We start from the raw sequence: 144179 nt of genomic DNA on the forward strand, positions 1-144179 counted from the left end.
TTGGATAGTGGGGAAATGAAAAGGACCCTTTTTCCCATAGAATCCTATGGAAAATCGGGTCCGTCGGATGAGATGCGATTATCGGGCGTCCAGATACTACATAAGTACCAAAAAATAAACTCTACCTACTCTAAAACGGCTGCAGTCCGCATCCCTGTCAGCATAGCACCCACTCCGGTGGGCACCTAAAACGAACTGAGGAATGCTGGGGTACTGAAGGGAGGAGCCTGTCTCTCAAAGAGGTAAGCATAGGTGCCTGGATCCTGCGGACCCTCCTACATCCCAAGGTTGAGCTGCATCACCAGGATGGACGAAAGAGAAAACACTAATGAGGCAGGCAGTATCTTTAAGTCTGTATTTCGGAGTAAAACATCCAAGTCAATATATAGGCATATTTCCAAAAAAGTCTACAAAACACAGTTCTACCTATTTACCTGTGGTGTATGTGCTGAATTTAATAAAAAAATAAATAAAATATCTATACTTTCAAAACAAGTGATTTCCATTACATTTATTGGACCCAAATATATGTATATCAATGTAATATGGTACCTATGAATGTTATTTTAGTAGCATCAGTTGAGCCTTCTAATCGCATAAAAAAAAAAAATTTTCTCAGTGTCCATTGTGGGGAACCAAGACATAGTATAAGGTATCCCAAATAAATGCAGACTTGGAAACATAAAGGTCAGTTGTGAAGGTGCATTAGTGTGGGTAAATATAAGCCATAGAAGGATAACATTTTAAACCATCTATTGGAGTTGTAGGGAATTCTATAAGTGGGAAGCAGCACAGTAGATGTATAGTGGGTGGAAGTGTTCCAAGAGGCAAGGCCCAGTAGATCTGATGAGAGGGAGAACAATGTGTAAATCAGATTTAAGATGTATTAAGGGTGTTCGTGTTGATTGACTTGAAGGTAATGGGGAGCCAGTGTTGGGATTTTCATATTGTGGAAAACATTTTGGATATGAGGGGGGTAGGAGGAGTAAAACAAGTGGAAATGGGGCAAGGATGAGAATACAGATGGGGAGAGGAGAGCATGGATGGGAAGGCGTGAGGAAGACAATAAATAAAAATGAAGAAAAAAAAAATTAGCAACACCAGGCACAATAGATAGTGACATAGAAAAACTATATGGCTAGTCAGGTTGGGGAGATCAACATTTTACAGGTTACATTCATCCTAAATTTATTGTGTCCCGCTACAATAAAAAAAACACATGCCACACAAACCATACGTTTTGTATCAAAATAGCTTTAATTAGTTGCATCAAAACATCTGCTCATTATTATAGCAATAGTGTTCCTTCTTAAATCTTCAACACAAGACAACAAGCAAATATAGAGTTTACAAGTTTATTTATATACAAGATACAGATCCTATGAATACAAACCGTTTTAAAATATAGCCACTAGATTTGTTACAACATTATGTTTGAATAGGGGTTGATGAGCAGCTGTTTAACGATACTGACAGTTTAGATTACACTCCTAAAACGAAACAAATATGACAATAGAAAACTAGTGTAATGCAGAGAATCTGAGATCACAATTGTCCTGCATGTCAAACAAACTAGGACTATAAATAAATATGCATATTTAGTTAAAACAAAATGGGGAAAAAAAAACCTTGTGAATAAATCGCCTCCTTCTTTAAGTTTAACATACAATGTAAGAAAAACGCACATGATTCTTTTGGGGACTTTGCAGGCTTTTGGAAATTGTTCTCATATATATTTTTATGGATTACGAATTACCTCAATTTACAGAGAAATGTTGTAAACAACTCATAATATGTTCTGTACAGGAATGTTATAAAGGCATTATCGCCAGTAAATATAATCCAGGGGAGCAAATGTATATATATTCAGAGTATTTCTAGCAGTCATAGGCCAATATTTTAGCATATATCAAAGAACATAAATATGTAGTGCTTGAAAAACAAACCGGTCACCAGTGCAAAAACAACTGTATTTATTCTGTGGCACTGGTAACACTCGTCTTATCTGCATGTCCAATGCATCGTACAATATACACAAAAACAGATTTAGTTCTAACGATTAATCAGACCTTCCAACCTGCTAATTTGTGCTACTGGCATAAGTTCCTCTAACCTATGTATATGAGATTATATAGCTGGCACCATCCCTCCCCATTTTTACTTGATAAATCTTTGCGCTGATAGATGCTCCAATCATCAAAACCAGTACAAAGATGACTTTCAAATTATTATTATGATGCATGAATGACAGCAACATGTAAAACATTTATAATAACATACATAATTAACACATTAACACTTGCATTTGGGTGGCGCAGACTCCCCATTTTACAAATTGAAGACATTGGGCTAACATGTCTATTGTTTTTTTTTACCCCGAAACATTAAGTGCAAAACACAACTGCATTTGCATTTAATATCACTGATATTATAAATGTCACGGTCAAAGCCTCCGCTCAGTAACACTCGCAACTTTATTTTGCAAGCTGCTAAGTAGTGCTACTGAGGAGTACCATATTGAAACAACAAACTCTAAGAACAGCCAGCTGCTTTAGTCAGTTATTGCAGTAAAAAGCTTTCAAAACTCAGATAAGATGGGTTGTTGAACGACTGAAGGTATGGTATTTCCGTTCAAATAAAGATGGAAGATTTACCATTGAAGGAGAATGGACATTCTGTAAAAACAAAGAAAGTTTATGATACACACACACAAAAAAAAAACCAGCATAGCCACGAATGCATAAAACACATTCTTCTATGGAGCAGTATAGAAACAAAACAAAAATATAACAAACAGAATTTGTGCACATGGTGATTAACAAAAAGTATCTTTCTTTCCAAGTTTTCATTTACATTAATCACACAAGAGTTATGCATTTTATGGTATGTTTTAAGAGTTAGTCCAACAAAATGACTGTTTTAAATGAAGCGTATACATACTGGACAAAAAAAAAAAAAAAATCACTGTAATTTTGCATATATTCAACACTGGGTTGTAAATAGGTCTGTTTACACACATTACTACAAGATGTAAACCGCTAATTGGTTTATACAGAAATCAAACCAAATGTTGGAGGTTAGACCTAGGTAAACCATAATTATAGTGGTATCATAATAGAACGTTAGAGATTGTGTGCCGTCAATAAGAACAAGACACAAATCTACATTTTGACACCAACCTTTACACACGTTGGGAAAATGCTTTATTGGTCAGTAACCTGAATATGTAATATAACATTATTGCATTATGGTTGGCTTTAAATGAAATTCCTTGGAAAGGAAGACAAAATGAAAGTGGTGTGTCAAAAAAGAAGATCTTTAAAAAAAAAAAAAAAAAAGAAAAAGAAGAAAAATACTAATACTAATCACCCAAATGCATAAAATGTTTCACCTAGTGCCAAATGAGGTGACCAATTGTGAAAGCAAAATACATGAAACTCAGGGAGCTCACAGCATTATGGGGTTCAATGCGAGGGTTCCTTCATAGGTTTCTTGCTGTAGTATCAGTGAACTGCTCATTCTGTCCTATACATGTGGTTTTAACAATATAGGGAACTGTATTTTTTTCATCCAATTGTCCAGAGTAACATAACTGAGGGGTAGACTGACTAGCTTCTCCTTTCAAGGAATGATTCAAAGGACTACTGGGACAACCCAGGTAAAGAACAGTGCGAGATCTCGGACTTGGTGAGTTCCCATCAAGGGAATTAGATCGTTGAACAGTAGTGTGTTTAGCTGGTCCATTTATGTTGAAAGTAGATGAAGAACGGGTAATCTATCAACAGGAAATGTATGATTATGGTGTGTGAATGTAGGTAGAATGGAGTGCAAATATAGTACAAGTTTAGTTAAAAAAAACAAAAAAAAACAATCAGCGCCTATAATTTTTTAAAGACAGCCTATAAAATGGCAGATTGGAGCTGATTGATTGACAACTCACTCTACAAATGGGACCCATACACCTGCTGTGTTTAGGTGCGATCCTCTGACCGTCGCGCTGGGGGAAGGGATACATCCAGATTTTCAGCGAGGATCTGGGAATCATGATTTTTTTTTTTTAAACATACTTAATATCCCTGATCCACTGACAAATCACTGATCATCACTGCCTGCTAATGGCACATTCGGTTCACCAGAGCAGGTGTGTGGGCCCCTTAATACTTGGTAAATGGCTTCTCAAAATATTTCTCTCTCTGGAACCCCATTAGTCAATATAAATGATTACAGGACCTCATCAAGGTGCTGCAGAATGACTGCATTCTAAGCCTTCAGCAGACTGACCATGCATAGTGGCATTGTAGAAGTACAAAACAAGTACAGTGACCACTAATTAGACGGGAAGGCAGTGGGTAAGTGGAGAAGGAAGAGGGTGGCAGTGGGTGTTTCTTAAATGAGTATTCCCTCTGTCCTCCCTGCCCCCCCCCCCCCCCCCGCCACACACACACAGACACATACTATAAAGTTTGTGCTAAACTATTTCCCAATCATGCTCCCCTGCTACTCCTTTCTGGAACCACCATTCCCGGTGTCCGAAGGAGCCACCGCCATGGTACTTGCTTACAAAAGGTTCTTCACACATTCAGAGTTTTACTAATTGAGCGCTGGGTCGACAAAGTCTGGCTGCATGCTTTAGCTGTAAGTTTCCTATAGCTCAGAAACCCCAAGGCCTCGGACTGCTCTTGCTGTCAGCTGTGTGCCCCTGTGGATAGATGCATGTAGATGAGGGATCCAGGAGTGAAGCCTGATGATGTCAGTATAGAAGAGGCAGAGCACTGAAGAGGGAGCCGAGCTGCCCGATGACTCCTCCAGTTAATCCAAGGAGCCTAAAGTAACATACAGTTTGGCTGATTTTTCTGACTCCTTTGATCACTGGCTGAGAGATCAGAGTCCTCATCAGCCTGATGATCTATATATCTAGAGATATAGATAGAGAGAAGTCTTGCTCAAAATGCTTCCATCTGGCAAACTATTCAGGGCCATACCTGTCAAATCAACTAGAAAACTAAATAGCTTCATTCCCCAAGCGGTCCACAGCATGCCCACAAAATGATCTGTAAAGTAACATACATTGTGACCCCATGTTGTCTATGTATACCTCCCATTTTTTGGTCTATTGGCAGTTGCATTGTAACAGAAAACAAATTCCTAGTATATGGAAGTATACCTGGCCAATCAAGTTGATTCTGATATAAGGTAATAAAGTTGATTTATAGTTACCGGTATATAATACGGTGTCATAATGTACCATTAACACTATTAGACACACTAGATATCCCATAACTGTGCATTATTCCCAGCATACTTGCACACCTGCACTACTTTTAACGGTCACATAATGTCAGTAATTTTTCTGGCTGTACCTACAGTATTTTCATTATACTGGCAGGGTTTCTTTAAAAAAAAAATAAAAAAAAAAAAAATTCACCCCAAGGCCATATATGTCTTACATAAAAAAAAAAAATTGTTGCTCAGTTTGTTTGTCTGGTTATGCATAGAGACCCCTTCAATGACAAGGATAAAATAAACGAATAGTCATATAATTGGTTCCTGGCCAGGTTTTAGGGGGTTAGGATATCAGTTAGATCTCACAGAGGAATGATTCGGCCAGAGCTTTGCATCAGTGAGCTTGTTATGGGCCATAAGAGCCTGCTCAATGTATTTGAATGAAAATGTTCATAAACTGTAATAACGGACAGAAATTACTCCCGTGTCCAAGACTTCTCTCGCGCTGCCCCCCTGCACTGGAACAACCTCCCGCCACCCATCAGGCTTTCTGATTCCCTTACCTCCTTCAATCGCTCCCTCAAAACCCACTTTTTTCGACTAGCCTATCCCTCCTCCTAACCTCTTTTGATCCTCCTATCCTGCCTCCGTTCCTACTTATCCTGTTGTTTTTCGTTCGTGCACCCACCTATTTTTAGTATGTTAACTCTTATGAGTAGGGTCCTCCTGCCTCACGTACTCACCCTACCTCTTTACCTCACCTGTCCTGTTCTTCCCTTCCTCTACTTCATCTTCAGTCTCCTCAACAATTTTGACACCTACTTCTGAACTGATGCTGATTTTATTTCTACCAGCTATACCCCTATTTATACTGTATTTCTCAACACACCCTGTACGTTACCTTGTCATTTGTTTGCTATGTACGGCGCTGCGGACACTTTGCGTCGCCTTATAAATAAACCTACTACTACTACACCTACTACTACTACACTCAAATTAGGGGTGGTAAGACACAAACACGTTGTGTACCCCTAATACTTGGAACAACATTACAACATTTATTTTCAAACAGAAGTAAAACTTTAAACCTCACAATGATAAAGTGATTCTAAAAACAAAGAAAACCTGGGAATCAGGGCTAGTGGTGACACCTCAAAAATACCAATAATCAGTCACCACATATGGGTGCTTTGTAAGAGCTACTAATTATTCTAACTATGTGTACTAAAGTTAGCATCTCAGTGGACGCTGGGTATTTACAAAACAAACATACATACATACATACATACATACATACATATATATATTTAGCGGCTTGTACCCCGGCACTCGCTGTTTTCTCAGCGGTCAATGTGCTCCGGTGCCCTCCGAGCGGCACTCATCAGTCTTCAAATGCAGTGAAAAAAGAGTAGTCGTCGTAGTCCCTGCCCGAAACATATGTCAGAATAAATTACTACGCTTTTTTCACTCCATTTGAAGACTGATGAGTGCCGCTTTATTCTCTTATCGTGTGTGTGTATATATATTCTAGGGAAATAAACAAGAGCGCTCCATAGTGCAATATGACAAAAGTATTTATTTCTTTTAAAAAGGACTTTCTCCGTACAGGTAGATAAAATCATGTACCACACTGGGAGGTCTTAGCCACCACAGGAATAACAGCATAGAAACTCAGTTTAGAGCGGTTACACTCGTCACACTCGTGGAAGTGCCCTCTGACAAAGTACGTGATTACGAAACACGTTGGGGCGTGGCCTGGCGTTACAGTCTACCCGCCTATCCATCGGACATGTCTGGGAGCTGGACTTCCACGAGTGTGACGAGTGTAACCGCTCTAAACGGAGTTTCTATGCTGTTATTCCTGCGGTGGCTAAGACCGCCCAGTGTGGTATGTGATTTTATCTACCTGTACGGAGAAAGTCCTTTTTAAAAGAAATAAATACTTTGTCATATTGCACTATGGAGCGCTCTTGTTTATTTCCCTAGAATTTGTACACCTGTGGGATTCAGGTGCTTCTGGAGCTGCCGGGTCAATTTGAGACACCCTCAGTGCATTCAAAGAATTGTTGGACGGGACTATTAACCCCCACTGTTGTGGAAAAACCACAGGTTTTTGGTCTACAAAGGGTTTTTTTGCGCACTTATTTCCATAGATAGATAGATAGATAGATAGATAGATAGATAGATAGATAGATAGATAGATAGATAGATAGATAGATAGATAGATAGATAGATAGATAGATAGATAGATAGATACACATATACACACACTCACTCTTTCAACATTCATATACATACATACATATATACACACACACACACTCTTTCAACATTCATTTCTTATGTTGACTAAATATTTGTATTTTATAAAATGTTGATTATGGCAGTAGGGTAAATTACATTTTTACTCAGAAGATTGAGAATACAATGGTGTACTCACTGCTAGGGAAGTGGTACTTGGCATGCGACAGCTTGCAAATCCCTCTGTGCTTGGACCAGGACTCCGTCCATCAGGAGGAGTATTATGTACCATGAGCGCCCTCTGCAGGGCTCGTTTTGGTGTTTTGGAGAATGAAAATGCTCTTGTGACCTACAGAATATATATTAAAAAAAAAACAAAGTTCTGAAAGCTGGACCATGTATAACCTATCTGCACATTTTAAAAAAACACACATTTACACAAAACACAATACTGGAGCTGTACAAGCACATATTCACATTCAGTATACATACACATATTTATGGTGCTACTATATTATTCAACTGCAAAGGCTTGTATAGATCAAATTTTGACAAAGAAATTAAATAAAACAATCAATAGCACACGCACTTACTTTCTTGGAAGTTTTTTTTATGGCCCTTGATGCTCTACTCAAAGTACTATCCACATCCTTTGTGTTAACCTCTAATGAATCCGGATCTGTAGTATAAATCAAATTTTCCTATCAAAAAGCAAAAACATGCTATAAATTAGTTTGGTTGCTTTTTTGGAAAAGGAATCTTAAGAAATGAGAGCCGATGCTGAAGATTAGAGAACTATAAATGTAAGATATTTAAACCTACACTGCCATCATGTGGAAATTCATAAAGCTGCAAAAGGAAATGTTAAAAAAATGTAGAAAAAAAAAAAAGAACATTTAAAAACCACTCAAGGGGAATTCAAATTTGGTTAAGCAGTTTGGAACTGGTTGAGGGTTTTTTTTTCAACCGGTGCTATTTAACCCTTTGAGTGCAAAGTGAATTTGTTGAAATAGGTGTGAAAAATGCCAAGGAAACATTTTTAACCATCATGTAATGTTAACCATATTTAGTAAATAATTTTTTTTTTACACATTTTCTATTTAAATTTATAGAACAAAATGTGAGTGACACTGGCATTATTAGCCAACATTTTGCACATCTCTCACAGAGATGTTGGCCTCTTATTTTGTGCATCTCTCAGGATGTTGGAACTCAAAAGGATAATTACAGCACCTTTTGCTCCCCCCCTTCATTAGGGCTATTAAAACTGGAATAAGTTGCTGGACCACAGTCTGTAAAAACAGGCTATTCAATGTGGGTTTTTTAAAGTCTCCTCAAGCTTGAAAAAAAATACCCATTACGCACAGCCTGTGGCTGACTTCTGGAACAATTGAAACAGCCCTGGTAGATCAAAAGACCACTACAAAATTGCCTCAACTAATTGAAGTTAAGTGACATGAAAGAAGTACCCAGAAAGGTATATATCCCTCCAGGGAACATCACAAGTTGTCCTATAAATCATAAGCAAACATCATGAATGGACATTTCTGGATGCCATGCGGTATTTGAAAGAAAACTAGAGAGTAATAATTTGATTATTTTCTTTTAAAATTCATGTGCAACCATAATGAATAAATACATATAACACATAAATACAACAATAGAGAAAGACAAAACAAAAATACAAAATTAAAAATTATTCCTGAAGTCTGTTCATTCCAAAAAGGAGCGTATGAAGATCATCTCCTATACAGACTACAATGTTTGGTGGTGATGGTAAAAAAAATAAAAAGACCACCCTGGACGTTGCCACTGCCCTGTGTAGAATGTAACCTTACGTCAGGAAGAAAAACTACTCCACATAAAAGCCTACACAATGATATTCTAGATCTATCTTGCAAACTATGTCTGAATAGATTGTGTGCTTGATGGGGTGCTATATGAAGGTAACCAAAACGTATCTGATGTGTATAATTGTTTTGATCTGCAAAAATACACCTACATTTCCTACCTTAGGCAGGAATGTATTTGTCCACATGTTCCAAGAGATCAGATTGAACTACATGTAGTTATCTTATCCAACGAGCAGGCATGATTGCTACCAGAAACACCTTACATGTAAGACACTTGAGAAACTCATCGATGGAAGAAACCATGTTCTAGACTCTCATGGTAGATCAAGAGCCAAAAGGTGCCATTAAAGGCTTACATTTCTTGGTTCCCGAGAACAGCCAAAAGAACCACTAACACATAGGTAAAAGTAGTGGATAGCCTGAATAGGAAACATATGAACTGTAAGCTCAAGCTTAGCATAACAAATTTGAGAAACTACTGTAAATATATTAAGCTACAGTACAATAGGAAAGTCAAAACCTCTCGCAGTAATGAAATCTCTTCTGTACCGCCTTGAGAATGCACTGTACCGATTCCATGCTGAAATGTTGTGCATAGATAAATTTAACAATCCCAGATTGATAGCTTTTCAGAAGCACACCAACGTACTTTCTGGGGGAAATTAAATAGGATGAGAGATTCAGAAAGTGAGAGATCTGGTAAGAAATCTCCCGTTTTTTTTAAAGCAGCAATCATTTACACCGCAAAACCAGTTTGATTTTGCAGTGTAAATGATTGCTGCTTTAAAAAATACTGGAGATTTCTTACCAGATCTCTCACCTTTTGAATCTTTCTATTAAATTTCACCCTCTGTGTAGAGAATCGTTAAGAATTAGACTGTCGCCTGTGTCTTCAGTACAGGAGAAATTACTTCTTCCAAAGTGTAAGTAATTGGTTCTGGAATGCCTCCATTTCAATGGGGTAGCAGATTGAATTACTGAATTACAGAATTCTATCTTCTAATTATCTAGTGCACGGGTTCTCAAACTCTGTCCTCAAGACCCCACACAGTTCACGTTTTGCAGGTCACCCGACAGGTGCACGCATTACTGACTGACATTTTAAAAAGATTCACAGGTGGAGCTAATTATTTCACTCGATTCTGTGAGGAGACCTGCAAAAACGTGTTGTGTGGGGTCCTGAGGACAGACTGAGAACCTGTGATCTAGTGAAATGCTACTTGAACCTTTCAGTTTAGGCCTGGCCAACTTGTGGCTCTTAAGCCATAGTTAAATTACACATCCCAGCATGCCTTGCCACAGTTTTAGCATTCCCAAATAGAAAACCGGTGGCACAGCATGCTGGGACTTGTAGTTTCACAACAGTTGAAGATCCACAGGTATGCCAGTCTTGTTTAAGTTAACGTCATGAATGCATTAATAAGCACTAACTTTCTGCATACCTTAAAATGTATTCCACCTGAATATTTAAGCAAGTCTGAGGACTGACTTTTCCACCTGGCTTACTGTATTTTACTTGATTCCACAAGGCTTTGCTTGAAGGCTTCCATAGAATACTCACAAGGGGAAGAAGAAGGTAAACTTATACATCCCTTTTCCGTAGAAAATTGGAATTAAAGTACTGTTCCTAAACAAGTATCTAAAAGCACTGCATTTTTTTTTACCTCAGGATCACTTGGCGGACCCCAATTGCTTAACGGAATAGTTGTACTGGCTACATCTATTTTAGGAATTCTCCACCACTTAAAAACTTTGACGCTTAATCCTCAAAAAGTTACCTAGCTAAAAATCTTTTAATTTTCATCTGTTCCTTATTTTTTCAAAGTTTAATAACCTGGGATACTAAACAAAAAATGCTCCAGAGGAGTAGATTACAGGTTCTAAAAGAAAAAAAAAAAAAAAGGTGACTTGATACCTCGGGCATGAAAGTAAACGGGTGATAAATGCTTAGGGGGCCTTGTACAAAGTCTTGAGGAGATCAAGTTGGAGACAAAGTACCAGCATACCTGCTCCCAACTGCCATTTTTCTAACATGTCTCTCTGGGGTAAATGTATGAAAACAGTGATAAGTGTGGAGATGTGGGCCAGTGGTGAAGCTGCACATGGCAACCAATAAGCATTGATGTAACATTTAGAATTTGAATACTATAAAATTATACAGAGCAGGTGATTGGTTGCCACAGACAACTTTCCACTGGCTCACTTCTCCACCCTTATGTTGCTGGACATAATATGTGTTTACATTTTAGTGGTCTAATTCTCTGCAGCCATTATGTAACAAGTCCTCCCTTAAGCACTGTACATACGGAGCGCGCTCCCAACAACTGTCACCTTGTACACACAGGGATATGTGCTGAAATCGCCCTGTGTGTAAGGGGTTTTAAAGACAGAGGTTATATTAATGCTTTGATTTGGTCAGGTAGCCAAACCAGGTTCTCGTATTGCTGAGGGATGCAATCTACAAAACTGCTCACATAACCATCAGCTAGACGCTTATTTTACGCTGCAAACAGGATTACGTGTTTGGCTTGTTTTCTTTCCTGCAGCAGGCTATTAGAAGAGTAATGAGAAAATAGATTTGGAACTCAAAATTACATTATAACTTCTCAAACTATGAGAAACTCCTAAATATGGGGCAAGTTTAGGAAGCATACATGGCTATTTCAAGCTCATGCTCAGACTGCGTACTAAATAGGTGTGATTACGGCCCATGCTCATAGCCAGGGGTGACAAGCTAGTCTCACTGGAAACATAACACCTAATTACACTTTTGTCTCATTATGGGCTCTATGGGGGTAATTCAGACCAGATCACACGGTCGCGAATAGACATGGCGGACGATTTACACATGCACGAGGCCGTCCTATGATAAAAGCTTACTTTTTAAAATGGCTGACCTAATTCTCGAACACTTTAACTTGTCATCTTCAAACCCTACCTTATCTTAAAAAGGGGCAACAGAAGTTATAAGGGGCCATACGATTTCTGTTTTCATGCATTGTGAAACCTGGGTCATTGGAAAGCTTATGACTTTCTGAATACAATACAATAAACAGACTCCCCTAAGTGGACCCTTAAAGGCCTATAAGGATCCATTAGATATAAAACATTTTCACTTTACAAACTTTTGACAAAATGTAATTAATAAGCAATTCATAAGAGTGGTCTGTGAATCGAACACTGTAGATATCGTTGTGAAATCCATGTGAGATCGATCCCCAGTCAGTTATTTTTTCTCTGGATTGTTTGCTTATTCGTTGAGATTTTTTAGGATCTTCTGTACCTGCTGCAGTAGCTTCTGCTCTGCTGTGGTTTGGAAGGAAGGTGTACATAGTTGCCTCAATTTGGAGGGTATATGTCAATTTGGAGGGTATATGTATGTGTAAGGGCACCTGCAGTCCAGTGCATTACTCTCTGAGGCTCTGTCTGGTGTCCTGCAGCATTGTGAACGTGTAGCTGGTCCCCCCACCAGTTAGGTCGGCGGTGCGTGCGTGGGTCCCCCAGGGTGTCCACGTGCGGGAGGCATAAGAGAAAAGTGAAGAGTGGCAAAGTCCCCAACAGAACAGTGACCACATGCCCGGTCGATGATCCCCTCCCCCAGTTTTGTCCACTCTCCTGGAGCATGAGGTGCAGCTCCTGGGCATTTTCCATGCCGGTCACAGGAGCTTGTAGGAGTTTCCTGGTGTTTGTATAGGGAGGAGATAAGGTATGTTGTAGTGTATGACAACGCCATGGAGATGGCGTATAGTAAAGCAGGTTACAGGGCTTAAGGAAGTGGCAGTGATCACAAAAAAACGTGCAATATCCGACCGGGGATTCAGTTTTACAAAATGAGCTGGTGCCAGGGATGCACTCTGCTGCAGCCAGTACAGTTCTGTGGAGCGGTCACGCAGCTGTCTGGGGAGCTGCGCTGGAGGAGCGAAATCTAAATAAATTCAATATTTGGTGTGAAACTTTTTGATTTAAAAACCAGCATCAATTCTTTTATGTACACTTGCAAAGCAAGGGATTTTGTAAGATTATAGTCAGCTCTATACTTAACCACCGACACCAAAAAGGTGATAATCATTTCCATGTTCAGCTTGAAACACAGCCATTAACTTGTGTAAAAGGCTTTCTAAGTGAGGGTCAGCCAAACTCTGAGGGTGTGAAGATAGGGTTATGTCGCAGGACATTAACATTGGCAAAACTAAGCAAAGCAACAATACATAAGGTTGTAATACTGTATCAGAATGGTCTCTCTCACAGGAAAATATTTCAAAGCAGACTGGGGCTTCAATATGTGCTGTCCAAGCGCTTTTGAAGAAGCGCAAAGAAACGGGCAATGTTGAGGACTGTAGAAGCAGTGACATCATTCTTACTTCCCTTGAAAAACATATGTACAGCAGTGCCCTCAATCCAGAACTGGCAGAAACCAGAGGGACCCAGGTACACCCCATCTACTGTTCAGAGAGGTTTGGCCAGAAGTGGTCTTCATGATCATACCCTTGATGCAGAAACAAGGCCTAGCAACTAAGCTATGCATGAAAAAATAGGAACTGGGGTGCAAAATATTGGCAGCAGATGCTCTGGACTAAGGAGTCAAAATATATAGTTTTTTTTAAAAAGCCGCCCTGAGAGCGGTGAAACATATTAAAAGAGACTGCTGGTGTGTGAAGGAGTTTCCAATGTACAGCCGCTCTTTACATCAAGCCACCCCCTGTAACACCGGACTGAGAGGAACTGTATGGAAGACAGAGAGCGGCTTGGAGGAGTAAATGCACATGATCCAACAGATAAACAGCATTATACCATACTCCTGTTTCCAATCCAACAGAACCCAAACTATGCAGTATTTTACTGCGCAGACCTTGCGGGCTGCTGACAACTTGAGTCCCACGGAAAGGTACTGTACAAATCCCATTTATCAACAAAGGGAGGCCGTGATGCCCATATTACTGAAGGAGGCAATTAATTACAGGACTACCTCAGTACCGAGGCTGCTTTAAAAACCGCTGCGCACAGGAGATACACTGCAAAAAAATATTATTCATATGCATAACTGTTTTGGATACCCACACAAAGAATAACTTGCCTTCTTTACATTCAACGACAGTCTGTACATTTACTATTGCTCAATCAATATTTGGTACTATTGAAGAAAATCCTTCTGGGTGAGCTAAAACCTGAACAGATCAGATTTCTATTGCACTTTTATATTAGTGTGTTATTAATTTGCTTCGACCCCCCAGTAAGTTCATTTATTTGAACATTAAATTTTTATTTGTGTAAATTGTTTGGATATTGTGTAATAAATGTTTTTAATGTGAAGATGACTTATATGTATTAAGCGCCACATGAACTGTGTGTTTCTCCTACATAATATCTTGGACTGACCATCTACGTCAGTCGTAATGTTAGGTCAATTACACATGAGGGGTCAACTTAAGTATAAAACAATAAATTACCGAATCCAGCTGCAAACTTCCATACTAAGTGCTTCATAATGCCTTATAAATGCAAAGTGTCACACCAAACCTGTTACAAGAAAAACATTTATATCTATACTCTCTATAAAAAATAAAATAAAGAGGGTCCGAAAATCCACTAAATATAGCATAATACCTAAAGAACTCTGACCATGGACACCTCCTGATCTGGAAATGCTATGCTTTCCGCAAACACGAAACCCACGCCCCAAAACCAAGAGTACAGTAATAAAAGATATAAAATGGTAAGACAGAACCAAAAATAAATTTAACGAGGCACTACTAAATCTGGTGGTGCAGTTTCTTTTCCAACCAAAGGAGGAGTGGATAAAATAGATTTTTAGTTACCTGGAAATGCTTTAAAGCTATTCACATCAATATATTAGCATGGGGAAAGAAAATTAGAAAAAGAAAACCACACTTACAGAATCTGCTTTACATATCGTATTGGCTATGTGCCGGCATAACATCTTTAGCCAATCCACTTTCAGGGGCTCCTCAGTTGTCAGCTGGAAACTAAATAACTGGTTTGCCTGTTCTGTTGGCGGTCGCACAACCAATGCAAATGCATTATGGCAGTCTGCAAAATCAAAAAGAAACATTGAAGACTGCTACTCTAGAATATAGTGGTTTTAGACTGTATATGATTTTATGTAAGCCAGAAATCCTGTAAAATTGTAAATAGTTTGGTCAAAATACAATCCAAATTGGTGGCACATGCATTACAATGTAGTGTGTTCTTTGCTGGGAGGACAGTGAAGCAGGAACACTTCACTGCTGTCTTCATGAATATTTTTAGATTTAGGATGCACTCTAAGCTATGTAACCATGCTTCAGTATGTTATTAATTAGCAATAAATGGTGTTTGCATTGGGCCCTGCTGTTAATAAAGTACAGATAATATATAAGCAGATGGGCATACAAATTTGACCTGCTGTGCCCAAAGAAACAGGTTTTACTTTTAAAGCATGCATAATGGCAAGGAGCAAAGATTCACAACGATGATAGAAGTGTAAAAGATTTTCAAAAAACAAAATTGCATACCAATTTACACATTAAAAAAACAAAACAAAAAAAACACTAACTAAACTGATGACTTAAAAAGTTGTCATCTACAGGTTAAGTATCCCTTATTCAAAATGTTTGGTATCATCGGCGAGTATAATAAATTCACTGATTTCTTCTACGTTCCCCATGGCAGACATAACACTGGGATATACCCAAGAAGAATAAAGGGTGGGAAACAATCAAACGCAATATGATTAACTTAGCAGGTGAACCTTGCAAGACATGATCCCCAAGTGGGCAGTAGCAAAAGTTAAAGCATATGAATATATGTTGCTTTACAAATGTCATTTATGGGAACCGGAGTCTTCCTATCCCATGAAGACGACACCGCTCTGGTTAAATGTGCTTGATTAACACCTACACCACTGAGCCCTATATGAATATAATTAGGTCTCTAATGTATCTAGAGATGGTCTGTTTTGTGGGAACACAACCTTTTTATCTCCTTATGTGATCACAAATAAACGTTAAAGCTGTTCTAACGTCATTTAGTCTGTTTAAGTTAATGCTAATACTTCTGACTAGGTCCATTATTTACCAGTATTCATCTCTCTTAGGTTCTTAGAATGAAAAGCCAGCATTACTAGATTCTGACTCAGATGGAAAGCCGTGACTACCTAGGGTAGAAAAATTAGGATGTGTCCCAAGTACCACTTAATCCAGTAACAGGTTTATAAATAGTTCTTCCATCCACAAACCTATAACTCAATTACTCTTCTCGCAGACAGAATTGCTACTAAAAATACAATCTCCAGTCAGGAATTTGAGAGGAATTTCTAGTAATGGTTCTAAGGGTTGTTTCATTAATGCATAAGACCTAGATTCAAGTCTCAAGGAGCCACAAAGGATTTAATGTGTGTAGCAGAATTTCTTAATTAATCTACAATCTGCCAATCTATCTAGGAGGAGTACACTAAGTGCCGCTATTTGCCCCCCTGAGGGTGAAAGTTAGGCCTAGTGAGAAAACATGGTCTAAGAATTGAAGAACTAGTGATATTTCAGAGATAAACTAAATTTAAAATGCCTACTGGCTAATGCAAGAAGCTTAGCAGGTAAAAATCGGGGAACTAGAAACTGTGGTCACTAGGGACGATTATGACATTATTGCTATTACAGAAACATGGTGTAATCAGTCGCACAACTGGGCATTAAGCATGGAGGAATATACACTGTACAGAAAAGACAGGGAAAATAAAAAGGGCTGGGATGTGTGCCTATATGTAAAAAATAACTTAACATTGTGTGAGAAAGAAATGAGCACAGGTACAAGGAGATTGCATGGAGGCCATGTGGGCAGAGTTAACCGACAATAAGAAAAAAACTAACAAAATTTTAATAGGGGTATGCTACATACATGCTAAATATGAAACCAGTACTAAGTGGAGTGCCAGAGGGTTCAGTTCTAGGGCCCATTTTATTTAACATTTTGATTAACGATATTGGGATAGGGTTACTCAGGAATGTATCCATCTTTGCGGACAATACAAAACTGAGTAGAGTTATTAAATCATCAGAAGATGTCACCACGCTTCAAAACGATCTTGACAATCTAGATGAGTGGGCAAAAAAGTGGAAGACGTGGTTCAATGTGGACAAGTGCAAGGTCATACACCTTGGGAGACATAACCAGTGAGCTAGTTATAACCTAAGAGGGGATGAATTGGGTAATTCAGTACTCGAAAAGGATCTAGGAGCCCAAATCAAAATCATCTTTATTGACCAGGTATACTATGTACACTCGGAATTTGACTTTGGAACACTATTTCGGCAGCCAATACAATACAATGGTTGGGAAGGGGGGTGCTCATTACAGTAGGACACATTTCAGTCAGGGGTGGTCAGCAGCAGTTCAGCAGTGTTACCGCTTGTGTGAAAAATCCTTCCAGAGTTTTATTTGTCTTTGCAGGGATGGCCCTGAATCGCTTTCCGGACGGGAGTAGGTTAAACAGTCCGTAACCCGGGTGGGAGTGATCCTTGACTATCATCTCAGCCCGTTTCCTGGCCCTTGAAGTGTAGAGTTCATGGAGAGAGGGGAGGCTGGCTCCAATTATCCCTTCAGCAGTTTTGACTACGCTCTGAAGTCTGCATTTGTCCTTCGCGCTGGCAGAACTGTGCCAAATCAGCAATAGACAAAATGTGGGTATAGTGCTCAATGTAAATTTAGCAACAATAAAGGCCAACAAAATTCTAGCATGTATTAAAAGGGGCATGGGAACTAGGGACTCAAAAGTAATTATGCCTCTGTACAAATCATTGGTTACCTCGAATACGGAGTACAAGTCTGGCCCCACACTATAAAAAGGACATCATAGAATTAGAAAAAATCCAAAGAAGAGCAACAAAGCTTATTAGGGGAATGGAGAATTTAAGCTACGAGGAAAGATTAAACAATTTGGGACTATTTACACTAGAGAAAGCCATTTAAGGCGGGATATGCTCAACGTGTACAAATATATCAGGGGCCAATATAAGGAACTGTCAAACACCCTTTTTTCTTCTAGAAAGGAATCTAGGACGAGAGGGCACGAGTTTAGATTAGAAGAAAAAAGTTGTGTTCATCTAGAAAAAAAAAAATTCTTTACAGTCAGAGCAGTCAAACTTTGGAACTCTCTTCCTGGAGAAGTGGTGTCGTCAGACACTATAAATGCGTTTAAAATAAGATTGGATAAACATTTATTGGTTAAAAACATCCATGGGTACGAATAAGTAACAATCTGTCTTTAAAATATCAGAACATACTATACAACAAGGGATAAGCTACTATAAAAACAAGGGTTGAACTAGATGGACGCAAGTCTTCAGCCTCACCTACTATGTAACTATGTAAGATTCCCTCTCCAAAAAGATACATTTTTGCCAGACCTTATAACATGTGTGAGAAAACTTCCTTCCTTGTAAAATAATCTGTATTACTTGCTCAGACAATCCCTTCTGTTTTAAAAAGTTCCCTTCAATCTCCTGATGTAGAAGGCATGTCATGATTGGTAATGTACAGGATTCCTGCGTTGCCAAATTCAAGGCTGTTGTTAACCAAGCACTCCTTGGCCAAAAGGGGACGACTGCTCAATCTGATCCTCATTCGAGGAAAAAATGAGGAAAACATCATAGGAAACCCTTCCACTAAATTAAACAGAAGTCCAATGCAGATGTTCAGGAAAAATAATATCTGGAATAGAATGAGTCTTGCTTCTTGTTAGGTCTTCAGATTTCCAGAGATTTAGATGTGGAAAAACCCTGACCCCTACCCTTGCCCTGGATCCGAAAAATAGTGGCATGGGCCTTGGAAATGCATTAGAGTGCAGAAAAGCCGTCTTAGATGCTGCCACAGTGTTAAAATGTTTGTCCCGCTCAGAACCAAAACGCACATAACCCTCATAAGGCAGTGCTTCTAGTGCCATATTGCAGTCGGAAACTGCTTTCCACGAGCGGAGCCACAGTGATCTCCTGGCCAACACGTGAAGCTAGAGCATGGGTCCTCAAACTACGGCCCTCCAGATGTTCTGAAACTACAAATCCCAGCATGCCTTGCCACAGTTTTAAAACTCCCTTATAGCAAAACTGTGGCAAGGCATGCTGGGATTTGTAGTTTCACAACATCTGGAGGGCCGCAGTTTGAGGACCCATGAGCTAGAGTGTCAGCATCAATGGCAGCTTCACCCACATACATAGATGACTATGAATATTATTCACAATGGATAGTCTCTCAAGCGGTTACCAGCAGAAAGGCCACTGACCAGGGCATCCGTCCATTCGCCTAAAGCCTTGGCCACCCATGCTGAGGACAAAGCTGGCCTAGCAATAGCCCTGGTCTGACAACATATTAATTTAAGAAAATTCTACAGCTTCCTGTTAGCTGGCTCCTTAAGGGAGGCTGCATTAGAATTGGGAGAGTGGACATTATTACTAAGCAAGCCATGTAAACATCCACTGGGGGAGGAGTTTCCCACTTAACCCTACCTAGAAGGCTGCTCAGAATTGTCCATAGACAAAAGCTCCTTAACTGCCTTAACCAGAGATTCCACATCAATACGAGGGGGAATGGAGTGGAGGAAATTTCCACATCAGATGAAACCTGAACCCGTGGTGCAGAGTGACTGGGAGTAGTATTAGCAGAGTACAAAAGGAGATGGACACAATTGCAGCAAATGCACAGTGCACACATAACGCAGAGGAATAAGGGCAATCGGCTCAAAAAACCGAGCCCGAAGGCTGGTAGGAGCGAAAGCGTTGTGACCTGACCAGATATGGAGGAGAGAAACCCAAATGCTCCGGTGGCGTGCTACAAACTCGCACACTGGGCAACAATGGCCACTCCGAATCTAAGGCAGGGAGAAGAGAGGGCAGAGGAAGCCAGAGTTGGAAAACCTCTGAGGAAGCGTGCAACTGAAAGGGGAAGGTGTCAATGGGGAGAGCCTGCCTCCCCCTACTGATTAATATCCCACATGGAAATGGCCTCCTGGCGCAGTGCCAGCAGAGCGGTGGGGATCCAGTAAATACCAGACGGCCCTGCTGTGGACACCGCACTTATCCCTGGCGGTCCAGCAAAGGAATGGCATATCCAGATGGTTGCCGGATGACTCACCAACAGTCGGGATTCCAACAGTCATTACCCCAACTACTCCCTTGTGGGGGTCCACGACCCCCATAGAGGGACAATAAAATAGGTGGCGAGCACAGCGAGCCACTGTGCCTGCAGCATGGCGAGCGCAGCGAGCCCGCAAGGGGCTTCATCCCGCTTCCCTCGCTATGCAGTTGGGATTCCGACAACGGGCTAATGACTGTCGGAATCCCGACTGTCGGTGTGTTATACAACACCTATCCAGATGCCCACTTATCAGCACAGCCCTGTGCTGAAGCATTCAGCCGCAAGTGTTTCAAGCTATCAAGCCACCTCCACTTGCTTGCACCTCATGTACTAGAAGTAGAAGTGGGGCATAGGGGGGAGGAGGAGCCTGGGCTGCCCGGAGGCTAAAGTTTAATCCGTTTGGTGCCAGTGCTTTACCTACAACCCAGCTTCAGCCCTGTGTCTCTTATGGAGCGAAGAATAAATAGTTGTTTCCAATTTAGTGCCATTAATACTAAGGAGGAAGGGATCTAGGAGTCACTATTCCACGTGCCTTAAAGGCAGGTAAGCAATGAGGAAGGAGAAGAAGGAGAGTCAGATGCTTGGTTGCACAGGGAGAGATCAGGAGTACAACCTCATCAAGAATACTGCATACAGTCCTGGAGGCCATATCTCCAGAAAGATATAAACATATTAGAGACAGTACAAAGGGGGGCAAATAAAATGGTACATGAAAAAAAGGGGTGATCGATTACACTGGAAATGGGCTGAGGTTACCTTTGTCAGTATAGGTGCGTACACACAGGGGCGATTTTATGCAAAATCGCGGGAAATATGGTCGCTGAGCGACCATATTGCCCGCAATGGGAGTGTGCACCGGCGATATATCGCCGGGTGCACGCTCCCGTTTTTGCCCCTGTCGTGATCGCTGGTCGCAGGAACATGCTCCTGCGACCAGCTGATTACCACTGCTGGGCTCCCCCCGGCAGTTTCTTTTTCATCAGCGACCATCTCTGGTCGCTGATGTAAAGTAGAAACTGAGCAATATATTGCTCAGCCATATATTGCTCAGCAATATATGGCTGAGCAATATATCTCCCCCGTGTGTACACAGCATAAAAGAGGAAATCATTCAATATAATTACAAGGTGTGCTACTGCCAGGCACTAAAAGAGCGAATATAAGAAAACAACATAGGGTACTTGTTTCCTAGCACGGCCACAATCGCGGGCATCGCGGGTCATTTCTAATGGTATGCGATGCGACAATCGCGATGCCCGCGATTTGCCATTGAAAAGCATTAAAAGGGAATTTTGTACTTACCGTTAAATCCTTTTCTCAGACTCCATAGGTGACACTGGAGAGTTACAGTGGGAAATAGAAGGCGACCACAGGGAGCTTGGGCACTTTAGAATAAATTAACAGTGACTAACTCCTCCCCTTCTACTTCCTCTCCTAGGCAGTCTAGGTATGTGCCCGGAGGGAGCTGGAAGAAAGGAAAACAACACACTTCCGAGAGGAGGTCAAACATAACATAACAAGTTACACACACACTCACATAGAGTGAAAATATAGTTCAAAGAACAGCATTCATAACAGAATGAACTCATCCATGAAAACTTGGTAAAACTTAGAACTTAGACTAAGTATAACAGTCTCTTAACAGCAGGTAATTAACCCAACCTGAAGGCAAACAGTAACCAGGAGAGACAGCGTCGGGTGGGCGTCCAGTGTCACCTATGGAGTCTGAGAAAAGGATTTAACGGTAAGTACAAAATCCCCTTTTCTCTTTCCTCCACTAGGTGACACTGGAGAGTTACAGTGGGGACGTCCCAGAGCTCCCAACACGGGTGGGATGACGCTGAGAGCCCCTTAACACAGAACGGCCAAACCGCGAAGCAGCTGCCGCAAAAGTGTCAAACTTGTAAAAGCGGACAAAGGTCTTCTGACCAGACCACGTAGCCGCTCTACATAGATCCTGTATAGAAACTCCACGGGCAGCCGCCCAGGAGGTACCCACCGACCTTGTGGAATGGGCGGAAATAGAAGAAGGTGGCACCCTAGAGGAGGCCACATAAGCTTGACGAATTGTCAATCTGATCCACCTGGCCAGGGCCTGCTTGGAGGCGGGCCAACCAGGACGCAAGGAGTCATAGAGGACAAACAAGGCATCCGACTTACGTACAGACTCTGTTCTGGCCACGTAAATACGCAAGGCCCGGACCACGTCCAACGCCCTAGACTCCTGTGAGTCCTCCCGAAAGGCCGGCACCACAATAGGTTGGTTAATGTGGAATGCTGAGACCACCTTTGGGAGAAAAACACTAGAGGTGCGCAGCTCCGCTCTATCCTTGTGAAAGCGCAAGAAGGGTGCCTGCCTTACAAGAGAGAGCACTGAGCTCCGACACCCTTCTAGCCGAAGCCAAGGCCAACACAACAGTAGGACAGTCTTCCAAGTGACATATTTCAGTTCCACCTCCTCCATAGGCTCAAATACAGAGGACTGGAGAAAGGCCAGTACCACATCCAGGTCCCATGGAGCCGTAGGGGGTCTGAAGGGAGGTTGCAGCCGCAACACCCCCTGGAAGAAAGTCTGTACCTGAGGAAGAAGAGCTAGCTTCCTCTGGAAAAAAATGGAGAGGGCGGATACTTGAACCTTCAAGGATCCCAGCCGGAGTCCTGAGGACAGGCCCTTCTGCAAGAACAGCAGCAATCTGGCCAATTTGAAGCTCACAGGAGAGACCCTCCTGGATTCGCACCAGGCCACATAGGCCCTCCAGATGCGGTGGTAATGCACCGAGGTAACCTGCTTTCTGGCTCCTATCATGGTTGGAATCACCGCCTGCGGGATCCCTGCCTTCCTCAGGATGGACCTCTCAACAGCCATGCCGTCAAATGAAGATGCTGAAGGTTGGGACAGGTGAACGGACCCTGTGTTAGCAGGTCCTCGCAGAGAGGCAGAGGCCATGGCTCGTCTACTAACAGGCCTGTTAGGACCGTGTACCACGACCGGCGAGGCCAGTCTGGGGCGATGAACAGCACTGTCACCGACTCCCGTCCGATTCTCTGCAGAACCCGAGGGATGAGAGGCACTGGAGGAAAGATGTAAAGAAACTGATCCGTCCAGGGTGCCGTGAGAGCGTCCACTGCCACCGCCTGTGGATCTCTTGTCCGAGCGCAGTACCGGGGCAACTGGTGGTTGTGTCTGGAGGCCATCATGTCTATCTGCGGACAACCCCACCGACGGGTCAAGGTCTGGAAGACCAGGGGGTTCAGACACCACTCTCCGTGGTGGACGTCCCGGCGGCTGAGGTAGTCTGCCTCCCAGTTTTCCACGCCTGGAATGAAAATGGCCAACACGGCCCCTGCGTGCTCCTGCACCCAGCACAGAATCCTCTTCACCTCTCTCATCGCTGCACGGCTGCGGGTGCCTCCCTGCTTGTTTATGTAAGCCACAGCCGTGGCATTGTCCGACTGCACCCTGATGTCCTTGTTCCGGAGAAGGACTTCCGCCTGGAGCAGGGCATAATACACTGCTCGCAGTTCCAGCACATTGATGGACATCTGTGCTTCCTCCAGGGTCCACAGTCCCTGGAGGTGGAGGCCCAGCGTGACCGCTCCCCAGCCCCTGAGGCTGGCGTCCGTGGTGAGAAGCGTCCAATTGTGTATGGCGAACCTCCGCCCCTCCTGCAGGTTGCTGGAGTTGAGCCACCACGCCAGTGAAGCCCGAGCCTGATGGGAGAGAGAGATCCGCTGCTGTAGAAACAGGTGTGAACCTGTCCACTGGCGGAGCAGACACAGATGGAAGGGGCGAGATCGAAACCGCCCGTACTGCACCGCCTCGAACGTGGCCACCATCCTTCCCAGCAGCCTTGTGCAAAGGAGAACTGTGACCGTTCGATGCTGCAGCACCAGTCGAACCGCTTCCTGGAGGGACAAGATCTTGTCCATGGGAAGGAACACCCTTCTCTGGACCGTGTCCAGAATCATCCCTAGGAACAAGATCCTCTGCGATGGGGTCAGCTGTGACTTCTGGATGTTGAGCATCCAGCCGTGGGACTCCAGAATCCGACGCGTCAGGTGGATGTTGTGCAAAAGGACCTCCCTGGACGGAGCCTTCAACAGAAGGTCGTCCAAGTAAGGGACAATTGTAACTCCTTGAGCCCTGAGTATCTCCATCATGACAGCCATCACTTTGGTAAACACCCGGGGCGCAGAGGAGAGGCCTAACGGGAGGGCTCGGAACTGCAGATGACAGTTCTGGACAGCAAACCGCAGGTATGCCTGGTGAGGAGGCCAGATGGGGATATGCAGGTATGCATCTTTGATATCGATGGATACAAGAAACTCCCCTGGTTCCAGGCCTGCAATGACAGACTGCAGTGACTCCATCTTGAAGTGAGTGAACCGCAAGAAGGGGTTGAGCTGCTTCAAGTTCAAGATGGGTCTTACTGAGCCGTCCGGCTTGGGAACCAGAAAAAGGCTGGAATAGAATCCCTTTGCCTTTTCCGGTTCCGGGACCGGTATAACCACCCCTAGGTCCCTGAGTTTTTGAATAGCGGCCTGCAAGGCCCTGCCTTTTTCCCGTGAAGCTGGCAAACCTGTGGGAAAAAAACGTTGAGGAGGAGGCAACAAGAAACCTATCTTGTAGCCTACTGCTACCAGGTCCTTTACCCATGCGTCCTGGCATGAACCAGCCCATACCTGATGGTAAAATAGCAGCCGGCCTCCCACCCTGTGTTCTAGACAGGGGCTGGGGGAGTCATGCCGAGGGCTTTGAGGTAACCTTTGCATCCAGGATTGGAGCGCTGGCTGAACCTCTGCCTCTTCCTCGGAAGCCTCTGGAGCTAGTAGCCGCTCCCATAGACCTACCCCTGAATCTGGGGGTGGGTCTAAATGACCGAAAGGACTAACCTCCAGTAGTAGGAAATGACCTACGTGGGGGAGGGGCTGCAGTGGGCAGGAACTGAGACTTACCCCCTGTGGCCTGAGAAATCATTTTTTCCAGCTCTGGACCAAAGAGGGCCTCACCAGCAAAGGGTAATGCTTCCACCGCCTTCTTGGAGTCGGCGTCTGCATTCCACTGTCTCATCCAAAGAGTACGGCGAGCAGAAATTGAGAGGGCAGAGATACGGGCCGCAAGCATACAAACATCTGAAGATGCTTCTACCAAATAACCTGCAGCCTCACGTATGTGTTCCACTAAGAGCAACATATCACTTGCCCCTGGGTCTAGCGAGGAGGCCATCTGGGATGCCCATACCTCCATGGCCCTATTGACCCAACATCCCACTTGTGCTGGACGTTGCAAAAGACCAGCGGCTGAATAAATATTCTTCAGCGTACTCTCTAACCGCCTATCAGACACATCCTTAAGGGTAGAGGCTCCTGGGATGGGCAACACTGTCTTTTTGGACAAGCGTGATACCGAGGAGTCAACAGCAGGTGGCGTTTCACAGGACTTCCTAGCATCCTTAGGAAAAGGATAGGCAGTGAAAAATCTGAGACACCTGAAACTTTTTGTCTGGATGTAACCAGGCCTTTTGCAAGTGATCATCCAGCTCCTCTGAGGCTGGGAAATATGCAGACTGTTTTTGCTTTTTAGCAAACACTGAGGGACGCGCAGCAGGTCTCACCTCCTCTGTGACATTGAGGGTTAACCTGACTGCCTGTATTAAGTCCTCTAAACCCTGAGAGGGGACATCAGTGTCCTGTATAAGCGGAGCATCATGCTCATCCTCAGGCTGAGCATCAGGGTCATGAAATTCACCCTCCTCTAGAGCTGGCATGTCATCATCTGTATCATCTAACAGAGGGACCTGAGGAAACATCCTATTAGCAGAAGCCAGTCTAGGGGGAGAGGGTGTAGAGGTGTCTGCATGCAATGCTCTAGACAGACTCTCCACAGCAGAGGTTAACTCTGCCTGCTGATCCCTGGCTGCATCCCTATCTTGTCTGGCCGAAGATAACTCAGAAGCTAGCTGAGAAATCACTGTAGACAACTGGGAAGCCCATACAGGCACATCCTGCCCCGACGTTGATGGAGTGGGGGCTGGGGATGCAGCACATGAGGGACATAAAATGGCGCCCTCCGTCTGTGGTGCGAATTTATTGCTGCACTTCTTGCACGCAATCTTTTTACCAGCCATCATACACTCAGCAATCTTACACAGAAGGTAGAGAGAGATGGAAATACCGGACAGGAGAGGAGGTATAGAAAAAAGGCAGAGTCTGCCACAAGCCCGATACGCGCACTGTATATAAATATAACTTGCGCCGGCTAAGGGACCTTTTTGGACACAGTCCAAGCCGCCCTGACCTCCTATGTCCCGCTGTAACTCACTGAACCAGGGTCACCGGCACTTCACAGACGCCTCGAGGGAGCCGCGGATCACGCTGCCGCTTCAATGGCTGCCGCTCCTACAAAGAAGGAGGAAGCGGAAGTGCCCAGCATGCCGCGCTCTCGCTCCTCTGAATGGCGCTGTATTTAAAAATTGCGCTGCCGCGACTTTTTACACTGAATCCCCCGCTAGCGGGGGATCAGTGCTATACTTACCCATGCCTTGGCTGTCGGGTGCGGCGTGCTGACTGGTCCTCGAGGCGCGCTGCAAGCAGCGGCGACGGGACCTCAGGATCTGTGGATCCTGCAGCCGGGTACCTGAGGCAAGCTGCATGCAGCTGCGACCGGACCCGCCGACAGCGCCCTCGTCGCAGGCAGGTAGGGACAGGGAGCTACCTGCCTGTCCTCTTGCTGATTGTAGCATCATTTACATTAAAAATCTATAAAGCTCAGGAGTGAGCCTTGAACGCACCCAGCTCCCGCAGGGCACATGCTAAGACTGGCTAGGAGAGGAAGTAGAAGGGGAGGAGTTAGTCACTGTTAATTTATTCTAAAGTGCTTTAGCTCCCTGTGGTCGCCTTCTATTCCCCACTGTAACTCTCCAATGTCACCTAGTGGAGGAAAGAGAAAAAAGGTCAAAATCACGTCGGTCGCATCGCATGCGGCCAAAAAAAGCATGCGATGCTACCGACGCGATGACCGCGATTTTACATAGGGAACAACGTAAAATGCCTCAATTGCCCCAATTAAACATAGGGAACAATGTAAAATGCCTCAATTGCCCCAATTAAACATAGGGAACAATGTAAAATGCCTCAATTGCCCCAATTAAACATAGGGAACAATGTTAAATGGCCCACAGACCCAAAAAATCCCCCCTGAAGTGTGAAATGGCCACCCAAAAAATTGTTAACGCCACCCCACGATCAACGTGAACCCGAAGACTGGCGAGCGGCGGCGGTACGCGGCCTCCGACCTTTTCATACCCCTACTATCCACGTCGGCGTGGAGTTGAGAATAGAAAGTGTGGCGAGCGCAGCGAGCCACCGAGCCCGAAGCGTGGCGAGCCCCACGGATACCTGTGAAGGCCGTGAGGGGACGCGGATACCTGTGAAGGTATCCGCGTCCGCTCGCCTGCCACACTTTCTATTCTCAACTCCACGCCGACGTGGATAGTGGGGGTATGAAAAGGTCGGAGGACGCGTACCGCCGCCCCTCGCGGGCTCGTGCGCTCGCCACACTTCGGGTTCACATTGATTGTGGGGTGACATTAACAATTTTTTTGGGGGCCCATTTCACACTTCAGGAGGGATTTTGGGGGTCTGTGGGCCATTTAACATTGTTCCCTATGTTTAATTGGGTCAATTGAGGCATTTTACATTGTTCCCTATGTAAAATCGCGGGCATCGCGTCGGTCGCATCACATGCGATTTTTTGGCAGCATGCGATGCGACCGACGCGATTTTTTTACCTGCGATGCCCGAGATCCAAATCGTTGTGGCCGTGCTAGGAAACAAGTACCCAACATAGTGCCTTTTTTGTGGTGCACAATGAAGGAAGGAAAATATATAAAATATAAAACTTTATTAAAAGTTAGTAAACCTTTAAATACCCGTCTCCTCGTGATACAATGTAATAGCAGGGGGGGGGGGGGGGGGGGGGGGGTCGGGAGAGAGACACTGGGTCAATGTATATACTTTGTCTAGATTGATTTAAATGTGTATATAGTACCAGCGGTGCGCTCTATTGTTAATGTAAACCGCAGCGTTCTGCCGGTCACTACTTTGTAACTGCACCCGCTGCTACGGGTTGCTGCATTAAGGGGGATATTCAATCTCCGGCGAGCACCTCCCGTCAGGGAGATGCCAGCCGGGCCCTATTCAATGCCGTCTTCCCCGACCGCATTGAGCAGCGTATCTCGGCAGAACCAGACAGACATCACTAGCTGTCGGGCTCGTTCTGCCAAGGAACAGCCGGGAAGTGACGAGTTGCCGGCTGCAGCTTGCCTCTTCCCGGCCGCAACTCGCGACCACGGCCCCTTCTCGCTCCCAGACAGGCGGGACATTGAATCCCGCCTGCATGTTCTCGGTCGAGCTGACCGAGAGCGGGACTTGGTCACAGAGGTCGAACATGCTCGACTGCCATGACCCTCACATTGAATACCCCCCTAAGCTTGAGATACTAGGGAAACATCTATACTGTGTGTAGAACGTTGTCCCTCTGAGCCGCAGACAGTAGTGCACTAGATACAATACGTTTACTCTATTACATTGTATCACAAGGAGACAGGTGACGGACGGGACGCTGCCCGCACCTAGTCTCTCTTTAATACATTCATTCATTACTGAGTATGAGGTGAATTTAGGGACAGGGTTCCCAATCTGTGAAGTGTTACTAAACATTCACCACCTTCACAATACCAGGCGCACCCCACATTCTTTAAAGTACTGATCATTAAAAGACCACACGTGTTCACCCCCTCCACGTTAGGAAATCGGTTTAGAATTGTCTATTTTATTATAAGTTTTGTTTTACACCTTCGCAGTAATTTTAGATCTTTATTAAAAGTTATATTTTATATCTTTTTCTTCCTTCCTTCATAGTGCACCGCAAAAAAGGCACTCTGTTGTTTCCTTATATTTAAAAGTACTTGATCACAAAACGTACCATCAAAATAAAAAAGGTACTTGTGTAATAACTGGGCGCCCGAATTTAAGATCGGGTCCTGTTCATTTCCCCACTATCCAAGTGGGCATAGAGTTGATCTTGTGTGGCGAGCACAGCGAGCCACCGCGCCCCGTGAGGGGCCGCGGATTACTTAAAATGTATTCCGCGTCCCCTCGCTACGCTATATAAAATCAACTCTATGTGCACTTGGATAGTGGGGAAATGAACAGGACCATGTTAACATTGAATGCTATGGAAAATTGCATCGCATGCGATGCGACTTTGCCGACAATTGCGTCGCATCACATCTGATTGTATGCCTTAAGGCAGTGATTTTCAACCTTGTTCTGCTCATGGCACACTAGACAAGACTTTAAAATTGCCAAGGCACACCATCCATCCCACACGGGGATAACAAAAAAACACAACAACACACACATTAGCCCCAATAGAAAAAATACAACACATAAACTGTAATAAAACATACAGGCCCCCAGAGTAATACAAACACATTGGCAACCCAAGTAATTTCACACATTGCACCACAGTAATTTCAAACACTGCTCAGCCTATGCTGCGCTAAAAGCTTGCAACAGCTGTAGTGATAGGAGCTCAGCCCCCACCATGGTTATCCTGGGTGGGCTCCCTGCGCTGGCTCTGCCTTCAGTGTTGGTGCCTTTCTTGTGTTTGGGGGGAGTAATCTGCCCCCTCCCTTACCTCCCGACACCCCTGCTTAATGCTGCTGCTTTCCCTTCGTCCAGTCCCAGCCCGCCCGCCTATCCTGTGCACAGAAGCCTGCCTCTGTGTACAGTGATAGTCACTGCCGGGCTTCTCCTGACCTGGCTGCAGCGCAGCTGTCAGCTCAGCTGAGTGTCAGTGCACCGGCAGCCACCACAGACCCCGCTGCAATCATTCTGTGTTAACCGCCAGTGCACTGACATTCAGCTAAGCTGACAGCCGCTGGCGCACTGACACTGGCTCTCCCATCTCTCGCGGCACACCAGACCACCGCTGACGGCACACTAGTGTGCCGCGGCACAGTGGTTGGGAACCTCTGCCTTAAGGGAAGGCATACAATCACAAAATCGGGCTTCCAGATATTACACAGGTACCAAAAAAAAAAAAAAAATACTCTCTGTATAGTTTGGAGCAGAGAAGGGAGAGGGGGTCATGATAGAAACGTTCACATATAAAGGGTTTTTAACAAGGTCCAAGAGGGAAACATTCTTTAAATGAAGAGAAGTGAAACACGAGTACATGCACTTAAACTGGAGGGCGGTAGGATTAGGGGAAATCCGAGGAAAAAAAATGACTTCACAGAAAGGGTAGAGGACAAGTGGAATAGCCTCCCATCAGAGGTGGTTAACACTAAGACAGTAGAACAATTTAAACATACAGATGGAGCAGTTCATGGCGCTCCAAAGAATGTGGGCCCGAACGTCTGAGACACTCGCGCTCTACATTCTCAGCAATAGACGCGCTTGAGCGTCCACGTTCGCAGGTCACCAGGAATGCATTGCTGGTGAGCTCAATAAGAAAGGCTTCATCTGTACATGGGATAGATATAAGGATATTCTTACAAAGAAATAAGGATCAAATCGGGTTTGTGGGCAACAATATAGTTAACAAAATGGGCAGATTGGATAAACGGAATGGTTCTCATCTGCTGTCAAATTCTGTTACATATACATACAAAATTGATAAAATAAGTGGAATGTTTGCACAACTTGTATATCTGAGAAGTTCATGTACATTGTGTTCTTTTGACATTTAACAAAAAAAAAAAAAAAAACGATTCCATTGAATACGGCAGTTATTTTTGTGTCTTTCACATCAAACTGTAGAGAATAAGTCTCATTAGAAAAAGCTTACAGCTGGTACATTGTATTCAAAGAGCAGCACATAATGGAAACATATACAAATGACTACAGTTTAGTCATCAAAGTACATTAAAATTGATTTACTGACCTTCAGTTTCCCGGATATCAAGAACTTTCTTTATCTGCGACAAAGGCATCAAGCTAATGTGCTTAAGAGATGCAGGGGGTCTTGTGTGACCATGAGGACTTTTAAAAGGCCCAATAACTTTGTGTCGCTTCCTTGCAATCTGAAATCCAAAATATTTTTTGCTAAATACATACAAACATCAGAAGAACAAAATAACTGGACCAAAGTGTCTTTTTTATTTCTATTTTTAAAGCCCCTAAATACAATCATACAGTGCTCAGCACTGCCCTTTCCGTGCTGTGCCACTTGTACTCATCTGATGTGGTAAACCTCACATTGGGGGTTATTCTGGTTCACTCATAAAGGCACATTCCTTCTCAAATGGACAAAACCATGTGCACTGCAGGGGGGCAGATGTAACACGTGCAGAGAGATTTAGATTTGGGTGGGTTATTTTGTTTCTGTGCAGGGAAAATACTGACTGCTTTATTTCTACACTGCAATATAGATCTCACTTTAAAGTAAAACCACGCCCAAATCTCATTCTCTCTGCACAAGTAACATCAGCCCCACCTGCAGTGCCCATGGTTTTGTCCATTTGAGAAGGAATTTGCCTTTGCAAATGAACCAGAATAAAGGGCCATTGTTCAGACACATCTAATTTATTCATATTAAATTCAGCTGCAGAAAAAAGGTTGTTTCAAACTAGGTGTTTTAACACTGATCGGCAACAAATCAGACGGTCATCAACCTTTAAACATTCAATTTAATTAATTCTTCTTTTTCGATCCCATTCAGTGTAAACTTGCACTACTAATTGTTGCCACTGGCTATACCATGGAGTCGATCACATTTTATGGTATTTGAAGCATAAACCATTAACAATTCTCCTACATTTCCCTCCATGTAATCGGATATATTTTAGGTTTCTAGAACATGTTTCCTAGCTTAAATTTCCTAACAAACCGCCCTACATTTCTTTCTGATGTTAATATTCAATATAGTCTCACCTCAAGGCAATCATTAAATAGAAAGAGTGTGACTTGTTCTCCCCTGTCACACAGATCTTCCCCAAGAGCTATAGTTTCCATTCTCTGTACCAGCATTCTGTGTGAAGATAATAGATTTGCCTACAACAAGCACAGAAATAGTCACAAGGTCATACTGCAGACTGAAGATCATAAATTAAAATATTTACAGTAGATACAGCAAAAACAATAAAAACTTTTTTTAAATGGAGGATTTTTGCTCTTTCCTGTTAAATACTTTATGAATTCATGAGGGACACTGGGAAAATTGTGGATATAGAGTGGAGCATGGGAGGCAGGGCACCAAGTGGTTAATGTTCGTTAGCCAGCAGCACAAGCTCCTTTTACCCTGTATGCTGCTCCATCACCTGGCTTGTCCGATGAGAACTGCACTTTAAGGGAAGAATGACAAAAGCCCCAAAACCACCTGGTTTGCAAAAAGGACAATGGGCCAGATTCTCTAAGCTTCAAAAGTGATAAAATGGAGTGATAAACAGCCAGCCAATCAGCTCCTACCTGCCATGCCACAGACTGTGTTTGAAAAATGTCAGACAGGAGCTGATTGGCTGGCTGTTTATCACTCTCAATTTTATCACTTTTGAAGCTTAGAGAATCTGGCCCAATAGCTGGAATAATCAGGAAACACAAGGAATCAAACTACAGGGCCAATCACAGTAGGTCTACCAGACCCGGCAATAAATTGCGTCCAAGGAAAGTTTTTTGGCATTCTGCAATATTTGGATAAGGAGAATTTTTTTTTCCCTTAGGATGGATGTCTCAAGAGCTACCTTGTCAAGGCAAGTTGTTTAAGGTCCAGACAAGGACCTTGAGACAGGTCAAGCCTAAAAGGTGGCCATACATCAGAAAGATCGGTCACAAATCAGGATTGTGTACAATTTCCCTTCAACTCCCCGGAATTCTTTGTTGTTTTTTGGACACAAACAATCTACTCACAATCGATTATACAATCAGTCATACAATGCATCTGCTGCATGATTGTATAGGATTGGGGATTCATTTAAATAGGGGGCTGGCTTACTGTGGGGTTGGGTGAGTAGAAGTGCCCTGTATTTTAGGGACCAGCCCCCGGCTCTTGAGCCGGCACTGGTTCCCAAAATATAGGGGTCAAAGTGGGTGGGGTCCCCCATATTTTAGGGACCAGCACCGGGCTCTTGAGCCGGCACTGATTCCCAAAAATACAGGGGACAAGGTGGGTGGGGTCCCCCGGATTTTAGGGACCAGCACCAGGCTCCACTAGCAGGGGATGTAATGCCATAGCCAGGGGTCACGCTTGACGGGGTCCCATGGCCAAAGCATTAACCCCCAACTAGTCAGTCCAGGCAAGGAGTTTTTGGGCAGGGGGAGCTCCCCAAATAAAAGGGGTCCCCCCTCTCCAGGGCACCCCAGACCTGGGCTGAAGCCCGGGGCTATCCCCTGCACCCCTGGGAGGTGGGTGCGGGGTTGATAACTGTTTTTAAAAAATATTGTCCTTTACAGTGGGACTACAGGTCCCAGCAAGCCTGCCCCACATGCTGGTACTTGGGAGAACCACAGGTACCAGCATGTGGGGCATTAAAGGCCCACTGGTACCTATAGCCCCCCTGTAAAGGAAATATTAAAATAAAAACACAAACACCGGTTTTAAATGTTTTATTTACAAACACAGGTTTTTATATATTTTATTAAACTGCATCTGGTCTTCACCCAGGGGGGCTCCTGCGGCATCTTCACCTGGGGGCGGTGGCCCCCTAAGCTCTTTTGCATGGCCACCGCCCCCAAGGCTTCCAGGAGCTCTTCTCTGCTCCACCTCCGGACTGCCTGCCCCCTATCACACACTAGCTAATATAGCCAGCTCAAGGAGGCGGGGCGATGATCCGGCGAGCCGCTATTGGCTAGCCGTGGCCATTTTGAAATAAAATTCGGCCCTGCCGCCGCTAGGGAACCCAGCCGCCGCCAGGGGACACTGACCCAGCCGCCATCGCCGCCAGGGGACACTGACCCAGCCGCCATCGCCACCAGGGGACCCAGCCACCGCCGATGGGGTAAGTAGCCCCTCCGGGGACAGCGCAGCAGAAGGGGAGGGAAGCCAGCGCTTCTCCCCCCCTCCCCATTGAACGACAGATTGCATGTGCTTAAGTGCACATGCAATCTGCTCCCAATCCCAACTGACCCGATGAGCAGCACGTCAGATCAGAGGACCAATCCCCCAACCAGCGGGAGTGCGCATTGCACGATTTTGTTCACATCGGGTGCACACAATCTGCATGCAATCAATCAAACGACCAGTTGAGATTGTATGATTGCATACAATCTCCTTCTGTTGTATGGCCACCTTAAGAGGGATAAGCAACAGGATGAAGGGGTGTCAATGACCCTTTGTCCAATTGAGAGGAGTGGAGCCTCCAAATTAAGGAGAGGCCCACCTCCCAATACAGGATCATCGTCTTTAATAGAAGAGGAGGATTGATTTGTTTCTATCTGGGCAGAAGATAGAATTGGAGACACCTGGAGTAGAGCAGAGCATACTCCACCCTGTCAAAAGGTGGAGTCCAACGTTCCCAGGATCTGCATGATCTCAATGGCTGCTTTGCCCAAATAAACTTATGGATGAGCTACAGAATAATAGACACCAATGTACACCCTTCTCACGAGTCTCCCAACAGCCAACCAAGCATAAGCCAAAGCTGCATCTGTATTAGAAAAAATTGATTTAAATAATTTGGATTAGGAATAGGAAGATTGCTGGATTTAACCAAACAATGTGTGCATCCAGCAAAGGTGGCAATTTACATTTAGCCCTATTGTGGCGCCTTATAAATAAAATGTCGTCGTCGTCGTAGTCATCATCATCAGTTTTGAAAAGTCGTCTGCATCCTTAATGAACAGAATGTACCAGACTGCCTTGATTAAGGAATCTTCATCCACTCTGTACTGTGTGTTGTCAGTTATGTTTTCTTGTCAGACATTCCAGAAAAGACTTCCTCTACACAGAAGGAATCTTCCTGACAGATATGTCCTCTTCCAACGCACTGACCCATTAATCTGTAGTTCCACATCAAGTGGAAATAGATCACAACCAATCTCCAAAAATTAACCTGCCAGAGTAGGACACATCTGTAACCTGACACAAGAGGAGCCAGTCCCATCTGGATAACTCATGCATAGATTTATGCAGAGCATTTGTTGAAGCTAACTGGATACCTGAACTAGACCCTGGACAATGACAATTCCAGAACCCATGTCAGTTCCAGTAAGGCAGTCCAGGAATAAAAGGAGCAGGTGCACCAGGAATACTGACCGAAGGGTAGGCACTTGTTGAGCCAATGAAGAGGCCTATAAGCAGGGTGTCTAATTGTAGCATAGCCCATGAAACCCATGCTGGTTCTTGAAGGGCACCCAATGCCTTATTCGTCACGCTGCAACTCTGCAAAACAGGAAATCACACACACACACACACACACACACACACACCTTTGGGATCTTGAGATGGAGCAGAAATAGATGCTGTCCAGTTCTGTCAAGTGCTCGGTTGTTTTGCCCAGTGTCCCCCATGGATGTAAATCAATTCAATAGGGAGTAATGGGATGCAGCTACAATCCCCTCCACCAAAATCCTGACACTTTCTCCCTCTGTGGGTGTCCACGACACGCATAGCGAGGCACCGGGCCCGCAAGGGGGGGGGGGGGCACGATCCCCACGCCCCCCCCCCCCTTGTCGGGATTTAGTAAACCTACTGTTTACTCCTGGAGTAATAGTAGGTTTCATTTGTAAAGCAGTGCATGTGCAATTTATACTTGTACACAAGATATTTGGAATACTTACAGGACATCCATCTACTTCATATACCACATCAAAGATCTGCCTCTGCCCTTCAGTTTTCCTTTTATCTTCATTAATGTGACTGTCAAATTGAAGGATAAAAATAAGTAGTTTAGATGTCTGCACCGTACAGTAAATATATGTGAAGTTACTTGTTTAGCTTCAAAATATACATTGCAAAGAGTATCAAACTTATTGGAAGATTATTTACTATATAAAAAAATTTCAGAGCAAATGCACAGATATAGCAGACGGAAGGTTAAAAATGTTGTCAATTAATAGGCAACTTTCCTTAAGTGTAAGAGGAAAGCATTACTCCAGTTTATAGAAGAGACATAGTTACATAGTTACATATAGGGAAGCCAATCCCGGGACACTTTTTCAATCCCGGGTATCGGGATTGAAAAATGCTCAATCCCGGGATTCCCGGGATCCCGGGATTGGCTTCCCTGATTAAAAAAAAATGCCCCGGCCGCCCCGCATATCCACTTACATGTGTGGCGGGTGCGGCCGGGTAGGGTGGGCTGGTCCTCTGGGAGCTGGGCAGGCGACGGGTAGGGTGGGCTGCTTCTCCGGGAGCTCGGCAGGTGGCGGGTAGGGTGGGCTGCTCCTCCGGGAGCTGAGCTGGGCAGGCGGCGTGTAGGGTGGGCTGGTCCTCCGGGAGCTGGGCAACCGTACGATCAGCGTGGTGTGCTGTGCGACCTGCGCAGCGTGACCTCTGACATAGTCACGCTGCGCAGAGACGCTCTGCCGGGCACGGGAGAAGCCGGGCAGCGTCTGAGCAGGGTCTCAGACGCTGCCCGGCATTAGACTGCGCATGCGCAGTCTAATACCGAAATCCCGGGATTGGAGAGTCCAATCCCGGGATTGAAATCCCGGTGTTTTTAGGGCCAAATCCCGGGATCCCGCCGATCCCGATCCCGGGATTGGCCACCCTAGTTACATAGTAGGTAAGGCTGAAAAAAGACTTGCGTCCATCTAGTTCAACCTGGTATAGATATCCATTGCTGATTTGGTAGGTTCTGGTATTTTACAGACAAATTATATTTCTTATTTGTACCCATGGATGTTTTTCTCCAGTAAATGTTTGTCCAACTTTGCCTTGAACGTATTTAATGAGCCAGCCGTTACCACCTCTCTGGGAAGAGAGTTCCAGAGTTTGACTGTTCTGACCGTAAAGAAATTCTTTCTACTTGCTGAATGAAATCTTTTTTCTTCTAATCTATACTCATGCCCTTGCGTCCTAGATTCCTTTCTAGTAGAAAAGAGGGTACGTGACAGTTCCTTATATTGGCCCTTGATATACTTGTACATGTTGAGCATGTCCCCCCTTAAACGTCTCTTTTCTAATGTAAATAGTCCCAAATTGCTTAATCTCTCCCCGTAGCTTAAATTTTCCAATCCCCTAATAAGCTTTGTTGCTCGCCTTTGGACTTTTTCTAATTCTATGATGTCCTTTTTATAGTGTGGGGCCCAGAACTGTACTCCGTACTCTAGGTGAGGTCTCACCAATGCTTTATATAGTGACATAATTACCCTCGAGTCCCTAGTTTCCATTCCCCTCTTAATACATGCCAGAATTTTGTTGGCCTTTTTTGTAGCTACATTACAATGGGCACTACATCCTAGTTTGCTGTCTATTTGGACTCCTAGATCCTTTTCAAGTATGGAATTACCCAGTTCCTCTCCGCTAAGGTTGTAACTTGCACACTGGTTGTGTCTCCCAAGGTGCATAACCTTACATTTATCTACATTGAACCTCATCTTCCATTTTTTTGCCCACTCATCTAGAATTGCAAGATCATTTTGAAACCATATACTGTACACGACATCTATGTTCAATAATGTGATTATTTGTTTTTTTACTATTCTTCTAATTCAATGGGGACAACAGAGATACTGTACAGATTTAGGTGGGTATTCAATCTCCCGCCGCTATTCAGGGCTTCCAGACTGCTTGTAAAGTCAGACACGTTCAGCCGAGATCCCTTTTCAATGCTGTTGGGCACGTTCTGCGAACATCCGGGAATCGTTAAGCTCCCGGTCACATAATGTTTTCCAGCCGCACATCAGCCACGCCCCCTTTTAGGCGCTCGGCAGGCGGGATATTGAATCCCGCCTGTCGAGCTGACATTGAGTCAGCCGAGAAAAGGTCACGGCTGTCGGGCTAGCCTGACAGTAGTGATGCCGGATTGAATAACCCCCTTAATTGTTCTGTATTGGTGACAAATTTACTTACGTCATTACTTCTTTTAGTGATTCAATAGCTTTCTCAAGCATTACTTTATCTGGGTTGTCCTCCGTTGTATGTTTCTTGAGGTCTGCAATAAAACCATTGTTTAAAATAAAAGTAGATCATCAAAAAAGATTTTAAACACTTAGATAGTGTGATCACATGGATCAGACTGCAGCCAAATAGCCTTTCACTGACATCTGACCGTGCCCTCCTACTGCCCCACACACACGGTTTAGATGGAAGCTAGTGTTGAACATTTTTCCTGCTCACCTGGCCCTTGTAGGGATATAACAGTCTCTGGCGGTGGAGATCACATGCCAATTTTAAGCTGCAGAAAGCCATCCAAACATTACGCTCACCTGAGCACAGAGATCTACTGCATTAGTGGTGACACACGGCAAGCGGTGGGTGTTGCCAAAAATTACATAAAACCACTAGAGAGGAGATAACGCCACTATCAGATCTATTGTCACTGAGGGTTGGGAGTAATGCTTCAATGAGGATAGGGGAGGAATCATTTTCACATTGCTCCCCTGTGAAGGAACCGGTAAAATGTCAGAGCATATACATTGCCAGATGAGGACAGCTAACCGATCTATCAAAAGGGATGCAGTTAACACACCAGCAGTCAGGATGCCAGCGTTCAACATACCAACATATCCAGACTTTCCTCATAATACCAGCACTGGAACTCTGAATAGATCAGGTCTTGATCCTGATAGGTAAGTATATGGGCAGAAAAGAGGGGGTGGGTGGTACCAAGAAAAAGGGGGGATGGGGTGTGTTAGGGTGCTAGAAGGAATGATTGGGGAGGGGGTGGCAGAGGGAGGGTAAGTATACCTGACTTCTATTGGGATTTCCTCCATCGGTATTCTGACGGCCAGTCACCCATAAATGTCCCCTTTCAGACATGCTGGATGATCTCAGTATGTCTGACAGACCAATAATTACATGATAAGTCAAAAACTCTTTGTTCTATGGCTGCCGAGTTACTATTGTGTGCAACACATTTAAAGCCGTAAATATCAGTAGAACAAGTAGTGGCCAACACCAAACCGCCAGCTGCATTTCTTTACATAATGTGTATGCAGTTTTAAGTCATTTGTTAGAAAAAAAATTATGAAGTATCCTACCATTTAGTAGAAGAGCAACACTCGGTAACCTCTGAACAGGTCGGATTAACAATTCAACTAATGTTTGTCTTCCACATTCTGGTTTTGCTTGATTAATCTGGAATCAACCAAAACACAACAAAAAAAATTACATCAAAACCAACAGTACAAGAGAAAATATATATTATTTTCCACCCTACAATATACCATAATTAAAACAGCTCTTTACTAAGTGTTCACAGCCTGAAAATGTGGTGAATGGAAAACTACACATTGGACTCTGCACATCAATAGCCATTTACAAATGTAAAAATTTTCACCTGAAAACCAAATGCGAAAATAAGTGTTTAAGCGTGAACCTTGCGTTGCAGCTTCTTAAATAGTCCTCGTTCTCATTTATGTCACCAAATGCAGTGGCGGAACTTCCCAAAGGTCACCTGAAGGCATGGTTTCCAGGTACTATTCCTTACTAACCGTATCACTCCATACCTGGACCTTAGAAATGAAGTCCAGGAGTGGGCAGTGCCATTTACCTAGTGCAGCCTGTGTAAATGCATCATATACAGTATAAACAGTTGCACACTGCCTGTAATACATTTATACGGTCTTAACAAGGAGGTGGTATCACCTTCCTCAGCCCACGATAACTGCCACCTGGAGGCTAATGTTTCCAAGAATTACACCATTTACCAGACAGATTAAAACAAATTTGAAAAAAAAAAAAAAAAAAAAAACTTTCATATCCAATCACTGTAAAGGCATAATAAAGGTGATTGAGTATGCCAGCTTTGGTCTTGTAATGATAATGCTAGCACAAAATGGTTCCATTTTTTACTTCAGATCTACCATCTTTCTGGTATTTTACCTTTGCATCTGCCCGTACGTAAATTTTCTACAGCTGCATTGCTGTCACCTATATTTTTGCCTTAAATTGTTGATTTGAATTGTGTTTTGAAAATAAAAGAATTCATTAATAAAAAATAAATAAAAAAAAAAGTGATAGATTTACATTTAGTTTAAAGGAAAAGTTCCAGTTTTGTCAAATATCTATATACAGAGGTGTTCTCAAATCACGAGCCACAATAAGCCACACAGCAAGACATGTCTGGCATAAGTGAGCCATGCCAAGCGGTGTAGTGTCTACCATATTTGCACCTTAGTTGCAATGCAATAAAAATGCTTTGAGACTGCACCGATTAACTGGATATGCAACCATTGTATTTCTGTGAGTCCATCTGTACAGGAAGACCATCAGAACTTGGTGTGAAAAGAAAGCAACAGTATCATGCACTTCATATACAGAATCAGAATATATCAAAATCAGGCACACAAAAATACACGAGTCACATCAAAATCAACCAGTAAAGTGGTTCTGTCACACCACATTGCAGCCAAAGAGCAAATTCAGGTGATAAAGACAACTGACACATGCCGGGACACAGAGGACCTGCAGCAACAGTGTACGAGGACCCATTTGTGAAAAATTAAGAGAGAGCATCTGTCAATAGGCATATTCAATACAGGAAACACGATTAGATTTCTATTTCAGTGTATACTGCAGGCTAAGGGGGGTAATGCAATCTGGGATCACGGCTGTCAATCCTGGCCCGTTTTCGGTCTGATCGACCGCAGACAGACGGGATTGAATGTCCCGGCTGCCGCTCGGCGCAAAGGGGGCGTAGCCGCAAAATCGGCCATGGATTGGCGATCTGACAATCCACAGCCATTATCGGCAGAACGGGCCCGACCTGCCGTGATCCCGCTTTAATGCTGTCCTAAAGACCGCATTGAATAGGAAGCCGCCGCTATTTCCCACATCGGAAATAGTGGCGGCGCATTGCATACCCCGCTAAGGCACCCAGAGATGTTAATCTGGAACATGAATCATTAAAGTAACAAATCAGTGAGCAGTTTTGTTCCTAAACTACCTTTATATGCTTGTCTCTTATTTCTGCCACTACATTTCAAATGGATAGGAGAGGAGGTCAAGGAGAGAGTACTACTCTATTGTTAGGCTACAATCACAACATAAACATGTATAAGGTAGAGGTTTTACGCCTGGAGAATTGATAAAATGGAAGGCGATAACGCAGTAGAGTCAGCACCTGACGTTTTGCAAACACAGCATGCAACTTGGCAGAGTTAGGAGCAGTTGAGCTGGTGCATGATCACTTCTTCAGGCTTAATACATCTGTACCTACGTTTCTTCTTCAGTATATAATTTCTACAAAGCTCAACATTATGTTGGAAGTGACTGGAGGTTTCAACACGTTTTAAAACGCTCATCTAACACACAAACTACTAAAATGGACCAAAACTATAGAAAACATTAATGGAAATTACACATTTGAAGCAGAGATATCTCTAGCTATACACACACGCACACTGTACGGCCGTAGAGAAGTCCAGCGATGGCATGGTAATTGGGAACAATATAAAGGTTTTTTTGCTCCCAATTTCTGCTTAGCCAAAAACAGACACTTTTTTGCTGTACCCGTTGAGGGATATTTGGGAAGAAATAACTCAGGATAGAGGATAAATGAAGACTTGGGGTTTGTTTTGTTCCAGTGTAAGACCTTTTTGAGTTAGGTTTTTACAGAAAGCTCTTTGAAAAAGGTGGAAACCCTCCTTGCGAAACGAGTCAGGTATTTACACCTCCTCCTCTGCAAAATCCCTGTGGAATACAGATTAAGAAATCCTGAACCAAGACTGTACAATTATCACCAAGGAGCATGAAGCAGGATAAAGAGCCGTCAGCCCCACTCCAAAGGGTTTACACCATCACTGCAATTCAGAGCAGGACTGTTTCTCCCACAAATCACGAGTGGTACAAGTAAAAACTGCCGTTGATCATTGGTACCAGTACAGCGCCATTTCTAGGAACAGGATCTCCACAGAGGGGAACATTTGAGGTGTCTCCCCCTTTTCATACCAAATCAAAGCTATCATTTTCATTATTATTTTTTATACATTATTTCTGTGAATGTTTTTATGACTACATTTTATATCTACCATGTAATACATTTGTCAACTAGCTAATTGTGGCTTGTAGCATGAATCTATCCTCTAAGCCAGGGGTGGGGAACCTCAGGCCCTGGGGCCGTATGCGGCCCCCGTAGCCGATTTGAGTGGCCCTCCCACCCTTTGCCAGGAGTCAAGTACAGGGGAAATCTCGCAAGAAGTTGGTAGTTCTTGCGAGATTCCTCTTAATTAACAGCAACCGGAGACTGTCAGTCCTATTCAGTGGCAGCCGCCAGAGCATGAAACGGCTGCAGCAGGACAATTTGTAAGAGAAATTTTTACATATGGCCCCTGAAGGATTTTTTCCCCCATACAAACGGCCCTTGGCACAAAAAAGGTTCCTCACCCCTGCTCTAAGCACAGATAGCTCTATTTATCTATGGTTTGTCATAAAAGGGACTGACTATCCCTATACCATATCTGCTGCCCTAGACAGCGCCTGTATCAGCTGCCCAGTGACTCTACAAATTCCCTGAAACCTCACCGCTTCAGGCAAGCCTACCAAATTTAGGTACCACCCACATAACCCTAAGAGGCACTTATGTATTATATAGCTTCCCTTCTGGACCTGTAACTTGGTGGGACTGCTATGCTATTACTGGTACCTGTCCTTGTGTTTCCCTCCTATGTCCCTATAGATTGTAAGCTTGCAGCAGGGCCCTCCTTCCTCCATGTATGCCTGTTTTACCCAGGTTGTTCTTTCAGGGTTATAAACATTAGTATAGTGCTAAGGAATCTGCTGCGCTATATAATAAATTGTAAATAAATGTAAAAACATAAGAGCACAGACTTACCAAAGCAGTCATTGCCAAGTAACTCCAGGTACAAACACTCTACTTGATGGTGCAGGCAAATAGCCTGAGGACAAGCCTATATCATGAACCTAGCAGTGTGGTACATTTGCCTCAAACTAGCCATGACCATCATCTGGTTTCAAGAGAATCATGTAAATAACTTTTTACTTATCTTTTCAAACCATTCAAGTCAGCTAAGTGACATAAAAATGATCAATTAATTTGATATTTTAAAAACTTTTATTTGCATTACTGTAGTGAGAATGATTTGTGGACACTTATAACACAGACAAGTCCATTTTCTTTGTAAAGTCATATAAATAATAAAATTGCATACCTTCAGGAAAGCATGAAATCTGGGTTTCAGCTTCTCACACTGTATAATGGTTTCCTTGCTCATTTCAAAAAAATTTACAAAAGGAGGATAGGTCTTCACCAAATCGCTAGACTGAAAATAAAGTTGTATTTAAAAAGTTAGCGATTTATTCTTCATGAAAAAAAAAAAAAAAAACACAACCACAAAAAAAAAAACCCTATGCCGTTTAAACCAACAAGAGACCAAATGTCCCAGAATTAGGCTCACTCACTACTGTTTCGCAAATGCATTTGATAAAATCAATTCAACAATAACTGCAGATCAATCAATGTCAACACTATAAAAAGAGTAAATATATAGTTGAGAATTCAGTTTAATGCTGCACCAAGTTGCCATTAACCCCTTCCCGACATTTGACGTACATTTACGTCATGGTCGGGAAGTACTTCCCGACACATGGCGTAAATGTACGTCATGGCATTTAACTGTCACCGCGTCTATAGACGCGGTGACAGTTTCAACATGTCTGCTGTCCCTGACAGCAGACATGTCCGTGCATGCCCAGGGGGGGCTGCGATGCCGCCCCCCCGTCGGCGATCGCTGTGATTGGCTGTTCAGTGTGAACAGCCAATTACAGCGTTTTCCTGTGTCACCGGCGAATAACGTTCGCCGGTGACACGGGATCAGAGGTGATTGGTGCTGTAAAGTACAGCACCAATCACCGCGGGGTGTAAGGGTGACACTGGTGTCACCCCACCGCACCCCGCCCGCCCCCAAAGGCCGTGATTGGTTCGTCGGACCGACGGACCAATCACAGCCAAGGAGGGGGATTTAAACTAACGGTGACTGCACTGCAGACGCCATTCCGGTCTGGAATAGCGTGCAGTGCGGTCACCGTACCTCCCTGCCGCCATACTGACCAGAACCTTGCTCCATAGCTTGCTCCATACTTACCTGATCGCTGCTTCATCACTGCTTCCTGGATCCTGTTACTACTTGTGCCTTCCTGTGAAATTGTGCTGCTGCAGTGTACTAGCTAGATAGAGAGAGATAGATAGAGAGAGAGAGATAGATAGAGAGATAGAGAGAGATAGATAGAGAGATAGAGAGAGATAGATAGAGAGATAGAGAGAGATAGAGAGAGATAGAGAGAGATAGAGAGAGATAGAGAGAGAGAGATAGTGTCAGAGAGTGCTATATTTTGTGCTGCTGCAGTGTGATCTAGTTATAGATAGAGAGAGATAGAGAGAGAGAGATAGATAGAGAGGCCTAGTGACAGAGTGCTATATTTTGTGCTGCTGCAGTGTGATAGTTATAGAGAGATAGAGAGAGATAGAGAGAGATAGAGAGAGAGATAGTGTCAGAGAGTGCTATATTTTGTGCTGCTGCAGTGTGATATAGTTATAGATAGAGAGAGATAGAGAGAGAGAGATAGATAGAGAGGCCTAGTGACAGAGTGCTATATTTTGTGCTGCTGCAGTGTGATAGTTATAGAGAGATAGAGAGAGATAGAGAGAGAGAGAGATAGAGAGAGATAGTGACAGATTGTGCTATATATTTTTGATATAACTGACTGCTGCCCCCTCCTTTTGTGCTGATCAGTATAAATTAACTGATCAGCAACTTTTTGGGGGCGCAGTTTTTTTTTTATATATGATATACCTGTCAGTGCTGCTGCTGCAGTGTCATAGAGTGATAGATAGTGAGAGATAGAGAGATAGAGAGAGATAGTGACAGAGAGTGATAGAGAGTGCTAAATTTTTTGTCTGCTGCCCCCGCCTTTTGTGCTGATCACTATATCTGAGGTGATCAGCAACTTTTTTGGGGGTACAGAGGTTTTTTTTTTTTTATATATATACCTGTCAGTTGCACCAAAGGTTGTGCACCTGCTGCACCTCACTGGTAATCAGTGTCGCATCACTGATCACCTTTTTTTTTGTGTGTGTGCTGTGGGGTCTTTTTTTAATTTTTTTTTTACACACACTGTGATTTTGTGGGTGTCCTGTGGCCGCTGTGCGCTGATCAGTGACGTACATCACTGATCATCTTTTTCGGCACAGGGTTGATCTATATTTTTTTTTTTTTTATCAAATTCCTGTTGCCTTTGAGCGCTGTTCAGTGACAGACGTTACTGACCAACATCTGTGCTCAATTTTTGGCGCAGGACCTTTTTTTTTTTTTTAACCCCTTAAATTTTTTATTTTTAACCCCTTCATTTTTTTTTTTTTTATTGGTATAAAGTATTTTTTTTTTTCTGCACCACATACACACTACACACTACATACCCCCCGGATTGAAATAAAGTTTGTACCCCCCCCTACACTATACACGTGTTGAAACATTTCACTACCAGTAACACAAAAATAAAAATGGCATCCCAAATGTCCTCCCAAATGTCCTCCCAAATGTCCTCCCAGTCATCCAGGAGAATGTATTCAGCGGAGGAGGCATATGCCCTGCTTGCTTCTGACTCTGACACAGCCAGTGATGCAAGCGGGGAATTTGAAGGATTCGCCTTAAGCTCCTCTTCCTCCTCTGGTGATGAGGGACCCCCTCAAAGACGCCCCCGTAGAGCAGCTGAGACCCCCCCCCCAATAATTGATCTCGTATGGACCCCACCACCAGACAATTTTGAGCCCCAGGTTCCTGAGTTTTTGGCCATGGCAGGAATCCAATTTGATTCCACAGGTCTCAGAGAAATTGACTTTTTCAAATTATTTTTCTCTGATGATTTTATAAATTTAATGGTGGACCAAACTAATTTATATGCCCAGCAGTTTATTGCTCAAAACCCCACGTCATCATTTGCTAGGTGGACCCCTGTAGATGCAGTAGAGATGATGACGTTTTGGGGTCTGGTGTTTCATATGGGCATAGTAAAAAAGCCAGAAATTAGGCAATATTGGAGTACAGATGTTCTGTACAGTACTCCATTTTACCGTATGGCCATGACCCGGACTCGATTTGAGACAATTCTTAAATTTATACATTACACCGATAATGCACAGTGCCCACCCAGAGATGATCCCACCTTTGACCGGCTATTCAAAGTCAGGCCGGTCATTGATCATTTCAGTGCCAAATTTGAAGAGGTGTACATCCCTGAAAAATTTATTTGTATCGACGAGTCCCTTATACATTTTAAAGGAAGGGTTAAATTCCGCCAGTACCTTCCCAGTAAGAGGGCAAGGTATGGCATAAAAATGTACAAACTGTGTGAAAGCACCTCAGGGTACACCCACAGGTTTAGGGTTTATGAAGGGAAGGATTCAAGAATTGAACCGCCAGAATGCCCCCCCTCCCTCGTAGGTGTTAGTGGGAAAATTGTCTGGGATTTAGTGCACCCCTTCCTGGATAAAGGTTATCACCTCTATGTGGATAACTTTTACACTAGCATCCCCCTGTTTAAGGCCCTTGGTTCAAGAGGTACAGCAGCTTGCGGTACTGTGCGCAAGAACCAAAGAGGCCTCCCAAAAACGCACATTGCCCAAGTAATGAGAAGGGGTGAAAGCAGGGGAATATGCAACGAAAATATGTTGTTGGTCAAATATAAGGACAAGAGGGATGTCCTTATACTGACAACAATTCACGGAGACAGTACCACCTCCGTCCCTGTACGAGGTACCAGTACCCACACCTCAAAACCTAATTGTATCCTGGATTACAATAGGTACATGGGCGGAGTGGATCTTTCAGATCAGGTACTGAAGCCGTACAGTGCCCTGCGGAAAACAAAAATCTGGTACAAGAAGGTGGCCGTGTATATCATCCAGATGGCACTGTATAACGCTTACGTGCTATTCCGTTCTACCGGCCAGAGGGGGACATTTATGCACTTTCAAGAGGAAGTCATAAAGGGCCTAATATTTGGGAACCAGCAGGCAGAGGGCCCCAGTACTTCTAGTACTGGCCCCCGTATTGTACCAGGGCAGCATTTTCCTGATGAAATCCCCTCCACTGGAAAAAAGGGCAGGACACAAAAAAGGTGCAAAGTTTGCTATAAAAAGGGAATAAGAAAGCAAACTATTTTCCAGTGTGACACTTGCCCCGACAAACCCGGCCTATGTATAAAGGAGTGTTTTAAAATATACCACACATCTATGGAATATTAGGTTCATAATTTCACCGTGCTTCGGGGGTCTTGCTAATGCCACATAGCACCCACCATTCATTCCACCAGAATCTGAGCCGCAAAATCCAAAAATCACTCCTTCCCTTCTGAGTCCTGCCATGCACCCAACTGGTATTTTTTGGTCACATGTGAGGCATTGCCGTACTCGGGAGAAATTGGGGCACATATTTTGGGGTGCTTTGTCTCCTTCATTCCTTGTGAAAATGAAAAATTTTGAGCCAGAACTGCATTTTTGTGTAAAAAAATGTAATTTTTCATGTTCACTGCCCACTTGTATCAAAATTGGTGAAACCCCTGGGGGTTTGAAATGTACACTATACCCCTAGATGAATTCCCTGAGGGGTGTAGTTTGCAAAATGGGGTCACTTGTGGGGGGGTTCCACTGTATTGGTGCTTTGGGGGTCTTGCTAATGCGACATAGCACCCACCATCATTCCACCAGAATTTGTGCTGCAAAATCCAAATATCACTCCTTCCCTTCTGAGTCCTGCCACTTTTTGGTCACACATGAGGCATTGCCGTACTCGGGAGAAATTGGGGCACAGATTTTGGGGTGCTTTGTCTCCTTCATTCCTTCTGAAAATGAAAAATTTTGAGCCAGAACTGCATTTTTGTGTAAAAAAATGTAATTTTTCATTTTCACTGCCCACTTGTATCAAAATTGGTGAAACCCCTGGGGGTTTTAAATGTACACTATACCCCTAGATGAATTCCCTGAGGGGTGTAGTTTGCAAAATGGGGTGACTTGTGGGGGGGTTCCACTGTATTGGTGCAACATAGCACCCACCATTCATTCCACCAGAATCTGTGCTGCAAAATCCAAAAATCACTCCTTCCCTTCTGAGTCCTGCCATGCACCCAACTGGTATTTTTTGGTCACATGTGAGGCATTGCGGTACTCGGGAGAAATTGGGGCACAGATTTTGGGGTGCTTTTTCTCCTTCATACCTTCTGAAAATGAAAAATTTTGAGCCAGAACTGCATTTTTGTGTAAAAAATGTAATTTTTCTTTTTCACTGCCCACTTGTATCAAAATTGGTGAAACCCCTGGGGGTTTGAAATGTACACTATACCCCTAGATGAATTCCCTGAGGGGTGTAGTTTGCAAAATGGGGTCACTTGTGGGGGGGTTCCACTGTATTGGTGCTTGGGGGGTCTTGCTAATGCAACATAGCACCCACCAAAATTCCACCAGAATCTGAGCTGCAAAATCCAAAAATCACTCCTTCCCTTCTGAGTCCTGCCATGCACCCAACTGGTATTTTTTGGTCACATGTGAGGCATTGCCGTACTCGGGAGAAATTGGGGCACAGATTTTGGGGTGCTTTGTCTCCTTCATACCTTCTGAAAATGAAAAATTTGGAGCCAGAACTGCATTTTTGTGTAAAAAAATTTAATTTTTCATTTTCACTGCCCACTTGTATCAAAATTGGTGAAACCCCTGGGGGTTTGAAATGTACACTATACCCCTAGATGAATTCCCTGAGGGGTGTACTTTGCAAAATGGGGTGACTTGTGGGGGGGTTCCACTGTATTGGTGCAACATAGCACCCACCATTCATTCCACCAGAATCTGTGCTGCAAAATCCAAAAATCACTCCTTCCGTTCTGAGTCCTGCCATGCACCCAACTGGTATTTTTTGGTCACATGTGAGGCATTGCCGTACTCGGGAGAAATTGGGGCACAGATTTTGGGGTGCTTTTTCTCCTTCATACCTTCTGAAAATGAAAAATTTTGAGCCAGAACTGCATTTTTGTGTAAAAAAATGTAATTTTTCATTTTCACTGCCCACTTGTATCAAAATTGGTGAAACCCCTGGGGGTTTGAAATGTACACTATACCCCTAGATGAATTCCCTGAGGGGTGTAGTTTTCAAAATGGGGTGACTTGTGGGGGGGTTCCACTGTATTGGTGCTTGGGGGGTCTTGCTAATGCGACATAGCACCCACCAAAATTCCACCAGAATCTGAGCTGCAAAATCCAAAAATCACTCCTTCCGTTCTGAGTCCTGCCATGCACCCAACTGGTATTTTTTGGTCACATGTGAGGCATTGCCGTACTCGGGAGAAATTGGGGCACAGATTTTGGGGTGCTTTTTCTCCTTCATACCTTCTGAAAATGAAAAATTTCGAGCCAGAACTGCATTTTTGTGCAAAAAATGTAATTTTTCAATTTCACTGCCCACTTGTATCAAAATTGGTGAAACCCCTGGGGGTTTGAAATGTACACTATACCCCTAGATGAATTCCCTGAGGGGTGTAGTTTTCAAAATGGGGTGACTTGTGGGGGGGTTCCACTGTATTGGTGCTTGGGGGGTCTTGCTAATGCGACATAGCACCCACCAAAATTCCACCAGAATCTGAGCCGCAAAATCCAAAAATCACTCCTTCCGTTCTGAGTCCTGCCATGCACCCAACTGGTATTTTTTGGTCACATGTGAGGCATTGCCGTACTCGGGAGAAATTGGGGCACAGATTTTGGGGTGCTTTTTCTCCTTCATACCTTCTGAAAATGAAAAATTTCGAGCCAGAACTGCATTTTTGTGTAAAAAATGTAATTTTTCAATTTCACTGCCCACTTGTATCAAAATTGGTGAAACCCCTGGGGGTTTGAAATGTACACTATACCCCTAGATGAATTCCCTGAGGGGTGTAGTTTTCAAAATGGGGTGACTTGTGGGGGGGTTCCACTGTATTGGTGCTTGGGGGGTCTTGCTAATGCGACATAGCACCCACCAAAATTCCACCAGAATCTGAGCCGCAAAATCCAAAAATCACTCCTTCCCTTCTGAGTCCTGCCATGCACCCAACTGGTATTTTTTGGTCACATGTGAGGCATTGCCGTACTCGGGAGAAATTGGGGCACAGATTTTGGGGTGCTTTTTCTCCTTCATACCTTCTGAAAATGAAAAATTTTGAGCCAGAACTGCATTTTTGTGTAAAAAAATGTAATTTTTCATTTTCACTGCCCACTTGTATCAAAATTGGTGAAACCCCTGGGGGTTTGAAATGTACACTATACCCCTAGATGAATTCCCTGAGGGGTGTAGTTTGCAAAATGGGGTGACTTGTGGGGGGGTTCCACTGTATTGGTGCTTGGGGGGTCTTGCTAATGCGACATAGCACCCACCAAAATTCCACCAGAATCTGAGCTGCAAAATCCAAAAATCACTCCTTCCCTTCTGAGTCCTGCCATGCACCCAACTGGTATTTTTTGGTCACATGTGAGGCATTGCCGTACTCGGGAGAAATTGGGGCACAGATTTTGGGGTGCTTTGTCTCCTTCATACCTTCTGAAAATGACAAATTTGGAGCCAGAACTGCATTTTTGTGTAAAAAAAATAATTTTTCATTTTCACTGCCCAGTTGTACCACAATTGGTGAAACCCCTGGGGGTTTGAAATGTACACTATACCCCTAGATGAATTCCCTGAGGGGTGTAGTTTGCAAAATGGGGTCACTTGTGGGGGGGTTCCTAACTTTTAGCATCTTATGGTGCCTTGAAACCTACATGGTGCCTAAAAAATAATCTCATAAAAAGGAGGCTCCAAAATCAAGTAGGTGCTCCTTCTATTATGAAGCCTGTGGTTTGGTCACCGTGCACACTAGGGCCACATATAGGATATTTATGAAAACAAAAGAATTGGGGGAATCAATTTTTAGTCACATTTCTCTAGTAAAATGTACTGTGTTCCTTATAAAAATGTATTAAAATTGCAAATCTGCAAAAAAAAAGAAATTTTGAAATTTCACCTACACTTTGTTTTAATTCCTGTGAAACACCTAAAGGGTTAACAAACTTCCAAAATGCTGTTTTGAATACTGTGAGGGGTGCAGTTTTTGAAATGGCATCATTTATGGGGGTGTCTCACATACAAGTCCCTCAAAGTTACATCAGAACTGAACTGGTCCCTAAAAAAATCAGTGTTTGAAATTTTCTTGAAAATTTGAGAATTTGCTATTCATATTGTAAGCCTCCTAGTGTCCCAAAAAATTAAAAGGAAGTTGAAATAATGATGTCAACATAAAGTAGACATATGGTCTATGTTAGTTATTCACTATTTTGAGTGGTAAGATTATTTGTCTCACAAGCAGAAAATTTAACATTTTGCAAATCGCTAAATTTTCCATTTTTTCACGATATTTTGGTATTTTTCACAAAAAAACACAGACTGTATCGACCCAAATTTACCACTAATTTGAAGTACAATGTGTCACGAAAAAACAAACTCAAAATCACTGGGATAAGTAAAAGCAAAAAAAAGTTATCCCCACTTAAGTGAGACATGTCAGATTTGAAAAAAAGGGCTCTGTCAGGAACGCAAAAACTGGCTCTGTCAGGAAGGGGTTAAGGACAACTTGCATCACACTTCTCACAAAAGGTGGAGAATAGAAGGTGCTACAGTTTTAAAAATATGCATTTGGTCTGATTTATGAAAATTTTCTGAAGCCATAGTGGACACTGATACTGTGGGGTATGATGGCTCTAGAGACCCAGACATTAAGGAGTTACATTAAGGAGTGGATTGGAGGCTCATCCTCCCCTATATCCAGTCTGTCTTTAGAGCACTAGTTTGTACTAACTAGCCGCACAGAACAGAAAAAAAAAAAAAGAGAGCAATCACGGGAGTGCACACACAGACTGAGCCACCAGCAGTGAAAGAGTGGGAGGGTAGGTGCCCAGTGCCCACCGTGACTTCTGAAAAAAGTAATTTACAGGTAAGACAAACACAAATTTTTATTTCTGGCTAGGTGGAGACTGGGACGTCCCAAAGCTGACACTATGGGAGAAAATGCTTCTGAGCTGCAATGAGAACCAGGTGTCCAAAGGCCATATTGGCCTAGATGAAGCCACTCCGCAGAAAGCTCCAAAAATCTAGCTGAAAAAGAAGGGCCAACTGACTGATACCAGAATTGGCTTTCCAGACAACGGATAGGCTTGGCAGCCACTTTTATGAATGGAAAAGAGATAAAAGGAAGGAGTCTGATTTGCATAAGGAATGAGTTATGTGGCTGTAAGTATGCAGGGCCACCACCACATCCAAAATGACGAGAGTTACTCTCATCAGTGGAATTGGCAAGAGAAAGACAGACATATCCAAGATCTCCTGATTAATATAAATCCAGAAACGGACTTAGGAAGATAGTCATGTACGAAGTACAGCCCAATCAGAGTGTAAAACCTAGCATGCCAAAGCAATACTTTAGATAGCAAATTACAGTATACATGAGCCAATGGAGCTCTAGATTCCAAAAGCTCCAAAAAAAAAAAAAAGGGGGAGCTTGTTCGAGCAATCGGAGGACCAAGGGATGTACCGGAGGCACAAAGAGCACACCAATCTGGAACATCCTCTGTCGAAAGGTCTGAACCACTAATAAATGAGCCATTGTGAAAAAAAAAAAACAACAATGAAAGTGCGGGTCTCTGCAGATTGAAGAATGGTGAGAACTCTGGAGAAACTATGCATTAAGTGGTTGAATTCATGGGCAGTACATTACTGGAAATATTTCCAGCACACCGAATGATAAATTCTAGCTGAAGGTGGTTTTCTGGCCAAGAGCATATTCTGAATGACAAGGCTTTAAACCCCTATGGTTTTTTAAGACCAACCTTTCAACAGCCACCTCATTAAAGCCAGACAGGGCAGAACGGGGAGTGAAAACAGTCCCAGGAAAGTAGATCTTAAGAGGTTAACTCCCCAGTGGCGCTATAGACAGACTAAGGGCACTATTCAATGCTCCAGCGAGCACGGCTCAGCATTCTCCGTTTTTCGTTCACCGTGCATTCTCCATTTTGTCTACCCCTCGTCATGCCTCCTGCTCACCCTATTCAACGGGTCAACTGCTCGCCGCCCCTGATGGCAAGCATTGACCACTGTGGCGTACGAGGAGTTAATGGCTCCATTTGTAGGCAGTGTTCAAATATTGCAGAAAAACTCAAATTAGCCTTAAAAATAAAAGCAGCTTATGTGTGAAAAGCTGTGTATCTCCAAATGAGGTAGTGAGGAAGAGGTGAATCATTGGTAATAACTGAGGTGAATCATGGGTAGAATATACAGTGAGAAAAAAAATGCATCATGGGAAAAAAAAATTCTCAAAAAAATAATATATTAATGTGACTCTTCTAAAAGAAAAAAATTATAGATGCTTCAACTAATAAAAAGATAGATTTGTAAACACCAAAAAGAAAGAAAGTATGTGCGGTCAGTTCACCTAAAAAAGAAGCCGAAGCCAAAACGGAGACACAAGCCAAAAAAAAAAAAAAAAAAAAAGTGAGAGCAGCGTTCTCCTTTTTTGCATTGAATACACAAATGGCAAAGTACACAAAATTTCCCATAAGAAAGCAATGGCGACGACCAAGGGGCGAACAGGGAAAAGCTCTCTTTATTCAACCGGGACCGTTGAATAGGGCAAGAAACATTTTTGAAAAGAGGACTGGCCAATTTGGGGCATTGAGAACATTTTGGCTGCAACAATCTACTGTGTTAACTGGTGAACGACTTGCTGAAGGAGGGCATTTGGGGAAAAGAGATACACCATCCGTTCATAGGTCAACCAATAGTAGCCAACTTTTTGACAGTTGACCTAATGAACCCCACCCCTTGTGAAACAGCTCTCTGTGGATTATGAGTGAGTAGTTAATTCAGTACTGAACGAATGACAACTTTCTTACAATACTAATCTTCATTGCACTATAAACTATTTATGGTGTAAATGTGTCCACATACATCTAGCCTCCTTAAGTGTTTAACAGCCCTTCTAGTTTGTGCAAAAAATTCCTATTTTAATAACACGCATTTAACAGGAAAAAAAAAATTACATGCAAAAACTCTGGCCGCTAAAGAGTCACGTGGGGCTCCCATGTTTTATACTGTGCATTGTATAGAATTTAGGATAGAGGTTTTGACACATCTGTATCTTTAGATATTTGTAATGCTATGCTACACATTACTTTAGAATTACTGTATCTTCTAGATTTGTATGACAATACTGGAATGCTGTTAGTCTTAATCATTAAATCACATTCACATAGTGGCAGTGGCATCAATAAGAGATTTAGTATTAAATTAAAATACAACTAACCCCAGTGGTTCCCAAACTTTTCTGAATCATGGTGCCCCAGAATATAAGCCCCCACATCACACACAGGCTACCCTGAAATCCAAATTCGGGAAAAAAAATATTCAATGAAATAACTTGTAATAGGTTTTTCATTAGGTTCAGTTATGTGGTGAAAAAAGGGTTTCAATTCTGTTTGTCATATTTTATAATTGGAAATTATTGGCTCTGGTTTTGCCCATCATAAATAAATTGATTCAGTCCTGGACCACCAACTCGCAGCACCCCAGCAAGAGCCCCAATGCTGGTAATGTGAGCATTTGAAGACTGAAAGGTAACGTCACCTGTAGTTACTCTGAGCACAACAAGGATTTTTTATCCAATAACGTGTGAGAGTTTACCAATAAGAAAACAATTTAAAATGTGATGTCATAACTACAATTACTGCTACCTTGTAAAAAAAAAAAAAAAAAAAAAAAAGAAGAACTACAACTAAAATAATTAATTAAACATAAACAAGACTAAAGTGTTTTAAAAAGGTTTTTCACGCAAAACTATCAAATAGCATTTTACTAGCTTTGGAAAAGAAAAAACACTTACATAAGAAATAATGAGATCGCCAATGCTTTTGGTTTCTGCCCAGTCCATCATCATTTTTTCCAGATCACCCTAATAAAGAAAAGGTCAAAAAGTTTTGCAGTTAGTAAACAAAGTTCTTTTTAAATACACCAAAAGTAGAGGTCGCTGCACACTAGTGCTTTACGTTTCATCAGCACCCTGACCTGAGCCAGCCATTGTACGCTCTCCTCTAGTGATGGGCTTTTCTATTAAAGATAAGGCATTTACAGTCTTTTCAACTTGAAAAAGGACTGCGCATCAGTCATAATCCAGGTACTATGACATTACACACTACGCTAATATCAGACATTTTACATGACTAACAACATTTTCGAGGTTTTCGTAATCATAAACTAATGCAACAATAGGTCTATGCAATTTTTTTCCATCCATTAATCCTTACACGCTCATTATTTCTGTGCCACAACCAAATATAGATCTGTTCACAGGTATAAGTGGAAACAAAAATAATAGAATAAAATGGGGCCTGTATAAAACACAAGATTTTAGTACTCAATGTGAAATGCAATTCAGAGTCCAGATGTAGATCACTGAAACAATGGGGGTTGTAACAAGGGTACAGGACCTGGCAATCCTACATTACCAGGGAAGTCCAGGAGCAGAGCATTGTGTACCGAATGCAATGGGTCATGTTGGGAGAGTATGAAAGAACTCAAGAGCAAGCTCAAGTCTAACCCAAGTGTTAAAAAGAAAAGCAGACTATTGGAAGATTTAACTCCAGTGTGCTGATTCTGCCTGAATTTCCCAAAAAATTAACCCTAGAAAGTCTGTGCGTGCATGTACATGTGGTAGGGAATATAGATTGTGAACTCCACTGGGCCAGGTACTGATGTAAATATGTAAAGCGCTGCGGAATCTGTGTGTGCTATATAAGAAACTGCGGTACTCCCTAGAACGGCGCCCATCGCATGCCATTATAATGGCATGCGATGCCCGCGATTTTACATAGATATGCAGGTTAAAATGTAAATCGCGTCGGTCGCATCGCATGCGGCCAAAAAAACGCATGCGATGTGACTGACGCGATTACACAAAGGGAACAATGTTAAATGGCCCAATTGACCCGATTTTACATAAGGAACAATGTTAAATGGCCCACAGACCCGAAATAGCCACCCTGAAGTGTGAAATGGCCCCCCCAATTGTTAATGCCACCCCACGATCAACGTCAACCTGAAGCGTGGCGAGTGCAGCGTGCCCGCGAGGGGCGACGGTACGCGTCCTCCGACCTTTTCATACCCCCACTATCCACGTCGGCGTGGAGTTGAGAATAGAAAGTGTGGCGAGTGCAGCGAGCCCGAAGCGTGACGAGCCCCGCGAGGGGACGCGGATACCTGTGAAGCCCGCGAGGGGACAAGGATACCTGTGAAGGTATCCGCTGTGCTCGCCACGCTTCGGGCTCGGTGGCTCGCTGCACTCGCCACACTTTCTATTCTCAACTCCACGCCGACATGGATAGTGGGGGTATGAAAAGGTCGGAGGACGCGTACCGCTGCGATCGCCACGCTTCGGGTTGACGTTGATCGTGGGGTGGAGTTAACAATTGGGGGGGACATTTCACACTTCAGGGTGGCTATTTGGGGTCTGTGGGCCATTTAACATTGTTCCCTATGTAAAATCGGGTCTGTGGGCCATTTAACATTGTTCCCTATGTGAAATCGCGTCGGTCGCATCGCATGCGATTTTTTGGCCGCATGCGATGCGACCGACGCGATTTTTTACCTTGCGATGCCTAAGATCAAAATCTTGGGCGCCGTTCTAGGTAAAGAGTACCGAAGCTGCTAATAAAATAATTAAGGCTTCCAGGCCTTTAAGTTCACATAACCACAAGATGTTTTTTTGCTCCGAGACAAATTCATAGGGGATTCAATTAAAAGGGATATTGAAAAGTGCCGGAAAGCAGTGTCTGAAGCTATACAACTTGCAGCATTCCATCCGGCCCTTAAGTGGGGAGATACAGATTTATTGCACCTAGAGCCAGGTGCCCAGACCATTCTCTGAAACAAGTGTCAGAACAATGGTGCTAGCAGGGGCTGTAAGCAAGTAACACATCGTGGCACTAGTTTTGTTGGATATTTGTTTGCACCACAGGTGGGTGTGAGCTGAAATCATCACGTTGGGAGTTTCCAAGGCGCTATAAAATAGCACATTTATTGACTCCTCCCAATAAAACATACCCAAAATATAACAATTTATATTTGGAGAATTTGTATAATTTATCTGAAATAAGGTTTTTCAGTAACAGATCTTCTAAAAAGGAGTTGGCCTTTAGTTTCACATTAAAGACTATATTTAATCATTTATTTCTGTCCCTCAACAAGCGAAAATCCAGGAAAATATTCTCTATTGTACATAAGCTTTAGGTATGTTAAAAAGATTATGCATAAATAAATGCACTAAAATGCAGTTATTAAAACCAATACCAAAGCAGATGCACCCAGAAGAGCAGTTCTGTGCTGCAGGTGAGAAAAATGAAACACAAGTTCATAGTTGAAAAGGGTGAAAGCCAAGCCAACCCAACCCAACCATAAAACGGAAGTGTAAATATAACTAACCAGAATGCATGTGCAGAAGTGGAGGGGCATCTACACATATGGGGCATACACATGGGACAGTCATATTCTAAGAGATCTGCCTAGAACTCTTAGAAATTCAGCAAAAATCACTATGTGTGTACACCCAATAGCCATGGTGATGCACGGTACTGCACGTTGGTATCACCGGCTCAAATCATATGAGCATGCAGTCAAAATCTAAATTGATTGCCCAGCAGGTGGGATTTTTCGTCAGTTTTTTTTTAGTTTTGCACAAATTGCTTAACACAAAACGCTTAGCACACACCACGTGTTTGAGCAATCAAGACACTGGAAACTTCCAGGGAAATCAGCTAGCCTAAATCGCTTAGCACACACATCAACATGTGTATGCCCCTTAAGCCTGCAAGAAGGCACCTCTGGCTAGATTGAAGCAAGTCATTGTAATATGAAATAATTGACTGGCCAATGGCGCTACTTCTTAAATGATTGCTACTTAAATATACTGACAGACTCCTCTGAGAATGCACCGTATTCTATGGCATAAAATGTGTAAGAGTTTCCTTGAAAAGAAAAAAAAAAACCTCGGGTCATACATACGAATACCACTTGTACCCTCCCATCTTCAGAGTGATACCCAAAATGAGCACGATTCGTATGGCCACTTTACCTCCATCACACCACATTGGAACAACTAGATTATCCTATTACTCTTTAATCAAACCCAGTGCCATCAGAAAGGTTAGAGCAAAAAGAGGGGAAAGAGAGGGAGAAAGAGGCAGAAGTGTTTAAAGCTGCCCCTCAGTGTAAAACAAAATGATATAAACTCTACGGAATATGCTGTATAAAAAACATTTAGAAATCTGCATAGTTCTCACATTATATAGAGCCTGATATACATTCCTTAACCTTGTATAAATTAATACCTTGATTTTTTTGTGTACATCCAAAATATCTGGTATGCTGCCAAAAATAGTTTTGATCTCTTCTGGAGCCAGGAGTGGCCCTCCTACTTGTCCCTCTCTTTCTAATGGAAGTTGAAAAAGCTGCAAAAAGTATGTCGGCATTAACCAACTGTTACATAAAATGAAATACTGAAGATTACAAACACAAAACGTGTCACTTTATACATGGCAGTGGCGTTACCTGTACAATTGTAGTTAGAATGTCAACATAATTACTCTCTGTCTGATACAGCTCCATTGCTACCTGCCATCTTGCAGATTGGTTTTGAGGTACAGGCGTGGAGATTATGGAAGGTTTTGCACCATTTCTTGGTAAATCTAGTAAACACGAATACATAATAAAGTGTTATTTATACTTAACTATATTTTTTTTTTATACAAATTTTTTATTTTTTTATTTTCTTTGAGTTTGAATTGCTGCAAAATAATTATATTATAATGGAACACCATAATTATTACAGGGTCATAGAACTTCAAATCTCGACGGATTGTGCAATGGATTTTGTATACATCAGGGGTGGCCAACCACTAGTTTCTCTTTTTGCATGCTACGTTGGTGAAGGCAAGGACCTTACACAGGTATTTTGAAAGATCCAGCAGCTGTGTGCGCATGACTTACATACTGTGTTTCCATTTTTTGCCATGAGGGGTTGTTTGGCACATTTGTAGCAAAAATCTGTAACACCCCCTTATATTTCAGTTCAGATTAGTAAACAATTCTAATAACTTCTTTTTAATGCTCTTAAAATATATCCATCTATAGCCGACTTAAAATACATGCATAATACTAGTTTTTGTATTCATTACATATTGAAGTATTTTTGGATAATAGTATAACGGCTCATACACATGGGGCAACTTGGTGTGCTAAGCATTCTAGGCTAGTCAGATCGCTCAGCACACTAGATCAAACACACAAAGTGATTTGTGTATGGGCGATCTGTGCTAACCAGAGATCAAAACATAATTTGCATCTAAACAACCCTTTCCTTTTCAAATGGTTTACGAAGTACAGAATTCTAAGTTAGTAATTGCCACACGCTGTATTGGAGTGCAATCACTATTACTTTTGTCTGAACATCTGCTTTGTCTTCTCCGTGTACTCTTCATTGACGGAGTACATATATTACTTATTGTTGGTCCTGCCTTATAATCTCCTACTGCTACTCTGCTGCCCGTACAAGTTTAAAACAAAAAAACACTAGGTTACAATTTGAAAATTTTCAAAAAGTTTACTATTACAGAATAAGTCTTTTACTATGAATCTAGTTCTGTGTATGCTATTGGGTAGGTCCATAAAAGCAAATCACAACTACGGTTGAATATTTACCCGAAAGCGACTTTCCAGAGTCTGGCGTGTTTGAGATGTCAAGAAGTGATCCCATAGACAAGGAATGTTCCGCTGAAGGACGTTTGCGAGGTGGAAATGGTGAAATGTCAGTTTCCCTGGTAAGCTGTGCAAGAGTGTCTTTCAACCTACGTTTCTTGCGATTACTACTTGGAGTATTCAAGGAAAGTAGAGAGACAGACTTCTTAAGTGCTGGGCTATCTGGCTATAAAGAAAAAGGAGAAAATACATTAGGCAAATATACAGTTATGCCTCTTTAAAAATAAAGAACTCCCTCTTTATACAACTCCATTTTCTGCCATGTATATCCTCATTGACACTTTATATAATACATTTATCATAAACTTGTTATATAAAGTAATAACAGGACAATAAGTGACAACTACGCCTGGCCATTCCTTTAGAATGGAAGACATCACAAACAAGACTTTTGCTATATTATTTCCTTCTATCCCAGATGCCTATCTTGCCCATCTTCCAAAGTTCTTTCAGCTCCCCTGAAAGGTTACATTTACTTCTGCAAGTTTCACCCATGACACCCTTGTTGTATTACTATTGAGCACTGGGCCATTAGGGGAAAAGCTCTACACTAGGTTATTGTTTCATTTATTATGTACATTATACTGGCCTACTAGGAATGGAATATGCATGGATTACTTGCCACAAAAGAACAGATCCTTAATAGAACATCCACTCTAAAATATCTGAAAGGAAATCAAACTCCCCAAAATGATATAATAAATAGTTAATTATGGTGACCACATTTCATCTTCCTCACACTCCGTTACTTTGCTATAGGCTTAAGTTCTCTCCACAATTTTGAAATCAATGTTACACAACCTTCTGTACAGCTGTCAAATGCATTTTTAAATAGTTCCCCCTTATTTTATTCTGATTTATCCAATAATATAATTTTCTGCTTTGCCCAACAAGGATTACCTTTTCAAAGAGGTACATGGTTTCTCCAGCTCTTGCATCCATCTGTATGCTTCCCCAAAACCACTGAAGGGAAAAAAAAAATAACAAAGGACATAAGCAACACTGAAGACCACACTTGTAGCGTTCTTAAGGTAATGTGTGCTACTCACCTCTTGCTTCACTACATAAAGCTTCTTTGGAGGCTCAAAGGGTAACTCTCTTACAGAATTTTCTTCCACGACTAGATGAGAGCACTTTTCATCCCCCACTGGTAAAAAATGCCCTCCTAAGACAGGATAAAATAATGAATGTGATGGGGAACAGTCTGACAGCACATATTTGATTTACAACCTATTATCCTATGACCTAAAGACATTTTTATTTTTTTTAAACTATAGCGAGTTTACAAATGGATATTTTAGTATGTTTTGTTTACCACTTTATGTTCTACAAATGTGTCCTCATGCATCTAACTTCAATACACCAGCAGGAGATTCCTGGCACGAGTGAGTCGCCAGGTCACATGCACACCCTTTAAGGATGAGCATTTTGTTTGCATGCATACGCAGCAAGAGACTACTGATTAATTTGATAAAGTGACACTCGTATATCTGTGTGTGAGACAGACGTCTGAATATGGAGCACAAAGGAGCTGGACATGGAGAAAAAAAAATTACACAGCTGCTGCAATGCAGTAATTTGTATGCAAATCCAGAGACTCAGTCGCACACAGATAGAAAAAAAAAAAGTAAGTGTCATATCAAATTAAAGGCGCATTATTAAAAAAATATATATTCATCCAACGCTAGCAGATCTCATAAGACCTGGTGATATAAGAGGAGAGGACACACCTGCATGCTCCATAGTATAAAACAAAAGTTGAGCGCTGCATAAAGTTGTAAATTAAATATATACGCACCTTACTAATAAGATTATTCTTGCCAGATTACTCTAGGAATAGTTCCCACATATTCACATAAGCGTGGGCCTAATAAGATCAATGTCTTATGGTATACAAAAGGTCAAGACCCATCTACAGACATGACTAAGTACCTTGCATTTTTGTCATTGCTTCCATGCTGACTCTATCTTCTTCTGAAAATCCCAGAAAACTTAGTATGCAGTCTTGAAATGGGGGAACCTTGAATTCATTTTTAAACTCTTCATCGGCTGCATTGAATTCTCTGATGAAAAAATAAAATAAAAAAAAAAAACATATTCCGATAAGAAAACTTAAAAATAACAGTATTTTTGGTTTTACCTGATGAATCAATTTTTCTGAAGCTATGGTGGAACACTGGGACCATGGGTATAGTTAGGTCCACAAATCAGGCACCAAGGAGTTGAGAGAGAGAGAGAGAGAGAGAGAGAGAGAGAGAGAGAGAGAGAGAGAGAGAGAGAGAGAGAGAGAGAGAGAGAGAGAGAGAGAGAGAGAGAGAGAGAGAGAGAGAGAGAGAGAGAGAGAGAGAGAGAGAGAGAGAGAGAGAGAGAGAGAGAGATGCTCCTCCTCCCCTATATCCTTCCTGCCCCAGGCCAGTCAGTTACTACTCGAAAAGCCAAAGGAACAGGAGAAACAGAAAACCGACCCAGAGAGCCGTAAGATTTAACATGTTAAGCTGGCAATATACCTAGATTTATTGTCCTATCTGGCTGGTTGGAACAAAGAAAACTGGTAATGGATGAAAGCAAATGACAGTTGACCATTTGCTTGGAAATTCTGGAAAACTGACAAAAATTGTTCCAACCAGCCAAATCTGAAAATAAATCTGTAGATGTATGGCCAGCTTAAGACTAAATATCACTTTTTTCCTTCAGCCTATGGCGCCGCACTGGGAACATGGGACATACTCAAGCCATCCCCTAAGGACGGGAATGCTCCTGAGCTCCACTGAGGACCATTCATCCAATTACTGCATCAGCATAGGCGAAGGAGTAAAATATGTAAAATCTAAAGATGAGCATAGGACTAAGTGGCTGCCCTGCAACCTGCTCCGCTGAAACACCCTGGCCCGCCACCCCAACCTATTGAATGGATTGCCCCTAATGGATGCTGGAACGGTCTTTCCAGCTAGCTAATAAGCCTGGTGGATGGCCGACACGTATCCAACTTGCAATAGTCTACTTAGAAACTGGCCAGAATTGCTTGTTGCAGTCAACACAAACAAGCAATCACTCTAGCAAAAAGGTTGAGTACAGGCAATGTAAAATAACGAAGCTTCAGCGTACCAATCCTGTTTTGGCCAGTCAGGGGCAATGAGCATGGTCATTACATCTTGTAACTGTAGCTTTAGAAAAACACACTGTAGTAGAGCAAAAAGGGGAAAATAGGTACACCATCCGGAAGGTAAGGCAAGTCCTCACAGAACTCTCAAAATTGAAAGTGGATAAATTAATGGGGCCAGATGGGATACATCCAAGGATACTAAAAGAGCTTAAAGGGGAGCTGGTAAAATCAATAACAGAATTATTCAACCAGTCACTAGCTACTGGAGTAATGCCAGAGGACTGGAAAACAGCAAATTTAGTCCCACTGCACAAAAGTGGAAGCAAGGAAGAGGTAAGCAACTATCGACCAGTGAGCCTTACATCAGTAGTAGGGAAATTGATGGAAACACTCTTAAAACAAAGAGTTGTAGGATATATCAAAACCAGCAATTTACAGGATCCAAAACAGCATGGGTTTACTGGGGGAAGATCATGTCAAACAAATCTTATTGACTTTTTTGACTGGGTGACTAAAGTAATAGATCAAGGTGGGGCTGTAGATGTAGCTTATCTAGACTTTAGTAAGGCTTTGGACACTGTCCCACACATGTTAAATAAACTTGAAAGCTTGGAATTGGATTCTAAGATAGTTCAATGGATAAGAGCATGGTTCCAGGACAGAAGACAGAGTTGTAGTAAACTGAGTACAGTCAAAGGAGGGAAAGGTTACAAGTGGAGTACCCCAGGGATCTGTACTTGGACCAGTGCTTTTTAATATCTTTATTGGTGATATTGCAAATGGAATTGAGGGTAAAATGTGCCTTTTTGCAGATGACACAAAGGTATGCAACAGGGTAGACACACCAGGAGGGGTAAAATAAATGATTGAAGATCTAGGTAGATTAGAGGAATGGACAAGAGCATGGCAACTACAGTTTATTGCCAAAAAATGCAAAATCATGCACTTGGGTTGCAAAAATCCAACTAACTAACTATAGTATAAATGGCACTATAATGGAAACTACTGAGGAAGAGAGGGATCTAGGTGTCACTATTTCAGGGGACTTAAAAGCAGGTAGGCAATGTAACAAAGCAATGAAGAATGCAAGTCAGATGCTTGGTTGCATAGGGAGAGGTATCAGCAGTAGAAAGAAAGTAGTAATAATGCCACTGTATAGATCATTGGCACAACCTCATCTAGAGTATTGTGTTCAGTTCTGGAGGCCATATCTCCAGAAGGATATAAATACATTAGAGACTGTACAAAGAAGGGCAACTAAAATGGTGCATGGCCTACATTACAAAACATACCAGGAAAGAATAAAAGATCTTAATATGTATACTTTAGAGCAGAGAAGGGAAAGGGGGGACATGATAGAAACTTTCTAATATATCAAGGGTTTTAAAAAGGTACAGGTGGGAGACATTCTTCACAGGAAGAGGAGCAGCAAAACACGAGGATATGCACTGAAACTAGAGGGAGGAAGATTCAGGGGAAATGTGAGGAAGAATTACTTCACAGAAAGTAGTAGATAAGTGGTATAGCCACCCATCAGGAGGTGGTAGAGGCAAATACAGTAGTACAATTTAAACATGCTTGGGATAGGCATATTGATATCCTTACAAAAAAAAAAAAAGGATTAAATATGGTTTGAAGTAACAGGTTTAAAAAAGGGGCAGACTAGATGGGTCAAGTGGTTCTTATCTGCCATCAAATTCTATGTAATGGAGCTGCAAGGGCATCAACTAGAAACATCACTGGATCTCTGGTCCTCACACCTCAGTGAGGTAGCTTGCGATTGTGACACGACGCAAACAGGTTGATTTGAGGACAACCCCAGCAAAGACTCAGCTGCTGGAAGATCTGCTGAGAAGTCAGCCTCCCAGTTTTTTTTTAAGACCCAGAATGTACTGCAGATAATGTCCCCCCTTGATGGTTCATCTAAGCAACAGTTGTGGCATTGTAGGACTGAACTTTTACCAGTCATATTGCTGGGAAGCAAATGTCCTGCCTGACAGAGCTAGATACACCACTCAGCTCCAGCACATGGATACAGTTTAGTCTCCTGAGCTGTCCAATGACCCTGAAAGAAGTGTTGTCCTGTGACCACTTTCCAGCCCTGGAGACTAGCATCCATCATGAGAATGATGCACTACAGGATGATGAAGGAGCAGCCCCTGTTCAGGTGTGAATTCTGAAGCCACCACAGAAGAGAGAGACAGACAAGTGTTCCTGGAGACTGAGATTAGGTCAAAGGGAGCGATTCCTATTCCAGAGAAGTGGCAATTGCAGTGGACTGAAAGGGAATGGTGTGTATTGCACCATCTTAAAGCAAGAGATCAATTAATAAGTATATGCAAAAAAAAAAAAAAAGGGAAACTGCTCGGCAGTAGAGGAAGTCCTTGAAAGTCATCTTCAGGCATTTCCATTTGTCCTTGAGGAAGAAGACCCACTGAACCCTGGAACCATCAAGGCATCCAGATGAATCATGCACTGAGATGGGACCAGGCTGGACTACCACTAATTTATCGACCACCTGCAGAATGGACAGAGTCAGATGGAGATGCTCCTGAAGGCCTGTGAGTCAACATAACAACAAGATCATCCAAGTACGGAAGAATATGGATCCCCTGAAGCCTTAGGCAGCTGGTGATATCCACCATTATCTTACCAATATGCAAGGGGCTGTACAGAGCATGGACGGTAATGCACAAAACTGGTAATGCTCCTTCACAAGAAACACTTCTCCAGCACCAGAAAAAATACTGAATATATTAGTAAAGAAGCTAATAAAACATGCATGAGTTACAGGCAGTAAACGATAGATATACTACTGGCTACAGTAAGAAGGGGATAAAAACCTGATTCTAGAACAGTGCTGTTGAGCTTCTTTATCACTACCTTTCAGGGTAAAGCTACAGAAAATGCCAGGGAGCAAAAAAAAGTGGGGGGAGGAGTCTTGAATTCCTAGTCTATCCTCATTGTGCCTCTATGGAGAATGAACCCCATTTGTTTACATACTACAATTGTAGAAAAGAAGGAGAGATGGTCACATTTAACCCCTTCCCGACATTTGACGTACATTTACGTCATGGTCGGGATGTACTTCCCGACACATGACGTAAATGTACGTCATGACTTCAAAGTGCCACCGCGTCTAGAGACGCGGTGACAGAGGGACGATGTCTGCTGTCCCTGACAGCAGACATCTTCCCTCATTGCCCAGGGGGGGGCAGCGATGCCCCCCGCCATGGGCGATCGCTGCGATTGGCTGTTCAAACGTGAACAGCCAAAAGCAGCGTTTACTGTCTGATGTGTAAAATTTAGACTCTGCTGCCCCCTAGTGTCCAAAAAAATTAAAGGAGGTTGAAATAATGATTTAAAAATAAAGTTTAGATATGGTCTATGTTAGTTATTAACTATTTTGAGTGGTATGATTATTTGTCTCACAAGCAGAAAATTTTACATTTTGCAAATAGCAAAATGTACAATTTTTTTACGACATTTTGGTATTTTTCACAAAAAAAAAAAAAACCTGTATCGACCAAAATTTATCACTAACTTAACCCCTTCATGACAGAGCCAGTTTGTGCCTTCATGACAGAGCCCTTTTTTTCAAATCTGACATGTCTCACTTAAGTGGGGATAACTTTTTTTTGCTTTTACTTATCCCAGTGATTTTGAGATTGTTTTCTCGTGACACATTGTACTTCAAGTTAGTGGTAAATTTGGGTCGATACAGTCTGTGTTTTTTTGTGAAAAATACCAAAATATCGTGAAAAAATGGAAAATTTAGCAATATGCAAAATGTCACATTTTCTGCTTGTGAGACAAATAATCATACCACTCAAAATAGTTAATAACTAACAAAGACCATATGTCTACTTTATGTTGCAATCATTATTTCAACTTCCTTTTAATTTTTTTGGACACTAGGAGGCTTCAAATATGACTAGCAAATTCTCAAATTTTCAAGAAAATTTCAAACACTGATTTTTTTAGGGACCAGTTCAGTTCTGATGTGACTTTGAGGGACTTGTATGTGAGACACCCCCATAAATGATGCCATTTCAAAAACTGCACCCCTCACAGTATTCAAAACAGCATTTTGGAAGTTTGTTAACCCTTTAGGTGTTTCACAGGAATTAAAACAAAGTGTAGGTGAAATTTCAAAATTTCATTTTTTTTTCGGATTTTCAATTTTAATACATTTTTCTAAGGAACACAGTACATTTTACTAGAGAAATGTGACTAAAAATTGATTCCCCCAATTCTTTGGTTTTCATAAATATCCTATATGTGGCCCTAGTGTGCACGGTGACCAAACCACAGGCTTCATAATAGAAGGAGCACCTACTTGATTTTGGAGACTCCTTTTTATGAGATTATTTTTTAGGCACCATGTAGGTTTCTAGGCACCATAAGATGCTAAAAGTTAGGAACCCCCCCACAAGTGACCCCATTTTGCAAACTACACCCCTCAGGGAATTCATCTAGGGGTATAGTGTACATTTCAAACCCCCAGGGGTTTCACCAATTGTGGTACAACTGGGCAGTGAAAATGAAAAAAAATAATTTTTCATTTTCACAGCTCAGTTGTATCAAAATTGGTGAAACCCCGGGGGGTTTGAAATGTACTCTATACCCCTAGATGAATTCCCTGAGGGGTGTAGTTTGCAAAATGGGGTCACTTGTGGGGGGGTTCCACTGTATGGGTGTTTCGGGGGTCATTCAACCAGAATCTGTGCTGCAAAATCCAAAAATCACTCCTTCCCTTCTGAGTCCTGCCATGCACCCAACTGGTATTTTTTGGTCACATGTGAGGCATTGCCGTACCCGGGAGAAATTGGGGCACAGATTTTGGGGTGCTTTGTCTCCTTCATTCCTTGTGAAAATGAAAAATTTTGAGCCAGATCTGCATTTTTGTGTAAAAAAATTTAATTTTTTACACAAAAATGCAGTTCTGGCTCAAAATTTTTCATTTTCACAAGGAATGAAGGAGACAAAGCACCCCAAAATCTGTGCCCCAATTTCTCCCGGGTACGGCAATGCCTCACATGTGACCAAAAAATACCAGTTGGGTGCATGGCAGGACTCAGAAGGGAAGGAGTGATTTTTGGTGGTGGAATGAATGGCGGGTGCTATGTCGCATTAGCAAGACCCCCGAAGCACCAATACAGTGGAACCCCCCCACAAGTGACCCCATTTTGGTCACCAGCTTTGGGAGGGGGGCTGGCGCTGCGGCTGGCGGGGGGGTGGGAGGGGTGCTGGCGCTGCGGCAGCCGGGTGGGTGGGAGGGAGGGGGGCTGCCGGGTGGGAGGGGGGGGGGGGCTGGCGATCGTTGGTGATCGGTGCGGTATACGCACACACACATATATATATATATATATATATATATATATATATATATATATATATATATATATATATATATATATATATATATATATATATATATATATATATATATATACACACACACACACACACACACACACACACACACACACATTTGCACATTATTTTTTATTTTATTTTTTTTTTAACTTTTCCAGCAGCAGCATGATGCTGCTGCTGCTGCTGCGGGGGGGAGGGGGGAGGAGGGGAGCGCAGCGTGCGCTCCGGACGTAGCGGTGGAGCCGGGGGAGCTGCTGCTGCTGCCGGGTGAGTGCCCGGCGGGTGGGAGGGGGGTGCTGCCGCTCGGTGGTGATCGGTGCTGCACCGATCACCACCGTTTTCTGTGTTACCGAGCGGCTTAGCCGCCGGTAACACAGGAAACGCTGTGATTGACTGTTCAGATTTGAACAGCCAATCACAGCGATCGCCGACCGGGGGGGGCACCCCTGCCCCCCCTGGGCGACGAGGGGGGATGTCTGCTGTCAGGGACAGCAGACATCTCCTAACTGTCACTGCGTCTATAGACGCAGTGACAGTTAGAATCCATGACGTACATGTACGTCAAATGTCGGGAAGTACTTCCCGACCATGACGTACATGTACGTCAAATGTCGTGAAGGGGTTAAAGAACAATGTGTCACGGGAAAACAATCTCAAAATCACTGGGATAAGTAAAAGCAAAAAAAAGTTATCCCCACTTAAGTGATACCTGTCAGATTTGAAAAAAAGGCCTCTGTCAGGAAGGCAAAAACATGCTGCGTCGGTAAGGGGTTAAGGCACACCTGGAGAGAAGACATTTTCTAAAATATAACTTTTATTAGTTTATTTTAAGAACTGCGACATATAAAAATACATGTAAGGTTAAGACAAGATGAGTATAAAAACGGGAATTTACCCCGTGTAGTGTGTCCCCTTATTCCCCAATTTATCTGTAGTGATTTGTTGTATACTGTCAGATTGGATCAGCGCATTTCAATTAACAAATATTCCTTTAATTATTTACAGGGCGAGTGGGTGTGTAGACATTGTGCTGTTTCCAGCTGGTTGGCACAGTGGGGCAGATTGGTGTTAGTTGTGGTTTGCACACCTCGAGTAATCAGCTATTTGTAAATTGCCGTGGGTGTCTACTAACTTTCACTTCTGCTAGGATGTCAACAGTATTTTTTCATATCACTGTGTATAAATATAGCACAGATGACAATTATTAGAATAGTGTGGTGTTTACCCCTGAAGGCATCGGCTATTTATATCGCCGGGGGTATCTGCTATTGGTCACCTGTGCACATACATACCTTCTCCCTAGGTAGTGGGAGAGAGCCGCGTTGGACTGGCTCTACAGTGTATGTGTAGTCTGCCCGCTGGCTTCTCCCTGAAGTGCTGGAGAAAGCCGCGCCTGATACTGACTACACGTGCGCCCTTGCAATGGAAGAATGTCGGGTCTTTGTGGTGTCACTAGCAGTGAGTGCTACCGTGATCCACACCCGGTCACCTATCTCTCGCCTCTGTTTAGTGGAGCGCTGCCAATCTAGATTACAGATCAAAATACATTCAGTGGGGAGGGGAAAGGGGGATTTAGACACACTAGAGGTGTATCCAGTAATTGTATGTGCACAGGTGACCAATATCGGATAGCCCCGGCCATATAAATAGCCGATGACTTCAGGGGTAAACACCACACTATTCTAATAATTGTCCCCTGTGCTATATTTATACACAGTGATATGAAAAAATACTGTTGACATCTTAGCAGAAGTGAAAGTTAGTAGACACCAGCGGCAATTTACAAATAGCCCATTACTCGAGGTGTGCAAACCACAACTAACACCAATCTGCCCCACTGTGCCAACCAGCTGGAAACAGCACAGTGTCTACACACCCACTCGCCCTGTAAATAATTAAAGGAATATTTGTTAATTGAAATGCGCTGATCCAATCTGACAGTATACAACAAATCACTACAGATAAATTGGGGATAGAGGGGCACACTACGCAGGGTTAATTCCCCTTTATACTCACCTTGTCTTACCCTTACATGTGTTTTTATATGTCGCAGTTCTTAAAATAAACTAATAAAAGTTATATTTTTAAAAAATTCTTCTCTCCAGGTGTGCCTTAAATGTGACCATCTCTCCTTCTTTTCTTCAATTGTGTTATACCTATTGTCCAACGGCAGCACACCCCATTATAAATATTATTCTTTATCTGAATAAAGGGGTCCTACAAGCATAATAAATCTACACCCTCCAGTGCGATTGGCAAAACCCCCCTTTTTTGTTTACGTACTACTCTGATGGCAGATTGACTGAGCTTGTACACAATAAGTCATGCATTGTTGGTTGCAGTGCCCCCAAGCTGCAGTATGTCAACATTTGGGGTGGTGCGCAGAGTGCAGTGAAATGACCACTCTAAAAAATGAAGAGGTGTTGACCGAATCTCTGTAATATGCAAATCTAGCCAAAGCTTAAGAACACCAACTGAGACAGCAGCTAAGAGTGACTGGTCTCCCTTCTCAAACCCTTCCTCTGCAGCAGAAAAATTATTTAAACAGCACAAATCAGTAAAGGAGGCAGGTAACAGGGAGACATTAATATATATATATATATATATATATATATATATATATATATATATATATATATATATATATATATATATATATATATATATGAACCTGACCTAGCATAGTAATGAAAATGTAAGGTAGGTTAGCATCATAGGTCAAATTCAGAAAGAAAAAAAAAAAAAGTGATCAAATATAGTGTTAGGTATGTGTGTAAATATAAAAACAAAAATATTGCATTAAGTAATATAACAGTTCTCCCAAGAGTTTGTCATTCGGAATGTTGACACCAAAACATTGAAAGGTCAAACAGCATGGCAAGCATGCAGCTTTCCATTATAAAGGCGATGACAGATTCTAAACCCTAACTTTGTCCAAATGTGCCTTGGATTGTGGAACAACTCAAATTGTTTACATTTAATGTAATAGGCAAGACGGGTGCTACCAGTTATAAAATATGTGGACAAACAGAAGTAAATCTTAGGCCTCACCACACAATTGAACCCAAGGATAACAAACAAACAATTAACTTATTTTAAGAATTGTACTACTAAAATTTGTCAATAAGAAAGGTTGCCCTGAAAACAAATATATTACTCTGGGGTGCAATGATTGAAAGAAGTTTGGGAACCACTAGTTTATATGAAGGACCTTTCTGTCTCTTGTTAATTTCAGGATTAGTGTCCACTTTGTTTCTACAGTATATGCTAAACTTTAATAAAATAATATTTTAGACTAAAATGTGAAGGTAAGTTTAAAAATTGTTTTCTTTGGAAGAGACTTCAATTAAATATACTATATAAAAAAAAAAAGAAAATTCTGAATCCGTAGCGAACACAAACTGCAAATTACATTTGCGATTCAATTCCAAACTCACATTGATTTTCCAGATAAAATTAGTACTTTTTTCTGTACACACGCCCTCTCACCGCAAACAGGTGAAAAAAGTAGGCAAAAAAAATTATATTAAGAAAGAAAAAAGAAAAAGAAAAAAAAAAAAAAAGATACAAAAGTATCTTAGTTTCCGACCCGACAGTAAGGCGACTTCTAAGGTGGACATACATCAGAAAGACCTGTCTTACAATCACGATTGTGTCCAACTTTCCCTCCACGGCAGTCGTTGGTGGTTTTTGGACATACAATGTACTCACAATCTGTCATACAATCAGTCATTCAACCAGTTGAGATTGTACAATTGGGTACAATATCTTTTTGATGTATGGGGGCCTTTACACTTGTCTTTTTTATTGGAGAATTTTTTTATTACTAATATATACCAACAAATTTTAGGAGAGCGGATTTTCTAATTTCCACTAACCATGGCAGGGAGTCCAATAACTAACGAACAACGGACTCATTTGATTGAGACCGCTATTAAAAGCAGGAGTAATTATTTCTGCATAAGTGGGAGATATAACAGACACACCTAATGTGGTATATGTTGTTTGATTATGTATGTTTATTTGATTTCTTGTTTTTGTTTGATCACTGGCCAGTGAAGATTTTTTATTGAATAATACATTTGTAAAAGGATTTTAATTGATTTGCCTAGCGCAGTTTTTGTACTTTTTTTTCCCTTTTATGGGCCAGATGCACTAAACTTCAAAAGTGATAAAATGGAGTGATAAACAGCCAACCAATCAGCTCCTGTCTTACATTTTTCAAACACCGTATGTGACATGGAAAGGTAGGAGCTGATTGGGTAGCCGTTTAGCACTTTTTGAAGCTTAGTGCATCTGGCCCTATGTCACTGAAAGGGTCAAGCAATCCTTTTTAAAACTGCTGCAACGTTACCAAAGCAATTGGACCAAGCACCGGACTCGCATCAATATATTAGTTCTACAAAACTTAAGTTGTTGGGATGTACTACAGAATCCCTGGTACACAACTTCGAATGAATAATCATGTACTTAAGGATTTAAAAAATCAGCATTTCCTCAACAACAAAAAAAATCCACAAGTGGGTGTGATTGTACCCATATTCTAATGAATACTTCCTCCGGACATCACACCATGCCACAAATCACATCTTAAGGCCCATACACACTGGACGACTGAGCCAAAAGCCACTCAACACAGCAAGTTTGAGCAGCTTTCAGCTCAAAGCAACCCAGTGTGTATGGCCCGACGATGAGTGCTGCTGCACGCTCCCGCATCATCGCCGGGAATGCCGTTCCATCTGCTGGTATTGCATGGCTTTGCACAGCGCTGCGATATGCAAAGCCGTTCTCTCCCCGCCGACGGCACCAGGCAGGGGAAAACTGCTCAGTGTGTATGAGCGGCTTTCCCTGCAGCGATCATCACTGTCCATACACGCTGGGCATAGTCGCCCAGTGTGTATGGACCATAAATCTGATTTCAGGAAACCAAGTAATGTTTCTAGCATTTTTCAGAATCAATGCCAAAAAAGAATTTGTAGGTTGTAGTCCAACCAAGCACTAGAAAAGTTGTGACTGAGGGCAGTATTCAATGTAAAATATCGCCGTGTGCAGCGAATCCTGTTTAGGATTCACTGCACACTCGCTGTGTTCCGGAGGGCTGGCTGCCACTCGCTCTCCCTGTAGTCACTGTCGGAGGGGCGAGTTGCCCCTCGCGGCGAATCTTAACCCCTGCAGCGGACGCTCGTCCGCTGCAGGGAGCCGTGGGACGGTGGCAGGCAGGGAGATGGAAGTCTCCCTGCCTGCCACAGAACGTATGTGGGGGGGAGGTGGGCTCCCCGGGACCCAGGCAGCACAAGCTGCCCCCCCCCAGAGCCAGCAGGGGTCCGGGTATATTCACTGCTCCCGATCGTGCATATGTAATGATCGGGTGCAGTGAATATATGAATATCTAATGAGCGGCTCAGCTCCCGGCCCCCTGCTGGCTGCTCTGTGTAAAAAAAAATTTTTTTTTATTAAATTAAAATATATATTCATGTGCTATAAGCACGTGAATAAAAATAGCATGCCCCTCCTCAGAATAAAATTCCTGATTTTTTTTACACCAAAATTAAAACAAAAAACCTTCTATTTTAATAGTTCACATTCCACTTCTCCATGAAAAGATGGAAAATTGCTACACGGAGAGACACGGCGAAAATCACTCAAAGACGGCGAGAAGTGCACGTTGAATAGGGTTGCACGCTTTTTGAGAGCAAAAGTCTCCGTCCAACGTGAGAAAAGCACAAACTCGCCATAGAACACGGCAAATTTTTCTCATTGAATACTGCCCTATTAGTGGCAACTGAAAGTGTATAATAATGAAATGTTAAAATTGAAGCATGAGTAGAAACCATACTAAAACAATCATGCTGTAAACTTGACTTATGGATCATCAAATACAGTGGCAGGGAATGCTGTGATGTGTAGTTTAGGACAGAAAATGGATTATTGCTACTTGTATACATTTTATTATACATGCATCAGGAAAGCATTGCCAGCACCATTTCCTCATCAGTACTTACAGATCATTCTTCTTCTCCCAAGCTTTTAATATCCAGTCAGCTCTCATGATCGGAGTTCCCAAGCTCACAGCAACCTGCAGAATAAAATAGAAAATGTATCCATTCTGCTAAAAGCATGAGGGAGACAAGTACTGTAGAACTTGATTTTTTTTAACCCCTTATTGCACTTATCTGTGAAAGCATGTTTTATTAACGGTAACTTCAGGAGTAAAAATGGAAAATCATAAATGGAATTGTGTCACAAAAAATACAAACAGAGAAGAAAAATTGAGAATTGTGATACACTAATAGTAGTTCTCAGTGTTCTCTCCTCAAAAATCAGGCAACACCATGAGGGGTGACGGGGGACTGGGACAGATCACATCACAGGAGGCATGCAGCAACCTATCATGTTGCTGCATGCCTCCTACTCCATCACACAAACTGCTGGGCAGGAGTAAGGGAGACAAAGTCAGCAATGAGTGTAGCCCGCTGCTCAGCCAACACATTCTGCAAGCCAGGCTTGCCAAGGGCGATTTAAGAAAAATGCCGGACAGAGCACCTAACAAAAAGGCTACTTGAAGAACACTTGGTAGAGGCTTGCTTTAATATCTAAGACTCATCTAGAGGCTTATTACATTTCAAAATAAAAACTTATCCCACGCTCAGCATCATAACCTGATTTCTTTCACTCCTCTTGATATCATTTTTCTTTGGTTTTGCTTTATTACGTTACCAGATATTGATCACAAGAGCCCAAGAATTATGTAACTGCACCTGTTTATAATACAACAGGGTGCAAGTTTGTTTTTCTACGTGGTAAGCTTCTGGACACATGTCATGAAGGAAATTATGGAATATGAAGAGCTGATGCACTGGAGGTACACCCTCTTGCACCGCACTGAAGAGATACCATATATACTCGAGTATAAGCCTACTTCAGAACATTTTTTATGCTGAAAAAGCCCCCCTCAGCTTATACTCGAGTGAGGGTCCCACTTGAGTCAGTAAGTTTTCCTATTTTTTTGTTGTTGTAAAATTAGGTGCCTCGGCTTATATTCGGGTCGACTTATACTGGAGTATATACGGTAGTTGGATAATTTACTGAAGAGAAAAGGGTTCCCCCCCCCCAAGTAATGCGTCCTCTTTACACTATGAAAGTAAATGCTATCCAGAAGAGATACTTACCCTAAATTTATCTCCATGAGTGGAGCTGGCAATAAGGTGTGTCACTTTAGAGCTGAAATCTTTACGTATTGTTCCTCCCATATGATGAACTAAAGTTACAAGTCTTACCTAAAATAAAAATAGATCATAATCATTAAACAGACATTCATATAGAACACTTTGATGAGGCACTATATAACCAAACTACTTTCCACAAGTAAGCAGCCATACAATTGGTAGATCCAGTGTTTTAGTTAATGACTATAGCTTTCGTATATAGGGAAGGCAGGAAGTAAAAAAAGAATGGGAGGATACAGAGAGGGCACAGATATGGGTGAGGAATATAGAAGTGCCACAGTTCATATACACACAGGGGAGTAATCATTTACTCAGCGTAGACTGTGTAAGCAGGCACAATGTAATGTCTGTACACACAAGGAGGTAAACAGAAACAATGATATGCAAAGGGCAGCGGAACATCAGTGGGGAGGAGCCAGAGCCGAGGTATAGGTGTGCCATAACACTAGGGGTAACACAGGTCAGGGGAAAAGCAGTGGAAGGTTATAACTGGGTGTCAGTGTGGGTAATAAATGCAACAGGCAGAATGTGTGCAATGCCACTGGGGGTAGAGCAAGGAAATAGGTGTCAGCGAATGAAGAGGTAGAGTAAGGTCTACACACTACACAATGTCAGTGATTGTGAAGTAAGGAAGTGTGTGAGTTTGTGTGTGTAAGATCATCTTCAAAGAGCCAGGGTAGAAAACCGCTCTGTTCATTAAACACAAAGACCACCACCACATGACACCTCTGCACTCAGTGGTATCTCTGAATTAGAGATTTTCGGTTTTACCCGGATCTCAAATTGGCATCGTATTGGCTATCCAAAACATGTTAGCCGATAGACAATACGACCCAATACGACCCGATCTGAGATCCGCTATATAGTGGAGGGCTATGCAAAGCCGTCCTGAAAGCCGCTCATCTGCAGATGAACGGCTTTCCCGGCGATGTTGCGGGAGCACGCAGCAGTGCTCACCGCTCATGCATAGACACTGGGCGGCTTTAGGCTGAAAGCCGCTCAAACCTGCTGTTTTGAGCGACTTTCAGCTCAAAGTCGCCCAGTGTGTATGGGCCTTAAGGGATATGAAGAGAGATCAGATTGAGTAGTCTGACTGCTTTGTAATAGGATTTAATATAAAATTATGATAGGAACCATTTTGGTATTTGCACAAAAACCGCATATCCAGTGTTGAACAGATGCTGTTACTAATAGTGTAATTTCCCTTCTTAGAAACTCCTTATTGATGGTTATGCATTGTATCTGCAGTCTGTAATGGGTCAGTAGGAAGCCTAAGATTAACCGTTTATACTGCTAGAATACTTATTTCAGACTCTCTAATTAGACGTAGACATGGAATATGCTGTATCTTTGACCTACAAATTAAATTTTTTTGATTTAAAAAACTTATTGTGGACCATTTGCAAGAGAGAAGTATATAAAAAGGATTAAATAGTTTTGCAGCAGTTTTTCACAAGAATGGTGTTTGCAGACTTTGATACATTTAGGCTTACATACGAATGTTACAAAACACTGTCCCCTTTAACAAAACACAAAGTGTATTTACAAAAGTATATTGATGCAGCTTAAAAATACAAATGATATTCAATCTTACCAGTTCTTCCTTTTTTCTGAAGCCAGTAAAACACAGAACTAGATTTAACATGCTTGCACAATACAGAGGGCGAGATGTGAAAGGCAAGGGCTAGGGAAAAATAAAAAAATAATCAAATAATGTTGTCCAATACCAATATAAGAACTTTCATATTATAAGGAACAATAGACCAGTGTTGCATGTTGTTATCTTATGGAGCCAGTTAGGTCTCATGAGCAGTACCTACATCAGGCATGCCCAAACGGTGGCCCTCCAGCTGTTGTGAAACTACACATCCCAGCATGCCTTGCCATAGTTTTAGCATGCCTTAATAGCAAAACTGTGGCAAGGCATGATGGATATTGTAGTTTCACGACATCTGGATGGCCATAGTTTTGACATGTCTGACCAAGATAAAACCTCTGCATTAGTTTAATAAAGGTCTCCATTTACAAAATCTAGTGTGCATATACAAATTTGCTTAATATAGAAGTGCAATACACACATGGTCCTATATGTAGATCAGTGCAAAGAAAATGCAGACGTAGTCACTTTCAGGTTTCTGTTCAAATAACTAGTTCTGCATCAAAAATATTCTGAGTAATTGGTATCCCTAGTGTTCCCCTTACTTAGAGTCCAGTTTACTTTATAAAATGGCACAATCCCCTATGCATGTCCCAGACTCCAACTGGAGAGTGACACTGCTCCTATATATTGTAAACAAATTGTAATGCCCGGTCCACACCAGGACAATGGTGCTTGTGAGCAGGTCGTCACAGGAACGTACGACCCGCTCATGAGCTGACAGCGTCGCCGACACGCTGCGAAAATGAGGCTGATGTGATCGCGATCCGATCACGACACCCACCCACTGGAATGGTCGGTTCTGAGATCCTACCTGCAGCAGGTAGTATCTCAGAAAAGTGCGACCGACAGACCCGCACATCGGATCGGGATTGCATCAAAAGGACACTGAAATGGCCCAAAACATGGCCAATTTACATCGGTCGAGATTGTATCTAAAGTGACTCGTTTTGGGCCATATCATCCTGGTGTGTACCCCACATTAGCTAGAAGTGAGCTCACCTTAATACCACTTTCACACTGCCTAATAGTTTTAAAAACCAGTATTTTGAAACGGTATTTAAAACGGGTCTGAGCCTTCACATTGCAGTAGATTACCGTTTTAAATACCATTCACATCAGTCAACCCGTTTAATCCCCTGAACACATTTCAAGGCAGAATGCCGTTTCAGAGCCATTCTCACTTCATAAAAACGGCTCTGAAACATGTAGGACGCTTTTTATGCAGTTTGAAATACTGGTTATCTTTAACCGGTAAATTAACTCTGGCGCTTTCCCACTGCAGCCTTAAACATTTTAAAATGGAAAAAAACTGCAATATACAGTTTAACAAGTGCGGTGTGAAAGGGGTATTAATATCCCTATTACACTGCACCTCATATCCGGGTTGATCTAGGTCGAGGTGCTGTGTGAAAGCGCAAAACTTTATATTTCCCGAGTCAACCAACCCGTCAATTCGACCCGGGATAAAAGAAGGATTAAACCCGGGTTGCTATGTATATAATAGGCGAGCCAGGTTAAAAGTGCCAGATCCAGGATAGACATGCCAGGTCCGATATGGCACTGCGATCTAAAATCTGATTTTGCTCAAGAAAAAGAGAGTTACTTGTTTATAATAAATAGACATTGAAGACAAGTTTTTGGTATCACGCATAACCATCTGTACCTCTCCTTTTTGTGCATAAAACAAGATGATTGGTGGGCCAAGTATTCTGCAGTCGGCTTTATACAGATATCGAAAGGATGGATGTTGGAAATCAGAGATAACAAACACGTTCTCAAATTCTGGGGTGTCAGCGTCCGCATACTCCTCCACAGATTCTGTTGTGATGTAAGGTAACTTGATTTCCTATGTGTTTCCATGAGAAATATTTATGAGTTTGGCATACAACCAAAAAAACATTGTGCTTTTATGCAGTGAATGTTAGAAGACTTCTCAAATCACCAGGGAAGCAACCCTTTATTTTAGGATAACCTTCAGCGCCATTTCCGTTGAAATGAATATTAATAACTTTCACAAATATGTATATGAAAGTTTATAAAACGGAGCTACTCAGCTTTCATCTGCTGAAGAACACAGACTGGGAAAAATGGCCAAACGACTTGTACTAAATACAAGGTATACAGCTGTAAACTGCAGCATTACTTAAAATAATAGGAGGACAGGGATGGAACCAACCACGGCACTGTGCCGCATGGCCCTCGTTATGAGATAGTAGTGCTGTACAGCCTATTTCTAATTTTGATTACAACGTTGCAGGGCCATGCATCGGTTGCAGCTAAATACAGTGCGATTTGCACTAATTTGCAATCGATTTTGACTATATAGTCAAAATCGATAGCCAAAAATCACACCGTGTGTACACAAACCTTAAAAACTGGCTAAACAAGTGATTCAAACCCAACCACCAAATAGGATTAGTTTGTAAATGTTCTGGTGAAGCAGCTCGGTATTCACACCAAGTGACTGAAATTTAAATTGAATTACAAAGACAGAACAGTCGCATCATATGGATTTAAAGACATGTCTAAAATTGATTGGCTTTAATCAGATTATTCCAGATCAATCAAGTACATTTGGGCCCACAGACAAGGCAATATTGTTGTTTTTTGGGGACCCTACATAAAGGAATATCTGCAGAATATAGCCGATCATTCTTAGGTTAGGAAGGGGGGACCCACTACACAAACACCACCACGTGTAAGATCCAAGATGTTGATTACAATGATTGAATAAGCCCCAGTGAATAATTCAAAATATCTCAGTTGTGCGTAGCCACATGTTAATTACACAAATAGAGGTTAATGGTGCCTTTTAGAAAGCCAAATATGATGTGCTGCATGCAATATCAGTTGGTATGATTAGGCCTCCATACCATATTTACAATACTTTTTATAAATGATTCTCTGGATTTTTCTTGACAATTTTCCCTTATCTTTATAACTGGGACTTCCATTAGCTTAACTGTCTGGAAATGAAGATTCAAATAAATGCATTAAAAACAAAGAACAACTTCAAATTTACTAAAAAATAAATAAAAATAAAAAATACCTCCAGAGCTTTTAATAATGCTTCATTTTTTCCGGCTTCTTCAACTAGCACCACTCGGGTTTCAACTTGGGGCATGTCTTCTGCATTTATTAAGAAAAAAAGACATGTGTAAGTTAGTTTATTCGATTATATATTTAACATCCAAATAGAAAATGGTTGTCAAACAATGCAACTGTTGCTCTGTTCGGGCACAAGTGTCCCCAGCACCAATATTTCTTCTCGAAGTTGCCGTGTTTTCTCATATTGGCTAGTACTTTAGTCAGGTTTAGCTGTTTTGGTCTAGAAAGGCAGGATAATTAAGGAGTGCTCAAAACTAATTAATTTAATCATTGAATTCCCAATAAATATTGCTGCAATTAAAACATGCAGGATCTCTGTAAGTGTTGCATATCTCATGACCTCAGGCAGTAAAGTTAACCATTACACCATCTGCATTACCTTTTAGAGGCATTAGTCTGATCACAAAACTAGCATAATGTTGAGCCTGATATAGGGCAAGAGTGTGTGCGAGCACAAATTCATATTTTTCTACCAGTGTCTGTACTCAAAAAAAGGGGATCTGGTCTTGGCCAAATGCCCAAACATGAAAATACCTTTGTATTGCCAGGAAAGAAAGAGGCTGTGATGCTTGGACACTTTGAAATTGAGGGTTTACTACGAAAGGTTGAAATAACGAATGATGGCTATTGATGTCCTTTTTCTGTAGAGTGCCATACTGACCAAGAAGTCTTTAACAATAGGTTTTGGGACAAAGTGGGGGAGATTTCCTGTTTATGATGATGTAAAATAGACAATAAATGTTGGCCGGTATGAAGGATTGGTCAATATCTGGCATTTTGTAGTGATCTGTATTTGTATCCAGAATCAGATATGGTACTTGTGTATTATCAGGGCGCCCATCGTGTACCACTAATTAAGCGATGGGACCCGATTTGAGGGTTTTCAGGGCCGACTGTACAATTTTTATATCGGGTCGCATCGCATGCCATTATAATGGCATGCGATGCGACGCGATTATAGCCGATTTTACATTGTACAGGCACCCTGATGGCCGATTCCTATGTTAAATGCCCTCCCACTATCAATGCCAACCCGAAGCGTGGCGAGCGCAGCGAGCCCGCGGTATGCGTCCTCCAACCTTTTCACACCCCCACTATCCACGTCGGCGTGGAGTTGATTTTAGAAAGTGTGGCGAGCACAGCGAGCCACCGAGCCCGAATAGTGCAGCGAGCACCACGGAATACATGTGAAGTAATACGCGTTCGCTCGCCACGCTTCGGGCTCGGTGGCTCGCTGCGCTCGTCACACCATCTAAAATCAACTCCATGCCGACGTGGATAGTGGGGGTATGAAAAGGTCGGAGGACGCGTACCACATGCGCTCGCCACGCTTCGGGTTGGCATTTAACATAGTAATCACCCATCAGGGTGCATGTACAATTAAAAAGCGGGTCGTATCGCATCGCATGCAATATGATTACATGCGATGCGATATGCACGATATTTAATTGTACAATGCCCTACGATGTAAATCGTGAGCGCCCTGATAATACACAAGTACCTCAGATATAGTGTAATATTCCAGCATTATTGTACAATTTAACGTTTGGGAAGTTCACTCCGCTATTGGCTGTAGTTTTAGTAAACTGGTCCGTGGTCTCTTGTAAACTTCGTAATGGTTGTGTATATTTTTCATTAAGTAATCCCGATTCAAAAGCAATATGAAATTAAAAAAGAAATTAAAAAAAAAACACCACCACAAGCAAAAAGTGCTAAATATCTATATTTCAAGCACCCCTCACCATCATTCTTACACTGCACCTCTACCATTGCACCAGTTTCTATAAACGGTTCCAAAATAATTCTAGCATAATTTAGAAAGTATATGAATGAACCAATCACTTTACCATCAATGTAAACAGGACATGATATTTCTGCGATTTTGGAGTCAAATACAGAAGAGTCTGCCAGTATACTCCTGCCCCCAGCATGCGCCAACATGCTGTTGTCGTTCATGGTTGCAGATCAGTAGCCTGTGAAACAAGAAGACTTTTGGTTTACAAGTCTCTATACCATGCACACACATTATACTCAGACCACACACTAATTATTTGTGAAATCAGATTATTCTTATATAAGGGTACATCATGAGACATTATTAAATTGCTCCCTACCATCTAGAAACCTACAAGATACTTTGATACTTATGAAAATGAATCCTTAAGCAACTATTATACTAAATATCTGAAACCGCCATTATTGCTTTCCCCCCCCACCATGCCTGGTAATTACCATGGAGAGAACTTGTTGGATGCGCACTGGATGGAGGCTCAGTAAGGAAGAATACAAAGTCAAGGAGGCATGGCTATATCCTATGAGCATCTAACATTTACATCACAGGTAAAGCGCTTCTCATTACTACCAGTGTGGAGTTAGTTCTCTGTATATACAGTATGCATGGGTTCATCCAGGTGCTCCTGTTTACGCTCACTCCAAAAACATAAAATGGTAAGTTAACAGGTTTCTAAGAAAAATGTATCTAAGTATATGTAAAGAAGAGAATACAGACTGTAAAATGTATTTTGTATCATGCATGGGTCCAGTCTTCAAAATACCTCACCGATATCTAAAAACATTCTGAAATAAGGAACAATTAGTTATCCAAAATTCTTCTGGTTCTGAGCATTTTGGATAAGCGCAGCACGGACGGTGTAATGGTCAGCATCACTGACTTACAGCGCTGGGGTAATGGGCTTGATTCCCACAATAGCCCTGTGTGGAGTTTGTATATTCTCCCCATGCTTGTGGGAGGAAACCATTCCTCCGGTTTCCTCCCACAACTCAAAAATATATTGGTAGGCTAATTTGATCCCAACAAAATTAACTATAGAATGAATGTGTAGGGAATAAATATAGGATTGGAAGCTCCACTTGGACAGGGACTGTTCACGCTAGGATGTTTTAGCAGGGCGATGCGCCCTGCCCAATTTTTAAAGTGCAAGTCACGTCCTTTTCTTTTAGCAGTGCCCTGCTAAATACAGCCAGCCCAGGCCCCTACATCGTGAGCAAAGGAGAGCTTGGGGTAAGGAAGCCCAGCACCTCTGTAGATTATGGTCACGCCTCCAGAAATGACGGAGGCCACCCCTAATACAGGGACTGCAGCGACCAGGGGACCACCATCCAAGCTGGAGGAATCACTGCCTGTGGGCAGGTGGTATAGCTACAGGGGGAGGGTAATGGACACCCGACCTGTGAGAGCCGAGGTAGCAGCAGGTGTTCTGGCCATGGTCTGTTACCAACTTGTGCGCACAAACAACACCCACCCTGCTGAGCCAGAAGTCCGTTCCTCTGGGGACAGACCCTCCACCGCTGGAGAAGGGAAGCTGGAAGGCTGCCTCTTTTCTCCCCCCACCGGGCAAAGGAAAGGAGACAGCTGCAGCATATCTCTCCTCATTGTAGCTGCTGCTCTGCTCTCCTCACCACAGTAGCAGTAAATGGTAGCAGTTTCAGGGCTGGCTGGGCTGGAAACAAATTGTAAGTGACACTTTTGGGGCATTGTATAAGGTGCACTACTGGTGGCATTAAGTTAATAAGCAGGAATACTGGGTGAATTACATCTAACTGTGCAGCATCGTGTGAAGTGGGCATGACTGTGCGGCTTCGTGTGTAATGGGAATGACTGTTATTGGTATTATGTGGCCACGTGCCTTTCCTATAAATCCAGACCCCTAAATTTTGTTGTGCACTGTGCCTATTTTTGCTATGAGGCTGACAAATTTATTTCTGGTACAGGGCACCAAAATGTCTAGTTACGGCACTGAATGTGTGGTGGTAATATATCTTACCACAGCAGCGTCCTTTTACTATAACAAGCCTGGTGTACAAGCTGCTGGTGGTGATAGCAGTGTGTTACCACCATCACATTATACAACTGTAGTCTAAGAAAGTGTTATATGAAGGGTTAGGAAATGTCTGGGCACCAACCCAAACTGATGGAAAGGGGGCTTGTCATGAGTTTACACCCCTTTCTGTGGACATGTGACCTTTTCAGTGGCAGCCCCCTGCCCTAAAAAAAAATTCCTAGAGTGAGCACTATTCAAATATTCTCTGTAAAACACTGCGGAATATGTATACGCTATATAAATGAAGTAACTAAGATTGGAGTTTTTTCTTTCTGTTTTGATTACTCTGTCTCTGCAAGAGTTACTAGAATATTTGTAATGCACACTAGTAAATTTTCGCTTGTCGGAAAGACGGTAGTTTCCAACTGATTTAGGTCGGAAGGAGTTCCGACCTATGCAATCCTGGCAGCTTTTTTTCAGACAGGTCGGAATGCTCCAACCGGTTAGAAAACAAGGGGGTTAGCGGAATAGCCGCGGATCCACCTCCTTTTGTGGAAGCGCGGCCAAATCTGATGGGTTTTGACCCCATTTCCAGCAATCTCAATCCGAAATGAAAAGATGTCGGATTGAGGAAGGGAGGATGGTGCAGTGGATGGCGCCGTGTGAGCAGCAGTAGCTCACCCACCACCTCCGACATTCCGGCAAAAGAATGTCGGAATGGATCCGATACTAATTGAATATACCACTAAAAGAATAATAATAAAAAAAAAAAACAACATCTAAATTATTTTAAATGAATACTTTAACAGACTGAAATGGTCTTAAAGCTTATTTCTCTTTAAAGGGCACATTTATCAATTCATATTTGCAGCTAAAGATTTTAGGGGTTAGCCACAAATATTAAGTATCCCCCGAATGTATAACAAAGGGACTGCAGCAGGAATCTACAATCCATGGGTTGATCCCTCCTGCCCCCCTGGTAGCTGCATCCCTCGTAGATCTATGGGGGATACGATGCTGCCCCATGTATCGATAGCTTACGGGCTACGCACCGGACTGCCTTTGGGGCAGTGTGGTCAGTGGGGTGGCAGCACTGATGGCACATGCACAGACCCAACCCCGCAACCCCACTGAGTGCATTACAGAGAGCCTCCTCTCAGTGTCCCTGCATGTGCAGGTGGATACATACTGCCAGTAGGATCATATGTTACAATGAGACCCTGGGCGGCAATATTCCACCCAGATCCTATTGTATAAGTAACCCTTGTTAAGTGGGCCCCTAACACGCTAAAGGGGGAATTAACTTAGTTATGATAAAGTGTTAACGCACATGAAATTCTCAATGCTTGCATGCATGCTCCCTTTTTTTAAAAACAAAACTGAAAGTGGCAGTCACTTGATACCCAAGGGTGTCTCAACGTTTGACTGAAGTCCGTATATATTTACCTTAAAATCTGATATTTTCACCTGCTCAGGAGGTGGTGAAAAGAAAATCTCATTAAAAAGAATTGTGTATAGTATACAGTTTTTCAGCAGGGATGGGAAAAAAAATTAAAAAAAATAAACACTTTTTGGTTCACACCAGTTTAGTTTTTTTGCATTAATGTTTTAAAGAGAAAAAAAATGGAACCATGTGTTAGTAAATATTTTTTTTAATGCTTAGGATTCCTGTTACATAAGAATATATGTAGATAGACAAAACATTAAGAAACACAAAGTACAGTCGTACAAATGGAATTGAAAAGAACAAGTTAAGAATTAGTCCCAAACGGACCTTAATGCAATCGGATGTGGAATCAGGGGTTTCCAAGTTTATTTGTAAAATGGGAATGTTATCTCAATACTAACTCCCAACACTATTTCTGATATTGTGAAACCATTCATAAACATTAAATGGTACCTATTATGCTCTACGTATGTTCAGGTTCTTACTAGAACCCATAACCATGTTGTCTAGCCACCTATGGCCTTCCTGTCCTTTATTCGCTTTAAAAACATTGTTTGCGCCTCAAATTACATACTTGTTCTCTATGGACTGGACAGACACCACAACACAGAAAAATAAACGAACGGCTCGTTTTTTTGAAACATGGCTCCCTTATATACATACACTGTCAGTACCTATTAAAGATGCACTTCGCAAATGCTTTCAGCTCACCACTTGGTATAACATGGAAGTGTTAGCCGCAGGTGCCCCCTTTTGACATGCCTGACCAACTGCCTCAATTTGTTTAATCTAATTCTTTTACAATTTATGAATACTCCTGTTTTATTTTGGTACTTGTTTCCTAGCACGGCGCCCAATCTTATGATCGTAGTACATATTATACAATCGCAATATAGCGGCATGCGATACGATTTTTAAGTGTACAAGCACCCTGATGGGTGCTTTCAATGTTAAATGCACCCCCATTGGTAACGCCACCCCCACTATCAACACCAACCCGAAGCGTGGCGAATGGCGGCGGTACGCGTCCTCTGACCTTTTCATACCCCCACTATCCACGTCGGCGTGGATTTGATTTTAGATAGTGTGGCGTGCCCGAAGCGTGGCTAGCACCGCAAGGGGACACGGATTACTTTACATGTAATCCTTGTAACCCCGCAGTCTGGACCCCGCTGCCCCCTCACACCAAAAAATGTAGGGACTAGGGTGGTGTTAAAGGGGCCAACCCAGGAATGTCCCGGCTTGATCCAGGGACCATTTTCCCGAGAAAGTCCCTGCATTTTCTGTTGTGAAAGGGGTATAAGGGAACTGGCCCCACTCAAGAGAGCTTATAGTCTAAGGGTGCATACACTATGTACGAGAATATCATTATCAATGTACATGACAATGACCACCATAAATTATATTTAAAGATGTGCGCTCCCACAGATTGTTAGCAATGTCCTCTGTCTTCTACACAGGAAGGACAAGAGTATAAGGCCAGCAAGAGCCATGTTGTGGAATGCAGCATGGCCCCTCATTACACCTGGCATTGACAAGTGTGTACTTGCCAATTACAGCCCCCCCCCCCCCCCCCAGAACTAGCCATTGCTGGGTACACAGATCGTCATATGTGTATCCAGCTAAGAGACAGACAAATCTTAAATAAATTAAAACATAATTGGTTGCTAAGGACAACATCTTGTCTCCCCCAAGTATAACAAGAGACAGGAGGAAGTAGTGTCTCAATGAAGGGAAATCAATTTGCTGCAGGGATTGTACCGCACGTAAACCATCAAAGGTTTTTCCAACAAACTGCAGTAATTAGCCACCAGGTAAACCAAATGATACCCCCAACCTGTAAACCTTAAATTAAAATAGATTTTGTTGAATATTTTAAAAACACCACTAAACCCAACCTTTACCCTAACAGTAAAGGAAATTGCCTTGTACTGGAAAAGCAATTTTTTTGTTTTTTTGCTCATTTATGTATCTTTAGGCACTGCCGAACCCTTGGGGCACAATATAAAAAATATATGGGGTGATGAGAAGAGAATACTAGACACCTGTCAATTAAGATCTGACCTGTGTATGGTACCTTAATGTCTGGCTGTGACCACTGGCTGGCATGAGTGTGTATACACTATATATATATATATATATATATATATATATATATATAAAAACAGAAATATACATGTTGGTGTAAAGGCTCCACAATTACCAATCATCTTATATGACGGTCGGACTTGAGACTAGGAAGACTGTAATGCCCCCGGGTGCAGGGTATTTAACCTAGGCCCGCCCACATGTCCCACCACTGCCCACTGATAACAGACACCGATCAACTAGAAACGGAACAAGCTGCGGGGTGTAATTACCAGTCAGTGCGTCGGTAGTACGGCCGAGCGGGGCTACACGGCGGCGGATGCAGGTGACCCCGCGTCACTACACAGCAGCAAGGCACACTCGCCTCCAACAGCGGCCATCAACAGTATTCAAAAACTAGAGCCAAAACATAAGGTCTGCTCTGATTGGGCGCATGGAAGTTGAATGTTAACATATCCGTTATTGGCTGCGTTATGAATCCTAGACGTTCTCTGATTGGTCGGAACGTTCCCTCCTGGTCTCAGGGAATAACGTCACTCAGATTTTGATTGGTCGATTACCGGTTTGAACTATTGGAAGATAATGTACACTACAAGCAGAATGCGAGGTGGGGGAGACGACCGCAGACTGTCTGGTGACGTAACGAGCAGGCTGACCTCACCTGTGATTGGCTGGTACTGTTTACACGCGTTAACACACACACACAGTCACACACACACAGTGCACTCGCTGCACTGTGCGGCAGGTGGGGGTCTAATACTGCTATCAAGCTTTTGCGCAGTGGCAGTATCATAGCAAGTGTGGCCACATATCACCTGTGGATAAAAGGAGATTCCGCTCTTCCACTCCTGTGTGTGACTTTTCTAGCCCCTTTAGAAACAAATTGTTCGCTGTCACTATTCGGTCATCTGTTCACCCTATTTGTTGTATTAGATGCTAGTCATCCATTCCCAATGGGCTGAAATGATGGGTGAAATTTTATAGGATGAGAGATTCAGAAAGTGAGAGATTTGGTAAAACCAGTTTGATTTTGCAGTGTAAATCATTGCCGGTTTAAAAAAAATAGAGATTTCTTACCAAATCCCTCACTTTCTGAATCTCTCATCTGATAGTCTCTGCAAAGGGTAAAAAGTAGGTTGTTTGTTTACTTCTCGGTTCAAACCTGGTAGAGATATGACTGAATGCTAGGTTGTCATGGACAATGTGGTCATTCCTCTCTAAGACAACAATAAATGTGTAACCTAAAATAGCTCACAATATGTCATTTATGACTCTAGCTGGGAACCAAAAACATTCAACACAATGTTGAGATGTCCACAGTGTCATCATCTGAAATGTCAACGAAAAATCCTTCTATTCTTGGAATATCGACATTTGGCTGTTAGGGTTAGGCAGCGGGACAGGCACTGGGTTGCCCATTTATCATTCGATATTTTCAGCCGCAAATATTAAGTATCAGTGGCATGTATGAAGGAGGGACTGTGATCCCTCCTGACCCCCTCACAGCCTGATTTACTGGCCCCTGCAGCTATCACCAACTCAGATCGGCGGTAGCACATTGTAGCCTATGGGTTACACGTGATTTAAGGTGCTCATAGACAGGGATGACTTGTCTGAGGCACAATTCGAACCTGATTTACCTTGAACTCCCCCAGCCCCTCCTCGGGAGGAATCCATCCCACTTTGGCACTCGATGTACCATTTTTTACATGCAATTTATCGCATGTAAAAGAAATCCTGGGGAACTTCCTGGGGTGTTCAAGGAAAATCGGATGCGATACATCGCAGGTGGTAAAAAGCACCAGCGATGTGCCGCTGATGGCCAGGATCCAATCTGATGGACACGGGAATGTGCATTGGGCTGATTCTGGTTCACTTGAAAAAGCAAAGTCCTTCTTTAATGGACAAAACCATGTGCCTTGCAGGTGGGGCTGATGTAACATGTGCAGAGAGTTAGATTTGGGTGGGGTTTGTACTTTAAACTGATATCTATATTGCAGTGCAAAAATAAAGCAGCCAGTATTTACCCTGCACAGAAACAAAATAACCCAAACCTGACTCTCTCTGCACATTACATTCGCCCCTCCTGCAGTGCACATGGTTTTGTCCATTAAAGAAGAAGTTTGCTTTTGCAAGTGAACCAGAATCAGGCCCCTGATTTGATTTCAAACACCTCTGATTTGGCAAGTTTGACCTGTATATATAGGCACCATTACATAAGTGTCATGTGTATTATATTATACAATATAATATAATACACAGACTCCGTTAAGCTGCTAACTTAGATGTGGGCTCTCGGATACAGAAACATGAAGAAACCGCTGGCAATGGGCTAATCAATTTCAACATGAGTTGTAATTTTGTGAAGTTTCACAAAAGTACAACTCCAAGCAGCAATCTGCAGGGGGCCGCCCAGCACAGGGAAAGGCTGCCCCTGAAACCAGATCCTGCCGAGTGATGCAACCACAATATTTGGTGGGTGAATTACTATTGTGCGAGCGCTTTGCTATACAACGAAGCACTCGCACATCACCAGCTGCCCCCTTGCTGCAAAGCCAGTTGTAGGCCATGTTTTGGGTCGCGTGTTATCACACTTGGGTCAACAGACAAGCCTGGGTTGTTCAGAACACAACACCAAGTTGTTGCCCCCGCAGAGATCCATTGCCATCAGTGTCTTACACATGCATTGGCACATGCGCACATTGCAGGAAATCTGTGAGGGCTACTGAATTAGCCCCAATAAGTGGTGCTAAGGGTTTCTCTACAGAACTCATCAGTGACACATACTATCAGTGGAGTAGCTTGGTTCCACAGTGCCCGGAGGAAGGGCATGTTTCGCGCCCCCCTTGCATGGCAAAAAGGAGGACTGTCCTTGCTCGTTGCCAAGGGGGACTGACCTTGCTCGTTAATAATAATAACAGAACCCCACAGGCTGCTCCCCCTGTATAATCACAACATGACCCCACAGGCTGCTCCCCCTGTATAATCACAACATGACCCCACAGGCTGCTCCCCCTGTATAATAAAAGGACACCACAGGCTGCTCCCCCTGTATAATAAAAAGACACCACAGGCTGCTCCCCCTGTATAATAAAAGGACACCACAGGCTGCTCCCCCTGTATAATAAAAGGACACCACAGGCTGCTCCCCCTGTATAATAATAATAACAGGACTCCACAGATTGCTCCCCCTGTATAATAATAAGGCTGCTCCCCTGTTTAATAATAATAATAGGACCCCACAGTGCTCACCCCTTGACCCCTGGATAGGGTCTCGGGTGCCAGGGATGCGGCGCCATGATGTTGATGCCTGCTGTGCCCGGCATCAGTCAGTGGGGAAAGGTAAAACCAGGCGAGCGCTCTCACATCACGCATGCGCCGGTTTGAGACGCCGGAGGCAGGGATGCGGCGCCATGACGTTGTGACGGACAGATATGCAAACTGCTATAAAGACGGGGGAAAGCGTCTACAGTCAGTTTGCGGTATCTGTCCATAGTCACCCTGCTGGCTGACTGTCAAATGCTTTCCCCCGTCTTAATAGCAGCCGGCAGGGTGACTATGGACAGATACGGCAAACTGCTATAAAGACGGGGAAAAGCATTCGACAGTCAGCCAGCAGGGTGACTATGGACAGATACTGCAACCTGACTGTAGATGCTTTCCCCCGTCTTTATAGCAGTTTGCATATCTGTCCATAGTCACCCTGCCGGCTGCTATAAAGACAGGGGAAAGCATTAGACAGTCAGCCGGCAGGGTGACTATGGACAGATATGCAAACTGCTATAAAGATGGGGGAAAGCGTCTACAGTCAGTTTGCGGTATCTGTCCATAGTCACCCTGCTGGCTGACTGTCTAATGCTTTCCCCCATCTTTATAGCAGCCGGCAGGGTGACTATGGACAGATATGCAAACTGCTATAAAGAAGGGGGAAAACGTCTACAGTCAGTTTGCGGTATCTGTCTATAGTCACCCTGCCCGCTGACTGTAGAATGCTTTCCCCCATCTTTATAGCAGCCGGCAGGGTGACTATGGACAGATATGCAAACTGCTATAAAGACGGGGGGAAACATCTACAGTCAGTTTGCGGTATCTGTCCATAGTCACCCTGCCTGCTGACTGTAGAATGCTTTCCCCCATCTTGGGGTGCATGTATATTATTATTATTTCTTTAAATACACATGGGGAGAGGTGAACGCTTCTTGTGCTGTAGGAGAGATCATGCAGCTAAGGAACACCCTCATGGGCGTTCCAGCTTTGCCAGTATAGTCGCAAGATTGGGCAGCATATCGTTCAAACGTGCGTACACACTGCACTTTTGTTCCGATATGGGCCCGTCCTGTCAGATGAAAATTAAACAGCACTGAACCTTCGACCGACCGAGTATGGACGGACAAGACCGTTTTGGGCTGTTTATCGATCGTACAGAGGGAGTCGGGACAGCATACACACCTATACAATTGAACGCCCGTCCGACCCAGAACGGAACAACGGCCCGACAATTGTATATATGTGTACCCAGCTTAAGTAACAATGGGGCAGATGTATCATTGGGGCAGATTACGTTTGTGAAATAACGAGTCCCGCTTCTCCTGCATAACGAGGAGAAGCGGGCACTCGTTATGGGGAGATGTATTAACATCCCCCAAGCCGATAAGGAGAGCCGTTATGCCCAGCGTTAACGGCTCTCCTTATCGGCTCCCTCGCCGCCCCGCACATGCACACTCCCCGTCGCCCCCCCTGCCCGGCTTACTGGGCATGCGCGAGATCTCGCAAAAACCGCAAGATCTCCAGCGCAGCCCAAGCCAGACGCAGGGCTAGCGTTGTCCCCATAGTGGGGGATAGGACAACGCTAGCCCTGAGCTGGCAAAGCGGCCGGGCGAATTAACGCCTTGAAGGCTGTTAATACATCGCCCCGGCCGTTAAAACTGGGGGGGATTGCAGGGAAAGCCCTGCCGAGCATAACTCGGCGGGCTGTCACTTGCGCACGTTAGGTGCGCTAGTAATACATTAGGGACAGACGTAATCCCCCCCAGTTAACCAGCGTTAAGTGCATTATTGCACTTAACGCTGGTTAATACATCTGCCCCAATATACCATAAACTGGGAAGTAAACGCTACCTACTCAGAAGGTAGTGGGTTAACTTACAGACACAAAAGGAGACTAGCGAGCCGAGGGCTCTGCAGACAGAATGTCTCACTAGCGTGGAATATATGCAGAAACGGTGGCGCAAGATGTTATGCTTCAACACGTGGATAGCAACTAAAGTGCGGTTGCTAAGGGCAACCACTGAACCCCGGAGGGTTACAAGCAAATAAGGTTAGCAGCTCCTAGGTCATAGATGGGAATAAGGACCGTAGGAGTGTAGCCACAGGCCTAGCCTCACTTGCAGTACACCAGTTCAGCTTACTGCCACCAAGCTGACACCTGGAAACACTACACAATGAGGAAGGACAAGGCAGGTCTGGGAGCACAGCCGCAGACTTACTGGATCCACAGTGTGGAACAGGGACCCCAGCAAATCAAATGAGTCCCGTTTACTGCTAGGTCTGGATCAGATGGATAGAACACGGTATTCCAAGACCTATTTGACAGTAAACTAGCAAGCAATACAGAATACAATACAGTTCTAACTAACTGGTATTTCTCAGGAACAGGCTCACTGACTATCTGGCTAAGATTCAGCAGCAAGTGGCCGACGCCCGCACAGGATGTTTATACTGGAAGCAGAGTGCCGGGCTGGCCCCCTGCTGCTGCTGAGCATGCCACACCTCCAGCCTGTGTCCCTGTACAGCTTGCCTCCCGGTTGTCATGGCAACGCGGCCGCACAGGGCAGGGGAGCCAAAAAGGGGTCTCCCAGGTAGTATCTGCGGTGTCTCCTTCACCGGAACTCAGCGCTGCTCCGTCTGGCTGCCCGGCGCGCGCCTGCTGATGACATCACCGGGCATCGGACTTCGCTGCGCAGCTCCGGACTTCTTGCTGGAAGCCGCTGAGAGGATGTGGGTGATGGTGAAGGCTACTCCTGGGGCGATGTTCGATTTTACCAACGTGTTTCAGCTCATATAGAGCCTGTTTCAAGCAGGGCGGTGGAACAGGCGGCAGAGCTCCGGCGCCAGGTGACATGTCGGCGCCTGGAGCTGGTGCTCCGCCCTAGCTACGCCTCTGCATACTATAAAGGGCAAAATATAGGTGTTGTGTGGACAAACTTTGTTTGATTATCAGTTCTGTATCGTCTTTAGTTGGTGACTGTTACGTGTGCAGCAGCTGATATCTCAGAGGGGTAGATTTATGAAGCAGTGATAAGGGAGGAGAAGTGATACAGTGCCTGGTAATTTATCACCAGCCAATCAGCTCCTATTTAAACCCAGCCTGTAACTTACCAATCAGAAGCTGATTGGCCAGTGATAAAGTACCAGGCACTTTATCACTTCTCCTCCCTTATCACTGCTTCATAAATCTACCCCTCAGTTTGCTTGGGTGTGGTATGATTCACCGACAGTCAGGATCCCGACAGTCATTATCCTGACGTCGGGATCCCGACTGCCTGGTCTCAGACAGCGTGGCCAGCGCAACAAAGCCCCTTGCGGGCACTGTGGCTCGCTATGCGAGCCACCTATTCTATTCTCCCTCATGGGGGTCATGGACCCCCACGAGGGAAAATAGCTGACGGCCGTCGGGAACCCGTCTGTCTGTGTTTTAACAGTCGGGATCCCGGCGTCGGGTTAATGACTGTCGGGATCCCGACTGTCGGGACCCCGTCCGGCACCAGTTTGCTTTCAGCCTGGAAGCTGCTGCTAGCTTCTGTTATTTATGCTGTTCCCTAGAAACTTATCACCTGGAACTCATTATCTGCAACTCTAGTCTGACCTCGTTATCCCTCCTGGGAGTTGAACTGGATTGTGCACAGGTGTCTGGATCACCTGAGTCCTTTATAAGGCATTCTGGCCAGCACTACCCTGCCAGTTATAGTTCTGTTCTAGCTGCCTGTTAGCTTGCAGAGAGTTCCTAGTGGAGTTCTCCCTAGCCTTAGTCCTGAGCCTTGTCTAGTTCTGTTACAGCCCAGATACTGCCCTGTGTACTCCAGCAAGTACTCCTGCCGAGCGTCCTGAGCCCCAAGCCTTGCCTGTGCTACGGTTTCCATGTTCCCGGTCCCGGTCAGCAGTCCTGCCTGCCTGAGCTGCAGCCTCCTGAATTCTGTCTGCTGTTTACCATCCTGTGTGTCTCTTTAGTCAGCTTTCCTCTTGCACTCTCCTCGCCTTGGCAGACACGTCTCACGTACAGCCTGGCAACATCGGGTTTGGAGCTGGCATAACCAGCTTTGAATGCGGTTGTTATAGGTGAAGACTAGCACCGCACGTGTCCGTCAACCACGAGGAGAGGCAACAGAGTTAGGGATCAGGTTTGGTGCTACCTTCCAGAGTCCTAACAGTGACGTCTGTTTTTGTCACTTCTCTTTTTTGTATTTTGATGCTCGAAAGGTGAGCTGCGCTTCCACCTCCTGGTCATGTCCATGTGCAAATTCCTGAAGTCAGAGGATTTTGCTATGGATGGCGGTGTAGTGTTGTCCTGTTTTATTTATCTAAAATATAATGGAAAAAGTTTGTTGAACAGTCAGGGCTATTTAAAAAGCTTTCCATATCTGTTGTAGGTTTGACTAACAAAAATATGTGTTTTAAAGTTTTATTTGTTTCCTTGTTGTAGACATACCTCCAACTGTCCCAAATTTTTGCAGGAAAGTCTCATTTTGCTGACACTGTCCCACCCACTGGCCGCAGTGTCCCACGGTGGGGAGGGGAGTTGGAGTGCTGAATAGATGCTGTGCACAGTGTCTGTTCATGGGAGAGGGGGACAGGCAGGGCCGGCAATATAATTATTGGGGCCCCATACACTGATATCTCTGCAGGCCCCCACCCCCTATGTTGGAACATAAACTGGAAGCGCCCTGTGCCCATTACTGGATTGCTGTGGTCCAGGGAGGGAGGGTTAGATTGGGATGGAAACCTAGCCTGGGACATTCCTGGGAAGCAGTCCTATATCTGCAGCCTGCGCTCTATCAAACTGCCGTGCTCCCTCACCTTGCGCTCTACCACCCTGACGCTCTACCTCACCCCACGGCCTACACTTTATAATATTGATGAAATCCCTCACCATGCGGCCTGAGCTTTATCACACTGACGCAATCCCTAAACCTGAGGTATGCATTCTATCACACTGACTCGCTTCCTAACCCTGCCTTTCATCACACTAACAACCTCCCTCACATGTGGCCTGTGCTCTAGAACACTGACGCATTTCCTAACCCCCCCTCCCACAGCCTAAAGGGAGGGAGGGGAATGAAGATGAATCATAGTTAAGGTACTGAGCGTCAAGGGGGCATGCTTTGGGCTCCCAAATTCGATGGTTACTCACCATCAAATGATTTTTCCTCTGTTCACTATAAAAAGTAACCCAGGACTTACTCTTTATTTGAACAGTGATGGCTGATTTGAGGACGGGCGCTGATGCCATGTGACATCATCAGCCCACTCCGAGCAGGCAGGGGCACACCTGCATTTGCTGGGGTCCACTCAGCGTTTCTATGGGCGTTTTAGTGGGCATGCCCATGAAATGCTGGGTGCCCACCCCCTACCTCTCAAGTGCTGCAGTGAATGGAAAATTTGCCAAAGGAGCTCACTGCGGGACGTTACTGCCTATGCGCATGCACAGACCTCCACCATCGGGGATGGGGCCAAATTCGGACCCCATGTGTAGAATGTTGACATGTACACAATAGTGACATGTGAATTGCTGACATTCTGCATGGACTTGCAGGCGAGTATAACCCTCTTCTCAGGGCCGGATTTGTCACTAGGCCCATGAGGCACGGGCCTAGGGGCAGCACCTACTAAGGGCGGCATGGCAGGCTGCCTGTGAGTCTGTTAATTTAACCCCTTGAGTGGTATGCCCGGAAATTTTCCGGGCTCAGCTGCGCTGCCGCAGCGGGCTGTCTCGGAAAAATTCTGGGCATACCACAAATATAAAATAGGTGTGTGCCAGTGGTGTCCAGGTGTGCACCACTGGCGCACCACCTCTTGAGCCTCTCGTTGCGTCCCCCAGCACCTCCAATCACCTGTCACTGTGCTCCAGGGATCGCACGCCGGATCTCTTCTAAAAAGCCTTTAGCTCTGCCTCTAGCCGCCTGTCATTTTGCAGCAATGACGTAGGCGACAGACTCGGGAGTCCTCCCGAGCCACCGCAAAACAGCAAGGGAGCTCTGGAGCTCCGGCGTACTAACGCCGGACTGAAGGTGAGGTGGGGTGCCTAATGATCTGTGGTGGGTTTTGCTGGGGCAGGACAAATCTGCCCTGGTAGGTTTGTCCTGCCCCAGCAAAACCCACCACTCAAGGGGTTAATAGTGCAGGGGATGCCACTGCTATAGGGTTTCGGAGGGCCCAGAGCCCAGCATACATTCCCCTGCACCCTCTTGAAGTTTTTTTTTAAAGTGTGCCCCCTCCGGCAGAGGCTGTGGTCTCCTTCCCTACTGCTGGCATCCGTAAACGGTAGACCCCCTCGGCGACGCCACCAGTGCATTGACTCTAGTGCTGCTGATATAAGTTATGACACAACAGGGGGAACTGGTCTTGACGGCTCCCATCCTCCAGCGACAGTGATCTTGAATCCCGGCACCACTAAGCATGATGGATACCCTCTCCTTCGGCTGCAGCACTTATCCTCAGACCCGGCAGGGTCAAGCAGCAGCAGGTGCTGAGGAGCTGCATTGTGCGTGGGACAGACAAGCTATATACAGGTCAGTGCTTCCATTCACTATCCCCAAGCCCAGTGCTCCCCCCCCTAGAGCTCTGGCCATACCCTGACATAATTTGGCAGTAATGATGTTAACATTGTTAAAATGTGAGCATTAAACATGTCGGCATGGGCCCGATTCAGACCTGCTCCGTAGGCTGTGTATATTCACTGCCTAGCGAACAGGTTAACACCGCCTTGCCAAACGCACGCCCCCACCGCCGGATCTGCCCAGGTAGAGTTTATCCTGGAGGAGGGGACCCTTTCATTGGGGAAGAGGGGGGGGGGGCAACTCCCCCAGGGTCCCTGCCCAGGCTGACCGGTCACGGGGATAATGGTTTGGCCGGGGAAACTTGCGTGTAAATTTTCCGCCGGCTGTGCCATTACTCTCCTGGCTGGTTGGTCTCGGTGCTGGTTCTCAAAATACGGGGGACCCCTAGTATTTTTTCCCCATATTTTTGGAACCAGGGAAAGTCCTTGAGCCTGGTGCTGGTTTTAAAAATTATGGGAACCCCTACTTAAATTGTTCACTGAATTTTTAAAACCAGGACTGACTTTTTGCGCCCTGAGCTGGTTACGGCCATGGGGGGGGGGACCATGTTTTCAAATTATTAATTTATTATTACCATTGTTTTACACTGAAGCCTGCACAAATCTGACTTATCTGTGCACGCTAAAGCCAAATACGCATGGAGAATGTAGCGGCCGTACAGTATATTACATACGGCCGCTTAAGAAATAAGGAATCACCATTTGACTGAATGGTGATTCTTTCTCATATACTTTCGATGGCTTATGCATTCGCATTCATTAATATGAATGTGCCATAAATACTAATTGACGTATTTTCGGCATAGTACTTGGTGAAAATACCAGTAGGCAATCATATTTGCATACGACTGCCTACGAAATGCCAAATCCAGGTGTATTTCCCCTATTGACTTCAGTTGTTATAGAGTGATAAATACAAGATAGATAGAGTCCCAGACATTTATAACAGAACAACAAACAGAGTATAAATAAGCGTGTGGGTAGGCAGGTGGGCATCGGGCTGGCAAAAGATCCAAAGTGAGTGGACAGAAGCAGACCAACCAGCTGGTTCTGTAGTACTGTATGTAATGTTTATCATAATTTATGTGCTATGCAGATGACCTTTGCTTTGTTTCATTAATGTGCACTTTTTGAGTGGCAGCTGCATGTTAAAATAAAAAGCTTGTTTAATAAATACTGTAACAATGCTAAATAATGTAACATTCTGTGCAAAAGCTAGACACAGTATGCGCCAGTGTCTCCCTACAATAACACATACATTACACATGTATATGTTTTGCGAGGTCACTAGGTGGCAGTTTCCTGTGTGTCCCCTCTTCCTTCCAATGCTACTGTACATTACATGTTGTGCAAGGGCAAGACAGTCAGTGGTAGCGTCCTGCTGTGTGTCCTACAATGCTACATTAGTCGTACGATGGCGAGCCACTAGGTGGCAGTTTCCTGTGTGTCCCCGTCACCCTTGCTATGCTACATTACATGCTGTGCGAGGGCAAGCCGCTAGGTGTCAGTGTCGTACATGTCCCCTGCATTACAAGCATGCAAAGCAAGGACAATACAGCAGCCGCTCTGACTTCCTGCTCTTGTCGGCGTCTGATTGGGTAACTTACAACGAGCCGGGGCTGAATAATGATGTCAATAAAAACTTAAGCCGCCCGCTGCTGTGTAGTTATTGGAGCTGCGGTCTGCCATCAACATGCGAGCGTCGCCCGTCCTGCTGACTGCCCTGGTAGCGCTCGTATCCTACTATGTGTACACCCCGCTGCCCGACACCCTGGCAGAGCCCTGGAAGCTCATGCTGATGGATGCCACCTTCAGATGCGCACAGGACCTGGTAAGTACAGTACATGCTGTTGGCATCGTCCAGAGAACAGCTGGGACCGACCGGCTTACATACATCAGAGGCGGCGACGACCACCTCCGGCTATTGCATTGGGGGACGCAATTAAGGTCACACTACTCCACGCGACCTCGGGTGTCCTGTGTCATCTTTGTCTGAGTATATAGCCGGCTGCTGGGTGACACTGCGTGACAGAGACTCTGACAACGTCATGTTCGGAGATCACTATCTATCTTATCCTTCTTCCTAATACTGTGGGTACAAATGAGCACTATCCACACTGTCCTGTTAAATTTAGCTTAATTTGTAGAATTGTGACAATTGCTAATTGCCAATTCTTGCTATTCTGCACACACCGCAGCGCCTCAAACTGTGGTCGCATTCTTGAAAATGTGACCACAAACTTGGGGGGTGGGTGGCAGCGATACAGCATTGGGTGGTGTGTCCTGACAGTATTTTGGGCAGGTCGTGTTGGCTGCGTGACCTCACACGCCACCTCTGCGACCCAAACATGGTGGCCCTGAGCCTGTCTTTGCAGCAGGGGGCTACCATAGAAATGCGAGAACCCCAACATTCTGAATAAAGCTGTGGCAGAGTATTATACACACTCCTTGTATGCCCTTTACAGTATTAGCAATGTACAGTTATAATGTTCACCTATTTTATGTTATCAGCATACATATTTAAAATTTTGTGTAATTTTTAATGGTCACTGGTCACCAAAGAGCACATTTTAATTTGAAATGGCAAATTTTGGACACATTGTTGCTGTATACAGTAAAATATAATTTTATAATATAACATTATCAATGATAATTTTATGTACTGTATGTAATGTGACCCCAAATCATAGAATGCCACATATAGGCCTTTATTCAGATCTGATCGCAGTACAAATTTGTTTGGAAAATGGGCAAAACCATGTGCACTGCAGGTGGGGCAGATGTAACATGTGCAGAGAGAATTACATTTGTGTGAGTTTTTTTCTGTGCAGGGTAAATACTGGCTGCATTATTTTTACACTGCAATTTAGATTTCAGTTTCAACACACCCCACCCAAATTTAACTCTCTCTGCACATGTTACATCTGCCCCACCTGCAGTGCACATGGTTTTGCCCATTTTCCAAACAAATTTGTACTGCAATCAGATCTGAATAAGGGCCATAGTGCCCAAAATTCACACAATTCACGTTAAGCCATACAATAGGGCCACAATTCACAGTATGCCCCATAGTACCCATAATTTACATTGTGCCATGTATTTGGGCCCACAATTCACCTAATGCCACAAAGAAGTGTGACATTCGTGTGACAACAATTGACATTATGCACAGAGTAGAGTCTTGTAATCACATTAACATGCCAAACGGTAGTGCCCACAAGTCATAGTAGACTACACAGTTGAAATTAATTCACATTACGGACACAGTGGTTCACATAATGCCACACTGTGGAGACACTTATTCACGTAACACCACACAGTGGCACCCCTTTTCAGTACTGACCACAGTTTACATTATGTAACACAGGTGACCATAATTCACATTATACACAAAGTAGTGGTCTGTATTTACATAATCCCACAGAGTGGCACCCACAATTCATGTTACACCACACACTAGCGCCCATAATAGTGTTCATTCTAGCATGCTGTCTCTTTCAAAAACCCATGCAGTTTCTCTTCCCTGCCTACAGAAAAAAAAGCTATTTACCTAATCTGCTTTAAACTGATATTGTGTTTGCTAAAGCTGGTTTCACATTGCAAACCTTCTTTCAACCGGTTTTTGTAAACATGTCTTAAAACGTTTCAGAAGCCAGTTAAACCCCTTTCATATTGCATGTTGTAAATGGTATATTGCAGTTTCAATACCGTTTTTGTATTTTTCAGATTCAACCCGTTTCACCCATAGAAAGCCATACAATGTCATTTTAAATGTTTATTTCCTGCTTGTGGGCGGGGATCATGCAGGGAGATAACCTATCACCCTTGCATGGTTATCATTTGTAGCAAATACCGTTTCTGAGCTGTTCAGACTGCAGGGAAAACAGCTCAGAAACGTGTAGCATCCTGCTTTTAACATGTTTCAAAATACTGGTATTCTGTAACTGGTAAATGGACAATGGAGATTTCACACTGTAGCTGTTCCTGTTTTAAAACGGTAAAAAAACGGCAATACACCGTGTTAAAGCTGCAATGTGAAAGGGGTATTAGTGACTTGATTTGCTGCAGGTTTTTTTGTCTTTTTTTTTGTTGTTGTTATTGATGTTGGGGTTATATAATGCTGCTTTCCCACTTAAAACGGTAATCTACTGCAATGTGAACGCTAATACCGTTTTAAATACCGTTTAAAAATACCGGTTCTTTAAACGGCTTGTTTAAAGAACCGGTATTTTTAAACGGTATTTAAAACGGTATTAGCGTTCACATTGCAGTAAATTACCGTTTTAAATACCATTTACGTACCATTAACATCGCAGTAAACCGTTTAATCCCCTTGTGTCCCCTGGTACCTGTCCTGCCCTCTCCCCCCCCCCCCCCCCCCCTTACCTGGTACCTTGCAGCGGGGCAACATAGTAGGCAGCGGGCATTCAAGGGCTCCTAGTCAGCAGGTTCCAGACTGATTGCTAAAAGCATCATGCAGGAGGAGGCTGGTGCACAGACAGCGGGGGCACTGGGGATCCGGGCTGCGCGGACAGTTCTCAGAAGGAGGAAGGTCCATTAGGAGATTGTAATTTTATCGGCGGGGGTCCCTGCCGCGAATTGGAAATAGTGGAGCCCAAAAAATACATATGCACATATCTAATGACCCGCTAATTAAATATGCGCATATTTAATGAACGGCTCCGCTATTTCCGATTCGCGGCAGGGACCCCCGCCGTTGAAATGACAATCTCCTAATGGAGCTTCCTCCGCTTCCTCCTCCTGAGCACGGGCTGTGCTGCCCGGATCCCCAGTGCCCCGGCTGTCTGTGCACCAGCCTCCTCCTGCATGATGCTTTCAGCAATCAGTCTGGGACCTGCCGACTAGGAGCCCTTGAATGCCCGCTGCCTACCATGCTGCCCGGATGCAAGGTACCAGCTGCAAGGTACCAGGGGGGGGGGGGTACCAGGGTGGGGGGGGGGGGATAGCGAGGGCACAAGCTGGCAGGTACGGGGGAGGGGGGGCAGGACAGGTACCAGGGGAGAGGGAAGACTAGTGTAGGATCTTAAATACCGTTTCAGAGCCATTCTCACTGCATAAAAAAACGGCTCTGAAACGTGTAGGACTCTGCTTTGAAACGGGTTGAAATACTGGTTAACTTTAACCGGTAAATCAACTCTGGCGCTTTCCCACTGCAGCCTTAAATGTTTAGAAAGGGGAAAAAAACGGCAATATACCGTTTAAGACCTGCAGTGAGAAAGGGGTATAAGTGTAAAATCATTCTTATGGGGCAAAAAGTTAATTGGTTTTCCTTTTTAAATGCTTAAGTAACCTGAGGTGCCCTTGGAGATCTGTGAAGTCTGTGTGGAGTCATTGACCTAGTAAATCTTCAGTGTCTGTCTCTGACTCTTCACCCACTAGCCTGACTTCAAGTAAACCCTGCAGAGACTAATCTCTGTACACAGAAATTCCTCATTTAGCTGTGGTTTTAAAACATGCAACATATTGCAATACACATTACAAAATAAGAATGTATCCCTATATTAATAAAACATTTTTATTTTTTGGGGGGAGGGGGGAATATTCAATCCCAGATGATCTTTCTGACAGGCGGAAATATCAGCTGTTTTCACCAAGAATAGGAGAAATCTACATTCGACCTATTCAATGTCAGGTCTGTTTTTACGACTTTGGAAACGTTTTGAAAAGTCTTTAGATCAGCGAAAACAGACGGTGATAGGTGAAAAGGTCAGTGGACAATGTAGATTTGACTTTTTTAAAAAGTCAGTTCTGGATAGACAAGTCCACGATATTCGCCTGTTGGAAATATTGTCCGGGATTGAATACCACCTTTATGCCCCTTTCAGATCGCACTTATTACCTGGTATTTTGCAGGTTTTTTTACTGTTTCAAAATGGTAATATGTGCGGTCTGAAAGGTCCACAGTGAATTTACCGTTGAGGGAAAAAAAAAACGGTATTTGAAAATGGTAAAAAAGCAGGGTCCTACCCGTCTCAGACACTTTTTATTTTTTTTTGTAGTCTAAACGTGTCTGAAATGGTATTTAGGACAAAGCCAGCAGTGAGCACAAGCTGGTCCAGGTCTGTGCATATCTAGTGAGCGCGACCCAGCACAGTGAATATATTTAATGAGTGGGTCCCCGCCCCCTGCATAGGGACACACTCATAAAATATTCACTGCGCTGGGTCCCACTCATTAGATATCACCAGAGCGGGACCTCAGTGCTCAACATGCAATGTGAAAGGGGTTTAACTTGCTTTGACCTGTTTTAAATACCGGGTCTAAGCAGGTTTTGCGGTGTGAAAGCAGCATTAGTTAGAATATGCAAGCCACCACTATTTGCCATCCCTTCAAAATTTTTTAGCAGAATATTAGGAGTAATACTTCTTCTGTACAGGAGCTAAAATGCTACCATATCCCCAGCAATTCTGGCTAGAATCCCCTCGTGTGTACAGGGCTTTAGGCGTGCATTGAGGACTGATTCTGGGAACCAATGTTTTCATGTTAGTCTTAATCCACAATATTTCAGAATACTCTGTACCCTTCTTATGTCCCATGCGCATAGATTGATTTGATCTATATTTCTATTCAAGTTTGCTTATAGAAGCAAAAAAACTAATCGAATGGACATCAAACGGTTTTCAGCCACATTCGATGCTGATTGGATCCCAATGCGCGGCCCCACAGCATCAAAATAGATTGTGCAGGCATGACTATATAGTACAGAACTGTACTATACAGTCCAAATGTAATACCTTTTTCTTGCCGTTCGATTCAATCCCAATCAAATCGGGATCGAATCGCAAGCAAAATTGCACCGTGTGAACACCCCTTAACATGATGGTGACAGGAGTTTGGGATTGTACTGCAAGCAGTGAGGAGCTATAAAGACTCACTAGTTGGCAGCTCAGAGATCCCTGTACAAATGACCTCTCACCTACTTTTGTAACGCCTGCTAAATAGCCAAACTAGAAATTCTCCAATTACTGAAAAATGTTGTCACAGGACTTTAGGCACTTTGTATGTGGTCACATGCAGCATGACCGGTCACACCAGAGCTAAAAGTATAGTAAAGTAATAATTAGTAAAGTTATAATAAAAAAAAAAGTAAAGGATACATTGACGCGCAGTGCAAATTTTCAATTTTTATTTTTTTTAAACATGTACATGTGCTACATATAGTATAATGTAGTACAGGTAATTTCTGCATCTGCTGCAGTGTAAGTATTGCATACAAATGTACATAGCTGGAACGCATGCAGGTGAAAATATTAGTCTCTATGGCATTTTCCTATTGAATCCTGTAGCTACTGTTCTATACACACTGAAAATAGGGGTCACTTCTGGTTTTATACACACTTTTTATATATGCACTGGGAATAAAAGTGTATGTATGTATGTATATATATATATAGTGGTAATCCTGGCACTCGGTCCGAAATCATCACCGACTTGGGTGTCCCTCTGTCCATGCACGGCGGCAGGAAATGTAGGCAAATCACAATGGAGGGCACTCGCAAGATTTTCAAGCTGCACGGCGGCAGACTGGCAATAAATATCACAACTGACACAAGTAGTAGTGAGTCAACGTTTCGGGCTGTTCGCCCTTTATCAAGACATGTCTTGATAAAGGGCGAACAGCCCGAAACGTTGACTCACTACTACTTGTGTCAGTTGTGATATTTATTGCCAGTCTGCCGCCGTGCAGCTTGAAAATCTTGCGAGTGCCCTCCATTGTGATTTGCCTATATATATATATATATATATATATATATATATATATATATATATATATATATATATATATATATATATATATATACAGTACGGATGGTGGAAAGGTTAGCATTACTGCCTCACAGCACTGAGGTCATGGGTTCCATTCCCACATTGGCCCTAACTGTGCAGAGTTTGTATAGTCTCCCCATACTTGCGTGGGTTTTCTCCGGTTTCCTCCCACAATCCAAAAATATACTGGTAGGTTACTTGGCTCCCCAAAAAATTAACCCTAGAATGTCTGTCTGTCTGTCTGTGTGTGTGTGTGTGTGTGTGTGTGTGTGTGTGTGTGTGTACATGTGGTATGGAATATAGATTGTAAGCTCCACTGGGGCAGGGACAGATGTGAATGTTCAAATATTCTCTGTAAAGTGCTGCGGAATCTGTATGAGCTATATAAGAACCTGTTAATAATAATTAAATAAATATATATACAGTAGTACCAGAGAACTTTGATTCACATCACAGTTTTTATTCTGTCAGTGTTTTTAAACATATCAGTTTTACCAAATTAAATTTTCCCAATTTTAATTATTAATCAATCAATCAATCATTGATTCATTGGTTGATTTAATTAACCGGTGACTCAGAATGACTGAAAAAGAATGAGGATAAAATCTGCAAGTAAAACATGCCAAACTGAATCTTACATGTAAGGATGACAATTACAGGTGTGGTTTTGTAGTACATCAGGTGACTGTACCTTGTTACATTTGGCACATTGCCATAAATACAGTGTATGAGCAACCCAAAATGACTGCACAGGGAAAGGGGTTAGGTGGAGATTAATGCCCCTTTCAGACCGCACTTTTTACCCGTTATTTTGCCGTTTTCTTACCATTTTAAAATGGTAATTTGTGCAGTCTGAAAGGTGCAGAGTGAATTTACCGGTTCTTTTGAACTGGTATTTCAGACCCGTTTTTTTTTTCATCCACTGTTTTCTATGGGTTAAAACGGGTTCCGAGTTGTGAAGGGACAAAAACTGCACTGAAATACCGTTTAAAGACATGCGGTGTGAAAGGGGTTTTAGCTTGCAGACCCGTTTTTTTAAAACGTTTTCAAATACCTGGTCAATGCCAGTTATGCGGTCTGAAAGCAGCATATGTAATGTCTTCACAATAATTTTGCAATTCTTTTGGAAACACAAAACCTAATAATAATGTTTTGGTGAGAAGTCCAGTACTTTAGTCCAACAAGGTCACTGGACAATTTCTGGGAGGCAGTGATTATATTTAAAGCAGCCAGTGACTGTTGGATTTATGATTTTTGAATGTAATCCAAATAACAAAATATACAAATCTATGTAACAGTAAGAAATGCCCTCTATAGTACTCTCTAATTCTAATAATGCAATCCACTATTTCTAATAAATTCTGCAAATACAGCATGGGCCTGATTTATTGGAATAGTTGGGCCATCTGATCCTCATCTTGCTTAGGCTTAAGGTGCCCATACATTTATCCAATTTGGGCCAATTTCTCCCAAGCAGGGTTGCATGCAATACATTGCATGAGAAAGGACCTTCCCAGGTGGCCGGATTGGCCTATACACTGCCGTGATACATCACAGCTGTGTATCGGTGCCTTTAAAAGTTCATTTTATGGGAAAACAAGATTTCACTTTGCTGGATTAGGTGACAACTCTGAAGCAGTGATACTGCCAGCCAGGGGCGTAACTAACTATTCAGCGCCCCCCCGCCGCACGTTTATTCGGCGCCCCCCACCTAACCTGCCCCCCTTCTTACCCGCGGTCTGCGTCGTCTCGCCCGGCTCTCTGTCGGGACCTTCCTGACGTCACGGTCCCGGCCGGCTCCTGCTGCTACAATGAAAACGGACTCTTAGAAAATGGCTGCCCCCAACTGTCTGCAGTATGGGGGCAGCCATTTTCTAATTGTCAGTTTTCATTGCAGCAGGAGCCGGCCGGGACCGTGACGTCAGGAAGGTCCCGACAGAGAGCCGGGCGAGACGCAGACCGCGGGTAACCCCCCGGCGGCGCCCCCAATTTCTCTGCACCCCCCCCGCCACCGCGGGGGCTGCGGAGCTATAGTTACGCCACTGCTGCCAGCAAGCCTCAGGGGTTTATTTCCAAAGCACCAAGAGGTAAATCCTGGGCTTCCGATCACGTTTATGCCCAATTTTTAGAAGGCAATGCTTTTACTTCCCATGTCTTCCTAATAAATGCATTGCCCTTTTAAATATCAGGCATGAATATGACCACGAGAACCAGGTTTTACAACCCAACACTTCAAAAGGAAACCCCTCAGGCTTCTGGTCTACCTTACTAATGGTTGGGAAGTGATGAACGCTGTGTCACACCCTGATAGCATATAATATTACTATTGTAAAAGATGGTATTCCCACTCAGGAGGTGAGCAGTCATTAATCTACATTGTAAGTTTCCTATTACTACCGTTCGCATCTTTTGAGACATACCCAGTGCATATAGCCGTGAACGCGATCTTGCCTGTAGGTTAGTAATCTCTTTACGTTTTGACTTAAAGAAAACTAGGATCAAGGATAATTTATTTCTATTTGTGGTTTAAGATTCCGCAAGCAGAGACTTATGTGACCGCTGCACATGGTAGCATTCATTACATGCTGAACATGTTATCCCTAAAAGAATAGTTGACGAGATTAAGCTGTCCTCTTTCCGTCAACCTAAAGATAGGCTCCTCTGACAATGGGCCTTATTCTAGTTCACTCTTTTGGACAAAATCCTTCTTAGATGGACAAAACCATGTGCACTGCAGGGGGGCAGATGTAAAATGTGCAGGGAGCATTAGATTTGGGTGAGTTATTTTGTTTCTGTGCAGGGAAAATACTGACTGCTTTATTTTTACACTGCAATCTTTAGATCTCACTTTGAAGTAAAACCCCACCCAAATCTAATTCTCTCTGCACAAGTTACATCTGCCCCACCTGCAGTGAACATGGTTTTGTCCTTCTAAGAAGGATTTTGTCAGAAAGAGTGAACTAGAATAAGGCCCAATGTGATACACTGTTGGGTTTCTTTTCCAAAGGCCTACCATTTTTTCGTAGGGATGTTTTTATTTTGTTTTTTCTTTACCAAATTGTAAGTTTTTTATTTGCATAATGGTACATTTATTATAACGGTACTCTTTACCTAGAACGGCGCCCGCGATTAGTATCGCGGGCGTCGGGGGTAAAAAATCGCGGCCATCGCATGCACATAAAAAACGGGGGTACTCTTTACCTAGAACGGCGCCCGCGATTAGCATCGCGGGCGTCGGGGGTAAAAAATCGCGGCCATCGCATGCACATAAAAAACGGGTGCGACGCGATGCCCGCGATTTTCCCATAGGGATCAATGTTAAAAGTCAGATTGGACGTGATTTTAGTGTTAAAAGCCTCAATGCCCGTGATTTTTACATAGGAAACAATGTTAAATGGGCCACAGAGCCCTAATAGTCCCCCTGAAGTCTTAAATGGCCCCCACAATTTTTAACGCCACCCCACGATCAACGTGAACCCGAAGCGTGGCGAGCGGCGGCGGTACGCGTCCTCCGACCTTTTCATACCCCCACTATCCACGTCGGCTTGGAGTTGAGAATAGAATAGCGTGGCGAGCGCAGCGAGCGGACGCGGATACCTTCACAGTTATACGCGTCCCCTCGCGGGCTTCACAGGTGTCCGTGGCGACGCGGACACCCGTAAAGCCCGCGAGGGGACACGTTTACCTGTGAAGGTATCCGCGTCCCCTCGCGGGGCGCGGTGGCTCGCTGCGGGGGACTATTAGGGCTCTGTGGCCCATTTAACATTGTTTCCTATGGAAAAATCGCGGGCATTGAGGCATTTAACAATAAAATCGCGTCCAATCTGACTTTTAACATTGATCCCTATGGGAAATCGTGGCCATCGCGGGCATCGCATCGCACCCGTTTTTTAGTGCATACGATGGTCGCCGTTCTAGGTAAAGAGTACCAAAACGGGTGCGATGTGATGCCCGCGATTTTCCCATAGGGATCAATGTTAAAAGTCAGATTGGACGCGATTTTAGTGTTAAATGCCTCAATGCCCGCGATTTTTACATAGGAAACAATGCGCAGCGAGCCCGCGAGGGGCGGCGGTACGCGTCCTCCGACCTTTTCATACCCCCACTATCCACGTCGGCGTGGAGTTGAGAATAGAATAGTGTGGCGAGCGCGAAGCGTGGCGAGCGGACGCGGATACCTTCACAGTTATACGTGTCCCCTCGCGGGCTTCACAGGTGTCCGTGGCGACGCGGACACCTGTGAAGCCCGCAAGGGGACGCGTTTACCTGTGAAGGTATCCGCGTCCCCTCGCGGGGCACGCTGCGCTCGCCACGCTTCTGGCTCGCTGCGCTCGCCACACTATTCTATTCTCAACTCCACGCCGACGTGGATAGTGGGGGTATGAAAAGGTCGAAGGGCGCGTACCGCCACCCCTCGCGGGCTCGCTGCGCTCGCCACGCTTCGGGTTGACGTTGATCGTGGGGTGCCGTTAAAAATTGTGGGGGCCATTTCAGACTTCAGGGGGACTATTAGGGCTCTGTGGCCCATTTCACATTGTTTCCTATGGAAAAATCGCGGGCATTGAGGCATTTAACAATAAAATCGCGTCCAATCTGACTTTTAACATTGATCCCTATGGGAAATCGCGGGCATCGCATCGCACCCGTTTTTTAGTGCATACGATGGTCGCGATGGGCGCCGTTCTAGGTAAAGAGTACCATTATAACATTTAATCTGTTTAGTAAAGGGACAAATATGTATTTAATCTACCATCTGTAGTTCCTGTAAAGTTATTTATTATGTATTAAAGTCTCTATATATTTTTCTATTTCTAGAGCAACTTGGCCCATTATGTAGGTCTTGGTCACCACTTGCACGTCTTGAATTTTGTTTCAAGCTACTTTGATAAGCTGGATCCCATATCAACTACAAATTTAAAAGTTACAGACACTGTATTTGATGGAGTGGAGGTCAGGATATTTGAACCGGAAAAGGACTTGGATGGAACATTAAAACGCGGCATCATTTTTATCCATGGTGGAGGATGGGCTCTTGGAAGTGCAAGTATGTGTTCTCCAAACACGATTTTCAGAAACCAACTAGTAAGACCATGGGGAATCACTCAATAGGGGCCAGATGTATCAAGCTTCAAAAAGTGATAAAGTGGAGCGTGATAAACAACCAGCTCCTACCTGTCATTTTTCAAACCTAGACTGTAACATGGCAGTTAGGAGCTGGCTGATTAACTGACTGTTTATCACTCTGCATTTTATCACTTTTTGTAGCTTGATACATCTGGCCCTAGGACTCCCATAGCTCACAAAATGTGTACCCTAGTTTGAATAATAATCCTAACATCCCGAATTATAGTCACGACAAGCTTTTACATGAGGTCCTGACACCAGCTGCTACAAAAAATTTTGCTGAGCAAGGAACATTAATATACACCACAGATCTCAAATTCGTTCCTCAGGAACCCACACAGTGCATGTTTTGCAGGTCTCCTCACAGAATCACAAGTGAAATCATTAGCTCCACCTGTGGATCTTTTAAAATGTGTCAGTGAGTAATGAATGCACCTGTGCACCTGTTTGTTGACGTGGAAAACGTGAACTGTGTGGGGTGGACCGAGTTTGAGAACCCCTGATATACACAATGGAAATGTGTTACAATATAGATTATTTAATTCCTGAACTTAATAAAACATATCATATATAATAGCCTATATTTCTGGGAGTAATAACACAAAATGAAAGAATTATTAAGTCCTGAATAGAGATGATTAAAAACTCTCTGAAAACAAAAATCAAATACAGCTGGTTCACAGAATAAAAAAAAAACTTATCCAATTGTAGTTCATGTTGCAGTAATGAATAAATAAAACCAAAAAGTAACAATGTTCGTTTGCTGGAGTAACATCAAAGCAGTCATGAAGTAGAGCCAACGACCAGTATTAAAAAGCCAAAGCAATACTGTAACATCTTCCCCTGCTGCAGTGCACATGGTTTTGTCCATTAGGGAGAGAATTTGATTTTGTGAGTAAACCAGAATCAGGCCCACTGTGTGAAAGCTCTCTTTCCTCAGAGGTACACACACTGTTGTCTAAGCGGCATCCTGTGGTACAGTGCACCCAACTGGTGTCTTTAACGGAACTGTACCAGTAGTGTCTTCTAGGCAAATTGGGTGGCTAATCAGTGGAGACTGCTCCAGCTTCGAGGCATTGACAGATGCTGGTGGTAAGCTGGAAGGCAGTTCAGCTATCAGTTTCTATGGAAACATAGAGAATGTGAACGCAACTGTCAATATACGTTTTGAAGTTGTTTCAATTCAACAAAGAGTACTGTATTTGTCAATGTCAGTCCTATTAAATCATAAAATGTAAGTGTAATAAAAATCTGAGCTTTAAACTTCCCAATCATAGCCTTATGAGTAATAAGGCCGTGTTTGCTATTGTATATATTGGTAATAACAGGGCCATTTATTACTAAGCACAAGGCAATGGCTTAAAAATATGTCCGTATCCAATTAGCAACTAATAAGTCATTACTAGAGAGAGGATTATATGCAACATAAAAAGCTCGAAATATGCATGAAAAATACTTAAAATATGCATGAAAAGCGTCAAAATATGCTAAATAAAAAATACAAAATAAAGTGACATTTTATAGTTTTTTATTTAAATCAGCATACAATTAGTAAGTAGTAAATGACCCCCAGCAGTATACCCCACATAATGCCCCCAGCAGTATACCCCACATAATGCCCCCAGCAGTATACCCCACATAATGCCCCCAGCAGTATACCCCACATAATGCCCCCAGCAGTATACCCCACATAATGCCCCCAGCAGTATACCCCACATAATGCCCCCAGCAGTATACCCCACATAATGCCCCCAGCAGTATACCCCACATAATGCCCCCAGCAGTATAACACACATAATGCCCCCAGCAGTATACCCCACATAATGCCCCCAGCAGTATACCCCACATAATGCCCCCAGCAGTATACCCCACATAATGCCCCCAGCAGTATAACACACATAATGCCCCCAGCAGTATAACACACATAATGCCCCCAGCAGTATAACACACATAATGCCCCCAGCAGTATACCCCACATAATGCCCCCAGCAGTATACCCCACATAATGCCCCCAGCAGTATACCCCACATAATGCCCCCAGCAGTATACCCCACATAATGCCCACAGCAGTAGAACACACATAATGCCCCCAGCAGTATAACACAGATAATGCCCCCAGCAGTATAACACACATAATGCCCCCAGCAGTATAACACACATAATGCCCCCAGCAGTATAACACAGATAATGCCCCCAGCAGTATAACACACATAATGCCCCCAGCAGTATAACACACATAATGCCCCCAGCAGTATAACACACATAATGCCCCCAGCAGTATAACACACATAATGCCCCCAGCAGTATAACACACATAATGCCCCCAGCAGTATAACACACATAATGCCCCCAGCAGTATAACACAGATAATGCCCCCAGCAGAAGTGCACATAATGCCCCCAGCAGAAGTGCACATAATGCCCCCAGCAGAAGTGCACATAATGCCCCCAGCAAAACCGCACATACTGTAATGCCCCAGCAGAAACTGTTCTGTAAGTTACACTCACCGTTGCCATCCGTTGGTTGAGGTCAGTGTTCTGTCCAGAAGCACCACTGTTCGGGGCCTCCAGCACCCGTGTGGCGCGCAGTGATTCCCCGCGTGTCAGCAGAGGTGGACAGCCTGTCAGCGCGGCGGGCAGCCTGTCAGCGCGGCGGGTGTGGGATGTAGCTGGAAGAGCCTACAGTACACACTGCGGCGTATCAGCTCTTCCACCCACATCCCACCCCCCGCCGCGCTGACAGGCCGCTCAATCCATTCCTCTGATGTCAGCCTATCAGCGGCGTTTCCTCACATAAAGAAAAAAAAAAGTCAGGAAGTGAGGGTGAACGCTCCGCGCCGACCGCGCTATGCCAAATATGCACCATCAGGACATTTAGGTCAGATATGCAATTTCTGCTGAAAATCGGGCAAATATGCAAATGCATATAATCCGGTCTCTAGTCATTACCTAAGTCAACACTCAGATGTTGATATTTTTGAAAGGGGTGGTAGTAAAATCTGGAGATCTAAGTGAGCATTCCGTAGTCCTGACCGTTCAGCCTAAATAATCTCCTAGCTTTCATAAAGGTCATCAGGTGTTTGCCACAACACAAGAAATGAAACTATTGGTTGCTGAAATATTCTTACAATTTTTTAATACTGTATATCACTGGTTCCCAACCTTTTTTTCTCTCCCGTACCCCTTGATTAGGCTTTTCATTTATAAGTACCCCTCCTCTCAATTTGAAATACACAGTACTTATGAGTGGAAGTGAGCGGTATGTGTGGAAGTGAGCGGTAGCCGTGGACTAGTATATGGTCAGGAATCGGGTCCCTCTTTGTCTGGCCGCTGGCTGTGTATTGTCTCCAGAATTCCCGCTAACGCCTGTAGGATTAATGCTTCTTCCACCCTTGTAAGTACAGGGCAGACGCTGACGTCTGAGGGCAGCGCAGGTAGCTCTCACTGGATTACTGGTTGGGCAAAACACAAGGAGACGCTGATTATGCTGCAGATAGAACCGGGTGTGACGCAACGTGGTTTGTCTCAATGGCAATGGTAGACTTCTTTTGCCATAGGGAGACTTTCTTCTTCCGCCATTACCAATGTTATTTTCAAGTACCCCAGCTGGTCTGCAGAGTACCCCCAGGGGTACTAGTACCCCAGGTTGGGAACCACTGCTGTATATGGTTTAGAGAAGGTGAAAAGTAAACTTATTACTTCTACAACTAATTTTAGACAATACACACTATAACTTATACAGCTCCAAGTTTATTACTTTAAAATCCTTTCCAATATATGTATAGTATAAATGATACTTTAACAAATGTTACAGAATAAAAGAAACTAGCGTGAAGTACTGTAGCAAACTCAACCCCCCCCCCCTTGTTCCATACTGCACACACTGGCCCTCCTTTGTAAAGCTGTGTACACACACTTAGATTTTTTTTCCATGTTTTCAATTAGATTTTGTTTATAGAAGCATATAAAACCTAATCGAAATCAAATGGTTTTTAGGACACTTTTAACTGCGATTCGATTCGATGCGTGCTCCCGTTTTCTCTATATCAAAAAGAAAAATAGACTGTGCAGGCAAGGAAATATTGAATACAATCCATTAAATCGAATGTGTACACTGTGAAATTGATATTGAATCAAGTGTAAAATTACAAATCTAATGCCAGATCTAATAGAAAATTTAATCTAACATTGTATCTAAAGCAAATCAAAAGGTGTGTACACTGCTTTAGGCTGTGTATAAACACTTCGATTTTCTTTAGATTCGATGTTAGAATTGAATGTGTGCACTGTGCCTTGAATGTAAATCAAATTCGATATCGAATGCAAAAGTACAGATCTAATGCTAAATTGAATGGAAAGATCTAATGCCAAATCGGTACTTGTGTAGTTTCACGGCGCCACTTACGTAGTCAGCGTAGTGTCCCTGTCAGCATCAGCGACGTGTTCCCGCAGCCAGCATCCCTGTCAGTATCAGTGTTGTGTTCCTGCAGCCAGCGTAGTCAGTACATTCGCGGCTAACCGGAGCGTACGCAGTTAGCGTAGTCAGTCAGCATTGTGTCACCGCTTATTACATGGGTTATGGCTGCCGAACCATTGACATTTTTAACCTGAAACACCCCCATTATCCATGTCAGCCCAAAGCGTGGCGACCTCCGGTACGCGTCCTCCCGACCTGTTCATACCCCCACTATCCACGTTGGCGTGGTGTTGATTTTATAAAGTGTGGCGAGCGGACTTGTATAAAGAAGTGTGGAGAGCACAGCAGATTACTCGCGGGGCTCGCCATGCTTCAGGCTCGTTTTACGCGTTCGCCACACTTCATAGAATCAACTCCATGCCAACGTGGATAGTGGGGGTATGAACAGGTCGGGAGGACGTGTACCGCGGCTGACATGGATACCAGGGGTTTAAAATGGAGGCATTGTATGTATGCACCCCCCCAGATGGAGCACCTCTTTGCCGTCGCCCGCATGATCGCCTCTACGTTGGCGTCCGCCAGCGCAGGGGATCTGGCAGTTACCGGCGATGTGTGAGAGGCGCTCACTAGGCTTGCCAGTGATGCCGGGGACAGAGCTGCAGTTCGCGAGGACATTACGGGGATTACGCTGCCTGACGGGGACACTACGCTGACTATGCTAGGCTGCCATTGGGCTACGCTGACAGCATAGCGTAAGGTGGCGCCGTGAAACTACACAAGTACCGCCAAATCCCTTGGAAAATCTAATCGAACATCAAATCTAAAGCAAATCGAAGCCTGTGTACACACCATTAATTGTATTATTTTTACTTCTGACTAACCAAGGACTGCTAAGCTTTTTAGCAGCATTTTTATGCATGATGTTGATTTAGGTGCACACCTCCCAACTGCCCTTGAATAGAAACATGTCCTTATCCTCCAGTATACCATATATATGCACAGTTGGGAAATAATGTTCCAGCTGCAGCCTGCCTCACATTGTTTTTGAACATGTTTGTATCAGGATTTGCTATAACTTTACTCATTTAGCTATACATTTCTTGAACCTCTTACACGAACAGCTGTCTTGTTATGTTTGAATAGTCTTCATGACTTACTGTACATACAACACTGCTTTGCATTAAACTTGTATATATCGGATGCCGGAACACTGTCAGTAACAATTCTATTAAGAATATTATTTGTTTCAGGAACGAGGTCCTATGACAGTCTGTGCCGAAAAATTTCAGAAGATGTGAATGCGGTTCTTGTTTCCATTGAGTGAGTTTGAACAATGGGACCTGATTTTTCTGCATGCTAGTTTCTCAGATTAGAACAATCTGATTTACAAAATTCAGTGACCTGATATTAATTAAACCTATTTAGAAGTGATTCTATTTAAGAAAAAATAAATTAACACCCAATGCTAAAATGTAGACATTCAGCTCTGTTGAATTATAATCTTATTAGGGTGTATATTCTGGATGTTTGATTAACAATCAAGATAAGACCAAACCTATTAGAATATTTGCATACACATTCTATGCGCTCATTTTGTATACGATATATAGTATGCAATGCCATTGACTGCCACCGGATCTGACAAATCCATGGCAACTTCCGTATCCGATCTGATGGTCACAGGACCAAGCTTTGGATCTGGTATTAAACCGTGTACATTACGGCACTTTTCACATGATTTATCAGCCTAATGGGTTGAAATAATTAGAAAAAGGGCCATATCATACTGCAGGTGTTTGGCCACCTTTTAGTTGTATACAGGGCTATTTTTCAGCAGGCTCCAGCAGGAACTGAGGCCCTTATTCTAGTTCACTCTTTCTGAAAAAATATTTCTTAGATGGACAAAACCATGTGCACTGCAGGTGAGGCAGGTGTAAAACCCCACCCAAATCTAATTATCTCTGCACAAGTAACACCTGCCTCACCTGCAGTGCACATGGTTTTGTCCATCTAAGAAATATTTTGTCAGAAAGAGTGAACTAGAAAAAGGGCCTCAGTTCCTGCTGGAGCCTACTGAAAAATAGCCCTGGTTGTATAGCTTCAGGTCTAGATACCAATGAGTACAGTAGGTCGTTATCATAAGCCCTCCATTTGCTTTCATCATGACAACTTTTACCCCTTTCCCACTGCTATCAGTATCCTAGTTTATTGCCTGTGAATGCGCAGCAACCTGGGATATTGGCAGTATGAAAGCTCCCAGTTGTCATCTTCAAGCATGTCAGCGACGATGTCACCACCTAGCAATAAACCGGGTCAGGCCACCAGTCTGAAAGGGGTCTTTTCTAGGTCGCACCCAGGATGTACCCGTGTACACAATCCTGGGTGCAACCCGGTATATTGGTGTGAAAGGGGTATTTGTAAATAGAAATGGGACAATCCATAACTGCTATATGTAGATGGCCTGCTTACCACTAAACAATCTTATTATATGAAAGACAAGCTGACAGTTCTGGCACTTGACAAATGTATGGGATTTTTTTTCCCTACTATTGTTTTCCTTTACAATTAGATTCTCATGTTTTTGTTACAGAGAAAAATGGTCTCCAAGGCCAAGGTGACCAAACATTTTTAATAGTAACCCGATAATTTAAAATGTGGCCTCTCCTCCAAATTTTATTATTTTTAATAATAACAGTTTCTTATATAGCGCACACATATTCTGCAGCGCTTTACAGAGAATATTTGTCAGAGAATATAAATAATAACTTTTTAAAATCATAATGACAACAGAAACTACCCAAATGATCCTGATCCAAAATTTTACATACCACATTTCTTAATACCGTGCATTGCCCCTTTAACATTAATGACAGCTTGAAGTCTTTTGTGGTAGTTGTGAATGAGGCTCTTTATTTTCACAGATGGTAAAGCTGCCCATTCTTCTTAGCAAAAAGCCTGCAGTTCCTGTAAATTCTTGGGCTGTCTTGCATGACCTGCATGTTTGAGATCTCCAGAGTAGCTCAATGATATTGAGGTCAGGAGACAGAGATGGCCACTCCAGAACCTTAACTTATTCTGCTGTAGCCCACGACTTGGCCTTGTGTTTTGGATCATTGTCATGTTGGAACGTCCAAGTACATTCCATGCGCAGCTTCCGGGCTGATGAGTGCAAATTTTTATCCAGTATTTTCTGATAACATGCTGCATTCATCGTGCCATCAATTTTGACCAAGTTTCCAGTGCCTTTGTAGCTTACACATCCCCAATACCTCAGCGATCCACCTTCATGTTTCACATTAGGAATGGTGTACCTTTCATCATAGGCCTTGTTGACTCCTCTCCAAATGTACCGTTTATGGTTGTGGCCAAAAAGTTCAATTTTGGTTTCATCACTCCAAATGACTATGTTACAGAAGTTTTGAGGTTTGTCTCTGTGCTGTTTGGAGTATTGTAAGCTCCCGCTTTGTGGCATTTGCATCTTCTGGCGACTCAACCATGCAGTCCATTTTTTTTAAATGCTTCCTTAACAAGCACACCACTTTTTTTCAGAGTGTCCTGTATTTCAACTGAAGTTATTTGTGGATTTTTCTTTGCATCCTGAACAATTTTCCTGGCAGTTGTGGCTGAAATTTTTGTTGGTCTATGTGATTTGGTTTCCACAGAATCCCTCATTTTCCACTTCTTAATTAGAGTTTGAACACTGCTGATTAGCATTCTCAATTGCTTGGATATCTTTTTATATACCTTTCCTGTTTTATACAGTTCTTTTCCTGCAGATCCTTTGACAATTCTTTTGCTTTCCCCATGACTCAGAATCGAGACACGTCAGTGCTGTTTTTGATGAAAGATGCAAGGGTCTTTCAGGAGACCAGAAACTCACTGACCTTTTATACACACACACTGATTACAAGCAAACAGATCACAGATGAGGATGGTTACCTTTAGTAGCCATTCAAACCTGTTTGTGTCAACTTGTGTGCATGTTATCAGGCCAAAATCTCCAGGGTATGTAAAGTTTTTTGATCAGGGTCATTTGGGTAGTTTCTGTTGTCATTATGATTTAAAAAGAGTGAACACAGTTGTTTGACAGTAAATTGCTTCACCAAACCACTAACCATAAGTGAAAGAAAAGTGTGTGAGTTATCATTCATATTCTCTGACAAATGGCCAGAAAATCACAAATTCTGCTAGGGTATATAAACTTATGAGCACAACTGTATACACACACATACACAATCTAGGGTAATTGCTCCAAATGCTTGTATAGTACTTTGAAATTACTTTGTCATTGTATGTGAAGATTAATAGACCCATTTCTAAAACACTTTTTTAGAACTATATTAGTGATGGGGTTAGCCGCAAATATTGGGTATCCCCCTGAATGTATGAAGGAGGGACCGCAACAGGTATCCATTGCAGATTGCTGCCCAAATTACCAATATCAGGAGTGCAAAGTATTCCCGAATCGGTCCTTGCAGCATTGCGGTAGCCCATTGTAGCCTATGAGCTACTGATCAGAGATGTAGTTTTAGTATGGTTCTCCAGGAATCCTTCTCTGTAAATAGCCACCGTACATGCGCAGAACTCCAGACAATGCACTTGGCATATTGCAGAGACAGACTTATTTAAGAGCCCCTGACCCTGCATGTGTTGGATGATACATTTACCTGATATGATCGCATTACCCAATGCGATCGTGGCCACTAATATTGCACCCAGATTGCATAGCCAATGCGATCATTGATAAATGCTCCCCTTAGAGTATAGTTATTTGCAGAGACAACGGGCTGCAAGCTTATATGTTTTGAACAAATTATGCGCAAAATGCTCATGCTTAATTTACTGTATTGCACACAGATTTTCAGCACTAGTATTCATGCCAATGGCAAGCGTCTTTCTGTGTGAAGATGAAGAAATATTTACTCATTTTAAGAAAATGTGAAATTGCTATTCGTTTGTGTCACAGGACTTTTAGAGGCACTGATTTTGCATAAGTAAATTAAAGCTGGTATTATCCCTTTCAGTTGTTTAGGTGATGTTCTGTGACCAAGTGCCATGCATCTGCCTAAGGATCCATGATTTGGGTTGAATAAAATTATAACTTTAGTGTTTTCCGTTTGTGGGGTAGAAGCCTGAAACCTATTTAATATGTAATGTGGACCCGAGAATATTTATGGTATTGCCACGTAACCTTGTTAAGTCTCTCCTAAGCATGCTTCTGATACTACACCAGAATGCCATGGCAGCACGCTTGCATGCATTTACATGTGTATTTTGTGTTACAGGTACAGGCTGGTGCCAAATGTTCATTTCCCAGAACAACTAAATGATGTCTTTGCTGCCACAAAATACTTCATGCAACCAGAGGTCCTTGCCAGGTTTTCTGTGGACCCGCAAAGGATTGCTATTTCTGGAGATAGTGCCGGAGGAAATCTGGCAGCTGCTTTGTGTCAGCAGGTAACTTGCACGTCATACATGTTTCCGTGTTTTAGTTATGTCTGCAACAAATCAGGTTCAGGTGTTTAAAAGGGAATTTTTAAAGATGTCAAAGTGAGTAATGCTTTGTTCACATATTTTATTTTTATTTATTTTTTTGTCATTGCAGCAAACGTTCTCTTCCCGCTATAGGGCACTGTTGGGGTTTATGGATAACCATAAATATTTAATTTTTATTGTATTGTTTTACCCGGCAATGATATAATACAAACATACAAAAAGTGAAAGACCTTCATGCAGGTCTGTTTTTTTTATTCATAGTTTACCGCACAGGTTATCAAAGGTGGTCCTCGGGACCCCACATGTGCATGTTTTGCAGGTCTCCTCACATAACCACCTCCTTACCATCACCTGTGTTGAACAGGGTAATTGATAAGAAAGGTGTTTTCACACAGGTGATGGCAATTATACATTCAGAGGAAAGTGCAGGGGCAGAGCGTTGTGTCCCTCATGGAGAAGGTCATGTTGGGAAGTATGGTGCAGTGCTTTATGGTGAATTAAAGAAATATGAAATAACTAGGTTTTCTGCTCCTCAGAACTTATAATTACCACTTTGATCATCTGCCTTTATTGGCTTTTTTTTATTGCTCTACATAGCTATGCTTCAATTAACACTCCACCCATACATGCTACTGCTCAACCCTTCTCCTGGTAATTTTCCCCTGTATTGTATAACATTGTGTAATAATATTATTATTATTATTATTATTACCCATATTTCAGTATATCAGCTTTGCTATAAATATGTTGTAACTGTGTACTTCTACATTCTGACAGCTTATATCTCTATACCATATCCATCATGGTTTCTTCCTCCATTTTTATAACATCTCTCTCCTATCTCAGTTTGGATGTGTTACCTGTGTTTTGTCATTTTATTTTCTCTTCTGTGATTCCCCACCCTGTATCTCACTTCTACATATTACACGTTCTTTCTACTGTAGCCTCAAGATGGCTGCCTTAGCTGCATACCCTCCAACATGTCCCTCTCCATCAGGTACATAATGCTCTGTTACTGGGCTTCCCTCTTAATTTATGATTGCCGTCACCTGTGTTGAACTAGTTAGTTTATTAAAAAGGTGTGTCAACACAGGTGACGGCAATCATATAAGTAAGAGGGAAGTCCTGGAACAGAGCATTTTGTACCTAATGGAATGGGTCGTGTTGGAGGTTATGGATCTGTACTGTCATAGGAAGATTAAACAAGCCATGGAATAAGTTATTTAAGAGTGAAAAGGAAAATAACTAATAACTTATTCGACCAGTTGTTTAATCTTCCTATGACCGTACAGGCAAGGCAGCCATCTTGGGCACACTACATAGGTTACAGTGTGCAAGATAAGCAATACATGGATGGAAGACCTTTAAGGGGGAAAAGGAAAATAACTAATGTCTTCCATCCATGTATTGCTGATCTTGCTCACTGTAACTTATGTAGTGTGCCCAGGATGGCTGCCCAGGAGTTGATTTTATAAAGAGTGAAGCCCGAAGCGTGGGGAGCGCAGCAAGCCCCGCGAGGGGACACGGAATACATGTAAAGTAATCTGCTGCGCTCGCCACACTTTATAAAATCAACTCCACGTCGACGTGGATAGTGGGGTATGAAAAGGTTGGGAGGACACGTAACGCGTCCCCTCGCGGGGCTTGCTGCGCTCTCCACGCTTCAGGCTGGCGTGGATAGTGTGGGTTTCAAATGGAGGCATTTGCCAGTATGTAACATGGAGCACTGGCAAATGGCTCCTTTATGCATGAAACGCACTTGCGTCTGCACCCCCTCTTTGTGCAGGAGACGCACGCACTACCGAACCCCTAACCCTGTCGGCAGGGTTGCTGTACCCTGCCGCAATAGTTACTCAGACGCAGAAGCGTATAAGACGCTTCTGCGTCTCAGACAGATGGAGCGCCTCTCCGCCGGTGCCCGCATTATCATGCGGGTGCCGGCGCTGTGTGAGACGCGCTCCCTAGGCTTGCCAGGGACGCCAGGAACAGAGATGCAGTTCCCGGCAACAGTACGGTGAGTAGCTGCCTCACGGGGACAGCAGGGTTGCCGCGGAGTCACTACGCTGACTATGCCAGGCAACTGTTGGGCTACTCTGATAACGTAGTTTAGGCTGCTGCCGTGAAAATACTCAAGTAAGGCAGCCGTTGGGCTACGCTAATAACGTAGCTTCAAACGTAGTGTAAGCTGCCGCCGTGAAACTACACAAGTGCCATATATTATTATATAATAATACCTAATACATTTAAAAAACATATCTGGTTAATAAAATACACCTCTTGACATTAAAAATTTAGTAAGCCTTACAAATTCAGAGATCAGAGACTTGCTCTCTATGCAGCACCTAATGAACAACAGCTTTCAGTTTGCCAACTATAGAGTGCTAATTAGGTTAATTAGCTTGAAAACTCCACTGCTTTTGTGAAGGAGACCTGATGTAAAATCATTGAAGTGCCTCCTTGTAGAGGTATTGCTATAGCTAATTAAACACTATGGTTCCTTCCACTGCAGTTGCCCCAGACCAGTACGCTTATTGATTTGTTCAGATTTAGGGGAATAAGTGTATTTTCTAATGGATATTTTATAGACAAACTACTCCTCAAATTCTTACGAAAAAAGTACACAAAGATTCACTGACATAGCAATATATTTAAAAAACCCATCTAGTTGAATTTGTTTCAAATATTTTTTAATCCACTTCTGCTAGTATATAAACTACCATTTAAAAGTTTGGGGTCACTTACATATTTCCTTATTTATGAAAGAAAAGCACTGTTATTTTTCAATGAAGATAACGTTAAATTAATCAGAATTGCACTCTATACATTGTTAATGTGGTAATGACTATACTAGCTGCAAGTGTCTGTTTTTTTTTTTTTTTTTTAAAGGAATAACTACATAGGTGTATAGAGGCCCATTTCCAGCAGGCATCATTCCAGTGTTCTAATGGTACATTGTGTTTGCTAATCACATTAGAAAACTAATGGATTATTAGAAAACTCTTGTGCAATTATGTTAGCACAGCTGAAAATGGGTTTGCTCGTTAGAGAAGCTATAAAACTGTCCTTCCTTTGAGCTAGTTGGGTATCTGGAGCATCACATTTGTGGAGTCGATTATACTCAAAATGGCCAGAAAAAGAGAACTTTAACGTGAAACTCGACAGTCTATTCTTGTTCTTAGAAATGAAGGCTATTCCATGTTAGAAATTGCCAAGAAACAGTCTCTAACCATAGTAGAAAGAGAAGTGGTAGGCCCCGGTGCACAACTGAGCAAGAAGACAAGTACAGTAGAGTTTCCAGTTTGAGAAATAGACTCCTCACAGGTCCTCACCTGACAGCTTCATTAAATGGTACCCGCAAAACACCAGTGTCAACGTCTACAGTGAAGAAATAGCCTTCTAGGCAGTCCATAACACCTTTTTCCAATCTTCCTCTGTCCAATGTCTGTGTTCTTTTGCCCATATTAATCTTTTCAATTCATTAACAAGTTTCAGATATGGCTTTTTCTTTGCTACTCTGCCTAGAAGGCCATCATCCCGTAGTCACCTCTTCACTGTAGACATTGACACTGGCGTTTTGCTGGTACCATGTTAAGTGACCTCAAACCTTTGACCGGTAGTGAATGTGTTGACAATTTTCTTTGACAAAATTAAAAAAATAAGGAACCAATTCAAGTTGCATTTTTTAAAGAAATGGTAAGAAATTTGAAGTAAATAGATGTTCTTGACTTAATTCTTGACTCAATTATAAAAAAAAAAATTGTGAACTACTTATAAAACAAACAAAACCTGCCCAATAAAGTGGTAAAATCCAGCTACAGAAACCACTGGAGTTGCAATAGCATTAAATAGCAAATTTAGTCTGGAATTAATAACAAATAACAGTCAGTCTCTGTACAAGGATTTACACATTTATTACAGTACTGGTTTAATCTGTCCCACATCTTTCTGCTAGATATTTATACTGCATGTTGACAATGGTTGTAACTGGATTTTCAGGTGTGGATTTTGTGTCTGCAATTAGAGCATAATGCCTAAATGTGAAAGGCATGTAAATGTCTGACACTTGAAGTCATTTGTTTCCAGTGTCCCCATTCCTTGTGCGAAGGTTACTTGTGCTTACTAGCGTTGCTTTAAGGGGCCTACACACATTGATGCTGAAGCGTTCTGAGCAATGCTAGATCGCTCAAACGCTTCAGCATGATCGCTCAGCACACAGCGATGTGTCGCCGCCGTTTGCTGAGTGATTTGTCAGGGCCAATTTTCTTCGTTGACAACACTGGCCCTGATGATTTTATTATCTAGTGTGCGGCTGGGCGATAATGGCGCGCGGGACTGTGCAATGCTATCGCTATGGCCTCAACACACGGAGTGATGTAGGGGCATTCTCTAAGCGATCTAGTGTAGGCCTCATTAATGTGTCATTTTTATATTTATTTTATTGTGTTTTTTTCCATAGATCTCCCATAGCGCTGTATGTACAAAGCCTTTTAGGGAGATAAAGTATCAGCCAATCCACTGCCATGGTTGAAAAATGACAGTTAGGAGCTGGTCGACTGGAACTTTATCTCTGTCCCCTTCATTGATCTCCAAGGCTTAGCACATAAACCATATCGTCCTAGACATTGAGGGAAGCTTCAGTGAGCTCCAAACACAGTATTAATTAAATCTGACACTTACATTTGTTTATATTTCATGCAGGTTACACAAGACAAGAATATAACAACCAAATTGAAAATACAGTCTTTAATCTATCCTGTTCTCCAGATACTAGATTTCAATACACCTTCTTATCAGCAAAACATGGACATGCCAATATTGTCTCGATTTGTGATGATAAAGTTCTGGCTGGACTACTTAAATGGGAGCCACACTTTTGCTCATGCTATGCTGGTTAATAATCACACATCTCTAGACATAAGTGAATCCATTGCACTTCGAGAACGTTTGAATTGGAATTCATTATTACCGTTGTCCTTCAAAAAGAACTACAAGCCTGTTCTGCAGAGTATTGGTACTCCCAGTATTGTGCAAGCGGTACCTGCTGTACTTGACATCCGGGCATCTCCATTGATAGCGCACAAGGAGTCACTCCAGAAGCTTCCAAAAACCTACATCTTAACCTGTGAACATGATGTCCTAAGAGATGACGGAACCATGTATGCAAAACGGCTTGAGGATGCTGGAGTAGATGTCACTCATGACCATTATGAAGATGGTTTCCATGGGTGTATGCTCTTTGCTTCCTGGCCCACATACTTTTCAGCTGGTGCCCGCACAAGAGATGGTTATATCAAATGGCATATTGAGAACCTATAAAGAAGATATCTTGATTTGTCACAGATGCTAAACTAAAATAGTAGGATTGTTTGTTTGACTCCCTCTTTGGCCCTGAAGGACTGTCCTTATTTAGCACTGAAATGGATAAGTAGCTCTGTATTTTTATTTACACTATAAGTTCAATTGGATATGCTAGACCAAAACTGGAAATGTTGGTGTATTGGTACCATTTTTCCCAGTCACATGTACTGTGGCAGTGGCATTGTTAGTATTACAGGTAAGAACAAAATCCTGTTATTACAGAGGATAATGAGGCCCAGTAACCGGATGTAGACATGAAAGTGGATTGCAAAACTTGTAGCAATAGAAGGTATATAGAACATTGTGGTTGTATAAAATAATCCTGTTATATCACACATGTTTGATATGAAACCTACAGTAGTTGTCTGTGTGAGGAAGACAGAAAGTATTAAGTTCTCCTGTTTTTGCTCATTTTGTCAGACTGTGACTGTAAAAACAATACACACTGTATTTTGTGTGAATACTTTGCACTAATCTCTTTGGCAGGTATTCAATGCTGTTTGCGAGTGGTGACAGCGAGCAGGTCTTCCTGCTCTCTGTCACCACTCACCCTGACAGCATTTAACACAGCCTCCGCATCCGCCAATTCCCCCTCGCTCCGTTTTTTGAGCGAGGGGGAATTGGCGGATGCGGCTCCAGAAGCAGCTAGACCCGCGGCTAAAAACTGCGAGTTTTCTGCAGCAGCCGCGGGTCTCGCTGTTTTGGGGAATTCTCGCCGTCCTGTGATGGCGAGGATTACCCCAGAACGTTGAATAGAGCGAGCGGCCGGCGCGGGGGTTAAACAGCGAGGATCGCTGGTTTTCAGCAATCCTCGCTGTTTAACCCCCTCGCCGGCCGCTCGCTGCGGCATTGAATACTGCACATTGTTGTGAACGGAAACTCCTCTGCTCTGGCCATTGTCCAGGAACCTGTGTACTGTCTCCTCATCACGCCATGTGGGTTTTACCTGACGATGCTCAATGTGTTGAAATCTATAAGAACATGTCTTACTTCCAGAAAAGCAAAATCAATGCAATTTTATGTGATTTGTCATTGTGGTGAAAGAGGTAATAGAAATGTCTTGTAGCATGTTAGGGGATATGCATGTGTGTTGTGTTTGGGTGTATGTGTATATAATCTGTTTGTGTTTATAGTTCAGCATATATTACAGGTCAGATCTAGAAGGATTTGGTCAAAGAGTTTGGTTAGTAATAAACCCACATTTGTTTGGTTCTAACCTATTCTAATCCTTTCCCATTTCAATTAAAATATTTATTTCCTTTTATGTTTTATGTACCAAGGTATAACATACTTAGGCCCTTATTCTGGTTCACTCGCAAAGGCAAATTCCTTCTCAAATGGACAAAACCATGTGCACTGCAGGGGGGGGGGGGGTGTGGGGGTCTGATGTAACTTGTGCAGAGAGAGTTAGATTTGGGTGGGGTTTAATTTCAAGGTGAGATCTACAGTATATTGCAGTGTAAAAAGATAGCAACCAGTATTTTCCCTGCACAGGAACAAAATAACTCGCTCAAATCTAAATATCTCTGCACATGTTACATCTGCCCCACCTGCAGTGCACATGGTTTTTTTCATATGAGAAGGAATTTGCCTTTGCGTGTGAACCAGAATAATTGCCTTAATTCCTACAGGACCTAAAATCACCTAATCTAGGTGTTAGTGCCTAAAATTATATATTTTGACTGTTCGAACATAAAAAGACCTAATACTATAGCTTAAGTTTTACTGTGGAAATGTGTGGGATAAGTGTTCATATGTAATTCTTATATACAGATGTCCTATTACAGCCTTGCTGCATAGCGTACGCAGAGACTGATGGCTCCATGGCTGCAAATAGATTGCAGCCTCATGCCCTCCAAAGATGCGTGCGAATGACAGGAATAAACGCTGTAAGGTAGTAGCAGGACACATCGGCAGCGATATCACGGGGGGGTGCAGGCTGAATCCAGGTGTCACCCGTTGAGGGGTGACCCCGAACTGCTGATCCTGCTCACTGACCATAGCAGGGTGCTGCACTGTAGCATTATGTACAGCACCTGGGTCTTTTCAAAGTGTAGGAGCTGGACTACAGAAAAGGCAGTCTTCTGGGGTACCCCACATCTCCCGGACCCATGACCCGTGATTTGAGGTTTTTAGAGCCTAAAGACTCGGGGCATAGTATGTCACTGCGCTTGTTTCAGTTCTATAATTGGACTTCCATCACACAGAACACAGCATGAATAACTGTAGCATCTTATTTATATTATCCTACTCTTCCAGGGTGGGACTCTGTAGCCATTGCAGGGGTTGGGAAAGGGATTAGATCTTCTGAGCCAGTGTACAGATGGGTTTTAGACTGTAGAGCACAATCATGTTTTTATTCTGCATGTTTCAGCCCCTGCATATGCTAAGAAGAGGGAGCACGTGCTTCCAAACGGGTCCCAGTGATTGTATAATAAGCCCCTGCTAATCTTCACTCACTTGTCCCAAATAGCAATTGCAGCTTGTTGGCTTCCTAAAATGATGGCCATTGTTTTATTGACAAAAGTATATATTCTATTGCAGATAAAATAGGTGTGTACTATTCGGTTCTCCGGTTTCTTTTGTTAAAAACCATGTACTATGGATTGCCTATGATTTACCACCTGAACAAAAGTTGGCCTATTAAATCTGTAATTTGTTGTATTATAGGAAAATATGATTTTCTTGCGACATACCGGCGGGTGCAGATACGGATGGCACAGGTGCTGTAATTGTTAGCATTACTGCCTGACAGCACTGGGGGCATGGGTTATAATCCCACCATGGCAGTAACTGTGTGGAGTTTGTATATTCTCCTCGTGCTTGCTTGTGTCTCCCAAATCCAAAAATGTGTGTGCATGTCTATAGGGTAGACTCGATGGGCCAAATTGCTCTTATCTGCTGTCAAATGTTATATCTACAACGGAGTTCATAGAGTCTAGTTGAGCCCAGTAGGAAAGCTCCTCCACCAGGCCCAATGCGGTTTCTGTTTGTGCCATATCTGTGCAATAGAAGGTTTTTATAAACCTAACAAAGGTGCTCTGCTGCAAACCTGTCAGAGGGGCTACATCCCCCAATGTAACAAAGAATGTGCTTAAAATAAATTCAACCAAAGAACATGCTTTCACAAAGGAACAGATCTACTTCATGATGGGCTTTTGCTGACCAAGATTATTCAGAGATAATAAAGAGGTAGAGAAGATTACATTTTTTTTATGGACATTGCTAGATAGGTTGGGCAGCAAAAATCACTTGCATTTAAAATCAAGCTTGAGCAGTTAAGGTCAGTTCTCTTGGTTATTGGCCTTCAGTTGCACCTAGAAAAAAATATCCCTAGAATATATACTTTTTACACAAAAAAATAACTTCATGCACACAAGTAATAAAGACAGATATTTTACATTTCATGGGAATGTGTTAGGAGGTTGTTCCTTTTTTACGCTTTGACACAGTGGGCCTTATTCTAGTTCACTCTTTCTGACAAAATCCTTCTTAGATGGACAAAACCATGTTCACTGCAGGTGGGGCAGATGTTACTTGTGCAGAGAGAATTAGATTTGGGTTTGGTTTTACTTCAAAGTGAGATCTATATTGCAGTGTAAAAATAAAGCAGTCAGTATTTACCCTGCACAGAAACAAAATAACTCACCCAAATCTAACTCTCTCTGCACATTTTACATCTGCCCCCCTGCAGTGCACATGGTTTTGTCCATCAAAGAAGGATTTTGTCAGAAAGAGTGAACTAGAATAAGGCCCAGTGTGAGGTGAATATAATAGGGTTTAAAAATCAAAAAGTGAGCGACTTTGTGACAGTTCTCTGTATTTTTGTAAAGTGGCAATCATTTACAATAAAAAATGGGTTGATTGTTGCTATGTAACTTTATTGCCACTTTTAAAAAAAACAGGAGAACTCTTTCTGATTCTCACACAAAGGGGGTATATCTCGCTTTTCTTTCCTGACCCTTTGATAACTTGAATTGGGACTCCTAAACCACTCCAAGTTAACAACATGTGACCATAGATTTTACCAAACGCTGTAATGCAACTAATTTTGTATTAACTGATTTTAATGGCATTTTGCTTGTATTATGATTATTGACTATTCTACTCCTAGTTATTCATCATATTCTGGTCGGAAAATTGCCTTAATTATTTTTAATCTGATTGTTATTATGAACAGCTTGTCAACAAAAATGTATACAATAAATGTTTTTGTGAAGTAACCGATTACAAAGCAGTAGCGTCATTTTAGATATGTCACGTCTGTGAAACAGACTACTGGCAGTGGGGTAGTCTGTGATGTGGGGTAGTTGATGTTTTTTGGTCACAGTCTCTATATGGTATACAAGACAACTATTTCTGTGGCGGGTATTGTTAGGCACCTGGGACCTGATTTATAGTTGTATTGTAAAGGCACAGACACTTTGTCTTTGTAATGTTCTAAAATATACAAAAATTATAGGAGGCATCTTGTGTTAAAAGACGCAGCATCGGGGACACTACGTCAGCCATGTCCAAACTATGCCCCTCCAGCTGTTGTGAAACTACAAGTCCGATCTTTTTCCTTTGCCACAATTTTGCTATTAGGGAATGCTAAAACTATTGCAAGGCATGCTGGGATGTGTAGTTTCACAACAGCGGGAGGGCCACGTGAACATGCGACGTCCATCGGAAATCTGAGTAATCCTCATGCTACTCAGGATGCCTAGGAAATACACACTTTTGAGGACAGTGAAACTGCATTCAAGGACGTTGCCACTGGCTAAGGTACACCTAGAATATATGGCTGGCATTCTCCCCCATTTCATGAAACCTCCACATCGCAGCCTCCAAACACCGGTAGGATGTCAATTATGCGGCAGCATTTGAGCACTGTGTCTGACGTCACAGGACCAGATGTGCACTGTATACAGTGTGGCTCTTGTGCATGCTCAGATATAAAAAAAATTGGAGATTTACAAGAAGCTCATTACTATTTAATGTGTATCAGAAAATCTTCCCCAAACACAGCTTTTTTTAAAGGCTGGGGGGGGGGGAATCAATCTTTCCCCTTTTTCCGAAAATAAGGGATATTGGCTATTCAATCCCGACCATTTTTGCCAGGAAAGCGGCCGGGATTTGCATTTGCCTGTCTGGCTCTTTGAAACGGCAGCTAAAATCTCGTATTAGCGGTCATTTCTGCGGAGAAACACATGGATTCCTAGGTCCACGTCTTTTCCAATCTCGGACTGTTTTTCACAAATTAAAAGAAAAAAGAAAATGTATCATGTATGTGAATTCTGTCAATTCTCCGTGAAAACAGCGGCTATATTGCCCTTTGCCACGGGTCGGATATTTGAATACACACCCCCCAATCATAAAATATGTTCCTGTTACTTCACTGGTGTCTTTATATATTGCTGCCCAGCTGAATGACAATATGAGCTAGAACAGAGACTTCTGAGGTATGACGTTTAGAGAAAGGTTTGTCAGTCGCACAGAGGTAGATTTATTGTAACAAACGGGTGGACCCTCATAGCATAATTGATTAATTGAATATATGTAAATGTGAGGGTGTGCTACCAGAGGCACAGACAGGATATTTTAAGGAGGACAGAAAAGAGTGCCTTTTCTTGGTGCACCTAGAGAAATAATACTTAGTAAAACATCACTTTTATTGAGTTCATTTAAAATAGTTGCGAAGATATAAAAAGGACTGGACAACACGTAAGACAACAAATAGTGATTTTTAAAAAGGATAAGAATCCTCACCTAGCGGGACCCCACTACCCGTTATCACCGTTATTATTTATAATAGATATAGTGTGGCACGGAAGACTTGTTTATATTACCAAAGTCATGTAATGTGGATAAGTCAGGTTTGTAACTTTATCATATACAATGTATCACAATAGTCCTGAGGCTCACTTAGTGCAGCCACCAGCACGCGCTTGAACACGGATGTGATGCCGTTTCAGCGCTGCTGTTAGGCTTGCTGGAGCCAGTAGTTCCACAACCTGCGTTCCAACCGCAGAGCTGAGTCTGAGGTGTGCCTGTGTGCACTCCCTCGCTCATGTGGATCTAGAACAGGCAGGGACACACACGGCTCTGGCGCCAGAGACCGTGTCAGTGTACTGATTGGGGACCGTGTCCAACGGAAACCCCAATGTAGCCAACAACAAATATATATACAGTTTGTAAGTGGGGAGGGGAAAGTGGGGTATTAGACACACTAGGTGTGTAGTTAGTCGAGCGTACGCTTTCGCAAAAAAGCTTCCTGAGGAGGGTCCTGAGGAAGCTTTTTTGCGAAAGCTACACACCTAGTGTGTCTAATACCCCACTTTCCCCTCCCCACTTACAAACTGTATATATATTTGTTGTTGGCTACATTGGGGTTTCCGTTGGACACGGTCCCCAATCAGTACACTGACACGGTCTCTGGCGCCAGAGCCGTGTGTGTCCCTGCCTGTTCTAGATCCACATGAGCGAGGGAGTGCACACAGGCACACCTCAGACTCAGCTCTGCGGTTGGAACGCAGGTTGTGGAACTACTGGCTCCAGCAAGCCTAACAGCAGCGCTGAAACGGCATCACATCCGTGTTCAAGCGCGTGCTGGTGGCTGCACTAAGTGAGCCTCAGGACTATTGTGATACATTGTATATGATAAAGTTACAAACCTGACTTATCCACATTACATGACTTTGGTAATATAAACAAGTCTTCCGTGCCACACTATATCTATTATAAATAATAACGGTGATAACGGGTAGTGGGGTCCCGCTAGGTGAGGATTCTTATCCTTTTTAAAAATCACTATTTGTTGTCTTACGTGTTGTCCAGTCCTTTTTATATCTTCGCAACTATTTTAAATGAACTCAATAAAAGTGATGTTTTACTAAGTATTATTTCTCTAGGTGCACCAAGAAAAGGCACTCTTTTCTGTCCTCCTTAAAAAAGACTTCTGAGGTATGTTTATGCCATTATGTCATGTATCTTTTATTATAATATTACACTCTGTCATAAAACACTTTGTACATGTGAAGGAATACTCCAAAAATATAATTTCTATTACATTGTGGCTGATGTATGGTTTGTATTTTACCAACACTCCATCAGGTCTAGTGTCATAGGTCTTGCAGGTGGACCAGGAGGAGGTAGAAGCTTTGTTCAAAAGGGTCAGACTTAGGAAGGCTGCGGGCCCTGATGGAGTGTCGCCATCTATCCTTAAGACCTGTGCAACGCAGCTTGCACCCATCTTCACTTGTGATCTTTAACACCTCACTGGAAATGCTGTTATTATTCCGGTTCCCAAGAAGTTGGCTGTGAAGGATCTAAATGACTACAGGCCAGTCTCATTAACATCAGTGGTAATGAAAGCATTTCGAAAGACTGGTACTGAACCATCTGAGGGAAGTGACCAAAACCCATCTCGACCCCCTGCAGTTCGCCTACTGAGTAAACAGAAGCGTTGAGGATGCAGTTATCCTAGGTCTGCATTATATCCTGGAACACCTGACATACCAACTTCTACCATGCTTGAAGCTGCACTGTATCCACACAAAAAAAACCTAGTATACGAGTGTATACCTGGCCAATAAAGTGATTTTGATTCTGACATTGTGTAAAACAAGAATGTTTCAAGTAAAAAAAGACCCACATTTAGACCAAAAATTTAGTTGCTCATTGATTTTAAATGAGCAGATTGAGAGAGGCTCTTTCAGGGGTTGAGAGACTAGATAAAAAAATTGTTGGTCTCCCACAACTTCCAGTAGAGTAGGTAAGTACTTCAGCACATTGTAAACCAACGTTTCTTAGGAAGAACACAAAACAAATCAACAGACCAGGTAGGAGAAAAGAAAAGGTCAAAGCATTGCACTGTAATTTAGCGTGCAAGCTGTAGTATGTCACAGGGACAAAAGATATTTCAACTCTCCATGAGCTTGTACCCAGTGTAAGGACTAGTGGACAAGCATCTAGTATAAGAGTCACAGAAGCGGACGGAGACAAAAGACAAGGAGCACAGGTGGGTGGCATGGGTAGCATAGGTGCCGATTTTATGTTTTTGCTGGTGGGTGCTCAAGCCAAAAATTTAGGGGAGTGGCTTCATGGGGAAGGGGCAGTACGAATGATGTAATGGTTAGCATTACTACCTCACAATGCTGAGGTCATTGGTTCAATTCCCACCATGGCTCTAACTGCGGAGTTTGTATATTCTCCCCGTACTTGCGTGGGTTTCCTCCGGGTACTCCGTTTCCTCCTACAATCAAAAAATATACTGGCTAATTGGCTCCAAACAAAATTAACCCAGAATGTCTGTGTGCGTGTACACGTGGTAGGGAATCTAGATTGTAAGCTCCACTGGGGCAGGGACTGATGTGAATGTTCAACTATTCTATATAAAGTGCTGCGGAATATGTAAGTGCTATATAAGAAACTGTTAATAAATAAATACATAAGGGGCATGGCCAAGAAATAATACCAATTTATATTACGCAGCAGAGTTGTCTCCAATATTCAAATTACGGCAGCAGAGTCCCCCTTTTTTTACACATTATGAGCTTTACTGCCACTGTCAGTCATGGCACAATAGCCTACAACTGTATTTGAGAATAAAACCCCAGAAGTCTGTCTACTTAATTTAATCCCCAGAAGGGCTGTATACATTTATATTTTATGTATGAATCAGTGTTAACACATATTTTACTAAGCATGTTTATGAATTACTATATGGTATATACTGTATTTTAAATAAATAAATAAGAGCTGCTATGTATTTTCAAATGCACGGACTTATATATTTTTTATCACACACACCCATATCACAGCCAGTACACACACACCATTATATTACATTACACATATTCACACTCCTTCCCTCCATATTACTGTCAGCACACACACACCAATGTTTTACATTACTTACAGCCCACCCACCCCCCCCCCCCCACCCCAATATTACAGCCAGTAAACACACACACAGTATAAACAGCCCCCACCCCCGGGACACACAACACTTACTGGCTGGAGTTTCAGGGACCCAGCACAGCAGTGTAATAGGGGGAAGCAGGCAGCTCACCTCAGGCAGAAGAGAGGATCAGCCTGGACTGTTGCATGTGGTTGGCAGAGACAACTTGTAGCAGTAGCAGAGTGCCTGGCTGCTGGCTTGCCTGCTTCTCCTGACTGAATGTTCTGACTTCCTGTCAGCATGCACTGCAGCTCGGCTACCCACACCCGGTACCCGCAACCCCGCGGTGTCTTCCCCACCGCCCCCGGATGTTCCAGGTGCGAATGCGCAGTACATATATTATTATTGTTATTATAATTTTATTTATAAGGTGCCACAAGTGTTTCGCAGCGCCGTACAAAGGAACAGTACAGGGAGACAAAACTTGGCATAACATTGAATAAATAACAAAACTAGAGTACAAATAAAGAGCGCCACAGTTCAATACACATTACAGCTTAAATATATGTAGTGAGGACTCAATCAACATACTATAATAGGCTTGAGGCCAATGATGGAGATGAGTATGTGGACGAAGATGGTCACTGAGTGTTCGAGTATAGGAGAGCTGTAAATGAAATGTTTTAAAGTAAGTGTCCCAGAAATCGGGAGGAATGCAGGGGTTTGGGCCTGGTGGGTGCTTAACATTTTCCGTGGGTGCTCAGGCCCGGGAGCACCCATGGAATCGGCGCCTATGATGGGTAGTGCTGAAGAGGAGAGTAGAATTACACATAAGAGCCTACATGCTAGGGGAAAATGCTAGTCTATAAGCACATTGTCGGGCAGATTTAGGTGCCCATTTATCAACAAGTGATCAAACTCATTGTAAATGATAAAACTTGTTGGATGTGATAAATGGTACTCCAGCCAATCGTCTTCAAAATGCCATATTTAAACACATGACTGGAGCGGAATGCTTTGCAGTTAGGAGCTGATTGACTGGAGCACCTTTATCATACACAACAAGTTTTATCATTCGCAATGAGTTTTAACACATACTGATAAATGAGGTGCGCACCCTAACCCAAGAAATCCTAAATATATATTGTGACCTGTTATTTTGTCAAACATTTGACCATGTCAACCTAAATCCTTGTCAATAATTTTACTGGTGGCCCTTTTGTCAACTTATTGCATGTCAACCATTTGGTGTCTCTCCATGAACTGGGTGTGAACTTGTAGTCTTTTTTTCTTTCTTTGTCTCTCTGTATTTTCCTCTGTTATGGGTTTACAAATATGAAAAATTAAAAGGAGAAAAATATGTGTAAACCTGCTACAGCGTTGAAGATTGTTTATCCAGTCAAGTACATCTACTTCAGGGCGTACCTATCTTACACGTTAATGGTCAAAAGTACACATATAGCAGTATCTTTTGTAAGTGAAATGGGGGGTAGCGTACCCGTACTCATGGTGAATGAAGTTTGAATCCTCATATAAAGGTATCTTTTTCCGCTGCTTTCTATTTCACGTATACAAGTAATGTAGTAACTTGAGTAAAAAAAAATTTATTCTAAATACAATATTCTTTTAAAATATAAATAAAAGAGGAGATAGGTGGTGTCCTGGGTAATTCAAGCATGCAAAGATGGAAGTCAAGGTCCAGATACAGCCAACATCTATACAAGAATGGTACCAACAAAAAATTGTGCAATTCACTCCTTATGCTCACATGTTTTGGGACTTTAAGCCCCTTTTTCAAGGTAAAGGAGTGTAGTGCACTGGCTTGATATTAGGGATCCTCAGGGACTAAGGGGCCCATTGCACCAATGGTAGTTCCACCTCTACACTCAGGCAAGGCATGCACTAGCAGTATTTGCTTTAGATATGTATCACTAGGCCCAACACATGCACTCTCTAATGGTTAGCCAAACCAATGTGGTGGCTGGTCACACCCCCTCTGGAGACTGGTAACATCCATAAACATGGGTCCCTAACAATGTATTCTCCTGGTGGGCGCTTCATACCCCAGTCCAACAGTGGTCAGGAACATAATTTCCTTAGAATATTTTATGGGAAAGTGGAATGTATCTGGAGACAGATGCCACAGGCATGCTGTCTGCTATGTGTTCAACTGTATGGGTGGGATGTACTAAGCATCGTTTACAGGATTCAGTACATCGAGTCAGGAGCAGCACGATGCTGGGAGTGGGTGGAAAATGCCCCCCACGGGTCGCACAGGACAGACGGACTGACGTTATGATGTCTGCTCTGTCATGGTGTCATATGTTGGTCCCGCCCCAATGTCATGACGCCACATGTCGGACACCCCCCTGTTGACCCTTACCCTCTCAGTCCGATACTGCCCTGGCCTTTCACTCAGGTAGGTATTCCACCATCGAGGCCAATGTGACTCTGCCCTGGAAACCCTTAAATCATAAAATCCCAGGTGTTGCTGATTACACCTGGGTTGATTACACCTTCAGTACATCCCCTGCCACTACATCCCCTGCCACTCTGCGCATGTGTAGAGGGACATGGAAGATGCAGGGGGTGTTGGGAGGCTTCCAATTGCATCCCTCTGTGGGTTGAATGTGAAAAGAAGACCATAGGCTTCTATAGGGTAACACCAGCAAAAGTATTTTGCACATACAATTAGGGATGCCAATCCCATGGCATTTTTTCATTCCCGGGATCCCGGGATTGACATCCCTAATATTAAAAAAAGCCTTGTCCCCCCCCCCCCTACACTGGCCTCCCCACCCACCTACTTACATGCAGGGGTGCCTCTAGGAGCGGGGGAGCGGCAACAGCAGAGTCAGAGGGCAGCAGAAGCTGCAGAGAGGACGTTGTGGCCAGGACCAGAGGTGCGGTCTGGAGTGGAAATGGTCTTTGCGGCCTGCGCAGTGTTACGGTCAGAGGTCCGGAATGTATATCGTGGCAGAGCCAGCCTTCCCCCACTTGAAAATAATGTGGAGGATCCACACAAGGTTTTGGTAGCAGTAGCAGAATCCCAGGTGTAATCAGCAACACCTGGAATTTTATGATTTAAGGGTTTCCAGGGCAGAGTCACATTGGCCTCGATGGTGGAATACCTACCTGAGTGAAAGGCCAGGGCAGTATCGGACTGAGAGGGTAAGGGTCAACGGGGGTGTCCGACATGTGACGTCATGACATTGGAGCGGGACCATCATATGACACCATGAAAGAGCAGACATCATAACGTCAGTCCGTCTGTCCTGTGCAACCCGTGGGGGGCATTTTCCACCCACTCCCAGCATCGTGCTGCTCCTGACTCGATCACGCTAACTCTGCCTCCTCCCTGGCTCCTTCACTCTGGCTTTGCTGCAGTTCCCCCCTTTCAGTCTCCCGGCCAGGTGCCTGGGGCTGCTCCCGGCTCAGCATCTGGGCTCCACTTGCCCAGCAGGGACCAGGCGACCAAGTCTCATTCAGACCCCATCCACCTCAAAAGTGGGCGGGATCAAAAAATTACTGGGGCCTACCGGGGAATCCCCCGGTCCCCCACTGGGCCAGGGGGTGTTAACATGGGGAATATTGGAGCCTTTTAAGAGTCTGCTATGCTGAGAGTCTGTATGCTACTGCCTGTAATACTGACTGCATGTGGATTGAACCTGCTATGATTAACCTGCAATTGTATGTTAAATAGCCAGCAAAGCAGGCGGGTGTCGGTTTGGTCTATTTGATAAGCCTGGCACATTATATTAAACCACCTAGGTTTGCCCTTAAAGGGGAAGCGCATGGCAATAAGGAGGAACTACTGAGAAAATTTACTGAAAAGACAGCAGCACCTGGCTGAAAGACAGCAAGCTCAGATGCAGATATTTCATGAGAAATTAAAGGGCTATTAGAAAAGTGACCCAAAGCAGGAGAGACCACTGAAGCTCACCCCGGCTGATGGTGTAGAGGCATTCCTTTGCACTTTAGAGTGCACAGCCATGTGGTTGTGATGGCCTGCAGAGGAATGGTCTGACAGGCTGGCTCCCTGCTTAACAGGGGAGCCACAGCAAGTGTAAGTGGATATGACTGTGGCTGGGGCACCCTCCTATCCTAGCCCACAAAAGGCTATACTGGACAGGAATGGAGTGATGGGGCCCAGCAAAGCACAAGAGTTTCATGACTGGAGGCTGGAGCGCTCTGAGCCTCCCAGGGTTCCACTGGCCAAACTAGCCCAACTGGCAAGGGCATGGTTGAAGCCGGATATAAAAAATGCTCAGTGGAATGTGGAGAAAGCTTTGGACCAGACTATGCGGGTGTTAGACCGCTCTGTGCAGCAGTGGCCCTTCAGGCTGACCCCCAGACATTTGAGGAGTGGGCAGTGGTGATTGAGCGACACCTGACGCTGGGAAAGCTGAATAAAGCCAGGTCCGGATATGTGCCAATACACTGAACTTGGGTCCCAGTGGTTAAACCAATGGCTCCAAGTCACTTGGTGTGTATCAGTGTGGCGAGCCCGGTCATGTGCAGCGGAACTTCCCAAAACAAGGAGAGTCAATGGATTGCAGTGCAGGGAAAATGGCTTGGCTGTTGGTCCACATAGCGGTTGCAGGTGTATCCCAAGCAGAGTCCTCCCTGTTCCGGGTGCTGGTACAATTGGAAGGAAGAGACATCTGGGCACTGGTGGTTCCTCCAGGAGCTGACAAGGTCCTACCTCCTGTCAGGATGTTGTGCATCCATGGTGATGTGGAAGAGTGCTCACGTGCCTACTTAACTCTGATCATTCAAGGCCGGTCATTACAGGTGGTAGCGGCAGTGACCTCCAGACCACCTTATCCGTTGACTCTGGGCTGTGTCCATTGCTGCAGGAGCTGGTTTCGTGGCATGACACCAACAAACTGACAGCAACTGAAGCACAGGGGCCAGAGACCAGAGATTACCAAAGTTTGGCATCTGGGAGAGATGCTGCCAGTCTTGAACTACCCCAAGAGACTCGGCTGCTCACTCCTGACATCCAAGCCGGCCGGTGGTGTAAATACAAGTTGGGCTGCGGTCACTTAAGGACATGCAAAGTCCGCCAGGTCCGGAAATGGAGGCACAAAGGGGTTCACCTCCCCAAAAAAATAGGTGGCTAGGCTGGCTGATTTAACCCCTTACTTGAAGCATTTCTCATCTAAATAGGGTTCTGTGGTGTCCTCAGCCGAGTAGATGATGACATTAGCATCAATTTTCGGGATCTCTTCACACAAACCAGCATACACCCAGCAGTGGAGAGGAGACTGCAGCTCCGTCTCCCGTGGGTTAAGGTGTTTCTCAAGCCGGCAAACAAACTCTGCTGTCAGTCCAGTGGCGCTGTCCTTAATTGCCCTCATCTGCAATAGAGCCCATCTACTCAAGGGCCAGGAGGTGCAGGGGGACATTGAAATTATTTGGAACACCGTCCTAAATATTTGCAGCACCGCATATCTAAGGAAGATCAGGACTGCTCCTCCCTAAAGTAAGATACGGATGGTAACTGCAGATAATCGCTATTTGAAATACTGGTACTTATGTATTATCTGGGCTGCCGATTTTTTTGATTGTATGCCTTAACTTAAGGCATACAATCAGATGCGATGCGATGCGATATCGCATCGCATCGCATCGCATACGACCATATCGCATGCGATGCGATGACCCGATTTTTCCATAGGATTCAATGTTAAAATGGACTGTGTCCATTTTAACATGGAATTCAATGGGAAAAAGGGGTCCTTTTCATACCCATACTATCCAAGTGGGCATGGAGCTGGATATAAACCTGTAGCGAGCCACCGAGCCCGAAGCGTGGCGAGCGGACGGTATTCTGTGTCGCCTCGCGGGGCACGCTACGCTCGCCACGCTTCGGGCACGGTGGCTCGCTACGTTTGCCACAGGTTTATATCCAACTCCATGCCCACTTGGATAGTAGGGGTATGAAAAGGACCCCTTTTCCCATTGAATTCCATGTTAAAATGGACTCAGTCCATTTTAACATTGAATCCTATGGAAAAATCGGGTGCATCGCATCGCATCGCATGCGATATGGTCGGATGCGATGGACCCGATTTCAAAATCGGCAGCCCAGTTAGTACATAAGTACCGAAATACTTTCACCCAAAAGAACATTAATTGCCTAAATTAGGCTATATATATAGGAATACGGCTATGCTGATTTTTTCCAATAAAATTATATACTGTTTTATGTGAGAACTATTAATTGTTCATTTTTTATTGGTATTTGTATATAATAAATTTATACTTTTCATTAAAATTGGTCTTGCTCTCTCTTCCCAAGAAAAAGATTTATACACAATAGCAGAGCCCTTATGAGATCATAGAGGCGGTGGGTCCAGTCAATTACAGGGTCTGACAGGAGGGTAGAAGGAGGGAGGTACAAAGTGACCATGTACACCTGTTGAAACTCTGGGCCTTATTCTAGTTCACTTTTAGAGGCAAATTCCTTCTTAGCTGGACAAAACCATGTGCACTGCAGGTGGGGCAGATGTAACATGTGCAGAGAGAATTAGATTTGGGTGGGGTTTTTCTTCAAAGTGAGAACTATATTGAAGTGTAAAAATAAAGCAGTCAGTATTTACACCTGCCCCCCTGCAGTGCACATGGTTTTGTCCATCTAAGAAGGAATTTGCCTCTAAGAGAGAACTAGAATAAGGCCCCCTGAAAGGAAACTGCCAGTCAGCCTTTTTTGGTAGCTAAAAAGGTTCCAGAATGCCAGGTGCCCATCAGGGCCGGCTCTACCATTAGGCAGCTGCCTAGGGCACCGAGATCTTGGGGGGCGCCACCAAGTCTGCCTATCAAATAATCATTGCTGTATATGAGGACTGTGCAACTGCTAAGACCTCCGACCATTCTTTTCCTTGAGGCATATTTCCCTACTTTACTGTCCCCTCCTCCTTGTACTCTGTTGTGGGTGTCAAAGGGAGGCCTCCAGGGAAAGCAGGGGACTTGGGGGGGGGGGCAGTAGGTTAAAGTTTTGCCTAGGGTACTGAGAAGCCTTACACCGGCCCTGGTGCCCATTGAAGTCACTCTTACTCCTGAACAGAAAGGGGAAATGGTGAGCTTGGTGAAGCGCTATCAAGACATGTTTTCTGCTATCCCGGGTAAGACACAGATCATCCAACACGATGATGTGACTCCACCCAGGGTGGTCATTAAACAAAGGCCGTACCCCATACCCAAAGCAAAGCGAGCAGCAGTAAAGCAAGAGGTGGAAGAGATGTTATGCTTAGGGGTTATAGAGGAATCCACCAGTGAGTGAAATAATCATATTGGGGGTTATTCTGGTTGGATTGGTTCTGTCTGCGTTCGGACAGTACGCTGATTTTTCTTCTGCTTATGCGTACTGTTCGCTATGCGCATGTGCGGCGACAGCGCTCCGGTCAAAGTGGGCGTTTTTAGGGGAAAGGCCAGAAAAGAGGGCAAAACTGGACGTATACCTGGGCGTACACGGGGGTGTGTTCTCAAACAGCATGGAGGGGCATCCGCCTCGCTCGTAGAGTGCTCGGGACGTTTTTGGCCAAAAACAGTCGGACGGCAAAGAGTGATCCATTCCACTCTTATGGACCCTACACACATAGCGATGTGTGTAGGGCGACCTAACTATGCTAGGTCGGGCTGTGCTGCGCCGCTATCGCATAGCACACAGAGCTGACAGCCCACACACAGAGCGAGCTGTCAGCTCTGTGTGCTAAGCGAGCAGACAGCGCCAGTGTTCTCTGGTGGGAGAACCCTGCCGATGCCGAGATTGATGGACACTGTCCATCAATCTCGGCCAGCGATAAAGACGCGCGGGGACGCGCATTGCTGCCGATATGGTCCCCACACACACACCGAGGTGAGGGCATTTTCTAAGCGACTTTGCCAAACTAAGCAAAATCGCTTAGAAAATGCCTTAATATCGGCATGTGTGTAGGCCGTATTAGACCATCCGCAATCGGTCTGCTAATTAACGCCAAACACACCTAAATTACATACACGTCAATGCAATATTAACCAATGCTGCAGCCTATTTAGTGAAATAGCTCATTTGAGTAGCTGCAAGCCTTTCTACACTTGTCACCATTTCAAGGTAGGATTATTTGTATTTTGTTATTATTAGTCCAAATACACATGTTGGAATATGTGGAATTAGGTCTATTTTAACCATCAACACCATCTGCACATTTTCCATGTCTCCACACAGAATCACAGGCAAAATAATAAGCTCCACCTGTGGATCTTTTAAAATGTGTTTGAATAATAAGTGCACCTGCTGGGTGACCTGGAAAACGTGCACTGTTGGGGGTACTTGAGGACCAGGGTTGGGAACCACTGATCTACACCCTTAATGCAAGTGTGCCTGTCATGTTAGGACAACAGGATACACAATTCATAGGAGTCGACATGTGTCAACTCTCTCAATGCAACACAAACATACACTTCACATTATATATTTATGCACCTCTATCACGTCTAACAGCAACAATGTGGTTTTGTGAGACCTTTTTTACTTGCAATGTTGTAAAACTTTGAACTGCTCATGCACACAATCTGGGAAACCATCTTTCAAATTGATACATTGGACACTGATGTTTAAGCAGCCAATCTGTTCCTAACTGTTTTTTTCACACTCTGTATGTAAGATGGCAATTAGGACATGATTGACCCACCTATCTCTGGTGAAGGATTCCTACATCTGCCCACCACTCTGTAACATGGAATTTTGACCCTTATTAGGTGACGGTTTCCCAATATCCATTTTTAAATGCTTGGTGGAAACACACATCTTCACCTCTACCACTCACTATTAACATCCATCACTGCTGTTTGGAAAGGGACGACACATCTGCATTCCACTCTTACAAATGTATCATTAACCCCTTAATTGCCTACCTGACCCTCTCCATGAGCCTGAAAATGTTCTGGTTCTGGACTTACCTGGTAATGTAGGATTGCCATCACCTGCTGTGAGACATCTTTTTCATCAATTAACTAGCTCCCCACAGGTGGTGGCAATAAAACATTACCCGGTAAGTGAAGGAACAGAGCATTTTCTCCCTCATGGAG

At 43.3% G+C, this 144179-nt stretch overlaps 2 protein-coding genes across 5 annotated transcripts; one reads left to right on the forward strand and one right to left on the reverse strand.

Annotated features, from left to right (window-relative positions):
* Window positions 1–1341: 1341 nt before the first annotated feature.
* On the reverse strand, window positions 1342–88653 carry ECT2 (epithelial cell transforming 2). Of its 4 annotated transcripts, XM_083177740.1 has the most exons (26): window positions 88479–88652; window positions 82737–82862; window positions 80831–80910; window positions 80655–80747; window positions 79445–79627; window positions 77716–77805; window positions 76065–76172; window positions 74898–74971; window positions 62346–62476; window positions 61463–61578; window positions 61314–61376; window positions 60357–60579; window positions 59208–59344; window positions 58988–59107; window positions 55489–55557; window positions 43719–43829; window positions 39588–39684; window positions 38458–38539; window positions 36222–36300; window positions 32382–32501; window positions 31393–31531; window positions 15211–15365; window positions 8058–8165; window positions 7664–7813; window positions 3452–3775; window positions 1342–2675 (listed from the first exon to the last, which is right to left on the reverse strand). In XM_083177740.1, exons 2-25 carry the CDS (start codon window positions 82843–82845, stop codon window positions 3482–3484), a joined length of 2931 nt encoding a protein of 976 aa, XP_083033866.1. In that variant the 5' UTR covers window positions 82846–82862; window positions 88479–88652; the 3' UTR covers window positions 1342–2675; window positions 3452–3481. The 4 variants fall into 4 exon arrangements, with proteins under 4 accessions (XP_083033866.1, XP_083033867.1, XP_083033868.1 ...); XM_083177741.1 differs by lacking the exon at window positions 80655–80747 and having other exon boundaries at window positions 88479–88653; XM_083177742.1 differs by lacking the exon at window positions 3452–3775.
* A 10904-nt stretch (window positions 88654–99557) lies between these two features.
* Window positions 99558–126819, forward strand: NCEH1 (neutral cholesterol ester hydrolase 1). Its single transcript, XM_083177744.1, has 5 exons — window positions 99558–99869; window positions 110642–110870; window positions 116617–116686; window positions 120652–120823; window positions 125561–126819. Exons 1-5 carry the CDS (start codon window positions 99732–99734, stop codon window positions 126176–126178), a joined length of 1227 nt encoding a protein of 408 aa, XP_083033870.1. The 5' UTR covers window positions 99558–99731; the 3' UTR covers window positions 126179–126819.
* The last annotated feature ends 17360 nt before the right edge of the window (window positions 126820–144179 follow it).

Source organism: Crinia signifera, chromosome 3, assembly GCF_055691185.1.
Source record: "Crinia signifera chromosome 3, ASM5569118v1, whole genome shotgun sequence".
Taxonomy (NCBI): Eukaryota; Metazoa; Chordata; class Amphibia; order Anura; family Myobatrachidae; genus Crinia; species Crinia signifera.

What these genes read in the sequence shown, in the direction of transcription:
- NCEH1 (XM_083177744.1), top strand. Translation starts at nt 99,732, where the DNA reads ATGCGAGCGTCGCCCGTCCTGCTGACTGCCCTGGTAGCGCTCGTATCC. An exon ending in ATGGGCTCTTGGAAGTGCAA is followed by an intron (nt 110,871 to 116,616) that starts GTATGTGTTCTC and finishes TATTTGTTTCAG; the next exon opens with GAACGAGGTCCTATGACAGT. An exon ending in CAGCTGCTTTGTGTCAGCAG is followed by an intron (nt 120,824 to 125,560) that starts GTAACTTGCACG and finishes TATTTCATGCAG; the next exon opens with GTTACACAAGACAAGAATAT.
- ECT2 (XM_083177740.1), bottom strand. Translation starts at nt 82,845, where the DNA reads ATGAACGACAACAGCATGTTGGCGCATGCTGGGGGCAGGAGTATACTG. An exon ending in ATGTCCTGTTTACATTGATG is followed by an intron (nt 80,911 to 82,736) that starts GTAAAGTGATTG and finishes TAATAAATGCAG; the next exon opens with AAGACATGCCCCAAGTTGAA. An exon ending in ATGAAGTAGATGGATGTCCT is followed by an intron (nt 32,502 to 36,221) that starts GTAAGTATTCCA and finishes TGCTTGTTGTAG; the next exon opens with GCAAATCTATTATCTTCACA.